General features: G+C 43.8%; 1 protein-coding gene and 1 long non-coding RNA gene across 2 annotated transcripts; one reads left to right on the forward strand and one right to left on the reverse strand.

Annotated features, from left to right (window-relative positions):
* The first annotated feature begins 45,477 nt into the window (after positions 1–45,477).
* On the forward strand, positions 45,478–115,239 carry EP300 (E1A binding protein p300). Its single transcript, XM_028532020.2, has 31 exons — positions 45,478–45,983; positions 60,830–61,446; positions 70,701–70,877; positions 71,925–72,186; positions 72,826–72,939; positions 74,115–74,360; positions 76,613–76,706; positions 77,270–77,407; positions 78,821–78,938; positions 79,619–79,793; positions 85,927–86,007; positions 86,444–86,553; positions 88,024–88,161; positions 88,871–89,308; positions 90,617–90,796; positions 91,022–91,166; positions 93,385–93,503; positions 94,920–95,159; positions 96,037–96,125; positions 98,145–98,225; positions 100,182–100,238; positions 100,837–100,914; positions 102,641–102,708; positions 103,592–103,742; positions 103,861–104,007; positions 104,666–104,779; positions 105,497–105,662; positions 106,940–107,104; positions 107,948–108,109; positions 111,478–111,759; positions 111,962–115,239. Exons 1-31 carry the CDS (start codon positions 45,890–45,892, stop codon positions 114,146–114,148), a joined length of 7,233 nt encoding a protein of 2,410 aa, XP_028387821.1. The 5' UTR covers positions 45,478–45,889; the 3' UTR covers positions 114,149–115,239.
* On the reverse strand, positions 92,324–93,378 carry LOC118499196. The gene is made up of 2 exons (XR_004901720.1): positions 92,690–93,378; positions 92,324–92,458 (listed from the first exon to the last, which is right to left on the reverse strand). It is a non-coding gene; the product is annotated as an uncharacterized LOC118499196 (long non-coding RNA).
* Positions 115,240–124,220: the final 8,981 nt, after the last annotated feature.

Below are 124,220 nucleotides of genomic sequence, written 5' to 3' on the forward strand. Positions count from 1 at the left end.
TGTTGAAGCGGCATCAGAGACTAAGCACCACAGGACTTAGGGAATTTGGGGAGAAAGGGGTTCCCTTCTGAAGTCTTTTTTTAAAGATTTTATTTATTTATTTTTAGAGAGGGAAGGGAGGGAGATAGAGAGAGAGAGAGAAACATCAATGTGCGGTTGCTGGGGGTCATGGCCTGCAACCCAGGCATGTGCCCAGACTGGGAATCGAACCTGCGACGCTTTGGTTCGCAGCCCGTGCTCAATCCACTGAGCTACGCCAGCCAGGGCTCCCTTCTGAAGTCTTTAATGCAGAGACTACAAGAAAGAATCATTGAGAGCCTACCAAAGGGTCAGGTTTGTCTTCTCAGCATCTAACCTGAGTATCTCACCACTATCTGGAAGAAGCCCCCACAGTGTTCGGACCCCGTGGCCGTTTATAAACATGTCAGGGGGAAATTTTCCAAGTACAGGGCACTACCCTGAGCCCCGATACACAGAAGGGCTGTGGGCAGAACAGGGCCCCTGGCAGGCTAGCTTCCAGCGGCTTGCAGGGCCTACTTCCTGGTCCAAAGGAAAGAGTCAGGTCTTTTATTGGCTTCTCCAGGCCCAGCCTGCTGCCTTCACCGCGGCAGCCTCCGCCCAGCACAGGCCGGGTGCCAGACGCCTCAGAATATATTTCATGAGAGGAAGGAATGAAAACCCGTGTGACTGGGTTTGCTCCACACTGAGGTATGTTATGGCACGTTTGTGACGTGCATGTCCCTCAGGAGCCAGGAGGCCAGGGAGTGCTGCCGCTGCCAGGCACAAATGCTCTGTTTTAACCTGCCATTCCCATTATACAGACTGGGCAACTGAGGGGCTAAGAGGCCATTTCCTGAGAACAGCTCTTCCTGCCCCTAGGTGAGAGCACTGTACTGTCCACCCTGTCCTTGTGCCTTTGGCCCAGCACTCCAAGATGGAGGTGGGGGTCGGCTCATCAGTTCTGCGTTCGGAAGGAATAAAGGACTCAACCATGTAGCCCCGCGTTCCGTCACCTAGCCTCCTGCTTTGCGTGCTTCCTCGCTGCAGCCACCCCCACGTCAATCCCGGTCTCTACCTGACCCCCTGCCCTCCAATGCTGCGCCCAGCACCCAGCTCTGCAATGCCAGTGGGTGGGGAAACCACCGGCACACACTCGGTCCCCCTTGGCTTTGCAGTCCGGTCCCCACTGTCACACCTGTCTCCGGATCGTGACCTGGCCGGAGTCAGGACACCGGCGCCATTTATGGAGGCGGCGCGTAAAAGGACGCTACCGCAGCTCAGCTTGGGACGCGTTTGTTTTTTAAATAAACAAGTGTTTTCTCCGGACTCTAAGGGCGTCTGCTCTGCCAAAGGCCCGGGTAGGGCTTGAAAAGGGAACTCGATCGGAGGAAGGAAAAAAAAAAAAAAGGAAAGAAAGAAACCAAGTGAAGTGGTTTCATTTACGCAGACCCGGAGACACAAAGGCAGACGTGCTCGCTCTGGGGGCAGAGGCTCGCGTCTCCGCGCGGGGAGGCGGCGCCGACGATCCGCAGCGCGTCCTCCCGGCCCGGCAGCCGGCGCCCCGGGGACTTCCGCAGGCGGGGAGGACCCGGGACGGCCACACCCAGACACCTGGGCCGGGCGTGCCGGAGTCCTGGGGGCCGAGGAGGGGGGCCCCCCCCACCCCCGCAGCGGCACCGCCCTCCTGGCCCCGGGGCAAGCTGGCCCACCCGGCCCTCCGGCTCTTCCCTTTCTAACCTTTGTTGTGGCGTAAACTCGGGAGCCCCTCGGCCCCTCCACCCACACCCCCGTGTTCGGTCTGGACTTGGACACTGAACTTTCGCTGATCCTCTCCGCCGGCCCGCAGTCACAGAGCTAATCCGGCCTCGGAGCGGCGCGTCCCCTGCCTGCGGAGGGGGCAGGGGAGGAAGGAGCCCCGGTCCCCGCGGCTGCCGGTGCAGGGCCCCTGCCGGGGGCGGGGCTCTGGCTGGGGGAGCTGCGTCCTCTCCCTCTCGCACAAAGGTGTCCTGGGCGCCGGAGACGCTGCAGTGGGCCCAGCCGAGAAAACCCCTCGGCCCGGCGCTGGGCGAGCTCGGGAGTGATTAGCTCTCGTTGCCGCGCCAATAGTTGTTAATAACCGTAAGCCCTCACAGAACAGTCACTGTTGCAGATCTAGGTATGTCCTTGAGAACCTGATGACAGTTCTGTCCATAAAGTCAGTTACAGAGGAGTTGGTAATCTGGGGTATTCCGTTTAATTTTATTATGGAGGATTTTGAACAAAAACGGAAGTCACGACGGTAAAATGAGCCTCCGGGTGCGTATCACCCAGATACAATGATCAACTCTCCACCGCCTGGGTTTGCCTCTGCCTCGCTCCCCACCCACCGCCCCTCCCTATTGTTGTGAAACGGATCCCTGGCGTCAGGCCATCTTCCAGTTTGCCCCCTGAAACAATCACTGGGCTTTGATGAAAAGCCTATTGTTTAGAGGACTTCATTTTAAAGTGGAGTAAATTAACATGTTAAGGAGTGGAGCTAGCCCTGGCCAGGTGGTTCAGTGGGTTAGAGCGTTGTCCCATAAGCCCAGGTCGCAGCTGGAACCCCCGTCAGAGCACACGCAAGATTCAACCAATGAATGCATAAATAAGTGGAACATCAAACCCATGTTTCTTTCTCCCCCCTGCCAAAAAAAAAATCAATCAACAAAAATCTTTAAAAACTTTTTTTTAGAGGAATGGAAATAAAGACCTTGATAGGAGCAGAGAGGAAGACAAAGGAGACGAAGGCAGTGGAAGGCGTGGAAAGGCTGAAATGATGAGTAAAAGCGCTGGTGACGCCCTGGCGGGTGTGGCTTGGTTGGTTGTAATGCGGTGGTCACGTAAGACAAAGTTTGCGAATCGTTCCTGGTCAGGGCACATGCCCAGCTTGCAGGGTTGTTACCCATGTCCGGGGAGTGTATAGTCCCAGGTCTGAGTGCAGTGTGAGAAGCTTCTCTCTCCATCCATGTTCTCTCTCCCTTCCTATCTCTCTAAAAGCAATGAAGAAAAAAAACGTCTCGGGGTTAGGATAAAATAAATAGTAAATAAATGAAAACAATCTTTCAATATGGAAAAGGTAAAACTTACACAAGAGTAGCAAGCATAGCTCTGGCTGGTGTAGCTCAGTGGATTGAGCACAGGCCTGCAAACTAAAGGGTCCCTGGTTTGATTCCCAGTTTGGGCACATGCCGGGTTTGGGGCCTCCTATCTCCTATAGGGATAGGAGGTGTGTGAAAGGCAACCACACATTGATGTTTCTCTCCCTCCCTTTCCCTCTCTAAAACTAAATAAAATCTTAAAGTAAAAAAAAGAGTAGCAAGAATAACATAATGGACCCATACCCATTGCCCAGCCTCAATGATTTTTTAAAAATATACAGCCAATTTTGTTTCATCTCTACCTACCTGGGTATTTGAAAGCCATCTTAGAATTCATTCTATTTCGGACTTCCGGCAAGATGGAGGAATAGGTGGACGCACCGTATCTCCTCGTACAACCAAGATTAGAAAACCAATAATATACAACAATAATTTACTATCAGAATAACACCCAGATCCGGCAGAGGATTTATCTGAATGGGAGTCAGGCAGCCAAGAAGTTGAAGTAGACGCGTTCATCCGGACTGGTAGGAGAAGACGAGCCGGCGGGCGCGGGGCGCAGGGCTGGCTCGGGTCGGCGGCGCTCGGAGGTCGGGGGAAGGTTTGGCACGAAATCGGCGCAAAAGCCATCGGGCGCGCAAGAAGGCAGCGGTGATCCCTGAGTACGCAAGCTGCGGCTGGCAGACCCAGAGGGGTAGCGATTGTGGACCAGGGCAGAACTCGCGGCCCAAAAGCCCAGACAGGGGTCTGAGTCCAGGGGAACAGAACTACCGCCATTGTTTTCTCCCGCCCCGCTCCCGCCCAGCCCCCACATATAACGTCACAATCTAGCGACTGGGGTGCCCAGCCCAGGTGAGCACCTAAGGCTCCGCCCCCCACCGTAACAGGAGCAACCAGACCGGAAAAAAAAAAAAAGGAGAGACGGGGGAAAAAAAAAAACCATGTTTTCAACAGAGCAGATCAGTCCCCCAGGACTCATCCTTTTGAGCGACCAAGAATTAGCCAATCTATCAGACGCGCAGTTCAAAACACTGGTGATCAGAAAGCTCACGGAACTGGTTGATTTTGGACGAAGTTTAGATGAAAGAATGCAGATTACCATAAAACAGATGCAGGAAGACACGCGGAGGAGAGCCAATAGTGAAAGGAAGGAATATGAGTCTCAAAACAATACAGTGGACCAGAAGGAAGATAGAATCAACCAAGCAGGAAAGCAGGATGAAATAAGAATTCAAAAAATTGAGGAAAAGATTAAGAGCATCCAAGACACCTTTAAACGTTCCAATATCCGAATTATAGGGGTACCAGAACCGGAAGGGGAAAAGCAACAGATTGAGCACGTATTTGAACAAATAATAAAGGAGAACTTCCCCAATCTGGCAAAGGGAACAGTCTTCCGAGAAATCCAAGAAGCTCAGAGAGCCCCAAAGAAGTTGGACCCAAGAAGAAACACACCAAGGCACATCATAATTACATTAGCCAAGGTAAAAACGAAGGAGAGAATCCTAGAAGCAGCAAGAGGTAAGGGGACAGTAACCTACAAAGGAGTTCCCATCAGACTGTCAGCTGATTTCTCCAAAGAGACCTTACAGGCAAGAAGGGGCTGGAAAGAAATATTCCAAGTCATGAAAGACAAGGACCTACATCCCAGATTGCTCTATCCAGCAAAGCTTTCATTTAGAATGGAAGGGCAGATAAAGTGCTTCTCAGATAAGGTCAAGTTAAAGGAGTTCATCATCACCAAGCCCTTATTTTATGAAATGCTAAAGGGACTTATCTAAGAAAAGAAGATAAAGAAAAGACATGTATAGTAAAAGGACAGCAAACTCACAAATATTAACAACCACACCTAAAGCAAAACCAAAAGAAACTAAGTAAACAATTAGAACAGGAACAGAACCACAGAAATGGAGGGCACATGGAGGGTTAGCAGCAGGGGGGTGGGAGGAGGAGAGAGAGGGAAAAGGTATAGAGAATAAGTAGCATAGAATGTAGGTTGAAAATAGATAGGGGGAGGGCAAGAATAGTACAGGAAATGTAGAAACTAAAGAACTCATAAGTATGACACATGGACATGAACTAAAGGGGGAAATGTGGGTGGGAGGGGGGTACAGGGTAGAGGGGAGAGAAGGGGGGGAAATGGGACAACTGTAATAGCATAATCAATAAAATATATTTAAAAAAAAAGAATTCATTCTATTTCAATCATAAACAGACCAGTATGTACCTCTAACATATAGGGATTTGATCTTTAATAATCAAGGACTTTGTGTCTTAACATAACCACAATATGATTATCACACCTAAAGATATTATCAATAATCCCTTAATATCATCTACTCATGTGTCCGCATTTTTCTGTCTTATAAATAATTTCTTTTTTAATTGGTTTGTTACAATCAAGAGCCAAGTATATCACATTTGGTTGACCTGTCTCTTTAGGCTCTTTTAATCTATAACGTTCTCTTTAAATATTTTTAAGAAACCAGATGATTTGTCTTTTAGGATTTCCCACACTCTGGATTTGGCTGATGGCATCCTTATGATGCTGTGTGAACTTTCCATTACATCATATGAAATCGGATGGTCTGTCTTCGTGACTGATAGGGGTGCTCTCGGCCAGATCCTCCCGAAGTAAAGTTCCCCGTCAGCAACTCACCTGTCACCCCACCAGCACCGCACCCCCATTCAAGAGCGTTCGTGAAAAAACACTGATGAAGAGAAATTGTCCCAAGGGGCTGAAACTGGGTAGACCATGTGGACAATAATGCGGCCTAGCGATGCCTGACACTGGACTTCCGTTCAGTGGTTAGCAGATACTTAAAGGAACAGGAACAGGACTGGAAGACGGGTAATGGGAAATCTAGGGAGGAGGCACATGGGTGGTCTCTGGAATGGGCACTGTGTGGACAAATCGGTGGCCCGTGTGAATGCTCTTCTAAGGACACCTACGACAGAGGGGGCTCTCGATAAAGTTGAAGAAATGACACATTCTGTGGATGTCAGTCAGCCTCTTTCCCAGCCACCTTGGCATTTATTCGATGGGTCCCCATGGCAGAGGTGGGGGACAGACAGCAAGGACATCCCCTCACCGAGACAGACTGGGGTGTTCGACCTTCCAGCAGCAGAGACCTACACTGACTCCCCACCAATGTGCCGTCAGACCCCAGGAGGACCAGCCAGCCGCCTGTGGGTGGCTCGGCTACGCTGGACCCCTTTCACCACGCAGCGGGCAGCCGTTTGCCCTCGCTAGAATAAAGGTGAATTCTGGATAGGCCTTCCCTGACTGCACTGTTTCTGTCAGGACCCCTGCCCGCGGACGTCCGGAATGCCTTATGCACGCTCATGAGTCTACACAACGGTGCTTCTGATCGAGGGCATGATTTCCTAGGGACGGCATTGCAACTGTGCGCATGTGCACGTGGAATTCACTAACAGTACTGTGTTCCCCATCACCCAGAAGCGGCCGGCCTGGAGGTACCCTGGAATGAATGGCCTACAGAAGATTCTGCTCTGGCACCAGTTGAGAAAAACACCCTGAAAAGATGGTGTCCAGCCCGGGCTGGCGTAGCTCAGTGGATTGAGCGCGGGCTGGGAACCAAAGTGTCCCAGGTTCAATTCCCAACCAGGGTACATTCCTGGGTTGCAGGCCAGAACCCCAGCAACCGCACATTGATGTCTCTCTCTCCCTCTCTCTCTCTCTCTCTCTCTCTCTCTCTCTCTCTCTCTCCCTTCCTTCCCTTTCTAAAAATAAATAAACAAAATCTTAAAAAAAAAAAAAGATGGTGTCCATCTTACACAGTGCTGGGAACCAGCGATCGATACATTGCGTTCTTTGACTCTTACATCCACTTTTAGTTCTTGCTCCCACAAATTTCAGCTTGATAGGGGGCTTTAGTCCCCAAAGGAGAAAGATGCCCTAATGGTAGGGACACAGGTGTGGTTCTATTGAATTCGAACCTGGACATTTTGCATTTCTCAGGTGTTGAAGAAGGAGGTTCTTCTTCTGGCTGGGATGCTTCGCCCCAACTGCCAGATCAAAGTGCTGCTTACAGTGGGGGCGGCACAGCTGTGTCTGGAACCCAGGAGATTCTGTGTGGCTCCTCTTCTGACTCCCACGCCCAGTACTAAAAGTTAACGGGAAATTAAAGCAGCCCCAACAAGCAGGACCACTGAGAACGGCGACCCTTCAGAAATGAAGTTTTGAGGCACCCCACCAGCTAAAGAACCTGCGGAAGTCCTGACTGAGGGCCAAAGAAACACAGAGTGGGCAGTGGAAGGAGGAATTGATAAATATTAGCCTCAGCCTCGGGAGCAGGTGCAGACCCGAACAGGCGATTGCAGCAGCTAGAACCCACCGCAGCTGTGCTTTCAGAGACCGTTCTGACACCCTACCAGGCCAGCCGCTTCGTGACCACGTGGTGTCTGGCAGCATCGGTGTCAGGCTGACCCAGAGTCCGTCAGACTGTACTGTGATAAAAAGCAGTGGATCCCTTAGCCCTGGGGTGAGCCTGTGAAGGTGGCCTGTTGTTGGTCGCAGGTGATGCGGCGCTTCGTGCCTCCTTCCAGGAAGCAGAGCGCATTTGCCAGATCGGCAGCTGCCGACCCAGAGCCGTGGGCTGTGTGGCTCTGTTACAGTACAAATACTACTCCTACACTGGCTGGCGTAGCTCAGTGGATTGAGCGTGGGCTGCGAACCAAAGTGTCGCTGGTTCAATCCCCAGTCAGGGCACATGCCTAGATTGCAGGCCACGGCCCCCAGCAACCACACATTGATGTTTCTCTCTCTCTCTCTCCCCTCCCTTCTCTCTCTAAAAATAAATAAATAAAATATTTAAAAAATACTACCCCTGGCACAGCAGCTGTGATTACGGCAACCACCTGGTTAAGTTATGGTGGTCCACCATCACCTACCATGCTCCTTCTGGCTTTTTGCAAGGGCTATTCCAGGGAATGAAACAGGATACTAATCGCTACCATTTCATCCGGCGTCCAATCTTTTGGCGTCTCTGGGTCACACTGGAAGAAGAAGAGTTGTCTTGGGCCACACATGAAATACACAAACACTGACAAAAACTGATGGACAAATAAATGGTTTTAAGTAAATTGATGATTTCGTATTGGGCTGCAGTCATAGCCATCCTGGGCTATGGGACCGCACTTTGGACACCCCAAGAGTGTTTCTGATTTACTGTGCTGGCCCCAGGGGAGGACTCAGGAGACGTCCCTGGGCTGGGGGCTTCGTGGCCTTTCCAAACATAAGGGTTCTTACTCTCTAAGTCAAGGAATAAAATACGTGGATTCTGCTGGTTGGTGAGCATCCATCCTTTCCGATTACTCTCAAAGGGTTCAGGAAATGACCAGAGGACCGTGACTCCATTTATCACCAGCTTCCCCTGCCAAGCAGATCATGGTGGCATTTGGGTCTCCTTGTCCCCAGGGATGAGCGCCTGTCCTCTGTCTCAAAAGAACTCTGATCTTCTTGTCTGAACTTCAGAACTGGCTTGAACCTTTGTGCATATGGATTTTAGGAATCTTGGTACACCCTCTGTGCTCTTGACATTGACTTTGCCTGTGGCCCCAGGCATGCCATACAGCTCCACACCTTGGGGTCTTGGCCTATGATGTTCCTTTGCCCCGGAACCTGGTTTCTCCTATTCCTTCACCCTGTCCTAACCAACTCCTCCTCCTCTCTCCAGACCTAGCTGTTCATCCCCGCTTTTTCCTCTGACTTCCCCAAACAGGGTTGTGGCTTCCTCTTTAGAACTTACATATGCATACACACACCTACTACGGCCTGCATCACAGCTCTTTTTGTTTGTTTGTTTGTTTGTTTGTTTTTCTTCTGCCCAGAGTACAACTTCCTTTGGGGCCTCACTCATCCCTGTATTTTCTTCTTCTTCTTTTTTAAAAAGATTTTATTTATTTATTTTTAGAGAGAGGGGAGGGAGGAAGAGAGGGACTGAAACATCAATGTGGGAGAGATACATCAATCAGTTGCCTCTCACATGTGCCACCAACCAGGAACCTGGACCACAACCCAGGCAAGTGCCCTGATGGGGAATCTAACCCACAACCCTCTGGTTTGTAGGACGACGCTCAATCCACTGAGCCACACCAGTCAGGGCCATCCCTGTATCTTCATTCATGCAACAAATCTTTTTGAGTCACTTCCTATCTCAGGCGTGGGAGCAGCTCCATCAGTGTCTATGGAAGGGATGAATGAATTGGTGAGCTGTTGCTACCCTGATGGATGCTGTGTTGCTAGGCGACAAACTCTAGTGATGATTAGACAGGGAGGGGGTGACTGCTGTTGTGTGAGATGAGAGTAAGCATCTACACGCATCCTCCTCCAGGATCGGGGAAATGTTGTGGGTGGGAGTTCCACACTATAGCACTGCCAGTGTGGCAGGGGTGAGCTTCTGACAGTGATTTTTATTGTGTGTGGGTAGAGGGAAGATGGTAGGAGGGAGCTGGATTAGAATCTTTCCAGTATATAAGAGCAGTTGGAAAAATCCCTAAGAGGCTATCTTGCCTTCATGCTTCAAGTGGAGAATCCCTGAATTAAAAGCTTTCTAAATAAGAGTAAGGAAGACAGTGAAGGCGCAGGTTCAACACAAGCGCCTGCGCAGACTCCTGCAAGGGCCGGGCAAGCAGTGCGGGAGAGGGAAGCTGATGCTGAGCGCAGGAGCGTGCAGCCCGGTCTGGAGGCAGCCACGGCCACTCAGCACAGAGATGAGCACCCGGGGGCACAGTGGGCCCAATGTCGCAAGGCCTTCCAAGTTTTCAGGAGAGGCCACGAGCCCAGGTTTCAATGCAAAATCTCCCAATTTTTCAACGTTAAAAGAAAATCAAGATTTTTACGACGTTGGGAGTTTTTACAACCTTGGTCTCCCCCTGGCCCAACCCCACTCTTCAGTACCAGCCCTGGCCTGGAGAACACCTTCCCAGGGAACCCTTCCTTGGCATCCCTGGTTGCTGATTTGTTTAACCTTGCTTAAACACCTGCTCCGTGCCGGGCACTGTGTCCGGGGCAGGGGGTGCGTCAGTGAAAGAGTCTCTGCTCTTGCCCCCCACGGCCGCAGGGCCTCCCCCAGCTCTGTGCCCCCTCGCTGCTCTGTTGGTTTTCTGTGTCCGCTGCTGACTCCCCATCTAGCCTGTGAGCATCCTGACGGCAGTCAGAGGGGTGTGTGAGTCTCTGCATTTGGCACATAATAAATGTTCATCAATGAAACTTTTGGGGAAACACAGGTTGTTCGGGTAAGTGAAAGACAGTTCTGTGGATGTGGCAAATGTGTTAGGGAGGGTCCAGACGTCAGAGCTAGGAAATCACAGTCAGAGTCTGATTTATTAGAAGGAAGCAGTTCTGCCCTGACTGGTGTGGCTCAGTGGGTTGGGCATTGTCCCGCAAACTGAAAGGTCACCGGTTCAATTCCTGGTCAGGGCACATGCCTGGGTTAAGGGTCATGTCTCTGGTTGGGGGCCTGCAAGGGGCAACAGATCAGTGTTTTCCTCCCTCTCTTTCTCCCTCTCTTCCTCTCTCTCTAAAAGTAAATAAATAAATAACATCTTTTTTTTTTAGAAAAAGAATAAGAAGGAAGTGCTTATAACCATGAGATGGGTGGCCCGGAGGGAGAGGAGAGCTCAGCACGCCTGGTCTTGGAGCAGAGGTGAACTGGCCAGCACCTCTGTAGACCCTGGAAAGAGCGCAGCTGTTGTTGGGTGAGAGGTTGTGTTGGAAGGTTACCTGTTCCCTCCAGTTCCCATGGTTTGTGCTTCTGTAGAGCAAGACTGAATGAACCACTGAATTGGGCTATGGAGGTGGTCGAGGGGCCAGGAGCATGAGCTGCGGCCCCAGGCAGACCTGGGTTTCAAGCCAGGTTCAACCCCTTAGCTGTGCAACCAGGGGTAGGGTGCCTCGCCCTCTCTGAGCACAAGTAGCTTACAGTTTCAGTGCCCAGGCTGCTTCTCCCCTCTCCTCCCCTCTGGGGCACTCTGACCCACAGGTTGGGCACGAAAGTCTAACCTGGACATGCAGGGTGGGCACTAAAGCTAGCAGTTCAGGTGAAAGTTGCTTATGGTTAAAACTGCTCTTCAAAATACCTGGGAAGCTGCCCTGTGGGCGACTCTCCTGTCCCACACATAGTCCAACAACCACGCCCCCTCCTGTTTCAGAAAGCAAACTCATTGGTCTTCTCTTTCCCCGCTCTGGGCCAGACACCCAGCTCCTTGAGACAAATATGGCTGGAGTCCCCTGTGCTATTTAAATCATTAGTTTTCCCCTTCGTCTTGCCTTTCTGTATTTGCCCAGCCCATGTTCCCGAATCTCCATGGGTTACTTGAGCCCCGATGAAAGTGCTCTGTGGACCTGGGCCGTCTCTAATGGCAATCCAGGGCTTTTGGTTCGCTGTACCAAGAACTTGGCTTAGGCCTGGGCCTGCGCCAGGCCCTCCCACTCTCGGCCTCAGACAGAAAGGCAGCTGGGCCCACAGTGCGCACGGACTCGTGTCCACCAGGTGGAAAAGCTGCAGGAGAGCGAGACCAGTCCCCTGTCCCACACAGCTCGTCACAGGAAGGTCGTGAGCACACGCCCGACTTTAAAAGGGACCCCACCCACTAGTTAATAAATGACTGTCAACTCTAACCATTATGTTAGCTCCTCTTCCCTTAAGGAGGAGGAGGGAAGGGGGAGAAAGGAGGGCTGGAAGGGTTCTTTGCAGGCATTTGGATGGAAGCACCTTCCTTCTCGGTGGAGGCCGCCATGGGAGGAGGGGCTTATCAGCAGCGTTCCTGCCCCACCCTCACTGGCTGTCCGACCCTCCCTGCAGCCTCCTTAGCACAGGGCCCGGCGCACGGTCAGCTAGCAAATACTAGTAGTCAACAGCGGCAATAATAACAAATATATATATCACATAGTAAATCGAATCTATATAATAAGTTCAGATAAGAAAAATGAAGTTTAGGGGAAGTTAGCCACGTTTGTACTGCTAGGGGATTTAGAAACCCGTGTAGTCTGGCTTCGGAACCATGCGCTTCAGAATTATACTCTACTAATGGAGCCTGGGGCATTTTACTTATCTAAAAAAATAGTTGTGATTCTAGAACCCTGCCAGAAGAAAGATACTTGGCCTTCATCTTGAATGGTAATCAGGAACTAGTAGAGACACTGGGTGGTGATTTGTTTTGTTGCTGTTTTTGAACTTTTACAAGGATTTATTTGAACCCCGTAGACAATGTGCTGCTCTGGAAGTGGGACCTCGATGCTCCCTGGGTGGGAATTTGCTGGTCTCGGTGACCGTGAAGCCCAGGAGCGGGATTGGTGGTAGGCACAGCTGATGGAACAGGGTAGGCAAGGCTCTCCGTTTCTTGACTCCCTGTTTCCCTTCGCACGCTTGTCTCACTTCCTTTAGCCACAGCCAGACTCTCTCTGCCCTCAAATTCACAACCTACAAGAGCCCCTGTCCCTCTACTGTTCCTACAACAAATAGCTTGGGAAGAATTGCCTGGCTACATATCCCTTTGACCAGTCACTCTCAACAGGTAAGGGGGCACATGGTCCTCTAAACCTTGACTGTGGGGCCAAGTTCCATGGTTAGGTGGCTGTCAAAGCCCTGCGAGTGACCATCCCGCCATGCCACGGGGTGGGGCCAATCCGCCAGTGGAAAGACAGGTGCTAAGAAAACAAAAACAGGCATCTATTACAGAGAGGCGGACAATGTGGTCGGTACTGGGTTCCGTGAGCTTGGACTCCGGGATCTGTCCTTTCCGGCTGGGGCTGAGGGAGACCTGGCTGGCATTGCCTGGCTCCAGGGACTGGGGCGATGCGGCTAAGTTGCTCCCCCACTCCCTGGCGGCCCACCTCCCTCCCTGTGACTCCCCACCTGCCCCAGCGTGAAGCAGTGCACAGGGCAGTGAGTGGAGGCATCAGAGCACTGGAATGCTAGTCCCGCTCTGCCACCGGAACGGCGTGACTTTGCACTGGTGGCATCGGCAAGGGAGGAGTCTGCAGAGCAAGAGTGAAATATCACCGCTTGCCTCACTGCTGAGCCTCTCCTTGGACACTCCACGTCCTCCACCTTCTTCCTGCTCGGCCCTTCCCTCTGCTGGTCTCTCTGCACCTACCTGGCAGGCAGGGAGGAAGACAAGCCCCAGAGCTGGATCTAGAAAGGGAAAGCGTGAACCTTGACAGCCACCGAGTACGCATTTCTATGTGCTTTTTAAAAGGGAAGGGGATCCAATGGTGCCGTTTACAAAACACAAAATGCAACCCTAAATTCCTGCCACTTAAGCCGTCCTATGTAGATGGTGCCAGGAGACGAAACTGCTGCCTGGTTGCCTAGGCAACCATATTTGTTAGCGATCAAACCTCTAGCCTCAACACAGAGAAAGCTGCAACCTACAACCCATTCGCAGGTTTATCCAGTCAAACCAAGTCTCAGGGCAGGAGCTGGGTGATCTCTGCCACGAGGGCCGGGCGGTGCTGAGCACCCATCACTGGTGCTGCAAGCAAAGAGCCCCACCAGACTGATGGCCCCCCCCCCCATCACAGGGCCAATCACCTCCATCTTGGGTTGGGTTTTGGGGGGCCTACAGGGTGGTGACTATTCTTGGGTAAACCCATCCAGGTGTGTAGGCAAGAGCTGGGGCCTTTCCGCACCAAAATCAAGTCCCGTGGCCTTGCGGACTTGCTGCATCGCAGGGCCCAGAGTAGTCCCCACTCTCGCGGTGTTCGCTTTTCCCGTGTTCTCCCTCGGAGTCCTGCCGCCCTCCCTTCCGCACTCGGGGACTCTTCATCTCTCTGTTGCTCTTCTCACCTGCTCGCTTTTTGAATAAAAATGTTCTATAGCATGGGAGCGGGGAACCAGCCAGTGACCACAGCCGCTTATGCGATGGCTCTTCTGTGGTGCTGGGTTACATTGTCCCTGTAATTTTGATCTCTGTCCGGGGAGCCGATGAACCTCAACCTCCAATACGGGAAGCCTCTTTTAGATCTGTCCCTGCCTACGACCGACGTGACTTGACTCTGTTTTATCACAAGGGCAAAAAAAGATCCTGCCTGGGCTGAATTCTGGCACAGGCTTTGCCTGGGCGAAGGCCCTGCTAGATAGTTTGGGGTGAGCCACAATACATGTGGACCCCAGAAATTCTCCCCTAAGTGTTCAGATCATTATGCAGTGGATATTATGATTTTTTTCTGCACAGAATATTATTTTTATTTCTCGGTTTTTATTGTCAAACTACTACATTACAGAAAATTTGGTAACACCAACTGGGAACTTTTTTGTGTATTTCCTTGTAGGCTTTTTTTCTCCTTTGTTAGGTATATATTTTTAAATATTTTTTTTATTTATTTTTTTGAGAGAGAAGATAGGGAGAAAGAGAGAGAAATATCAAGTGTAGTTGCCTCTCACACATCCCCTACTGGGGACCTGGCTCGCAACCCAGGCATGTGCCCTGACTGGGAATCAAACAAGCGACCCTTTGGTTGGCAAGCCAGCACTCAATCCACTGAGCCACACCAGCCAGGGTTTATTTTTTAAATATGACCATAATCATATTGTATGTGTAATTTGAGATTTTTAGTTTTTCACTTAACATTATGTAAAGGCATTTTTACTTAAAAAATAAAAAAAATAAGCCTTTTAGTTAAACAAGCTTTTACATACATAACCATATGTAATGGTGGCCACTTCAATTTCATCACCATACTTTTAAAGGTAGCCTGGGGCAGAAATAATTCTCTTTATTATAATTTCATGGGATAGAAAGGGAAATTGCACTTGCTTTTTATCCTGATACGGAGGAGAAACTCACACTACAAAGTGCATAACTTGCCCTGGCTCAGTGGATTGAGCACAGGCCTGCAAACCAACAGACCACCAGTTCAATTCCCAGTCAGGGCACTTGCCTAGGTTGCAGGTCAGGTCCCCAGTAGGGGGGGGCACATGAGAGGCAACCACACATTGATGTTTCTCTCTCTTTCTCCCTCCCTTCCCCCTTTCTAAAAAATAATAAAATAAATAAAATCTTAAGGAAACAAGTTATGTTTTTTTAAAAAAGTGTGTCACTTTAGTTTTTAGAGTGCTTACAAATAAAGCTGATATTAAATGAAACCTTTCTGCAGCAAGCTGAGTAATATAGTTCCCCAACCACAGTTTGAAATCCTAAACTGTGGTAAGACATATGTGTACCATACAGGTGCGTGTGCTCCCCCCCTTGCTTTTCAAGTGAGTGGTAGAAGAAATTGGCTCAGGAAACAAGTTACAGCCAAAGAAAGGCCCTTGGAGCTTGGGGGTGGGGGGTGAGGGTGGGGAGAGGGGGAGAGAGAGAGGGAGAGGGCATGCTCCATAGAGAGAGTGGCCGGTATGTGTGCCCTTTACATCCACTTCTTAATTGGTGTACCATTTTTTCCTCTCTATTTCATAAGGCAAACATTTCAGTTACAATGATTGAATATTCATAAATATTTTCAGGATGTTTATTTGCCATTAAAGTAAGATGCAAGTTACATCAGTGTAGGAATTTAGTTTTTAACATAGATTGGAAGGGCTGACTAACCAGAAATTACAAGGCCATAGATAGAAGCAATTCCAAGTTGACAATTGCAGAGCAGCTAAGTGCACGATGGCACATACGTTATCTTGACAGCACGCTAAGCAGCCATTACAGATGAGAATCGTAAGGGTAATGTCGCAACACAAAAAACCACTCCTGCCATGCATGTGAAAAAGCAGAACTAGAAATTTCATGTACCTCGCCAATCGTTCAGCACAAAGCCTTGTGCCCAGGAAGTGCTCAACAAGTGGAAAAAGGTATTATTGTGACCGGTTGTAACAATGTAAAAATACGCATGCCTGTGGAAAAGAGCGTCAAAGGGCCACACCGAAAATAACTGTGATTTTTGTGTGGAAGGGGTACAGTTTTTTTTTTCACTCTACAAAGTATATTCTCTAAGTAAAAACTTGATTTTTTAAAATATTTTATTATTTATTTTTAGAGAGGGAAGGGAGGGAGAAAGAGAGAGAGAAACATCAATGTGCAGTTGCTGGGGCCCGTGGCCTGCAACCCAGGCATGTGCCCTGACTGGGAATCGAACCTGCGATGCTTTGGTTTGCAGCCCGCGCTCAATCCACTGAGCTATGCCAGCCAGGGCTAAAAACTTGATTTTTATAAAAACTGACACCCTAATGATAAATGGAAGAGAAAAGTGGGCAGAGGACACGCATAGAGGGTTCTCATAGTGGAAAACTAAGAGAGTCGAACAAACGGAGATAACGCTCAGGCTTCAGCATGTGTGGCTCGGTGTGTGTTATTCCGTGACAGGAGCCGGGCGCGGAATGGTGTGCCCGCTGTGCCCGCTTCTGCGTCAGGAGAGAGGAGCACGTTTGTCACGCGCAGACCATCTCTGGAGGGACCCGCAGAAGTCCCTGCGGTGGCACTTGGGGCAGGGGCGGGACAAAGCCCCGAAGAAACAATGAGAGGGATGCTTTGCATTCTGTACTTTTTTGTTGTTTGGGTTTTTTTTTTTGTCTCTTTTGAATTTTTAGCTTTGGCACCTATAACTAATTCAAAACTAAATAAAATAACACCTTGTTAATTTAAAAAAGATGCAAAAAGGTAAGCACTATTCTTTTAAAAATCAATAAAACCACGGTCCCTTGAAAAGATGTCTTGACTCAGCCTGGCCGAGGTTACATCATCGCTCAGGGGAAAGGGAAGGGGGAGGTTTGGAGGTCCCAGTTCTGGCGTTGCCTCTGACACAGGGGCCGCAGGGGCCGCAGGGGCCACGAGCACCAGGTTTGGGGGCTTCCTGTCTCACCAGTACAGCAGTGGAATGGGATTAGGTAATCCCTAAAGTCCCTTTCACCCTGTGAGCACCTCTGAAAATGTTTTATTGTTTACAAAGAAGATATCATTCACAAACATTTGTTAAAGCAAACATTTCATTGAAGTAGAGCACAGAGCAAAGCAAATAAATACTAGCGAACAGCCTGGTGAATTAAGTCAACACACACCCGCCACAAACTGTGCCCCCATGGAAGGTGGGCCATTGCCACTGCCACCCCAACCCCCACCCCACAACCCCTCCGGTCACCGCACGCCCAGGGCGATCGTCACTCTGACCCCACGGATTAGTTTAGCCAAGGACAATTATAAGCAAACCTGCCTGTCACCTGAAAACAATGGTTTTCATGTCTACCATTTACTTTCCAGCCTTTCAAGACGTAAACTCAGCCAATAGTTGTGAGAATAGAGTTGACACCCAGGTTTGTTCCACCCCCCTGCCGATGCTTTGCCATTACTAATCTAAGGGCGAGTCATCATTAATACTGCTTTTCTTTCCACTGCCTGTTACAACGTTACAGGGAAAAGGCCATTACCGACCTTTCTGGACAAACCACACGAGAGCAAAGTAAACGGGCAGATGAACTGCCTGGAATTCACGCTCATCAGATAAGGGCAAAATCCAGGCTGGCTTCTGACATCCTGCACTAGCTAACATGCCTCAGACGCGTGTCCTAGTCCTCTGGGCCGGCGTCCCCTCGCCTTTGCCTCGTGGCTGGGCGGTGCCTCGGAGCCTGTGTTCCGCGGGGTAGTGCGATCCGGGGGATTAGCTGGCCCCCAGCTTTCCAAGCCAGGGCAGAGGCCGGAGCGATGCGGAGCCCCAGGCTGGGGCTGGCGGGCTTGCTGCTCCTGCTGGCCCCACAGTGTGTAAGAGTGACTTTTCTGTCAGACGTTCTGGTTTCCAGCTCGGCTTGTCCGTGTAGCCTCCCCTGGTAAATCCACGTTTCTTCTGTTGTGGCGTCGGGAGAGCAATGGTTAGTTAAGAAAAGTTTGCCCAGCAAGGATGCAAAGGCGCCACCCTCGGCTTGAATGGAGGGGGTGGGGACTGGGGGGGGAGGGGGAATTTTCTGGACCCCTGCCTGCCTGCTCCTCCACACCCCATCCCCCACCTCCTGGAGCAGCCGGCGACCATGCTCGGCTGGTGTCATCAGTGATTTATGGCCTGCGGGGCCCAGCTGTTGGCGTGGACCCGGCAGCTGCTCAAGGTTAACAGGCCTTACGTGAGGGATGCCAGCCATGGGACGTCCCCAGTGCAGTTGTTCCCTCTCGGGGGTCAAGGGGGCGATCACGTTGCCAGTCTGGGAGCCAACACAAGCTAAGGAGAGGCTGCAGGCTCCCCAGGCCCCCGACGTGCACACACTCACCTCACTCTGCTCTCTGTCTGGATCCTCGGCCAGGCTTGCACAAACACTGGGGTGCCAGAGCTGCCCCCACTGCTTCTGCCGCCACCTGATGTCACCCAGCAAGGGTATGCATCGGGGCCAGGGCCGAGAGCAGAAGGGGACATCCTGCTCTTTCTCCGTGGAACCCTGCTGCTCCCAGGCCTGGTGCCAAGTGCTTCACTTGCATTTTCTCATCTAACTCGTGCAATGAGCCACTGGGGTTGATTTTACTTATATTCCCCCGAACCTTCTGAAAACTGGGGTTCAGAGAGGTTAAGAAAATTGACCAAGGTTGCACAGCTAGCTCCCTGTGTGTTGTTGAGCCAGAGTTTCTAACAACCGAAGTGCCCACGGAGAGTCGGGCGGTTTGCACACGCTCGGGCGTCCCACCTGCTCATCCACCCTCACCGACCAGCCCTGCTTGCCGCTCCCGCTGGCCCCACTGGGAGCTGAGAAGGCAGGCTCAGCGACCTTCCTAAGGTCACCGCGGCAATGAATGAGTGAGCTGAGTGTGCTGGACACTGTCCCCCGTGTGCTGGACACCAAACTCTGATTTTTCTTTTATTACTTCCACCTAACTATATCCCTTGCTGCTCCAGGGAGGCCTGGGGTGGGGGAGGGGGGCATAAATCACCATTGACTTTTGCCGAAGATTGGAGACAGTCTGGGTTGGGCCCTGCTCCCTGCCTGCACCTCCCTGCCCCCTCTGCTGCCTGTGACACACAGGACCCATCCCCCTGCCTAAAACACTCTTCCTTGGCCTCAGCTTGTCCACATGACCCAGGGTTCCCTGCCCTGTTGGCTGCTCCTGTTCAGCCTCCTTTCCCAAATTCCCCTGCTGCCCTCCTTCCACCCAGGACAGGTCTCAGGACTTGGTCCTGAAGCATCTCACCCCTCCGTGAGTCTTTCCCGTGAGAGCTCATCCTTGCGGAGTCCGGGAACTGGTAAATTATTCCTACTGCACCAGCCTCTCCGGTGAGGGGACACCCAACTGTCCCCTTGACGTTTTTTTAACAAGTTTATTGGGAGGTATTTCACACACCATACAATTCATCCACTTAGAGTGTACAATGAAGTGGTTTTAGTATGCAGAAACCCCCCTTCAGCTGTGGGGGACACGTTCCAAGACCCCCAGTGGACGCCTGTAACCACAGAGAGTCCTGAACCCACCGTGTGCTGTTTTTTCCCTATACTTACATACCTATGATCAAGTTCAGTTTTTAACTTAGGCACAGCAAAAATAAATTAGCACAGTAAATGATACTAAAATAGAACAATTATAGCGACATATTATAATACAAGTTATGTGAATGTGGTCCCTTTCTCTCTCTCAAAAACACCTTCCTGTACTATGCTTGCCCTTCTTCTTGTGATGACGCGAGATGACTCGGTGGCTGTGTGATGAGACGAAAGGGGGCGAGTGACGTAGGCATCGTCACCTGGCATTGGGCTGCTCCAGGAGTCACTTGAAAACAAGCACTTTCAGTGCAGGCACACACAGTTGATCTGATCAGTGTGGTGGCTGCTAAGTGACAGACGGGTGGGTGGCATAAGAGCATGGATACGCTGGACAAAGGGGGAGTTCACGTCCTGGGTGGCAAAGAGCGAGATGACATGAGACTTCATCAGGCTACTCAGAAGGGCGTGCCATTTAAAACGTATGAATTGTTTATTTCTGGAATTTTCTATGTGATATCTTCAGACCATGGTTGACACAGGTGACTAAAACTGCAGAAAGTGAATCTATGGGTCAGGGAGAGGCTACTGTACCCACACAACACTGTGACCATCACCAGGGTCAATTTTACAACGTATGTATTACCCCCCTCAGAAAACAACCCCTGTTCCCAATGGCAGCCCCTTCCCGCTCCCCCCACCTTCCATAGCCCCTGACCACCTCTAATCTGACTTCTGTGTTTATGAATGTACCTATCCTGGGCATTTCATATAAATAGGATCATTTATATGTGACCTTTGGTGACAAGATTCCTCCACTTAACGTTATGTTTTTGAGGTTTGTCCATATCGTAGTATGGATCAGCACTTCATTCCTTTTAATAACCAAATAATATTCTATTGTCTGGGTATCCCACATGAGTTTATCGCTTCCTCCATTGATTGACATTCACATTGTTTCTACATTTAAGCTATGATAAACGATGTTGTTATGAATATTTAAACACAAGTTTTTGTGTGGACTGACGTTTTCATTTCTTTTGGATACACACCTGGGGATGGAATTGCTGGGTCGTATGGAAACTCTATGTTAAATTTTTTTTAGGAACTACCAATCTTTTCCACGGCACTGTGCCATTTTACACCCCTGCTCTCAGTGCGTAAAGGTTCAAATTATGCTGCATTCCTACCAACACTTGTTATTGGCCATATTTGATTATAGCCATTCTAGTAGCATGAAGTGGTCTCATTGTGATTTTGATTTGCATTTCCCTGGTGGCTAATGATGTTGAGAACGTTTTATCATGCTTATTGTTGATTCGCAGATCTTTTTTAGGGAAGTAGCTACTCAAATCCTTTGCTCATTTAAAAAAGAATTATTTGTCCTTTTATTATTGAGCTGTAAATGTTCTTTATATATTTGGATACATGATTTGCAAATATACCTGTATAATATCTTTTCACTTACTTTTTAAAATTATTTTCTTGATCGTGTCCTTTGAAACACAAAAGATTTACATTTTTGATGAGACTCAGTTTATCTACCTTTCTTTGGTTGTTTCTGCTTTAGATGTTATATCTAAGAGACTATTTCCTAGCCCAGCTTATGAAGATTTATTTCTAAGTTTTCTTCTGAGATTTTTTTATAGTTTTAGTTCTTACATTTAGGTTTATGATCCACTTTGAGTTACTGTTTTGTGTCTGGTAAGAGGCAGGGGTACAAATCCATTATTTTGCATGTGCATATCCAATTGTCCTGCCCCATTTCTTTTTTTGATCCTCACCTGAGGACATTTTTTTTCTTTTCTCTTTAGAGAGAGAGGAAGAGAGAGAGAGAACATCAGTGTGAGACGTCAGTTGGCTGCCTCCTGTATGTCACCTGACTGGGGACAGAACCTGCAACCCAGGCATGTGCCCCAACCAGGAATCGAACCACCGACCTTTTGGTTTGCGTGACGACATCCAATCAACTGAGCCACAGCGACTGGGGCTTAAATTCATTTTGGGGATGTTGGTTGCTGGCACACAATTGATTTCCACATATTGATCTTGTATCCCACAACCTGTTGGACATGTTTATTAGTTCTAAGTTCTTTAGTGGGTTCCTTAGGGTTTTCTATACTCAAGGTTATATAATCTGTAAATAGAGTTTTACTTGTTCCAGGCTATTTATTTATTATTATTATAGAATTTATTGGAGTGACATTGGTTAATAAAATTATATAGGTTTCGGCCCTGGCTGAAGTGGCTCAGTGGATTGAGTGCCGACCTGCAAACCAAAGAGTCCCTGGTTTGATTCCCAGTCAAGGCACATGCCTGGGTTGCAGACCAGGTCCCCCATAGGGGGCACGCCAGAGGCAACCACACGTTGATGTTTCTCTCCCTCTCTTTCTTCCTCCTTTCCCCTCTCTCTAAAAATAAATAAATAAAATCTTTAAAAAATTATATAGGTCTTAGGTATACAATTCTACATCGTCTGTATGTTGTAGTTCATGTTTACCATCCCAATATTCCAGTCTAACCTGAGGGCCTTTTGTTTCTTTTTCTTACCTGGTTACCTTGGCTAGAACCTCCGAAACAAAGTTAAACAGAAATGGTGACCGTGGACATGCTTGTCTTGTTCTTGATCTTAGGGGAACATCCTCAGTCTTTCAGCCTTAAGTTTGATTTTAGCTATGGATTCTTCCTATGTTCCCTTGACCAGGCTGTGGCGTTTCCCTCTGTTCTTAGCGTGTGGGGTATTTTTATCATGAAAAGATGGTGAAGTTTGTCAAGTGCTTTTTTTTTTCCTGCACCTATTGAGATGATCCTATGGGTTTTGTCCTTTCTTCTATTAACGTGGTATATGACATGAATTGATTTTTGGATGTGCGTTGGGGATCCCCAAGACTACCTGCAGGGACGATGATTCACCGGGAGGAGTCAGAGGACTCAGCACGGAGTCACCCTCACAGCGAAGTTTTCTCACCGTGAAAGGATACAAAGCCAAACAGGCAAAGTGAAACGGCACAGGGGCCAAAGTCCAGGGGAGGCCAAGCCCGGGCTGCCCGAGCGCTCTCCCTGCGGCGTCAGCGTGGGACGTGCCTCATTCCTTCAACAGCGGTCGTGACAGCACGTGTGAAATGCTGTCTTGCTGTCTGCCGGGGAAGCTCCTCTGAGACTCAGGATCCAAGGTTTTAACAGATGCTGGTCATGGAAGCATCCTCTGCCTGCCTACCACGTACCAAAATTCCAGACTCCCGGTAGGAAGGCAGGTATTTGGCATAAACCATGTTGTCTGTACAAACAACGTTGGCACAGTGAGTCACTCTTACCAGTTCTGAAATCTGCCTTCGCAGATGCCAGCCCAGGGGCCGAACGGCAAGCAGAGATTTCTAAAGACGGCATTTTCAGGCTTGACGTGCTAACGCTGTTCTGCGCTTGATGTTAAACTAACCTTGTATTCCCGGGACAAATCCCACTCTATCCCGATATACAATTTTTTTATATATATTGTTGGATTCAGTTTCCTAGTATTTTGTTCAGGATTTTTGTGTCTAAATTCATAAGGGAAATTGGTCTGTAGTTTTCCTTTCTTCTGATGTCTTTGTCTGATTTTTGTTTTCAGAGTAATATTGAGCCTCATACAAAAATTGAGACGTGTCTTCTTCTGTTTTTGGAAGGGTTTGTGGAAGACTGGTGTATTCACTTCCTATTGCTGCTGTCACAAATCGCCACAAACTTTGCTGCCTAAAATAACACAGACTTACTCTTTTATAATTCTGGAGATTGAAAATCCAAAATGAGTCTAAAGGGCTAAAATTAATGCCCAGCAAGGCCGGTTCCTTCCGGAAGCTCCAGGAGAGACTTTGTTCCTTGCCCCTTCCAACTGCTGGAAGTTGCTCATGGTCCTTTCCTCCACCCTCACAGCCGGCTAAGCAGTAGCTGCTCTCTGAGACTGTGCTTCACGCTGCTTCTTGCTTCACGCGGCATTCCAACTCTGACCTGGTCATCATCCCTCTTAGAAGGGCCTTCGTCGCTACAGCAAGCCCACTCAGACAAGCCAGCCTCCTCTCCCCATCTCAAGGTTCTTTTTTTAAAAGATTTTATTTCATTTGTTTTTAGAGAGAGAGGAAGGGAGGGAGGAAGAGAGGGAGAGAGAAACATTGATGTGAGAGAGAGACATTGATCAGTTGCCTCTTGCATGCCTCCAACCAGGGACCTGGCCAGCAACCCATGTTTTTCTAGAATTTCTCCATTTTATCTAATTTTTTGGAGTACAATTGTTCACCTTATCTTTCTCCCCATCCCCCCCAGCCTTTTGAGGAATAAATGACAAATAAAATTGTACACATGCAAAGTGATGATTTGACATAGATATACATTCAGGTCATGAAATTGCCACAATCAGGGTAATGAACACACTTGTCAACTCATATAGTCACCTTTTGTGTGCGTGTGTGTGTGTGTGTGTGTGGTGAGGACACTTAAGATCTACTCTCTTGGTAAATTTCAAGTACACGATCGAGCATTATTGTCATCACGGTGTTGTGCATTATGTCCTAGAACTTGTCTCTCTTATAACTGAAGGCTTGTACCCTTTGACCAGCATCTCCCCACATGTTAGGGACCCTCTTATAACCTTTTCTACTTCTGCAAGTTTGGTAGTTATTAGCCCCTCTCTTATTTCTGATTTTCGTAATCTGAATCTTCTCTCCTTTTTTTCTAACTAAAGTTTATCCCTTTTGTTGGTCTTTTCAAAAAGCCAACTTTTGGTTTTGTCGATTTCCTCTATTGTTTTTCTATTCTTTGGTTCATTTACTTTATTATTTCCTTCCTTCTTCTTGCTTTGTTTTTAATTTGCAGTTTCTTAGAGTGGAAGTTTAGGTTACTGAGATCTTTCTTCTTTTCTAAAATAGGCATCTACTATTATAAATCTCACTCTGAGCTCTGCTTTAGCTACATTCTATACAATCTGACCCTTGATATTTAAGAGGCAATGTTTTGTAAAGGTTAAGGTCACATGCTCTGGAACTCAGATTTCCGAGGTTGATATTCAGTTCTGCTCCTTACTAGCTGCTTGTTCTTTGGAAAATGACAATTACTGTCCCTCATCTGTAAAATCACATGATATAATAATGAACACCTCATAGACTTGTTGTAAGGGTTTCATATAGATTAATATACATAAAGGATGTAGAACAATGCCCAGAAACTAGAAAAGACTGAACAAGTGTACCTAATTTTATGTATCCAATGAACATTTATAGAGTCCCCATCCACTATGCGGCAGGGTTGGTTTTCATCAGCGGGGATAAAACGATAAATAGGAACAAGGCGCTACTCTCCTGGCATTTACATTCTGGTAGGGAGAAACAGACAGACAGACAATCAATGAATAAATCAATCAATACATGGAAGTGCTATAATAAGAGAAAACAGGGTGATGTGCTAGCGATTGGCGGAGGGCTCCTTTAGGTCAGGAGAAGAGGCTAGGGAAGGCCACGTGCACGAGCAGCGTGTCAGGGAGAGCACGTGCCCACCTGAGGGCGGGCTCGCTCAGAGGTCCCTGAGAGGAACGGCAGGAGAATGCTTTGTTTTTTTGTTGTTGTTGTTTTTTTTTTAAGATTTTATTTATTTTTATTTATTTTTAGAGAGGGAAGGGAGGGAGGGAGAGAGAGAGATAGAGAGAGAGAGAAACATCAATGTGCAGTTGCTGGGGGTTATGGCCTGCAACCCAGGAATGTACCCTGGCTGGGAATCGAACCTGGGACACTTTGGTTCCCAGCCCGCGCTCAATCCACTGAGCTATGTCAGCCAGGGCGAGAATGCTTTGTTTTGTTTTGATTTTTTTATATTGGAGCCAAACGACAACATGCTGGGAAGCAAGATCTCAAATGCTCCAGAGAAGAACAATTTTGCAGTTTCTTGCATATGTTTGGAATTAAGGAGGGAACTAAGGAAGATTACATGGAGGTGGGAGAAAGCAAGGCGGGACAATCTCTACGACTGAGTTATAGCTGAGAGGAGCTCTGAGACTTAGAGAGAAGTATTTGGTCACCACCCATGTTGCCTGGAATCTAAGATTTTTTATAGATTTTATTTATTTTTAGAGAGAGGGGAAGGGAGGAAGGGAGGGAGAGAGAGAGAGAGAAACATCAAAGTGTGGTTGCCTCTCTCCCTCTCCCTACTGGGGACCTGACTCTCAACCCAAGCATGCGCCCTGACTGGGAATTGAACCAGCCACCCTTTGGTTTGTGGGCCAGCACCCAATCCACTGAGCCATAACTGCCAGGGCTGGAATTTAAGATTTTTAAAAAGATTTTATTTATTTATTTTTAGAGAGGGAAGGGAGGGAGAAAGAGAGAGAGAGAGAAACATCAATGTACAGTTGCTGGGGGTCATGGCCTGCAACCCAGGCATGTACCCTGACTAGGAATCAAACCTGCGACACTTTGGTTCACAGCCCGCGCTCAATCCACTGAGCTATGCCAGCCAGGGCTGTAATTTAAGATTTTTTAAAAATCTACACAAAAACACACTCTGTTAGTTGCCTAATAATTAATATCCTCTCTCCGTTTTTTGCATTGTAATATAACTTTTAAAGTACTTTTTAAAAAGATTTTATTCACTTATTTATTTTAGAGAGAAGGGGAAGGGAGGGAGAAACAAAGGGAAAAAGATCAATCACCTCTCACATGCCCCTAATAGGGGACCTGGCCTGCAACCAAGGCAAATGACCAGGAACTGAACCAGTGACCTTTCTGTTTGCAGGCTGATGCCCACCCCCCTGAGCTACATCAGTCAGGGCCTGCATTGTACTATAATTTTTAGGTGAGAACCCAGTTACCCAGAATAAAAATAACATCACTCAACCTCCTTGAGCCAGATGTGGCCATGTGTCCAACCTCTTGCTGGTAGAATATAAGTAGAAGTGTCATATCGCAGCTTCCAGGAATGGAAAGTAAGAGATTGGTGGTATAGCCTTTGCCTGTTTCTTCATCTTCGACCAAACTTCTGCCTGGACTGCAGCTACTGTCTTGGTGCCTGAGGCAATGGAGGGCGGACCAGGAACCAGAAGCAGCCTGAGCAGGGACTTCAGTAGAACAGAGCTTCTGTCCCTGCCTGCACTGCCTGCATCGGATATTTTCTATTCTATCCTACGTCATTAAAAAAAAAAAAGTTGGCTACGGCCCGCTTGATTTCACAGCACCCTGATGGGTCACCAGTGCCAGCGGTCCTTGGAAAGCAAATTCCAAACAAGGCAGGAATACCAGAGAACTGGCAAAGAAAATTCAGTCTTTGCGTGTGTTGGGTACTCGTGGGTGCTCTCAAGAGTCTGAAGAGGACAGGGCGCAGACTGAGGGCCCCAGTCCTCAGCGGAGGTGGAAAGACGGCACCAGCACCGTACTCTCCCCGGTGGTCCACAGTCCAAATTGCCCAGCGGTTCCATAACAATGAGACTTTCAGGGCTGAAAGAAGCCATCTGCCTCAGCATTTCAAACTTAACCAATTGTGAGAAGTGGCTTGGGAACAGTAACAGGAGATTAGACTAATTTTCCCCAGAGGCCATGAGCCCCAAGGCAGAAACGGGATTAAGGATTTTGCTTTCTGCCCCTCCTTGCGGAGGGACTGAAGGTGACGGCCATGAGGCTCAGCAGAGGCTCAGTTGGAGAAGAGCAAAGCATCCAGGCTGCAAAGTGAAATCTAAGTGAGGTCTCTGGCTGCGGTCATTTACACGTGAAGCAAGGAGTCTGGAAGACTGCTAAGCATTGGAAAGAATTATATTACCAAAGAAACCACCAGGCTGGCCTGCAAAAATGTGCGCTGACTCAGTCCCTGCCGCCATTCCCAGGCTCCAAAACCTTTGCCAGCCGGAAGGAGGTTCTGGAAACCGTGCAGCCCCAAAACACCATCTCCCCATGCCCGTTTCTCCTGTGTCCGTGGGGGATCATGGGAAAAGTAGACATGGCCAGAGGGCGGAGCTAGGCTCTGCTGCCAGAGAATCCACCACGTTCCGGCTCTGAGGACGGTGCGGATGGCGGTGGACCAGCATCCGCTGTGTGTTTCATAGTCTCTCGTTTTTGTCTGTTAGTCTACAGATTGCACCTACATCTGGGCCTCATAGATAGTTACAGACTTTTAGGTTATAGACGTTGAGCTGTCCGCAGTGGGATTTGGAGGTTTCTCTATTGGGGAGCAGGTGAGTGTGTTTTATACATGGGAAGAAAGATCTATATACGGTGACCATTTAATCTCACTTTAGACATAAACTAAGACAAATTTTGAAAAATCTTTATTTTCATTACTATTTATTAACATAAAAAGCCCTGGCTGGCGTACCTCAGTGGATTGAGCACGGGCTGTGAACCAAAGCATCGCAGGTTTGATTCTCAGTCAGGGCACATGCCTAGGTTGCAGGCCACGGCCCCCAGCAACCACACATGGATGTTTCTCTCTCTCTCTCTCTCTCCCCTTCCCTCTCTAAAAATAAATAAATAAAATCTTTTAAAAAGCCATATAAGGTAAGCATGCAGGCATGTTTATTTTAACAGCATCATTTAGGTATAACTGACATACAAAAAGTGTACACACTCAAAGTCTACACATTGAAAAGTTTTGACCTATGTATACACCCATGAAACTCTCACCACCACAATGGAGACAATGAATATACCCGTCATCACTTCCACAACGTCCTTGTATTCCCTGGCAATCCTTCCCTCCTCTCCCTCCCTGTACCAGCCCTCACCAGGCCACCACCAGTCTACCTCTGTCACTACACATTAGTCTGCATTTTCTAGAACGTTATATAAATTCTATGTGCATTTATGTACCAATACAATGTATAGCCTTTTGTCTGGCTTCTTTCACACACGTAATTATTTTGAGATTTGTCTATGTTGTATGTATTAGAAGTTTATTCCTTTTTATGGTTGAGTAGTATTCCATTGCCCAGCTGTTCCAGTTTGTTTATCCACTTACCGGTTAATGTGCTTTTGGGTTGTTTCCCGTTTTTGGCTCTTACAAATAAAGCTGTTCTAACAGTCAGTATCGTAGGGACATATATGCTTTCTTTTCTCTTGGGTAAGTACCTCCAACATTCTTTTTCTCAGTAAAATATATATAACATAAAATTTGCCACTTGAACAATTTGTAAGTATTCAGTGGCATTGGTGTATTCACACTGTTGTGTTACCATCACCCTACCCATTCCTAGACTTTTTCACCGTCTCCACCTTTCTCACTCTATATCTGTTAAACAATAATTGTCCCTTCTCCCCTTTCCCCAGCCCCTCAGGCCCACTTCCTGTCTCTGTGACTTTGTTTGTTCCAGGTACCTCCTATGAGTAGAATCACACAGTGTTTGCACTTCTGTATCTGGCTCTTTTCACGAAATATAGTGTTTTCAAGTTTCATCCATGCTGTGATAGGAATCAGTATTTTATTCCTTTTCATGGCTGAGTAATATTCCGTTGTCTAGATAGGCCGCATTGTGTTTCTCTTTCCATCTGCCAACAGGCACTGGGTCGTTTTCCCGTTTCAGTTACTATGAACAATGCTGCTGTGAAGATGGGTGTACAAGTATTTGAGTTCCCGCTTTTTTTTCAAAGTATATTTTATTGACTATGCCATTATAGTTTTCCAGTTTTTTTCTCCCCCTTAGCCTCCCTCCACCCTGCACCTCCCCACCCCCCGGCATTCCTCCCCCTCCCCTTAGTTCATGTTAGTGGGTTGTACATATAAGTTCTTCAGCTGCTCGGTTTCCTATACTATTCTTAACCTCTCTCTGTCTATTTTGTAACTACCAATTATGCTTTTTATTCCCTGTACCCCCTCCCATCCTTCCGCTCCTTCTCCCCACTGAAAACTGTCCATGAGGTCTCCATTTCTCTGATTCTGTTCCTGCTCTAGTTGTTTGCTTAGTTTAGTTTAGTTTTGTTTTTAGGTTGGTTTGGTTGTTGATAATTGTGAGTTTGTTGTCATTTTACTGTTCATGTTTTTTATCTTCCTTTTCTTAGATAAGTCCCTTTAACATTTCATATAATAAGGGCTTGGTGATGATGAACTCCTTTAACTTGACCTTATCTGGGAAGCACTTGACCTGCCCTTCCATTCTAAGTGATATCTTTGCTAGATAGAGTCATCCTTGCCTTTCATGATTTGGAATACTTCTTTCCAGTCCCTTCTTGCCTGTGAGATTTCTTTTGAGAAATCAGCTGATAATCATATGGGAACTTTTTTGTAGGTAACTCTCTTCTTTTCTCTTGCTGCTTTTAAGATCCTCTCCTTATCTTTCATCTTGGGTAATGTAATTATGATGTGCCTTGGTGTGTTTCTCCTTGAGTCCAATTTCTTTGGGTGAGCCCTTGCCTTTAATTCTTTTGGGTATGTACCTAGAAGTAGAACTGCTATGTTCCTGTGGTAACTTGCTGGTTCTATATTTAACTTTTTGAAGAATCACCGAACCCTTTTCCTTTTTTGCCCGCTTTGGAGTAAAAAGGAATGCCGTTAATAATTATGCGGGACAACAGGGTGAGCCGCGCCTATCCCATGCAGTTGGGATGTCATCTTTCATACACATAGGTGTATGGGCGGAATGTGACAAGGACAATTATTTGTTCGCTACCATATGTTCTTTCTTTGGTCTGTGCACGTGGCCATTCAAAATGAAACCCAGGTTTCGAGGCTGCCTCGGAGCAGGGGGTAGCCCTGTGCGTAAGTTCTGGCCAACGGGGTACAGAGTGGCAGGGGCAGGTTCCGGGGAGCCCTGGCGAGGAGGGGCATGCATCCTTCTCCATTTGTTCCTTCTCCTGTCTGGGATGGAGAGGCGGTGGCTGCTAGATCTCGGAGCAGAGCTAACTCAGGAAAGGGAGCTGCACCAGGCAGAGGGAGGGGCTAGAAAGAGGCTGGGTCCCTGAAACCAGCTGAAATCCCTAACACCAGCCCTGGACCACCTACCTCTGGAATTTTACAGGAGAAAGAAAGAAATTCTTACCTTATCTGTTTTGAGGTTTTCTCTTCCTAATTGTTGCAGGGACTCTCAGTAGCTAGTACTCAATTATTTTCATGCTCTATGTGGGGTAATTGTACGTACCGATACAGGTACTCTCAGTAGCTAGTACTCAATTATTTTCATGCTCTACGTGGGGTAATTGTACGTACTGATACTGGGGTAAGCTTGTGGCCGTCCAGCCCAGTCTCTGACTCTCTCTGCTTTGTTCAGCCCTAGACTGTTTTGAGTGCCTTCACCCTTCACACCTCTTCCTAGCCTTTTCCCTTTGGCCTGTTGCCCCCCTGCCCCTTCCATGGCAACAGAGCCCCTGAGCATCCACACTCTGAGCCCACTTCCCCCAGCGGCTTGTTTTCCCGGGCACCCGGCCAGCCTGGCTGTGTCCCAGCAAGCACGGGAGCAGAGGCTTCCTGGACCCCTCGCCTCCCCGGCCTCCTCCGGCTCTAACTCAGCAGTCTCTCCCTGCTGTTCTTCACTACCGTTCCTCCGTCTCCCCTGGCCATTTCCTGGCACTCCGTCACACTCAGGGAGAGAACCTGGCATCTGGCCTCCAGTTGGGGCTGGCCGGCCACGGAAAGCAAAGGGGCCTGGAAGCCGAAGGGGCTCATGGTTGACTTCGGGGTCCATGGGAACTGTCACTACCGTCCCGAGGACCTCAGCAGCTCAGAAGCCTTAGTCTCCGCCGTCCCCTCCAGCTGTCCTGCTCCACCTCCCCCCACCTTTCTGAAGCACTCAGCCTGCCCCTTCCCACCCCACCCGTTCCAGCCTTTCTCCTTTCTCTTCACCTCACCTTAACCATGCCACTTTTCCTAGCGGCCTTGGGCCGTTGTCACTCTCCTGAGCCGTTTATCATCACTCCAGCCCCACCAGCATCTTTGATTTCTTCCGTGCTCCCAGTGGCCGCCCTGCCTCCCCGGGGCCAGGAGTCAGCTAACCGTCTGCAGAAGGCGAGCTGGCACACAACCCATGGCTGGCTCTCTCCTCCGTGGAGCTCCGCCTGCTCCTCGCGGAGGTGTTGCTTCAATAAGACTCACCTCCAGCCACATTGGAGGAGACCCCTCTGTTAAGGAGCCCCCTGCCCTGCCCCGGGTGGGGTTAGATGTGCTCTCCCTCCTCTGCTCTCCCATAGCGCCCTGTGCCCACCTGCTCCCCTCAAAGCACAAGGCTCACCAGTCTCGCTCCTCGTCCCTGAAGTTCCACAGGGTCAAGGACAGGGTCTGGTGTTTCTCTGTGTTTCCTGGGCTTGGTGGTCCCTGGCACAGAGTGTTTGGTGATGCTTGGAAGATGCTAAATGAAAGCACGAATACGAGTGCTGGATTTCTTACTTTTCTTACTGCCCATTTCTCCGCATGAGCCAGTCTTCCCCGTTGCTGCCAGAGTTATCTTCTTCCCATAAACAAGATTGGATCATGTGACTTCCCTGCTTGCTTTCTTTTTTAAAAAAAACTATCCTGGCTCCTCTTGGCTTTTACTTAGTTGGTCACAGTCTAGTTTCATCCACTCCTTCGACGACAGGAACTTTATGCTGAGGATGCCCAGGTTTCCAGCCCAGAACTTGCTCTGGTTTTATACACAAAACTGTCTATTATACTTACCTAGGTGGAAGTCTTGTGGGGACCTGAAACTTGAAGAACAGACGACCACTGTCCTCCTCAAACCTTCTTTCTCTCTTGTGTTTTCTCTTAACGAAAAGCATCATTGGGCACTCAGTTCCCCAACCCTGGCATCTGGGAGCCACCCTGAAGAGAAGGGTTAAGAGCATGAACTTGGCAACCAGATACATGGCTTCAAATGCTGGCACTGCCACATGTTACCTCTGTGACCTCGAGCAAGTCCCCAAACCTTCTTGTACTAAATCTGCAGCCTGTCCTCGCGGCAGTCCCTACCGCCCCAGATCGGGGAGAGAGGACTGGAGGATCGAATCAAGCCAAGTTCTGGGCACGTGTTGTCCCTCAGTAAGTCCTCACCAAATATCAGCCTTTATCATTTTAACGATCCTCTCTCTCCTTTGTCCCGTCATCCAACCACTACGTCTGCAGATCCGACACTCTCACTATCTCTTAAATCTGCCCCACACTTTCTGTCTCCGCTTTGGCCTTCCTCATCCAGCCTCTGGTCCTCTCTTCTCTGGTAGCTGCAGAAGCTTCTCAGCCAGTCTTCTTGACTCCTCTCTTGCCCCCTCTCAATCCTTTTTCCATTAATCTACTGTGGCTTTTTCTGGAAACCAACTCAGCCCATGTCAGCTTCCGGATGAGCCGAACTTCTTTCAGTTCCTCAAATGGACGGAGTCGGCTCTCCCTCCACACAAAGGCTGTTTCCTCTGCCGGGGCCTCTGGTCTCCGTAAGCCTCCGCCACGGGCTGGCTCCCCGCATGGAAGTCAGGCCGCCCGCCCTGCTCCGAGACCCGGTCAGGTGTCCTGCTTTGCAGCACACCCCTCCAAAGACCCTCGATGTCCTCTATTGTAGCACTTGTCCCGAGTCACCACAATGACAGTTCCTGTGACTGTCTTCCATCACTAGACTGGGAGCTCCACCGGGCAAAGTCTCTGTATTGTTCCCCTCTCCAGGGTTTAGCAAAGGCCTGGCTCATAATAGCAGCTCAATACATTTAAAAATTATTTCTTTTTTTTTAAATTTTGTTTGTTTGTTTGTTTTTTAGAGAGGGAAGGGAGGGAGAGAGAGAGAGAGAGAGAAACATCAATGTGTGGTTGCTGGGGTCTGTGGCCTGCAACCCAGGCATGTGCCCTGACTGGGAATCGAACCTGTGATGCTTTGGTTCACAGCCCACGCTCAATCCACTGAGCTATGCCAGCCAGGGCAAAAATTATTTTTTTTAATTTTATTTTAATCATTGTTCAAATACAGTTTTCTCCTTTTTACTCCCAATCCAGCCCCCCTCCCACCCCTCCCCACTTCCCTCCCATTACCACCCTCCCCTTAGTTTTTGACCATGTGTCCTTTAAGTTTGTTCCCAAATTATTTCTTTTTAATGGGTAATACATACACCTAGTAGAAAATCCTGAAGGCACAAAGGAACTTGGAGTGAAAAATAAGTCTCTCTCCACCCTAATTCCCCAACCACATTCCAAGAATCCTTCCAAGATTTCCCATGCAAATACAAGCAGATAGGCACACACACTGTGGGTGTGGAAGCCAGCTCCTGACAGACAGTATTCAGCACCTGGCCGTTTTCTCTCTTAACAATGTGTCTTGGGAGATATTCCTTTTCAGTCTATATAAAATGTTTTTTATTGATCTGCATTAATGTTCTTTTGTAGATATGTATCACAAATTATCTAAGTAGCTCTCAGCCATGCGGTATTTAAGTTTCCAACATTTTACTATTATAAACAACGTTACCCTGAATATCCCTGAACATGTTGCTTCACACCTAGGTGAATGTATCCATAGGACAAATTCCTAGAAACAAAAAGCCTGAGTCAAACCATACCTGCGTTTCATAGTGTGTTAGATACGCCAAACTGATCTCCATAGAAGTTCACCAGTTTACACACCCAATATGCAATGTACTACTATACATTCTTCACATGCTTGCCAGCACAGTATTATCAAGTTTCATGATCTTTCACCAATCTGATAGTGACAAAAAGAATAAAGAGTTACCATCACAGTTTTGCCATCTCTTTTATAATTGAAGGTGAGTATCTTAGCATACCTAAGATCTACTTGTACAGTTGGACAAATGACAAAGTGGGAAATTACAAATTATATTAATCAGATAAAGAAAAACAAACCGCCCTGGCTGGTGTGGCTCAGTGGATTGAGTGCCGGCCTGCAAACCAAAGGGTCACCGGTTCGATTCCCAGTCACAGCATATGCCTGAGTGGGCTGGGTCCACAGTGGGGGCACATGAAAGGCAACCACACATTGATGTTTCTCTCCCTCTTTTTCTCTCTCCCTTCTCCTATGTCTATAAATAAAAAAAAAACTTTAAACAAACAAACAAATAGAAAAATAAACAAGACCTTGAACTGGCTCTTCATAAAAGAAGACATCCAAATGAACATCAAGAGAAACATAAATTAAAATCACACTAAGACAGCACTGCATACCCCCCAGAGTGGTTAAAACTAAGGAGCCTGACAATACCAAATGTCGGTGAGGAGGTGGAGCAGTAGGAATTCCTATACACTGCTGGCAGAGTGTAAGTTGGTGGTACACTGCTCAGAAAAACTGAAGATGAGAATGTCCCGTACCCCAGAAATCCCACCCCCCGGTATCCAGGCGGCTTGAGAAAGCCTTGTCCATGTGCAGCAGGAGCAGTGCAAGTGAATGTTCCGAGCAGAACTGTTCCTAAAAGAATGAAAATGGAAACCCTCACATGTCCATTTATTGTAGAGTGGGGGAAAAGTTGTGGTTTATTAGTGGAAACCGAGCAGCAAGAGAATGAGCAGATCACAACTCCATGCATCGCCATGGCTGGTGTGCATAAAAATGGTGAGCGAAATAACTCACAGAAGAACAGTACGATTCCCGTTATGTAAAGGTCAGAAATGGGTGGAACTAAACTATAGCACAGGGTGTGAGGATGCATGCATCGGAGGAAAAACTCTCACAAAGGCAAGCGGGGGATTATGGCTGAGGTCAGCGTGGTGATCGCAGCCTCAGAGAAGCAAGTGTGGTACAAGAGACCGCACAGCCTGGGCGGGACTGCTAAGATACCGGCTCTGTTGTATTTCATGACCTGGATGATGGGTACATAGGTGTTGGCTTGGTCTTTAAACTGGACATATGTGTTCCATCCACTCCTCTGTGTCTATGATGTATTCTCAAAACTTAAAACAATAAAAAGGTGCCAAACAGCATATTTTCAATATAATATTTTTTCTTTTTCTTAAAATATACTGTATATATATATATATTAAAGATTTTATGTATTTATTTATTTTAGAGAGAGGAAGGGAGGGAGAAAGAGAGGGAAACATCAATGTGTGGTTGCCTCTGGAATGCCCCCCACCAGCCCCGCCCTCCAGCCCCCAACCCAGGCATGTGCCCAGACTGGGAATTGAACCAGCAACCCTTTGGTCCGCAGGCCAGTACTCAGTCCACTGAGGCACATCAGCCAGGGCTCAATATAGTATATCTTTTAAGTTAGGGGAAATATAAATTTGTTTGGTCACATATGCACTGCATAGCTCTTGCAGCAGCACATGCAAAAAATCAGTAACAAAGATTACCGCTGGGCTGGGGCACTAGGTGACTGCGGGGCAGGGTAGGACGAAGAATACACCTTTTAAAGTGTTGGACCATGTTAATATGTTACCAACTTAAAAATATATTTGCATTTTTTTAAAAACAAGTCCTGTCTCTATTTCCTTTCTTGATCTTTTGTATTCGTTTTCTATGGCTACATAATAACCTACCACACATTCAGTGGCTTCAAGTGATCTTTACATTTGTTATCATGCAGTTTATGTGGGACAGAAGTCCTCCCAGATTAGCTGGGTCCTCAGCTCAGGGTCTCCCAGGGTTGCGGTCAGAGTGTTGATAGGGCTGCATTTTCATCTGCAGGCTCAGCTGCGGAAAAATCTGCTGCCCGGTTCATTCAGAGTGTTGGCAGAACTCGTCTCCGTGTAGCTGTATGGCTGAGGGCCCCAGCTTTTGGTTGCTTTTGTCTGTTGACCTCTTGCAGTTCAGAGAGACCGCTCATGCTGAGGCTTCCCTGCCGCGTCTAACTGTATCAAGCCAGCCAAGAGAATCTCTTGACGCAACTTGCTGAGCCTTGATGCCATCTTACCTAACACAGCATGATCTGGGCGTAACATACCATCACCTTTGCCGTATTCCATTGGTTAGAACCAAGTCAGAGACTCTGCCCACACTTAAGGGGGTGGGGGGTAACACAGAGGCATGGACACCGGGAGGTGGGTACTATTGGGAGTCACCGGAGGGTGTCTCAGCCACAAGTGATTATTGTTTGGGGAGGTTTTCTTGCGCAGTTTTCCCCCCTATTTTTTCTCCTTATCCATTTGCAAGAGCTCTGTGGATTAAATAAATTAACCCCTTGCTTGCCACATGAGGTGCCCATTCAATACATTTTTTGATAAATTAATAAAAGACGTCATGAATGTCCTACACACTTTTAACTGAAGCAACAGTGACTTCAGCAGGACTTTGTAAAGTCTGTCTCTCTCACCTGAGCTGAGCTGAGCTGAGCTGAAGCACAAAATCTAAGTGAGGTTCAAGGATGGGTTAGGATGTTGATTTGGACTTGACCTGGCATTGCCCTGCCTTTGATTTATGCCGAGATGAGCCAAAGAAGTAGCACAAGGAGTAAACCTGCAGTGAGGCTGCAGGTAGGAGGCAAAGGCAGGTACTCCCCCCGTGTCTCAGGAAGACGCACCTGAAGTTCTGGGGAATGAGATGTTTCAAGGTGGCAGAGTGCGGAGCCGTGAACTTACTCCTTCGTATGCTTCTAACGACCTCCACACCCCAAAACATCTTGTGTCGCCGGGCGATGCCATGCGTTCAGCTCCTCGTTAGACCCTATCACCGGTGCCCAGGGTCCAGGTTCTGAGCTTTGTGGTGTTTCCTGTGCCAGCTCGGGGCACCCTCCCTTTCCCGGTGCCAGGACTGCAGAGCCGAGAAATTATTTAATTATCTCATGTGGGCCCGTCCTCTTTTTTTTTTTTTTTTTGGTTCCACCAGGGTTACCACCCTAGGTCATTCAAGACTCAGGCCCTGGGCCGCCTCCTAGGCGAACACGAAGGCTGCCGGGCCAGGCAGCGGCGTCACCATGTTTCGTGAGCCGCTTGTGAGCATTCACCACGGAGCGCAGTGGCTGGCTATTATAGTCACATTTCTGTCCCTTTCCCTCGATAGCAAGACCCTCCAGAGCAAGTCCCGGGTCTGATCTTTCCCTGTACCCCGCACGCCTAGCTGCCCCTCGGAGATCTCCGTCAGTGTGTTCTGCAAGCACATCACCGTGTCCAAAGCTGAACTCCTCTGAGGCATCCCCCTCTGCGTGTCCGTGCAGCACCCGAGCCTCGGTCACTGCATCCTGGTAGATTAGTTCCCCGCTTGCAAAACTCTCTCTCCTACTAGACCGTGAGCAACTGGGAGCAGAAAGCATGCACGTTTTATTTTCACATCCCTGTAGCCCAGCGTAGTGCCTCCCATACAGGAGGCACATCCAATAAATGTTCATTGAACGGGACTGGATGTCTGTACCTTCAGGGGCAGGTAACGTGGGGGTACCTAGGAAACGCTCAGGCCATGTTTGTTCCATTAGATTCCAGGAAAGACGCTGCTCCCCAAACCCTCTCCACCCACCCTCCCCTGGCCGGCTTGGCTAACACTGAGAGCCAATAGTTCGTCACATAGCAACAATAGTAAAGAATGAGCTACTGCCGAATGGAGCAGACGCTTGCCTGCCGCAGAGAGCAGAGCAGAGCTATTTTGAGATCCTTTTAGGTAGAGTCACAGTCTGATAGGCCCACACGTTGTGGCGATAGTTACCATCAGCTTAGGGCTACCAGGCATTGAGTCTCTGTATTTGCATATCTGTCTCTTCTGACATCCTTTGGAGTACACGATTAGAAGACAAAGGATCACATTGGAGGTCATTTGTTTTTATTTTGAAGTCAATCCGATTTTTATTTACAATGCTACTAACATGTGTTAATATTCCACTGAATTACTTACTGTACAGATGTACGGACCCAATGACCACAAATTTCAAGCGAAAAGCAGGACCTAGGTCTCAGCCCAGACTTCCTAGAATGGCTCACACTGTCCTTTGTGGCCTGACTAGGTTCCCTTTTTCCACATCCTCTCCTACCTGGGCACTCTCGTCAGCATATGCTCCAGGCTTGGTGAGCCATATCCAGGCGCCAATGTGACGCACGGTCTCCCTCGCAAACTAGCCGTCCTTCTTTGCCTTGAGAAAGCCTCCATCACTCCATCTGGTAACTATTTATCTCTGTGAGTTCCTCTCCGACTAGATGGTGTGCCCAGAGGATAGGATTAGTGTGTTGTCCCTCTCAGAATCCGCAGTACCCAGCAAGGTGCTGGGCACAGAGAAGATGCTCAGTAATGGCAGGTTTGTTGCTTATTTTGCTTGTGCTTTGGTATTCGTTGCGTGTTTTGTTTTTTAACTGTGGATATGAAGAGGGTAAGTTCCTCGGTTACCTCAGGCTCTGCTAGCCCACCTCGGTCCTGACGGCAGAACATTATGCCTAATGACACGGAAAGTTACACGTTCTCTGGCTGCTTTGGTGTCTTTGGCACACATTTTATAGAAATAATTTTATAGAAAAAAATTTATAGAAAAAATATTTTATGTGTGTGTTTGTGAATGTCTGTTTATGTAGAGATCTCCCTCCCTCCCTCCCTCCCTTCCTCCTTCCCTCCCTTCCTTCCTTCTTTCCTTCCTTCCTTCCTTCTTTCCTTCAACAAACACTCCTTGGCTATGAACTCTGTGGCAGTACCCAAGCTGGGCCCAGAGACGTGAGGAAGCAAAAGACCCGCTTCCTGCCCTCAGAGTTCAGTGGTAAGAGGCCCATAGTGGTGTTGGAAGACCCGATTCAAGCCTTCCCCTGGCCTCAGTTTGGAGTCTCACGAAGGTCATATTACGTGCTTTAGAGTCCCCGTTTCCCAGATCATTAATGAACAGAAACGCTTATTCTCTTTCTGTTTTACTTATAAAGACTCTGAGTCAGATACTCAGAATTCCAGGGGAGAGGAAGATGGGCTGGCACCTTGATGGACAGGTGCCCCACCAAGTCCTTTTCAGGACTGGAAAGGCCTTGCTGCTGCAGGGGAACAGACCCGCCCCCTCAGACCAGACTCACAAGTCAATGCTGCCCATTCCTTTGTTCAAGCATCTGAGCTGAGCTCCTACTACACATCACTTCCTGAGTTAGAACCCCCAGTTCCTGGGGGTAGAGACATGGACACCACGGTCACCCTTCCCTCTGTGACAGGGAACAGCCAACAAGGACTGTAACACAGTGTGGATGCAGGGCAATTCGGAAGCACCGGAGGCTAGCCGTGGGAGGGCTCAGGAGGAGTGTGGGAGCAGGATTCGGGGGTCAGGGAGGGCTTTACACAGAAAGGGATGCGCCAGCTGGGACCCGGAGGGTGCCGGGATCAGGTGGGTGTGGTGAGTGTTTCAGACCGGGGGAGTGTTATGTGTGACTCTCCCCAGGACAGAAGGAGCATGGCCCAGGCACTACATTGCGAGGAGGGAAGATGAGAGAAAGGAGATAGGAAAGCCATCTCCTGCACATGAGATTTTATCCCAACAGTGGAGGGTGGTTTTTTGTTTGTTTATTTTTTACTTTTTAATGCTTTTTGGTTCTGATTTCACACACCAGAAAAAAATGCATGATGTAGAAGGAGAGCTCCCGGTAACACCTCTAGCAGCCGGGAGCACATGCAGCTTCCAACTCACTACTATTGTGTGTTCCATTTACAAACGGGGAGCCATTCTACACCTGCTGTTCTACACGCTTCTTGTGTAGTTCTTAGCGATAGAGGGATATCTCTCTATGGTAGCCCAGTTTTTAAATGACTGCACTATATCCCGTCATCATAAGGCTATGCGGTATTCATTGATTCATTGCTTGTTTTGTGTTTTAACTGTGGTAAAATATGCATCACAAAAAGTTACCATTTTAATCATTAAAATGTTTAAGTTGTGGTAAAGGACACAGAAAATTTATCATCCTGTTTTAAGTGCAGGGCAGTGGCATTGAGAACATTCACAGCGCTGTACGACCGTCACCCGAAGCGTTTCACTGCACCAAAGTGAAACTCCGTCCCCAGACACAGTAACTTCCCATTCCTCTCAGCCCCTGGCAACCGCCAGTCTACTGCCTGTCTCTGTAAGCTTGAATACTCTGAGCACCTCATATAAATGGAATCATACCCATAGTGTCTTTTTTATCCATTTATCTAGCGATGGGCTGTTGGTTTGTTTCTCCTTTTTTGGGGGGTGGGGGGAGGGCCTCCTGAACGCTGCAGAGGGGACATTTTCATATATAATAGTTCCCCCTCACCTGCAGGGCAGAGTTCCAAGACCCCCAGTGGACTTCTGAAACTGCAGATAGCACCAAGCCCTACGCAGACTATGTACATATCATGGCTTCTCTTTGGCATATATGAACTGCCAGCTTCACCACTCTGTGCCTTGGGGCCATTATTAAGTAAAACAAGGGTTATTTGAACACAGCACTGTGGTATCTTCAGAGTCAATCTAATAGCTGAGGGTGGCTAAGCATATACACAGTGTGGAGATGCTGAACAAACAAATGATTCCCATCCCAGGCAGGACAGAGGAGAACGTCATGAGATTTCATCACACTGCTTAGAACGGCACACGACTTAAAACTTACGAATTGTTTATTTCCGGAGTTTCCCATTTAGTATTTTCAGACCGAGGTTGATCGTGGGTAATTAAAGCTGTGGAAAGCGAAACCGTGGGTAGCAAACCTGTGGATGAGGGGAAACTATTGCACATCCCTGCACACTTGTAGAATACATCCTACACATGCTGGGGTGTCAAAGTCTACAATCACTGGTGTGAACCTAGAAGTTTGTATCACGCCTTTTTACCACTAACAGTATAGGAAAACACCAATTCTTTATGTTCTTATCAGCACTGGCTATTAAGACCTTGTTCAAAAACAGCTTGTATTAAAGGTGTGCTATCAATAAAAATGTATTCTTGCAAATGATGGCAATATTTTAGAACAGTATCTAAGTGGATAATCCCTTGTAATAAGTGTGCAGCCACTTTCACAGCCCTGAGCACATTCACCTTTGCAGCAGCGACCCAACCTCCCGAACCATCTTCCACTGATGACAAGTACTTTGGGAAAATTTTGTCGAGGTCACACTTATGAGAACCCTTTTAGGTTTTTGTTAATAGGTAACACTTGCTCATGGTGAATATCTATTTGGTTTGGAAGGTAATTCAAGAAGTAGAATCTGTAGGACTTCATGACAGGGTATGTGGGAGAAGGAAGAGGGAAGACTGCGTGGATTCATGGTTGGCGTCCAGGTTTCCAGCTGGACAGTAGGATCATGCATAGAAATAAGGCACACACACCTGGCTGGCATAGCTCAGTGGATTGAGCGTGGGCTGCGAACCAAAGTGTCGCAGGTTTGATTCCCAGTCAGGGTACATGCCTGGGTTGCAGGCCATGACCCCAGCAACCACACATTGATGTTTCTCTCTCTCTCTTTCCCCCTCCCTTCCATCTCTAAAAAATAAATAAATAAAATCTTTAAAAAAAAAAAGAAAGAAAGAAGGCGCACACACAAGAAGTATATAGATCCTGGGGAAAGGGATAAGTATTAACTAAGGCTAAGGTGACTGTGGATCAAATGGGTAGCATCTTGACCAGATGCAACTGATGAATTTATCCTAAGCTAATACCTTTTTCCTCTTGTCCTTGTGCCCACTATGTAGGGGTCTCCTTTTTGGCAATCAGGGCACCTAGAAAGCTGGATTAGTCATCAGATGGTTTAAGAGAATGTCTTAAAGGGGGCTGGGTGATCCTAGGAGGCACTTCCTTCCAACTGAGGAGCCAACGCCGTAGCCCATGAGCATTTGCCAGTCTCCGGCCACTGTCAAACACCTTACATGCAGTCGTCACATTTCCATTCTCTTAGCAGCTCTTTGAGTTAGTTAAGATCCTGTCTCTTTTAGAACAAATGACTACAAACAGCTAAGCCATACTGTTTACTATGTGCCAGGCATTGTGATAAGCATATTCATAAACTACCAAGTTTAATCTTCGCAGTGTTAAAGTTAGGTCTACTTAGGAAGTTCCTTTTACAGATGAGGAGACTGCCCAAGCCACACAGCTGCTAAGTGACAGAACCAGAGTTTAAACCCAGTCCTGGTTGACTTCAGTGCTCCTGCTCTTATCTGCCAGTCACTTGTCTCCGGTGTGTTCCTCTCCCACCCTCCCCCACCCCCCAGCTACTGGCAGACAATTCCTTCTTCATGAATGCACTTTTTAATCTACACATAGCACTCCACAACTGATTACATTTTCATTTGATTAGGTTATATAATCCAGGCTGATGATTCGATTCTGCATTTTTGAATCCCTCTGAAGTCTCATCTTGATTAGTGTGATTCTATTTTCTCCAACGTGACTGCCTCCAACATGACCGACTTCGGGGTGCCAGCTAAGGACCCAGAAAAGTGCATCCCAGGAAGAAGCAGAATTCCTCGTTTAAGGCCTGAGCTTTCCCTTCCGGGCAGGTCCTTATTCCCCTTTGCGTAATTTCCTCATGAGACCATCCTTTGATCTTTTTTTTTATTGGGGAGAGCGAGAGGAATGGGAAAAAAGAGAAACATCGATTTATTGTTCTACTTATTTATGTATTACTTGGTTGAGCCTTGCATGTGCCTGCAACCTTGGTGTATTGGGACGATGCTCTAACCAACTGAGATACTGGGCCAGGGCCGGTTGATCTTCAATAGGCTTCCTGTACTCTGTCCCACAATATTTTTGGCTAGGCTGGCCGAGTATGTTCAAATGCTGCTCAGACTGAAGCTGGATCCTCTGCAAAACTATGTGAAAGTTTTTCCAAAGGTCAGAGAGTCTTCAAAAAATCAGGTGAGTAACCTCTCACAAGGGAACCACTGGCTATGCTTTCAGGTGTTGTCCACATTTCTTTCTTGTTTCCTGTGAATGTGAGTATGAACTATTAAAAGTAACTGAGGGCCAATTTTGACCTTAGCCTCACACATTGGATCCACCTTTCTAAAGGTGATTCTATATCACCTTTCATAAGCAGATACTGTCCTTTCCAGCTTGCCTGCTTTTTTACTGCAATTTGGGTGAAGCGGGCCTGAACAACACGACAGAATTCATCCTCGCTGGCGACCTGAGTTGCTTAAGACCTTGAGATTTTCACTTCTAGATTATTTATTCTCATCATGCATTTAAAAAGCAAATAATAATAAAAACCAAAGTAAACTCAACAATAAGCAAACACCAACTGAGGAGCATGATATTTTAAACATGTTAAAAAGCTTTTAACTCTCTCCACAGATGCTGGTTTGGGGGTTTCCTTGGGGACCACTAACAAATGTGCCACTTCCTCAAGTACCAATTTTCGCAAGGCCAAACACAGCAGAATCCTGAAGTGTGCAGGAATGGGAAATGCACTTCGTGCAGGTGGCCGACGAGGTCCTCCGCTGCAAAACTGTAGTCTCACAGCGCCCATTTAAGCATTTTCCTCCATCGTTTCATTTTTGCTTTTTTCCATGCTTACGTATACTTTTAGCACCTTGTGTCTTTGCTTTTTTCCCATGATTACATTATCTTTAAAGCACTGCATAAACATGGTCTTTTATTGAGGTGGTCTATTAGGGGTAGGTGAAAAGAAACGTCTTCCAGTGTCCTCAGGTAGATGAATTCAAGAAAAATAATTCAGGGCCCTTGGGTGACAGAGATACCTGGTAGGAGCGTGTGGGCACGTGGTCGGCAAGAAACGAATTTAGGTCTGATCCTAAAACCTCTTCCCACTGCTGTGATTTTTGATTGTCAAAATAATCAAAATGAATAATTTCTGATTATCAAAATAATATACACTCGTAGTCAAAAAAAATATACAACTCAGAGAAAAAGTAAACAACTTGTAATTAGTGTGATTCTTTTATGTAACCCGTTCCCTTTGGGAAAGCGATGGAGGGGCGAGGACGCCTTAGGTCTCTGGCCCGGAACACGGGGCAGTGGGGTACCTACCCCCTGACTGGTGGACTCAACCCAGGTCAGAAAGACCTACGGCTCAAGGGCCTGGGGCGCAGGGCCACCCCCACAGCTCCTTTCCGGCTACCTGCACGGTGACTGGGCGCCTTCCCCGGCGCGGTTCCCACCGGTCCACTACGCAGAGACCCAACCCAGGCACCTTCCCCCGTAAGTGTCCACCGACTGAAAATAGACTCCAAGTCCGTCCCCGACCCCCCTCTTCAAATCCTCCCCTTTAAAGGGTGACTCCGGGGGAGTTTGCGGAAGCGCCAACAGCGTTGGGGCCTTGGGCGGATCCCGTGATTGGTACTGGCCCCGCCCACGGGTCCTCTTCCCCCATTGTGTGAGCGGCTGGGGCCCAGGCTCCGCCCCCTCACCGCCTCCCTCCGGAGGCAGAACCCCTCCCCCTTCCCCCCCCTTGGCTCATTTCCGGCCGCCGCTGCTACCGCTAGCCCGTAAGGAGGATTCGGCAGAGGGAAGAAACAACAGCCGCCATCTTGTTTGTGTGCTAGGCTGGGGGGGAGAGAGGGCGAGTGGGAGCGGGCGAGAGTGGGCAAGCGGGACGCTGGGCTGAGTACGAACTGCGAGAGCGAGAGTGCGGAAGGGAGCCGGGCCGGAGAGAGGCGACAGGGACCGAGACAGTAGCAGGGGGCCCGGGGCGCACGGGCCGAAGCGACCCCCAGCCCCCTCCCGCCCGAACACACCCCCAGCGCGGCCCGGCAGCCGGGCCGGCGTCGACGCCTGGGGGGGACCATTACATAACCCCGCGCCCCCAGCGCCTTCGCCCGCCGCCGAGGGCGGCCCCGAGCGGAGCCCCGGGGGGGCGGGCGCTCTCGGCACCTGGCCGCCGGGAGTGGGAGCCGGAGGCGGCCGTATTTTTTCTCCGCGAGAGGAGAGGGCGAAGGCGAGCGCGGCGCCCGCCGTCGCTGGGCCTCCTCGGTGGGCTCGGCGTCCGCACGGGCGGGCGGCGCGGTTCGGCTCGGCCCTGTGAGCTAGCGAGTTCCGCGCCCGGCGTCCTGGCCGCGCCTCCGCCGCGCGATGTGAGTCGGCGGCGCCAGCCCGGCTCTCTGCTCGCGCGAGCTCTCTGCGGCCATTAGGGGCCGGTGCGGCGGCAGGAGGAGGGCTCGGAGGGTGGGGGCGCAGGTCCGGGAGGGGGCACCGGGAGGAGGTGAGTGTGTCTCTTCGCCTCCTCCTCTCCCCCCTTTTCGCCCCCGCCTCCTTGTGGCGATGAGAAGGAGGAGGACAGCGCCGAGGAGGAAGAGGCTGATGGCGGCGGCGGAGCTCCGAGAGACCTCGGCTCGGCAGGGACCGGCCGTGGCGGGCCGGGGACTGCGCCTCTAGAGCAGCGAGTTCTCGGGAATTCGCCGCAGCGGACTCGCTCGGCAGATTTGGGTTTCTGTGCCCTCCTCCGGGCCTGGGCCAGGCCCGGCCCCTCGCACTTGCCCCTACCTCTCTATCGAGTCCGCATCCCTCTACAGTCACCGCGACCCGGCGGAGAGAAAAAGGAACTTCCCCCACCCCCCTCGGGGGCCGGCGGAGCCCCCCAAGCCCACCCCAGGGAGCGGGGCGGGGACCCCATCTGAAGAAGAGATTTCCCGGGGATTCTCGATTTCCTCGCTTGTATCTCCGAAAGAATTAAAAATGGCCGAGAATGTGGTGGAACCCGGGCCGCCTTCAGCCAAGCGGCCTAAACTCTCATCTCCGGCCCTCTCGGCGTCGGCCAGCGACGGCACAGGTTAGTCTCGGGAGCCCTCGCCTTCCACATCCCCTTTAATCTTCTCTGCTCCGTGCACCTTTATTCTTCCATATTTTCTTCTTTTTTTTCTCTCTCTCTTTAGTTCTCCCTTAATTAATTTTAAAGGTGTTTGAATGAGCTAGTCGAAGACGTCCAGTAGCCCAACCATTTTCTTCGCTTCCTAATACATTCGTTGCAACATTATGTCATATCGATGTGTGTTCTGGAATTAGAGCTCTTTAGTGGTGCTATAGAAATGTTTTTTATTGTTGCTCCCGTGCAATTTAATTTTGGAAATGGCAGTGCATTAGTGTGTAAGGCTTTTTTATGCAATTTTAATTTTTTTTGTTGTTGTTTCTGGTAAAGGAGGAATCGCGAATCCTTTCTCTTTGGTTTCTCTTACTCTGTTTCCTCTACTTTCCACTCTTGCTTTTCAAGATTTTCTTTGCCCAAGATTTTCTCTGTTAAGGATGAGGGTGTAAAAATCTTTGTTTTATTTATTTGTGTGTAGGTGACCCAGGATTTCAGGTTTGACGTGAGGTTTAAGTGAAGCCTGAAATTTGGTTTGAATTATTTCACCTACCGTTCCTAGCTTCAATTTTCCCCCCCTTATTTGCTTTAAGAATCAATATGGAGCGCAGTTCATTTTACATCTTCCATTTCTTTGGTTTGAGACCAAAATGTCTGAAACCCTGGTTTTTCAGGTTGGGGAGAGCAGGGGCATTTTCTTTGCAGTTTGTAGTCACTTTCTCTTTGGGGTGGGGGAAGAAAAGAGATACCTGATTTTGTTCTTGGAAATCAAGATAAGAAATGGAAAAGAGCCCCAATCACAAATTGCAAACATGAACTAATCGAACACATTTGAAATATGCATTGGGTTTTGTATTTGTGTTTTTGCTTTTTTATGCTTTAAAATATTTGGAGATTTCCGTTTAAAAAGCTCTACAAATTCTTCACTATCAGGAGATAGGAGACTTCCTTCCATCATCCCTTCCTTACAGTTAGTTGGGTGCTATCCTGAGGGACCACGGACCTTCCCTTTTGCTGTCATAGTTGTTTGAGGACCCAGGATAATGAAGAGGAAGAATGGCTGGCCATCTGACAGTCCACAAGATGTTCCCCCTTACTAGGGAGCATCTCTTTAACTCCCCAAGAGCAGGCTCAACGTCATCCTTCCATCTGCCAGTGAGAGTGCTTAATGGAGTTAAATGTACCCTTTGAGTTTGTAGAGAACTTCTAAGCACGTTTCTTAGAGGTAGGCTTCATTTTGAAGGGTGAAAATGTAAGGCTACAGTAAATGTTTTGGTTTCTTTACTTTTATAAGAAAGAGTACCTGAAAAATTGGAGGACTTTTGCAGAGTCTCCTCTACTTCAGGCTTGTGACATTGGCATTGCATGAACTTTGATCTATCCTTATTCCTTGAAGTTTCTGTAGTCTTCAGGGATTTTTTTTTAACCTTTTTTCTTCAGAATTCATGCACATAATGAGCAGTGTATTCCTTTGCACTTGTTAAAGTGTCATTCAGAATTTTTACAGATCACCATTAGACATGTTTTCCCCTGTAAATTTTCGGGTTGTTTCATTAGTTTTTGGGTAATGTGGTAATGGATTTTACATTTGCGTTAGCCTGTGGCTTGGGCTATTTTAGAGAAAACATCTCTTCTGTGCATTATTTTGATGACCCCCCCATTGGAGCAGCTTAGTCTTGGAGTAATGCAAGGCCTGGAAGGAAGGCTCGCTCTGCCTTCTCTTCAGACGCTTCTCTGTTCAGGTGCACTGCTGCGTTCTCTACACTTGATCTGTGTGCTTGGTAACTTCAGCTAACTCATTTTGGTGCAGCATTTCCCCTGTCTATTACATAAAAATTGTTTTGCTCCTTACGATGTTTGTGAATAGTTGTAAGAGTCCTAAATGTATCAAATGGGTTTTTATAGAAAACAAACCCTCAATATTGAGATAAACTGAGCTGATCTTCCTTAGCTTTGTCTAAATTTTGTACTGATGGTTTGTTCCCTCCCCCAATGAAGATTTTATTCCTAGAATTTTTTGTCCAATTTTTAATCCTAATGGGTCTGGGGTTTTCTGTTGTGGAGGTGGAGAAGGTGTAAAGAAAATTCTGTCTCCCTGTGAACTTGCTTCAAGTTGGGGCACCATTACCTTTAGATTTTATTTGTTTGTTTGTTTTTACTTTTTGCATCTAGTAGTGTGGTGTAAGTTTGCAGGCAACTTTTAACAAGGACTCTTCACTTTTAAAACTTTAAATTTCAAACTTGTAGCTTCTACATTAATGACTTTTGAGTTGTCACCTGGACATTTTATAAATGTGAAAGTAAGTTGTTCCTTGGTACCTGTTATGAATTTTATCTAGAAATGAGTCAGAAGACCAAAATTCTAGACCCTAGAAACTTTTTTAAAAATAGAGGCTTACAAGTTTATTAGTGTACGTGTACCTACCAAGGGAGTTTGCATGTGCCAGTTTTATAGGAAAGAAAACTAGAACCCAGTTGGGTTGGCCTGCAAAAGCCTCACAAAACAAATTAGCGTTTAAATCCTAATGTCTGAATTTCTAAGGTTTGCCATTGGTGCAGAATAAAAATGACATACTCAAAGACTTTAGAAATTTTACAGGTTGATTCAAGTAACTCGAATTAAGTTTAAGTTCCATGTATTAGAATGGAAAGGGAAAGACTTGTTTTTTAGTTTTTGTATTTTTATTTTCCTGTTTCAGTATTTGCACTTGAGTTATTGGAAGTTTTAGCTTACTATACTTAGGTCAAAACTGATAAATCAAATGGCTTACCTTCTCTCAAAAAGAAAAAAGATTATAAACCCATTTGGAATAAATAAATAAATAAAGTTATTGGCAGGAAAGTAAACAGGTAAGTAAGTTCTGGAGGAATTTCTTGAACCTATTTCTGACAATAACCTGAGTGGTGGGAATGAGGAGGATGTGTTGTCTTCCTTGCAGCCTGGACATGTTCTGTCATTGCTTTGTAAACACCTAATGCTGTCTGCACTGAGAGAGCGGACTCTGGAAAGATGGGTGACTGAGCAGTGCCAGGATCTGTCCTGTCAGTAGGTAATGGTCCTCCTGGTGTTGGTTCAGTGTTGTAGCCCTACTGTGTACTTAATATGTCAGACTTGGCTCAGGTATTATGCCTATTTTGCATTTTTAAGGCACAGGCAGCTAGTGTATAAAATATACCTGCATTTTAAACACCAGATTAATGTCCACAGTAGAGAAGTGGCAAGGAATTTTTAAACATCAGTTTTACTCTCTGAAAACACTATTGTGTTAGTGGTTTAAATTAACATCCTGATCAGAATGGTTTTGGGGGAGGCCATTTCTTTTTTTCTGCTCTTACGCTTGTGATACTATGTTTTCCTTTTAACTTTTACACATGAGTGTTTAGAGTTCTGCTTCTAGTTTTTTCGTTTATGGCTCTTTGACCCAGTGAGGTATTACTGTTAAAATTAAAGTGAAACACATTTTACCAAGTGCCTTGAACTCTGGCAATTGCTTATTCTCAAGGCTTTGTAAGTTCGTTTGTAGGGCTTCAGGAAGGCTAGCTGTGCTTGATAGAGAGGTAAAATGGCTTTTGTTAAGTTGTAAATCTTCTGTATGTTACAATGTGGATACCCTCTTCCAGCAGTAGTTCATGTTCTATTGCAGAGGTAAGAACTGTATTGGCATATCCAGTGGAAGCTGAAAATTGGTGCATAGTGGTGTTTTCTGTGGGGGTATTAAGTAAATAGGAAGGGGAAAAATAGCAAAAATGTTACAGATATAGTGGGAATGTAAAATACTTCTTGGTATATTTACAAAAAAAACATTTCAGGAGTTATTCTGCCAAACATACAGTAATTAATGGAAAAATAAGACATGCTTTGTGTGTGTGTTATCTTAGAGTTTACTCCATTTAGAATTTTTGAAGTTGATTTTGTTTTTAAGTCTGGCATCCACTGGAGAAATTAATGAGCAAGTTTAAAACTTAAATTATACCGCCCTGGCTGGCGTAGCTCAGTGGATTGATCATGGGCTGCGAACCAAAGTGTCCCAGGTTCGATTCCCAGCCAGGGTACATGCCTGGGTTGCAGGCCATAACCCCCAGCAACCGCACATCGATGTTTCTTTCTCTCTCTCTATCTCCCTCCCTTCCCTCTCTAAAAATAAATAAATAAAATCTTTTTAAAAAAGATTAAAAAAAACTTAAATTATACCAAGTGTAAAATTTTTACAACACTGGATTTTGCAGATGATTTTTTGTGTGTGTGTTGGATGGTAGATTTCTGAAATTTTAATGGAAATTTTTCATTGCCCAACTCTCAAAAAGGTTTAGGAGAATAAATATTGAAGTGTTAAGCCTCTTCTAAACAGTTTGGATCTCATTTGTTTTTAGGTATAGATTTTTTTTTTTAATAAATGCCCAACAAGGCAATTAAGAGTAATTTAGTTGAGAGAAAAAAATTAAAACTACTGGAAAAAAGTGAGTGGTTAAGAGATTGGGTTTTGGAGTCAGCTTGGGCCAGTTACTTAACCTCTCTGTTTTGGCTTGCCCACCTATAGTACCCACCTTGTAGGATTGTGGTAAGGAATAAACAAGAATTCTCTTTCTCAAATGCTTAAGGTAGAGTTTGCTGCAGCATACTCTGCATTCATTAACGGCTAACTGTTTTTAACCTTACTACTAAATGTACAGGGAGAAGCATTGGTAGATTTTTGTAATGGATCTATGGAGACTGGAAAAAGAAAGTCAAGTGCATGAAGTTCAGAGAGCAGTCTTAGAAGTAAGGCTTATGGTGCTGTTAGCCTGTACATCATCTACTGAGATTTTTTTTGAAAGTATAAGAATATGACAGCAGAGATTAAAATAGGATTAAAAGTACTACATATATTGTCACATAGGGTGTCTTATATGTGTAACTGAGGTGAAAATCAAACTTTTAAGGCATAATGAGAAATCAAAGCAGATTGTCCTTATTGGAAGTGCTCAAGTTAAGAATGGCTTTTTGCTAAAGAATTGTGCAGTTGAACACTATTTTTTTTTTCTCTATTCTTTTTTTTTTTTTTTTTTTTCCTTATCTGGGTCTTATAAGAGTCCTTTCTTGTAAAGGAGGAGGAAGGAAAGTAGAAGGAGCAGTGCGATGCTTTTCAGATTTTTTTACCACACCCAAGAACTACATTTTGTGTGGAAAAGCAGAGACCTTGTCTCAGTGAGTGAACAAGTAAAATAATACTGAGCCTTACTATTTGTAATACACTCTACGTTTTCTGTTGCGTTTCCTTTTTCAAAGCAAAACAAAAACCCGGTTGTGACCCACTAAATTGAGTTTATGGTCCTTTATTGGCTGTGATGCACAATTTGAAAAATACTGGCTTAGAAGACTTGACAAGGTAGCAGTTGTACTGTGTTAGACCAACATATTCAGTACGCTAGGCATTTATCTTCAGTACAGGGAATACTCTGGTCATCCAGACAGACATAGACCCTTCCTTCCTGGAACGCGCAGATAAGAGCAAAGGAGCGACGTTTAAGTCTGACACGACCAGTGTTGTATTTGGGGAGCATGGGGGGAAACGGGGCCTAGCCTGTATTACTGGTACTCTGGTGGCTATCTTTGAGGAATTGGTGTCTGATCTTGGAATCTGAAGAATAGATACAGGGTTAGTTAGTGAGAATGACCCAGGCTGTGAACAAGAGTGGTGTGGCCTGTTCAGGGAAGTTCTATCTGACTGGGAGGATAGCAAGAAATATTACTGTAGAGGTGAACAACAGGCCAATCATGCCGGGTTTATAATGCTTATTGGAGTTTAGACCTTTCAGGTACCATAGATGATTAAGTGAGGAATCACTCGGAAAGGATCAGGGAAAAATAGGAAGCTGGGAGACCAATGAGATGGCTCCTATAGGATTCTAGCTGGGGTGAGGGTGACCTGGATTAGAAAATGGAAAGAAGTGAGAAGATTGGAGGGAAGGTGATGGCCAACAGAATTGAGTGATTAATTCGATGTTAAGATATTGCAGTGGAGGAGTCGAGGATAATTCCCAATTTTCAAGTTAAGGCAGTTGGATTGATGAAGATGTCATTTACTAAGATAGCAAACCTAGGAAAAGAAGCAGTATTTGTGTATGGATGTTGGGGGAGGGGTTGTGATGGGTTTAATTTTGTACATTTTGAAGTTGTGTGATTCTCCCAAATTGAGTAGTCACTTTGCATTTGGTGTACATTTCTCTCATTAGGCACTTAGAATTAAAGGTGAACCAAGGTGCAGTTCCTGCTCTCCGCTCCTTTAGGATCTGGGAGGGTTGGTATACGTGTACACACGATTTTCCCATAATTATATTCTGGTAAGCTTTTTTTAAATGTGTTGAAGAAAGGCAGAGAATAGAAATTATTTCTAATTGTGTAGGTTTGCAGTGTTGGGGAAAACTTCATAAAGAGTATGTATATTTGAATGGGGATAGGAGGGCTTGAAGGTAACTTACCTTTTCATAGAAGTTGGAAAAGTTGGATATTTCAGATGGTAACAAACACAGGTGGTTTCGGTGTGACTGAGCACTGATTGAATTGTGGAGAGTTTTCATGGGAGACAGATGAAAAAGGCTGTTGGGGTCCTGTTATGAAAAGACAGAAATATGCTAAGGAGTTTGGCATTTGTCTTATCAGGATAAAAATTTATAAGCAGGGGAGTGACATGGTCAGGGAAAGGAGAAAGACTGATTCTGTTGACAGGGTATAAGATCAGTAGCAGGGGGAGAACCTAATGGCAGGGAGACCAAGGATATGTCATTTATATTTTGAAATAGGCTTATCATTTGCCTTGGAAGTTTATAGTAAATTATAATTACCAAAGTAAATTGTTTTTTTTTTTTTTTTTTTAAAGATTTTTCTTTAATATCCAAACTTTACCAGTTTTCATAAGCGTAGAAGATATAGTAGATAAAACTATATTTTTAAAAATATAAAACAAACCATTCATTCTCTGTTTTTTCTCTACAAATATGTAAGTTTTAGGAGGCTTTTTTTTTTTTTTTTTGGAGATGGTATGGCTCTGGCAGGTGCTGCTCAGTGGACTGACTGCTGGCCTGTGAACCAAAAAAGTCGTGGGTTGATTCCCGATCCAAGCAAAAAGTCGTGGGTTGATTCCCGATCCAGGCACATGCTGGGGTTGCGGGCAGGGTCCCAAATTGGGGGCATGCAAGAGGCAACCACACATTGATGTTTCTCTCCCTGTCTTTTCTCCTTCCCTTCCCTTTTGTCTAAAAATAGATAAAATCTTTTTAAAAAGAGAGTATGGTAGCTTCATTATCAGGATTCACTATAGCCATTCCTGGTCAAGCAAACAAATACTAGACTCACAACTTAGCTTCTCACACTGTGTTGGTGCTACTCCGACTCAAGAAATGGTCGGTGATAGTTAGGTTAGCATGCAGTTTAGTTTTAATACCAACATGTCATTGAGTTGATTTTTATGATGAGATTTTGATATTGTGCATAGTAATGTCCTTAGCTTTTGGTTAATGTTACACTAAGAGGTGTCGATATATTAATAAATCGATAAATAAAACTTCTAAAAGTAGGCTCCCAGGCACCTTCTTGGTCAGTAATAGCACTTCATCTCTAAATTTTGAGAACTAACTTCAATGTGTTAAGGTTAAGAGTCAGTCTTGAGTCAGTCACTTCCCAAAGTATAAATACAAGTTAAAATTTTTTTTTTTATTTTAAGACAGAGGGAACCTGGCTGGCGTAGCTCAGTGGATTGAGCGCGGGCTGGGAACCAAAGTGTCCCAGGTTCGATTCCCAGCCAGGGTACATGCCTGGGTTGCAGGCCATAACCCCCAGCAACCGCACATTGATGTTTCTCTCTCTCTCTATCTCCCTCCCTTCCCTCTCTAAAAAAAAAAAGTAAATAAATAAAATATTAAAAAAAAAAAAGTTCTCTCTAAAAAAAAAAAAAAAAGACAGAGGGAAGGGAAGGAAAAAGAGAAGGGAGAGAAACATCAGTGCGTGGTTGCCTCTCACACGCTTCCCACTGGGAAATCGGCCCACAAACCAGGCATGTGCCCTTGACTGGGAATCAAACCAGCAACCCCTCGGCTCACAGGCCAGCACTCAATCCACTAAGCCACACCAACCAGGGCTAAATACAACTTTTGATGTCATGGTTGCAGGACAGGTTGAGAATTCATATTTGAAATTTGCTGCACTTTTGCCCTTTGACTATTGGATATCAAAATTTGACGGCTGCCAACATGCATGCCTATGTGATCTGTAAAACTTCATATTGATTATAATCTGATGCAGTTTGTATAAATCACAGGTCGTTTCCATTTGTTTCAGAAATTTTACAAGTCTTACCAGCATGGATATTGCATTTAATTGTCTTTGTGTTACTTTATATTAAGTAGTTTTATGTGCTTAGGTAGGCTGTTTATGAGTAGTTTAATTCTGCTTCATCTACAGAATATTAAAATACTATTTTTAAATAAAGTACTTAGAGTTTTACCTGATAAATTGAAGTTTGCAAAATTGTCTCATATTCAAGGCTGTGATGTTTTAAAATGTCATGCTTTTTAAGCACCCAAAACAGCTGAGATAATGTTAAGAGTGCCCCAAACCAGTAAGAACAAGAGATCATTGTGAAATTGATAGTTTCGGTGTCTGGCCAAACTGTTACAAAGTTATGTACATTTGACTTTCATCCTTATTTTTTAAATTATTTTTTAAGGTTTTATTTATTTTTTTTTAGAGAGGCAGAAAGATGGGAGAAAGACATCAATGTGTGGTTGGTTGTCTCTCATGAGCCCCCAACTGGGGCCCTGGGCCACAGCCCAGGCATGTGCCCTGACTCAGAATCAAACTGGAGACCCTTTGGTTAACAGGCCGGCACTCAATCCACTGAGCAACACTAGCCAGGGACATCTTTTCTTTTCTTTCTTTTTTTTTTTTTAAATCCCAAACCCCTCCCTGGAACTACTAGGGTTCTGAGTGCTTCGATCTCTGCCAGCCTCATCACTCACTTTCCTCCCCCTACTTGGAATTTTTCCAGTTGCTAAATGGGCTGTGCTACAGGTTCACAGTTTGTTCTCTTTCTCTCCGCCCTTCACCTGTCCAGTCCTACTCCGTCCTCTGGCCTCACCACTGGGTTAGAGAAAAGGAAGAGTTTTAAGAGCAGGAATGTTCATTTTAAAAAAAGCTTTTTAATACCAGTGAAAACTAATCAAAAGGAGGATAATCCATGGATGTGTTCTGTCTTCTAAGTGGATACGTGAGAATAGACTAGTTTTGGAATAATTCGTATGGATATTTTGCTTAGTGTACAGTTTAAGAGCAGAACTGAGTTTTCTTTTGACTTCAATTTACCTGAAATACAAAAATAAGCCTGTTTATTCAACAAATAATGTATAACTGGAAGAGATATTATGCAGTAGAATTAGATTTTGAGGGAAAACTATCTCAATTTTAAGTTGTTTTTGCATCCTAGTTAGTAACTAAAAAAAATGTATTTGTGCTCACAGACAGTGCAGTGTTTGGGATTGTTTATCTTAATTTTGAAGGGTATGCTTTACTTACATATTTCATGGTGGCAATATTTGTCTAGTTGTTCATGTACCATGGAATTGCCTTGATCTTTTGATTTATGGAAAGGCTAAGTGAGATGAGTATTTATTTTACAAGAGATTTTTTTTTTTAAATCCTTGCCTGAGGACATGCTCACTGGTCTTACAGAGAGTAGAGGGGAGGGAGGGAAAGAGTGAGGGATCGAAACATCGATGTGAGAAACAGCCCGGCAGTCGCGTGCCCCTCACAGGCACCCTGAGTGGGAACTGAATCCACAGCCCAGCATGTGCTGTGACAAGGAATTGAACCTAGGACCCCTTGGTTTATGGGAACAGTGCTCCAACCTACTGGCCAGGGCTTATTTTACAAGAGATTATATGGCTAAATCTGCTTTGAGAATCCCAGCAACATAGAAGATACAAAGGGTGACCTACAGGATGAGTGTGTAATAATGAAAGGATGTTTTGACTCAGTGCTAGTTTCCCACATGCTTGATCCAAATTTGTTTTGTTTAAATTGTCACATTTCTAATACATGGTCCATTGAATAAACCTTATGTATTATGTTCAATTTTTCAAAGATTTAAATCTACCTGGTCAGTCACATTTTGTTTGTATCACTGTTGGGACTGGATGTACATTCAGGTGACAGAACATTTTACTCAGAGTCACTTTGTATTTGAGCATCATTAAATGTGTATGAGAACTTAAAACAAACTATTTGGTAGGAGTGGCCTGCCAAATATTGGTTGATATTTAGAAAGTAAGCAGGAAATGTCATACTGGAGATGGTGTGAGTTCATTGCTTTTGCCAGTTATATGTCATAGCTCTGTGATACTTGCCACAGGGTAATTTAAAGGTAATAAAATAAATTTCAGATTTATAAATCAAAGAGAACGGGGGAGAAGAATAAGCAGATTACATATCTGAAAGCTGACCTTAATATTTAGAAAACACACTTGGTGTCTTTCACTTTACCTCCTACATCTCAATCCACTGCAGTCTGGCTTTTGCTCTTCACAACTCCCCCGAACTGTTCTTACCTAAATTACTAGATGTATTCTATTATCTACATTCAGTCAGTTCTCCCTCTCTGGAGCATGGAACACCACTGGCATTTCCTTCTGGGAACCTGGTTTCCAAGACAGTATTCCTGATGGATAGGCTGGGAAATGTTAGGTTTTAGCATCCTTTGTTTGTTAAGCTCAGTGTCCCTTTATGTAATATCAAGGAGTTGTACCTTGGGTTGTAGTTGGGTTGTTAATTCTGTTTATTTAGGTAGTCTTTACTTTTCCCCAATTTACATGTATTTTATAGTAACATATTGTCAAATTTTTTCCTAAATTGTCCCTGTGCTACCCTAAATTGTATTAAAATTTTTTTCTAAACATTTATTGCTGATGTCTAGAAATGCAGTTTGATTTGTTTATATTTATAGTATATTTAGTGGCTGTGCTAACCTTTCACTATTTTCATTTCTTTGCTTTGGATTTTCTATATTGACAGTTACATCATCTCCATAGAGTGAGTTGTGTTTCTTTCTTTTCAGTCTTTTTACTTACTAATTTTTCTTATATTGTTGCTTTAGCTGGACACTAGTACGACATTGAACAGAAGTGGTTGTCAAGAGTACCTTGGTTTTGTTCTGATGCTAAAGAGACTACTTTTAATGTTGGTTCGTTATGCATGTTTGCTCTCAGTTTTTAAGTTTCGGAAGAAGGCTTTATCGGTTTAAAGAAATTCCTATTAAATGTGATTTGGTATTGAATTTTATCCAATGCTTTTCTTGTAGTCATTGAGATGAATCTTATAATTTCTTCTTTGTTAATATGGTGAATGTCTTTTATAGATGGTCTAAGGTTCTGGTGCAAACTGGGCCAGTCCCCCCTCCCCCAGATTCCTTAGGTTTCCCCAACCTAATCATGACAATACATTTTTAAGGTGCCAAAAATTTGATTTGCTCTTTTTTATTTCTTAATATAAAAAATTTTTTTGAGAGGGGAAGGAAGGGAGAAAGAGACATTAATGTGCGGGTGCCTCTCTTGCGCCCCCTAATGGGGGCCTGACCCTGCCTACAACCCAGGCATGTACCTTGCCTGGGAATAGAACCTGTGACCAATGGCACTCGATCCACTGAGCCACACCAGCCAGGGTTCTTTTTTATCTTTTTATAGGATTCTTGCTTCTACGTTAAGGATTTGTACTGGCCGTGTGTGATTTTTACAGTATTCTTTCTTCATAGAGTAGAATAAAGAACTCCCACTCTAACTGGTGTGGCTCACCGGGTTCAGTGTCGTCTCCCAAACCAAAAGGTACCTGGTAGATTCACCATCAGGGCACAAGTCTGGGTTGTGGGCCAGGTCCCCAGGTGGGGGTGTGCGAGAGGCAACTGATTGATGTATCTCTCACACATTGGTGTTTCTCTCACTCTCTTTCTCCTTCCTTCCCCTCTCTCTAAAAATAAATTAAAAAATTAAAAAAAAAACTCCTATGTGCTTATTCCTTCAAGTTACAGTTTTTGTGTCTCTCCCCCTTTTTTCGATTGGTTTGAATCTGAATCTAAACAAGGTATATCTAGTTGTTGAATCTTTTATTTGATAATTTCCCATTTTCTATTTTTGCCATTGATTTGTTGGAGAGAGTAGGACATTTATCCTTTATATTTTCTTTTTGATTAAAGTTGGTGAGTATTTTATCAGGAATTTATCTTTTTTTTTTTCCTTTTTCTTTTTTTAATCCTCATCTGGGGACATGCTTAAAGGAAAAGGAGAGAAAAAGAGAGGGAAAGATTGATCACTTGCCTTGCACAAGTGCCTCTATAGGACTAAACCTGCATGTGCCCTGATGGGGAATCAAACCCGTGAACTTTTGGTTTACAGGACAATGCTCCAACCTACTGAATTACACCAGCCAGGGCAAGAATGTATCCATCTTTTTTTCCTCTCCCTACCCCCCCCCCCCCCATGAAATTGGTTGCTAGTATGGCTTTCTCATTTTACTTTCTTTTTACCTTAACCTTCCCAGAAATTTATTACTCTATTCAAAGTACCAACTTTTGGTTTGTTCATACCCTCTCTGTTGTATCTGATTTTTCTCTTTTGTTGATAACTACTTGCTTCCTAATATAATTCTAGCATAATAACTTGGATACTTATAATTTTTAGCTTTGAGTTTTGAAATGTATTTTATTATTACTCAGGTTTTTTTGTAATTTCCTGTTTGATTTGTCATTTTTTAAAATGTATGTTTTTTAAATTTCTAAATTTTTATTTTTCCCTAAAATAAGTAAAAATATGCAACAGTAAAAAAAATATTTTTTTTCCATATATCAGGGGAGAAGTAAAATGTGAAGTCTCTCTTAAAGTATGTATGATCCCAGTTTTGTGAGTTACATAAATAGAAATGATTAAGGAAATAGCACTGGCTGGTGTGGCTCAGTGGATTGAGCGCTGGACTGTAAAGCAAAGGGTCGCTAGTTCAATTCCCAGTCAGGGCACATGCCTTGGTTGCAGGCCAGGTCCCTGGTGGGGAGTGTGGGAGAGGCAACCACACATTGATGTTTCTCTCCTTCCCTTCTACTTTGTCTAAAAATAAATAAAATCTTTAAAAAAATAGAAATTACCAAGGAAATACATCAGTATATTAAATAATTTTCTTTGAATAATGATGTTAGGTTTTATTTGAGACTATATTCCAAATGCATAAGACACGTTTTTTGTTTGTTTGTTTTCTTTTTTTTTATTTTAATCATTGTTCAAGTACAGTTTTCTCCCTTTTACTCCCATTCCAGCCCATGTTTGTTTGTTTTTTTAATGATGGATAGGTACATACGATTTTTCAAAAGGAAGGAAAATAATTCTGTAAGTCTGGACTCTAAATCCTGTCCTGAGATCCTGAGATACAATTTGGTTCAATTAAGATATGACCAGAATACTTAACTGTGTTGGGCATTAGGCAAGGAATTGGTTTATACAGGATAAGATGTGCATTTTCCGAAGAGCTTCAGTTTGGGTGAATTGGGGTGTGATGGGAGGGGTGGGAGAGGTGGCAGCCAGGAGGGAAGAGAAAGAGACACTCATAATTTGAGTGCTGTGACAGAATTCTATAAGAAGAGTAAGGGCACATAAAGGACGAGTTGTACTTAAAAACCAAGATTAATTGGACCAGATAGATCATTTAAAGTGGTATCTTGTCTTCAAGGGATGAACTGTATTTAACAGGAAAATTAGTTGTAGATTCAAGTATATTTAATTATTAAATACCTAGTAATGTCTTTTTAATGTGAAAACTACTTGGAGAATTAAGAGGGAAGAAAACTCAAGTATCTAATGTATATAATGAGTTAAGACTGTCAACAGGTCAACCAGTAACAACTTTGCCCTTCCAAAGGACATTTGGTGGTACTGAAGGCATTCTTGGTTGTCACAAATGAGTTATGGGTAATAATGGCATTGAGAGAAGACATCAGGGATCTGCGGAGTATCTTAAGGATACACAGTACAATCCTCCCTTCCCCCACAAAAAAGAATTGTCCAGCCCAAAATGTTTAATAGTAGCAAGATTGAGAAACCCTGGGTTAATCTATAACTTCTTTCTCTTTTTGGCGGGGATGGGACAGGGTAGGGTGGGGGTGGTTTAGCTAGAGGCAGGGTTTTGTATCCTATTTCAGCTAGACTTTGGTTAAGGAAAGTGAATTTGTAGGCTGAGGGTTAGGTGAAAAAGCAAGCTCACTCAACAGATCGAGGACCTACTTTGTGGCAGGCACTGTAATAAGAACTTGGCAAAATAATAGTAGCCCCTTGCTTGATGGAGCTCACACTTGGTGTTCTACAGATGATTTTATATCAGTTGTCTCCGTTGTTAATGATAGTTTAAAATCTTTTGTTCTGAATTGGTTTGTATATTGATAAATTATTTTAACCTCGTCTAAGGAATTCTGGAGTATTATACAACTTAATTGTACATCTTTTTCTCATGACTATCAGGACAAACTTTTGGTGACTCATGGGTGTTATACTAAGATTTAATTCTTTTCCTTGGCATTATTTTAGGTACAGTTCATTAATTGTTTAAAGTTGTTGGCATAACCAAACATTCTTTGATTTTTTTAATGTATAGATATCAAAAAATTTTTAGTGTAACATGAAAAACTGCAATACAAATAGATAGTGTTCCATAGAGTGAGGTATAGAAATGTAATGTTTATCAAGAACAAAATAGAAAGCAGTTTTTAATTTTGGTTTTGTCGAACTTTAACCATTATCTTTCCTCTTGCTTTTAGATTTTGGCTCTCTATTTGACTTGGAGCATGACTTACCAGATGAATTAATCAACTCTTCGGATTTGGGACTAACCAATGGTGGTGATATTAGTCAGCTTCAGACAAGTCTTGGCATAGTACAAGATGCAGCTTCTAAACATAAACAACTGTCCGAATTGCTACGGTCTGGTAGTTCCCCTAACCTAAATATGGGGGTTGGTGGCCCAGGCCAAGGCATGGCCAGCCAGGCCCAACAGAACAGTCCTGGATTAGGTTTGATAAACAGCATGGTCAAAAGCCCAATCCCCAACATGGGAATGGGCACTAGCGGACCAAATCAGGGTCCCACACCATCTGCAACAGGTATGATGAACAGTCCAGTGAATCAACCTGCCATGGGGATGAACACAGGGATGAATGCTGGCATGAATCCTGGAATGTTGACTGCAGGCAATGGACAGGGGATGATGCCTAATCAAGTCATGAACGGTTCAATTGGAGCAGGCCGAGGGCGACCTAATATGCAGTATCCAAACCCAGGCATGGGAAATGCTGGCAACTTAATGTCTGAGCCGCTGCAACAGGGCTCTCCCCAAATGGGAGGACAGGCGGGATTGAGAGGCCCCCAGCCTCTTAAGGTAAGTGTGATTTTGATATGTGTACTGTTGGTATATGTTGGAGTGTTCCATTGTTACAGGGAGGGCTGATGTCAGCTGTTCGTATTGAATATCCTTATACTGTGTAGCGTTATCCACATATTTTATGCCAAGGATTGGCTGTATTGTCACAGATTTTTTTGAAGCTCTTACATTAAATTCAAGTAAAACATTTTACACAACTCAGTAGTGTTGTGTGTATACCTTCACAGTTTGTTCCAGATGATTGTCAGCTAATTCCTGTTCTCTCTGGCACAATATTAGAAAATTTCCATATTACTTATAAGGCCACTTTAGCCTTCCAATAAAGTACTGTTTCGAACCCTGGCTGGTGTGGCTCAGTGGATTGAGTGCCAGCCTGTGAACGAAAAGGTTTCTGGTTTGATTCCCTGTCAGAGCACGTGCCTGGGTTGCAGGCCAGGTCCCAGGGAGGGGTACACATGAGAGTCAACCACACATGGATGTTTCTCTCCCTGTCTTTTCTCCCTCCCTTCCCCTCTCTCCAATAAATAAATAAATACATACATACATACTTTTTTAAAAATACAGCTTTGAGATAGCTGGCATTATACTCTCTTCAGATAGACTGTATTTGTCAGCACTGCTTTGAATGGCCCTGGTTTTTAACAGGTGCCTATTTATTACAAGGTTTTTAAAATGTTTTTTCTTATTAGTTGATGGAAATAAAGGTGCATTGCTGTATTTTGCTGTGTATAACTCACACCTCACCTGCATTTTTGGCCTAAACTTTTGTGGGGGGGTCCTTTGTTTTACTAATTTAACTTTTCGTTTATATTTAGAAACTTGTGTTGTTTTGGTATTATAGAGGAATTTTAGCATTTATTTTTGAACATACAGGTATCGTTAACTTCTATCTAGAGTTATACTTTTAACACATTAGCATAAGTAAAAGAATTTAAAACATTTATATAGATATGGAATTAGTACTATCAATATATAATGTGCATCCTTATTTTTCCCTCAAAAATTTGGGGGGGAAGTGCACATTATATACGGCAAAATACAGTAGCTTACTGTGAAACCTAAGTTAACATTCCAGGTGTTCCAAGGCCTGCTTTCTTAAGTTTCATTAATTAGAAGATGCTAAGTATATTTTTAAACACATTTTTGATGCTCATTCTGTCATATTTTTCCTATATATTCCTGTTTTTTAAAATGATATCACACTATAGATGCCACTGCTTGTCATGTACTTAGTAAATATTTATCAAATGAAAGAAATGGCTTTGCTTGAAAGGTGTTATTTGAGATGGGTAAGATTTTTACATGTTGTCAGAAGCAGGTTTTCTCCTTAAGAGGAATAATCGGAGCAGGTATTAAAACTTCTTTGTTCCTGAGAACCATAATGGTAAGAGATCAAGGATGAAATTAATAGATAGGCACGAATCAGGAGTGTGGGGACTAGGATCACATGTGGATGTATGGAAGCCCTTAAACGTTTCTGTACTACACAGTAAAGGAGTGTTGGCGTTGAACTTGGGAAAGGTCCTATTTGGCATCTTACCTATGCTGTACGTTCTCCCTTTCTGGCACTTTTATATTGCTGTGTTAATGTGGTTTGCTTAAACTATTTGGAGTGAAAACCAAAAAATGAGGTAAAATACTTACTAGGCACCTCTTTTAGTTCTTAGGAACTTAGTTGTAAAAAGTCCCTGCCCTCCTGATGTTTACATTCACTGGGGGAAAGAGGGATGACAGACAGTAGATCTTCACTGACTGATCAGATATTTATCGAGTCTTAACTTGGGCGCTGAAGATAGGGCAGTGAATAAACATAATTCCTGGATTTACTCTCTCGTGTTCACATAAGATGTAAATTTATAGTATTCCAGGTAGGTGCTATGGAAAAATAATAATAAAGTAAGGCTGAGGCTCACTGGGAAAATGCCTGATCTGAGTCACAGATTTCTTGCACCAACAGTGTTTGGAACTGGATGTATACAGTGAACAAAACAGACAGAATTCCTTGTCCCAAAGAGCTTTATTTTCACAGAAAGGGGGTATTTAAGTATAAAACTTTTTTTTAAAGATTTTGTTCATTTATTTTTAGAGAGAAGGGAAGGGAGAAAGAGGAGAGAAACATCAGTTGCCTCTCATGTGCCCCCTATTGGGTGCCTTGCCTGCAACCCAGGCGTGTGTCCTGACTGGGAATCAAATCAGTGATCCTTGGGTTCTCAGGCCCAAGTTAAATCCATTGAGCTACACCACACCAACCAGGGCAGTATAAAACTTTATTATTAAAATATTTGCTTGTTTTAAATGAGTGCACAGATTTCAAACCATCCTACCTGGGTTAGATTCTGGGCTCTACCACAATCCTCCTCCTCTGTAGCTGCATTTCGCAAAGCTTGTTGGTTAAATCATTTCACAAGAAATTGTATCTGGCTCCTAAGAAATGCTGGTGACAAAAGAAATAAATTTTGAAAAAAAGATTTTGAATAGCTGTCCTTTATGTATGAAAGAAGAAATTAAATTAATTAATAAAAGTATCATAACGAATGGAGCACCACTGCCTGGGTTGACAGTGGACTCAGCCACTGATACGGTAGCTGTATTACATTGGGCAAGTTGCTTGCTGTGTCTCTGTTTTCCCATCTGTGGAATGCAGATAGTAAAGAGTAGGTGTAACCTACCTCATAGAATTGTTGGGAGAACTAAGTGAGTTAAGCTAATTTCTTTATGAGTGGCATATGGTGAGCACTTACTAGTGTAGTGGTAGTAGTAGCAGCAAGTGCTTAGTGTTATTGTGGTTCCCATTTTGTGATGATGTTAAAACATTTTTATGGTGCAGGAGAGAAATAAAAACTGTATCATCTGGCTATGCTACAGTCTTTAGAGTCCTGGTGGCTGCGGATAAACCAGTGCACTCCGTGAACAGCAGCTGACTGACGGATGTGGGGATGCTACTAGTAGAGGGTTCACTGTGTTCACATTGTAAATTTGAAGGAAGATTTACTTTCTTTGGAACTAAGGACTTTTTATTCAAGAAATGTTCATTAATATTCTGGAGATTTTTAGTTTTTTTGTAGAAATCAATACAAAATAAATCTGAAATAGCTTATGGTTAAGATGACAAGATTCAAACTATTACTAAATGACAGTATCAGGCAGTATAATTGTACCTAAATTAATGTTTGTCTCCAAATACTTAAGGATCTCCTGAGTGGGTATTTAATATATGTTAGGACCATCAATGCCGATAATCAACCCGATGAGTGGAAAGTTTTATTCCCATTATACATGCGAGGAAACAAAGTCAGTGGGGAGGTGTTGAGAACTGTTGTTTTCCAAATTAAAAGTCCAAGTCCTTCATCGCTGTGGCACATAAATCATGTATTGATAAAACCTACACAGCTGAAGACAAACACAAGGTGTTTAGGGGTGCTGCGATCACCTGACTGACTTAGGACCTTATGCGTGATCATTGCTAGGCTGGGGCCCATAAAAGCAGGATCTGTGCGTTTTCTAAAATTTTGCCCTAAGTGTTTCCTGGACCTTTCACAGACATAGTCTTGGAGCATCTTTATTTATTGTTCTGTAGTCCTAGATCTAGGGGGAAAAGAAAACTCCTACCCCCCTTTCCTCTGACTCTAGTTACCTCACAGGCTATGAAGAGGTGTGTGTTACTTGGCACCTGGATGGATTCATACCCAAATTCTATATGCTTTGTGACTGATGAAATTGATGTTAAAAAAAAAAGAAACTGAACTACTTTCAAATGAGTATTGGCCTTAGGAATAATCCCCCTTTTCCTTCCTCTTCTCTTTTTTAAAAAACTTTTATTTTTGCCCTGGCTGGCGTAGCTCAGTGGATTGAGCGAGAGCTGCAAACCAAAGTGTCGCAGGTTCGATTCCCAGTCAGGGCACATGCCTGGGTTGCAGGCCATGACCCCCAGCAACTGCACATTGATGTTTCTCTCTCTCTCTCTGTCTCCCTCCCCTCCCTCTCTAAAAGTAAATAAAAATAAAATCTTTAAAAAAATTTTTTTTTAATTTTTTTTTTAGAAGGGGAAGAGAGGGAGAGAAACATCAGTCGCTTGCCTCTTTCATGTGCCCCAGCTGGGAACTGAACCTGCAACCCTGACATGTGTCTTGACCATGAATCAAACTGGTGGCCTTTTGTTGGCAGGCTGGCACTCAATCCATGAGCCACACCAGCCAGGGAGGCTGCTGCTGCTACTTGTTGTTGTTCTTCTTCTTGTTCTTTTTCTTTTTCTTCTCTCTCTCTCTCTCTCTCTCTCTCTATTGTTGCTCAAGTACAGTTATTCATTTCCTCTTTTAAAAAATGTTGAGGGGGTAGGAGCTAATATTAGTTTTTGAGCTCTTTTAAAATTAACATAAGTTTTTGATGGTCTTTGGCAGTGATGTTAAAGAGCACTTAACCTGTAAAGTTTTAAAGCAAGAGCAATGGTTGGTGTATTGCATTTGTTTTAGAACTTGGGTGTCCTTGGATAGGCAAGGAGTGAAGCAGATAGGAGGGCCAGTTAGAGAGGGGTATGAAGTGTAAGACAGGGAGGAAGGATCCATATTGAAAGAGAGAAAGAGGGGGCATACTCTTCTGGGTTTTAAATAGGAGGGTCTTTGGGCCAAATTTACAATCAATGGATGTGGGTTTAGGTGTGCAGTATCAATTTATGAGGAACTGTCCCTCCTGAGGTGATGAGGCTGCCTAAACTAAAGCAGTGGTATAGGAATAATGGGAATGGGTCTGAAAAATGATGTTTAGGGTTTGGCATAGGTTCTGAGAGATTAGTGTTCCTTGTTTATCAGCATACCCCTAGTGCTTAACATAGTACCTAGTATTTAAATTAGATACGTAATGTAGGCATTTATTGAATCTGGTAGGTAGTAGGAAATGTCTGAATGTAATTTAATTTTGTTTTTATTGTTTGGTAAATCTTGGAGTTGCACGTATTGTGTTACTGTTTGTATTACTGTAGTGCCTACAAGTCTTACTAAAGGATTTTTGTCTCACCCTGGCTGGTGTGGCTCAGTGGATTGCCTGCCTGCCTGCCTGCCTGCCTGCCTGCGTGCAAACCAAAAGTTTCCCAATCAGGGCACATGCCTGGTTTGCGGGCCAGGGTCCCCAGTAGGGGGCGTGCAAGAGGCAACCATACATTGATGTTTCTCTCCCTCTTTCTCCCTCCCTTCACCTCTCTAAAAATAAATAAAATCTTTAAAAAGAACAAGGATTTTTTTCTCTATTAAATGTTTCTAAACTGTTAAATTCTTTATATTTTGGGCACTCCTTTTTGTCAGTGGTTGTTACTATCATGTATTTTTATGTTCCTTTGTTCCCCCAGTTTTTGCTTTTACTATATTGGAAACTTAGAAATAACCTGTAGAGCCAGATTTATTTTTAAAAGAAAGAAAAAATAATTCACTGTAGGTCTTCTTTGTTTCAGCTGCCTAGAACTGTAGGTGGCACCCTGGTCCTTTGCCTTATCAGTTTAGGTGGTTATCTGTTTTGTTGTGGTCCAGGTAGGTGGTGGGTAGTTGGACAACTGGATCATGTTATCTACAGAGAAGAGAACAAGATCAAATGATTACAGTACGGCAGAAATAAAATACAGCATATTCCCTTATTGTATTTGTGAGGGAGTGGTAGGGATTGGGGAGTTTAATTTCTAACACTGGCAGCTGAACTTTGAGGGACACAGTAAAACCAAACCCTGAGTCAGTTGGTCCGAGTGATGAGAAATGTCAAGAATGAATACTGCCAACGGATAAGCAGTTATTGCAGTCCATTTGAGGCCAGTCTGCTAGAGAGTGAACTTGGTAATGTGTTGTGATCGAGGGAGCAATGTCAGGAACTGATTGAAACTCAGTTGGCATAGATAGGCAGTGCATTGACTTTGGGAACAAATGTTGAAGGACCAGATTCTCTTGGGATATACTATTTGAATAAAGACATAATGCTCATTAACAAGAGACATTAAGACAGGTTATAAATCTCAGCAATTTATTTATGTTCATAATGGACTCTTGAAATCATAACTTACTGTCTGTTGATCTTTTATGGCCTGTCATGCAGGTTCTCTGATAGAATGGCTTTCATTTTCTGTCTATCACGAATTTCCATGCTAATAAGAAACAGCGAAATATAACTCCCCCAGGTGTAAGAGTGCATATTGTTAGAAGTATGTTAATATAAATATTTGTATTTTAAAGGCACACATAGCAGCAGCACTTGCAGCCAGCCACATTCAAAACTACTAAAAGAAATGTGAACTTGCCCTGGCAGGTGTAGCTCAGTGGATTGAGTGCCAACCTTCAAACCAAAAGGTTGCTTGTTCAGTTCGCAGTCAGGGCACATGCCTGGGTTGTGGGCTGGGTCCCCAGTGGGGGACATATTAGAGGCGACCAAACACTGATGATTCTCTCCCTCTCTCCTTCCCTTCTCCACTCTCTAAAAACAAATAAAATCTTTTTTGAAGTGAACTTGCATAGGAGGCCGTTTCTACATTTGATTGTCCCTACAATCTTACTAGCCAGATATACTTAGGAAATTCTGATTATTGGAGGCTGAATGAGTAAGTTTTTTACTCTCTATGCTTTTCATTTAGACTGCCCAATTCTTTTACGCTTTCACCCAAACCATGCCACTTCCCTCAGTCTCATTTCCTTTCATGGTTAGAGCACTTGGCAAGTTACTTTAACTCCTAGTCTCCAGCGCCATCTGGAAAATGTGAATGTACTTTAATTTTTTTTCTTTATTAATTTGCCTTTTTCTGTATAGGCAAACCTTTGAACTGATAAAGACGTCATATTCATATAAATTTGCAAGATAAAGATTACATATGATTTAAAGAATTGAATTTTATTTATAGAGGTTCATGCAGTTTATTTTATGACTTATAATTTCTGTTTTCCTGAGTTAACAAGCTCTTGTCAATCAGGTTTAGGGTGATGGGTGCTACAAAGATAAATTAGGTAAGGTTCTTTCCCTTTTTGTGTGTGGTCTGGGAATAAAAGCAAGTGTCTTAACAGATTATTTCATTACCTAAATTGTATTATAAATAAAGGCATGAACATTTGTATCAGGGTAGAAAGAGAGCTCTTGAGCTGTTTAGGACAATAAACAGATGCTTCACACAGGTGGTAACTTCTGAAATGTATTTTAAAGGATGAGTAGACTCTGTAGCTGCTTCTGAGTTGTACTTGTACCAACTGAATAAGAAACAAAAAAAAGTGAAAATTGGACTTCCTCTTTGTGAACTTGACTATTTTATTTCCTCTTTAAAATATTTTTTTTAAGATTTTATTTATTTTTTTAATTTTTTTAGAGAGGGAAGGGGGGGAGACAGACAGACAGACAGACAGACATCAATGTGCGGTTGCTGGGGGTTATGGCCTGCAACCCAGGAATGTACCCTGGCTGGGAATCGAACCTGGGACACTTTGGTTCCCAGCCCGCACTGAATCCACTGAGCTACACCAGCCAGGGCTTAAAATTTTTTATTGTGTTGTTTTTGGGTTTTTTTGTTCGTTTGTTTTTGAGAGAAAGAAGGACAAAGAAACATCAGTTTGATATTCCACTGATTTACATATGCATAGGTTGATTCTTGCATGTGCCTTCACTGAGGATTGAACCCCCAAACTTGTTACAATGCTCTCACCAACTGAGCTACCCGGCCAGGACTTATTTTCTTTATAGGTTAGCATTCAGGAGTCAGAAAAGGAAGATAAACCACTGTCTAGTTTTAGCAAAAAGGAAAAGCTTAAGGCAAATATTGGGGATTAAGAAGTATGATGCTCTCAGATTTACAAGTTTTATTGGGTATGGGAAATTGGGTACCATGGAGAAGTAAGTAGTCAGGCCTCATGCACACCATGAAACTCTGGTACACTGTGTTTTTTTCCCTTGAATTGAGTAAATGAGGACAGAAGACAAGAAAACATGTTGGACAGTCTACATAGGCTGCAGTGAGGGGCTTGGAATTAAGACAGTGACAGTGGCCATGGATACATGGGAAGGATTTGGAGTTAGGTGTGTAGAGGTAGAATTTGAAGGACCCTTTGATAAAATTAGATCTAATTGTGAAGGATTAAAATCTTGTATGACTCCTTTTAATTGGGTAATTGCTGTAGTGTCTTTAGTTTCTATTCAGTGCTTGCTGTGTGTTTCTGGTAGACAATGATGGACTTACAGTGGGATCTTATATGGAAGAACAGAACTGTAAGTTGTTTGCATCATTGTTATCACCAAAACATTTGGCTCTTAAATAACTAATACTGTTTCAATTAATCATTGTACAGTATGATGGCTCCAGGTGGACTTACATGCACACTGCGGGGAGGGGGCTTCTTTTTCAAGTACATAGGGGTTGCAAAGAAAGTCAAATTTAAGAGCCAACCAGGTAATTTCATAATACAGAAGCTAGGTTTAAGAGAGGAAGAAATGGTGAGGATTCTGAAGTCTACATGCTCTGTAAGGGATTCAGATTCAGAAAAATTTTAAATCATGGTGCCACCGTATAACTAAATAAAAAAGGATATATCCGCCCTGACTGGTATGGCTCAGTGGATTGAGTGCTGGCCTGTGAACTACAAGGTTGCCGGTTCAATTCCCTGTCAGGGCAGGTCCAACAACATGCCTGGGTTGTGGACCAGGTCCCCAGTTGGGGGCATGCAAGAGGAAATCAACTGATGTTTCTCTCACACATTGATGTTTCACTCACTCTCTTTCTCCTTCCCTTCCCCTATCTCTGAAAATAAACAAAATCTTTAAAAAGATGATACCCTCAATCTACCAGTTTCTACCTTTTATATAAATGAAATGCTTGGAATAAGCATTCAGATGCTTTGACGCATCAAACTCTTCATATATTTAAGGATTAAATTAGTTAACTTAGTTGAATTCATTAAGCCACATAGTTTGTACATTAAATGAAAGAGCATTTAATGCACTAAAAGTGGAGGTGGATGGCAAACCTTGCTTATTTAGCAGGTACAGCTAAATGAAGATGCTTATAAGTTTTTCCAGAGCCCATTTATATCAAATATTTACAGAAAATAGCTCTGTAAATTTGCTGTACTGGAGGTCCATAAATCTTAATCTTAAACATGTATTTTCATGAGCACACTCTACAGTCTTCATATATACAGAGGATTTCATTTAAAATTTTCCTTATAATTTAAGAAGTGGAAAAGGAATAATAATGTTCTGTTAATATGACGAATAAGGTGTAAGTATTTTCTGTTTCTTATTCTTAGATGGGAATGATGAACAACCCTAATCCTTATGGTTCACCATACACTCAGAATTCTGGACAACAGATTGGAGCCAGTGGCCTTGGTCTCCAGATTCCGACAAAGTCTGTTCTACCAAATAGCTTATCTCCATTTGCAATGGACAAAAAGGCAGTTCCTGGTGGAGGAATGCCCAGCATGGTGGGTAGTAATCTGTCTGCAGTTTTGTCTTCAAATTGGCATTTTAACAAACTTCCATTCTTTCTACTTTATACACTACAATGTAATGGATGACCCCTGTGATTAAGGAGGCTGATACCTTCCTTCCAGTTCATGAGATATTTTGTCACCTGTGATATTGATCAGTAAGAGTGTTGGTCCAAATAGAAGCAAATGGGGTTGCTACAAGGAGAGTTTTGGGGGTCTGCTATAGTATGCAGCTTCTGCCTCTGAGCATATCTGTAGGATAGGAAAGTGGAACCTTTTTCCAGTTCCCGATGAACGTAACTACTGATTTGAATCTGATGCTGCTGCACGGAAGGAACTTCTCTCTCAAAGTTACACATTGTTTTAAACAGCAATTTTTGTTGTGGAAAAAATCTCCAGCATTTCTAAACTTTGCTATTTTTCTAACTATTTCTAGTTGTAAAAAATTGTCCTATAGGAATATTAGTTCTCTTTGAGATGTCTTAGTTTTTTGCTTTGTGTCATGTATTTATTGAATACTTATATTAGCTACTCTAGGAAGTGAGACAATGGATATAAAAAGATGAATAAAACATGGCATCTCTGTCCCCAGAAATGTTTACTATTTTATTGGAAAAACGGAACTTCTTCCAGAGTTTCTAAAAGCTAATTTTCACCCGTCTAAAAGATCCTGTTTCCCAAGAAGCTCCTTTGTTCTTCAGAACCTTTCTTCGACATGTTCTTTACTACAGATTCTTTGCTTTTCCCTGCCCCCACTGGAATTTTACCATGTCCTTCTCTTTTCTTTTGTTCTTTCTGTATTATACATTTTTCTATTGTATCTTTGATAATGTAAGTACTTTTTTTCTTATTACATTGTATTTCTCAATGGTAGGAGTATCATTTATTTATTTGGGAGTCTCCTGTGTCAAAAATGGAGTCTGGCTTGTAAGAGACTGTCTTTAAAGGTTTTAATGGAAACTGTCTAGGTTCATATTGATTAAAGAGTTAGAAGATTGTGACACCTAACATTATGTGTATCTTGATTGTTTTCCCCCTCAGGGCCAACAGCAGGCCCCTCAGGTCCAGCAGTCAGGCCTTGTGACTCCAGTGGCCCAAGGGATGGGTTCTGGAGCCCACACCGCTGATCCAGAGAAGCGCAAACTCATCCAGCAGCAGCTTGTCCTCCTCCTGCACGCGCACAAGTGCCAGCGCCGGGAGCAGGCTAACGGTGAAGTGCGGCAGTGCAACCTTCCCCACTGTCGCACAATGAAGAACGTCCTAAATCATATGACACACTGCCAGTCAGGCAAGTCCTGCCAAGGTGAGTGAGCTCAAAGGGTTTGTGTGCTCAGCAATTAATATTTATATCAGAGAGGAGAGAAAATATGATCAACTCTGTTTAACACTCCTTTACTAATAATGTCTTCCTCTGTAGTGTAGGATGTTCTTTTGAGTATCATTTTGTGTGTGACTGGTTGGGGATATGGTAAGAAAAGAAAGTTTTAAAGCACTTCCTTTTTGTGATGATCCTCACCAAGTTTGATTTGCCCCAGCATAGCATACTTTAAATATTACTGAATGTTTGCTAATTATCATGTAGTCCAATACTGAGACAGTATTACCTGACTTAATACTGTTCATGTATTTGTGGAGTTGTTAAAAATCTGTTTTTATGGAATAAAGTAAACTGCACAGCTTGGTGGTGAAAATGTGGGCTCTGGAGCCAGACTGCTTGAGTTTGAATCCCACCTTGGGTACTATACAACTTTGTGCAAATTACTACCTTTTTACCTGTTTTCTCAACTATAAAACACGAGTACCAATAGCTACCCTGTAGTGCTGTTACAAAGATGAAATGTTAACATCTCTAGCACTTGTTATGTGATCAGTAAGTTAGCTGAGATTAATTTAAAAATGTAACTTGATTTGGAGGCGAAAAAGTAATTTTTTTTCTTTTTAGTGGCACACTGTGCATCTTCTCGACAAATCATTTCACACTGGAAGAACTGTACAAGGCATGATTGTCCTGTGTGTCTCCCCCTTAAAAATGCTGGGGATAAGAGAAATCAACAGTGTAAGTGATTAAGTCTTTTTTAAATGATTTTTAAATTTGATTTTCAGGAGAGACAGACAGTTGCATCTATTTGTTGTTTCACTCATTTATGCACTCATTGGTTGATTGTGGTATGTGCCCTGACAGGGGACTGAACTACAACCTTAGCGTATGGAGACAATGGTCTAACCAACTGAGTTGCTTGGCCAGGGCAGTGATTAAATCTTTTGAAGCTTTTATAGCTAAAGGAGTCTTAGATTCTACCCAGTGCAAGTTGGTGGGATTTAAAGAACTTGATTTTGTGAAGTTCCTGTAACTGCCCAGTTATCACTTCTCATTAATTTCATATTAATGAGGTTAGAATTAAACTGCTTATTACCTAAAATAACATGCAGAAACTTAATCATTCTTTACAAAATGATAGATGAATTGAAGCTCCATTTTTCAATTCGTGAAAACTTAAAGATCATTGCTTTAACATTGAACAAGCTGTTACTCTATACCTGTGAACTAAATATTTAGATAACTCAAAATTATTTGAAGAGAGAAAAATGGCCATTATTTTTAGAAGTCTGAAATGACGAGAAGCTTTTCTTAGAGAAAAGCCAAGTAAAAAGTAGGAAGATTTAAGTGCAGCTAGCCCATCTCTGCTCTAGAAACTATACATTAAGCACTTGGGATTGAAAGTTAAATTTGGAAATACGTATACAGCATGTGGAAAAGCATTTTAACTTGATAAATAATGAAGTCATACATAGCCCAGTAGAAAATTGAGACTAGGAACAGACAATTCATTAGAGGGAAGAAATGCCCAAAAGTTCACTGTTAAAGTAAGAAGTGAAGTACCATCTCTCCCTGCATACTGGCAGAAATAATGCTACCTAGTGTTGGCACCGGTATGGCTCTGAGGCACTAATACACTGTTGCTAAGGAAATTGATTTAGCTCGTAGAAAGGCTTTTGGGTATTTTAGATCAAAAGACTTTCCATGGCAGTGATTCCCTTTCACCATTCAGTTTTGTATCTAGAAATTTATTTCAGGGAAATAATGGGGGAAAAGATGTGTGTATGGAGATGTCTCACAAAACGGTAATTTTTGTGGTTTTTAAAATTCATTTAAATGTGTTGGTCTTTTTTTTTTTTTTTTTTTTTTAACCATCTTTTATGTTGTAATACCGTTTCTTTTGTCTTCTGTAGCAATTCTGACTGGAACACCAGTTGGACTTGGAAACACTAGCTCTCTAGGAGTTGGTCAGCAGTCTACACCCAGCTTAAGCACTGTTAGTCAGATTGACCCCAGCTCTATAGAAAGAGCCTACGCAGCCCTCGGACTGCCCTATCAAGTAAATCAGATGCCAACACAGCCCCAGGTACAAGCAAAGAACCAGCAGAATCAGCAGTCCGGGCAGTCTCCCCAAGGCATGCGGTCTATGAGCAACATTAGTAAGTTTGTGTTTTCCTAGTGACCGATGTGATATTGGTTGTGTTTGTAAATGCCATATAAAACACAGGATTGTCTGCTTAGATTATTTTAGTCTCTGTGCATGTATACCTATCTTTGTCTCCCCCCTTTAATTTTTTTTGTTACATGATTAATTTCTGGAGTAATTTTTAAAAGATTGTAGTCCCCTTGGAATCCATATACCAGAAGCAACTGCTACTGGCTTATATCCTTTTAAATCCTTTTATACATATGTGACTTTAATTTCTAGAAGTGGGGTCCCATGTTTTCTTATTTCCCCCCCTCCCATGTGTTATTCTGTAACAGACTATTTCTCTTTTTTTAGTTTATTTATTGCTTTTTGGGGGGGGGAGACATCGATTTGTTGTTCTGTTTATTTATGCAGTCATTGAGGGATTCTTGTGTGTGCCCTGACTGGGGGTGCAACCCACAACCTTGGCGTATCAGGACAACACCCTGACCAACTGAGCTGCCTGGCCAGGGCTATAACAGACTGTTTCTTTAGCATAATAGGGCCATATGTCACTTTCCATACTCAATATAACCTTTTTAGTTCTAATAGTACTTCATTATATTAAAAAAATGTATAACAGATGTACATTTAGGTTTCCAGTTCTGTTGGTTTGGTTTTGTGTTTTTGTTTTTGTTTGTTTTTACTTTACTATTTTAAGGTTTTATTATTTACTTTTAGAGAAAGGGGAAGAGAGGGAGAGAAACATAGATCGGTTGCCTCTCGTACACCCCTAACTGGGGACCTGGCCCACAACCCAGGCATGTGCCCTCACTGGGAATCAGACTGGCAACCTTGCATTTCTCAGGCTGGCGCTCAGTCCACTGAACCACACCATCCAGGGCTTTTTTGCTATTTTAAACTGTACAAAGAAATTATGTTTTGGCTTGAAGTATTCTTTAGGTTTGAAGTGTATATTAAGGAGTGTGGATGTTGTTAGTATAGATTTCCACATGCAGCATATCTGGCAGCAGAAATAGTGTGTACCTTTTGAAACAGTTTATTGGGTGCACTTGTTTGCCTAACCTTCCTGTGATGTGACTGAGAGGGAAGAGACCGGTGAAACAATGTTGCAATAGCCTAATTGGGGGTGTATTTATTTTTTCTCTAAGTCTGTGGTAAAGTAAAGGAGCCTTGTTCTATGATACCACTCTTCTGTTAGGCAATTGAACATTCAGTCCCTTTTGTTTAAATAGTTAGATAACACTTACTGATGGTAAGTCCATGGCTTTTTATATTTTTAATGCTGTGACTTTTATTCTAAAATTGATCATGGTGATGAAGTTCTTTAACTAGAAAATAGTCTGATTCTGAATAATCCACCATACTTTTTTCCTGTGAAATCTGATTTTCATCCTTCTATTAATGTTTGCAGTAGGCTTTAGTTACTGTCCATTATTGTTTGATTGTAAGTTAGGAAACAAAATTGGTCACACTATTCCAGAAATGTAATGTTCTTGTTTTAACTTAAGTGTACACTATTCATGACACGTGGTACTAAGTTGTTAAATAACTATTGTATTAGGAGTTTTTTAAAAATGGCCCTGGCTGGTGTGGCTCAGTGGAGTGAGTGCCAGCCTCAGAATCAAAAGGTTGCTGGACTTCATCCCTCTCTCCCCAACCCCCCCCCCTTTTTTTTAAGATTTTATTTATTTATTTTAGATAGAAAGGGAGGGAGAAAGAGGGAGAGAAACATCATTGTGTGGTTGCCTCTGGTGCGACCCCCACTGGGGCCTGACCTCGTCTAAAACCCTGGCATGTGTCCTGACTGAATATCGAATTGAACTGGCAACCCTTTGGTTTGCAGACTGGCGCTCAAATCCAGAGTCATCCTAGCCAGGGTTCCCCCTTCTTTTATATCTTGGGGTTTTGTTTTCCTTTTAACAAGATGGCTTTTTTTCCCCTTTCCCTTCCCGTGTTATGAGAGTACATCTTTCTTGAATTTTAGGTTATACTTCTAATAATTATATATGCTGCTAGTATCTTTTCCCCTGATTTGTCATTTGTCTCTTGACTTTGTTTATGTTGATTATTTATTTCTCAAATTTCTAAATATCCTTATGGCTTCTGAGCTTGGGATCTTGAAAGGGTAAAAATTTCTTGTGATATTTTCTTCTAGTACTTCTATAGCTTTTCGTTCATTCTTTTTTCCCTTTTTATGTTTTTTTGTTTTTTGTGTGTGTGTTGGTTTTATAATATTCTATCTTTTTTGTTTTGACCTAGATGCTAGTCCTATGGGAGTAAATGGAGGTGTAGGGGTTCAAACGTCGAACCTTCTTCCTGACTCAATGTTGCATTCAGCCATAAATTCTCAAAAGTAAGTTTTATTTTGGTTTGTGCTCTGTGTTGTCTTTTCAAACACTTGTTAAAATTTCTTCAGTGTTTTTTTTTTTTTAATTTTGAGATACCTTTGATGTATAAATATAAATACAATGTTTGCATCCATACTTTGAGGCTTTCTATAACCTATTCGATTCGAAATCATATCAGTTATTTGGGGTAACCTACACCTTCCCATATGCAGTAGGAAGTTGTAAGTATGTAGCTACTTAAACAGTGAGTTTGTTCTCTGCTGGTGTTAAGAATTAGTCTATTGCCCAGTGGCTTTCCTGGGATAAGCTGTGTCAAAGTGACAGCATCGTCGCATAACAGACTTAGCCTGCTAAAAACTCACATCGTCTTCCTCCACACAATGAAGTGTTGTGGATTGACACGTTCCCTCACAGAAGCAAATACATGTTTTCTCCCATAGTCTTTATTTAGCAAATAGACTTGTCACAGTGTATTGGACCCATTGTGGTCATTACTTTCAACTCAACTTAAATGAAATCTTATCTCTATTCAACTTCAGTAAAACTGTTTCACCACTCCTTTTTATAGCCCGATGATGAGTGAAAATGCCAGTGTGGCCTCCTTGGGTCCTATGCCAACAGCAGCTCAACCATCCAATACTGGAATTCGGAAACAGTGGCATGAAGATATTACTCAGGATCTTCGAAATCATCTTGTTCACAAACTGTAAGATTGTAGGCATGTCTTATCCATAAGGAGTTACTGCATCACCACATTTCTGATCTGCCAGGCACTTAACCACAGGGAATATTACTGATTTTGCTGTTGCCCAGCTGTCGCTGCTAATACACTTCTGCTCCTGTTGCTGCCTTGTTTCCCAGCTCTGCTTCTCAAGTTCTTCACCATCATTTGTTAGGTGTATGATCTGTCCTGCCTAGTGATAGTAGTAAATATATGAGTTAAAAATTACTCATTTTTCTGTCACTGCCTTTAAAAAATTGATGAAGAACTGGGTCTCATCTCATTAGATTATGGCAGTGCAGATTTTTTTCTTTTGTTATTCCTGGTAAGCTTTTATTATGTTGACAAGTTGAATCTGGTGGGATGATCTTCTGATCCTCCAAAAGTGTACATATCAACATTTCATGAAGTAGTTTGCAGTATTTGTTGAGAAGTTGATACATACCAGGCACTCTGCCTCACAAACACTGTCTTGTTAAAGAGCGCTGCTCAGGATAATGAGGGGAAAAGCAAATAGTGGGAAAACCTGATGTGCCCAATATCAGAAAGAAGATAGAGCTTGGACTTCACTGACTACAGAGCTTGCACTTCAAACAGCACACATTTTTAATTCTTGAAGAAAATAATCTTCTTTTTTCCTTCAGTTATTTCATTCATACCATCCATATTTTTAAGTCAGTGAACAGAGATAATTATTTGGGGTTGATCATCCGATGACTTGATGGTAAATATGCTTGTGGATTTTTTTCCCCATCAAGTATTCTCCTAAACTTCCATTTATTCCTTCAAGCACTATACAACTGAAAATGAGATATCCAGCTGATAAAATTAGCAGGTAGAAATCACATTTGTCAGTATTTAGGAACACCTAGTGCCAGGCATTTTGTAGGAAATGGGTAGAGCTTAAAAGACATGTAGCAGAGTGGTCATACATTTTTGCCCCCTCCACTTCAAATTTTTGATCTTGTGAGATCTCGTAATGATGGTTAAATTTTATTTTACTAAGCTGTGAATAAATTTAGAACAGTAGAAGGATCTGAAGGCTGTTACAGGCTTATACTGTAACAGAGGTCAGGTTTCTTCACTTCCTTTATGCAAACTGCACAGTGTAATTTTTTGCTCCAAGTTAGAGTCATAGGGAAAGGCCAGGGAGTATATTTATGGAGTCATTTCTTACATTCTGATCAGGAAAACCTTTTGTTTACTACAAAGAGACAATTTCATTTAGGTCAGCAATATTTGAGCACATTCTACCCCTCATTTTTAAGTTTTATTTAATCTGTACATTGTATAAAATGAGAAAATATTAATTACAAAAAAGTTTAAAGTACTGTACATTTCTGTGATGAGATCAGAAAGCTGATGTGATATAATAGTGATAGTATTCTCTATTCTCAGTGTTCAAGCCATATTTCCTACTCCGGATCCTGCTGCTTTAAAAGACAGACGAATGGAAAACCTAGTTGCATATGCCCGGAAAGTGGAAGGTGACATGTATGAATCTGCAAATAATCGAGTGAGCACCTGTTTTTTTTCCTGCATAAAGTCAGAAATGGACCTGTTCTGGTTGCTTAGTTTATTCCTAAATAAACTAAGTATCTTCTGAAGTACGTGAAGTAGCATGTACTTGAGAAGATACCCTTTAGCTGTCCTGTCTTATTCTCATTGTGCATAGTCAAGATAACAAAGTAACTTTCTTTCTTAAAGTGTATGTTACCAAGAATTTACATTTTTCCTCTTCATAATACACTGCACTCATGGGGCACTTTATCTGGGTTGTCCTTCCGTCAAGTTAGAAAGTGGTTGAGCTGTTTCCAGCTCTGTGCTATTTTCACTAGAACATGGTGAATCAGCTGCAAAGTATTTTCATCTCAAGTAGTACTGCAGTTTCTCCACATCGTTTGAACTTTATTCTCTGAATTGGTACTTTTTGTAGCATAGTCTTTGCGTGTGCTCTAAATTCCTAGCACATATTTTATAAACCTGCTTTGAGAGGTCATGCTTTACTATGTAGATTCATAATAAAGCTGCTTTTCACATGATCATTCTGAAATGAGCCCATATTTGGAATTGTCTTCTGCCTACCTCTTTTAAAAATGAAGCTTAAATCTGTTCTTGGTTCTTTTTTTTTTTTCCTGTTACCTAATGATAATTGCATTTTTTCTCATCTCTAATTTGTTTTCAAAATTCAAAAAGGCGGAATACTACCACCTGCTAGCTGAGAAGATCTATAAAATCCAGAAAGAACTAGAAGAAAAACGAAGGACTAGACTACAGAAACAAAACAACCTGTCAAATGCTGCAGGCATGGTGCCAGTTGCCATGAACCCAGGGCCCACCATGGGGCAGCCACAACCAGGAATGACTTCTAGTAAGTGCTTTGTGTTACATTTGATTTGGGGAAAATTTGGTAATAAATGTTTCTCACCAATTAAGTTATAAATTTGTATTATGCAACTATTCTTGAATTTCTGAACTTTTTTTTTTTTTTGTCTTTGCAAAGAAAATAATTCATTCTCTGGTAAAAACAGTAGCCAAACAGTATATTTAAGATTTTTTAATGCGATGCTTAATACGACTTAATAATCTGGCATCATTTTTAGAGTCCAAGATACTCTTCTCTCACAGTGACACGTGGAAAAGGATAGCCCACAGGGTTTTACCGACTTACATATGGTAGGCAGCCAGCCAGTAGATGTAGACTGAGCAGGTTCAGAGGCCACACCAGCTTTCATACACCCTAAAAAAAAACAATACCATGTTACTTATATTGATAAAATATGTTCATAAGCTAAGAACTATTTTTTACAAACATTTAAAATTCATCTTGGTGGTTTCAGTGCTCTGGTTATAGCAGCCCTCTGAACCTAATGAATTAACCAGGTAGCTGGGATTGCTTTTCATTGCCTTATTCATTGACTCACTAATAGGTTCTCAGCAGTGAAATGTGGAGTTAGGTACACGATAGTGAGAAAGAATACAGGCTATTTAAATGATATGAAGAGTTCTGACCTGTGTGGCTCAGTGGGTTGGGCATCTTCCCACATGGTGAAAGGTCACCAGTTCGATGCCCAGTCAGGGCACACGCCTGGATTGCAGGCCGGGTCCTCAGTCGGGGGCATACAAGAGTCAACCTCCTGATGTATCTCTCAGAGATTGATGTTTATCTCCCTCTCTCTAAAAGTAAATCAATAAACTCTTTAAAAGAAGGGGGAGATATGAGAACAAAAGATATCATAAGTGTAAGTAATAGGCAAGCCAAGGAAGATATTTTCAATATTAAAGGTACTAATTTTCTTAATATATAACCTGAAGGGGAAAGAAATAGATGAAACATTATGAGGAAAAGTAGGAAAAGGAAATGAAAGAATAAGTAAAATCAGTACAGACTTCTGTGTGTCTCTAAAGGTTAAAATGGACTTTAGTGACATGACTTAAAAAATATATGCTATATGTTAAGAGTTTAAATGGTTGTTCATTCCCCTAACTCCAGTCATTCCATTCTTAGGAATTTAATTCCAAGCAGTAATGATATAATTGGCACAGAAATAGTCACAGCATAATACTGTAGAAACATCCTAAACGTGCTCCAGTACTGTACTGCTAAAGTAATCATACAGCTCTACACTAGAATATTGTAGTAGAGACATCCCGGAGCATTCCCTTTCATGTCAAGCACCGGGAGACAGGCGGATGCAACGAGTCATGTACTTCAAGGTGATGGTCAAGCTATGACTGAGAGAAGGACAGCTCCCTAGTGATTCCACATACCCTCTTTGAGCAGCGAGCGCGGCCCAAGCTTGCTGCTCCCTCCACGGAGATACAGCTAGGAAAGATCCAACCTGGGATCCTTGAGTAAAACTGCAAGGGAATGACTGCAAGCCACAATCAGCAGAATAGAAAAAGAATTTGAGGGATTATTTTGAAAAACAAATTTTCAGAAGAAAAATTGAAAAATTGCTACACAGAAGAAATTAAAACATAAAAATACAGCAGAGGACAAAAAAGGTGCACTGGATTGTTGACCAAGTTAAAAGCCATATTATCAATAACAAAACAGAAGGTAGGACTTAAACAGCTTTATTTTAAATGGTTCAAAATAAAATGGGAAATTTTTTTTAAAAATCAGATCATTAGAGAAATGATAGATAATGGGTTGGCCAAAAAGTTCATCTGGTTTTTGGTTTGTTTGTTTGTTTGTTTGTTTTTTATGTAAGATGGCTCTAAAAGCGCCTAGTCATGTTTAACTCCATTAAAAATAGTTTTGTTAGATTGTATTTTGACAGCTGTCATGTCAGTGTGCATATTTAAAAAAAAAAAAAAAAATTAAAGCCCTGGCTAGTGTGGCTCAGTGGATTGAGTGCCAGCCTGTGAACCAGAGGTTGCTGGTTGGATTCCCACTCAGGGCACATGCCTGGTTGATGGCCAGGTCCCCACTTGCGGGGGGTGCTCAAGAGGCGGCCACATACATTGATGTTTCTCTCCCTTCCTCCCTCCCTCCCTCTCTAAAAACAAATAAATCTAATCTAAAAAAAAATTAAAACTGATAAATTTCTGTGTAACTGTTTAATACTGAGGATTGAAGAAAATATGCAACACTTTCGGCATATTATACTTTATTATTCCAAGAAGGTAAAAATGCAACTGAAATGCAAAAAGGGGGTTTCTGCAACGTATGGGGAGAAAGTGCTGTAACTAACATGTTAGTGGATTTATGGATAAAGTAAGTTTGTGTATATATACACATAATGAAATATTGTTTGGCTATAAGAAAGAATATCTTGCCCTGGCTGGCATAGCTGAGTAGATTGAGCTTGGGCTGCGAACCAAAGCATCGCAGGTTCAATTCCTAATCAGGGCACATGCCTGGGTTGCAGGCCACGGCCCCCAGCAGCCGCACGTTGATGTTTCTCTATCTATCTCTATCTCTATGTCTATCTCTATATCTCTCTCCGCCTCCCTTCTTCCCTCCCATCTCTCTCTAAAAAAATAAATAAATAAATAAATAAAATCTTTTAAAAAAAAAGAATATCTTATGCCCTGGCTGGTGTAGCTCAGTGGATTGAGTGCAGGCTACAAACCAAAGAGTTGCTGGTTCAGTTCCCAGTCAGGTTACACGCCTGGGTTGCAGGCCAGGTCCCAGTGGGGGCCACATAAGAGGCAACCACACATTGATGTTTCTCTCCCTCCATTCCCCTCTCTCTAAAAATAAATAAATAAAAATTTAAAAAAAAATATCTTGCTGCTTGCAGCAACATGGATGGACCTTGGAGGAGGGTATTGCGCCAAAAGAAGTAAGTCAGGCAGAGAAAGATACCATGTGATCTCACTTACATGTGGGATCTTGTAAAACAAAAACAAGCTCATAGATGCAGAGAACTATTGGCTGTTGATAGAGACAGAGAGTGAGAGATGGGCAAAATGGGTGAAGGGCATTCAAAAGGTACAATTTCCAACTCTGGCCGATGGGCCTGGTTTGTTGTAGTGTTGTTCCATGAACCAAAAGGTTGTGGTTTCCACAGTGCATCTCTCTCAGCCCCTCTCTCCCTCCATCTTTTTCTCTCATTTTAAAAAACAAAACAAAACAAAACACCTTCCAGTTATAAAGTAAATGTCCTGGGTATGTAATGAACAGCATTGTGACCATAGTTAATACTGTGTTGCTCATTTGCAATACAAAGTTGCCGAGAGAGAAGATCTTTAAATTCTAGTCACAAGGAAAAAGCGTTAAGTCTGTATGATGAGGGATGTTATCTAGACTCACTGGGGTGATCATTTCAGTGTCTACAAATACCAAACCATTATGTTGTCCGCCTGAAACTATTGATGACAGTTTTCACATTTAGTGTGATGCATTAAATTGAATGAATTTATTTCTATCTAATTTTTATATTTGCATAAATAAATAATTGTTAAGAGGCAGGATTATGGAAGATTTGAACTTTGGGGTTTTTTATTTTTTGTTCTTTTTTTGCAAAGTATAATACATTCATTGTGTAATGGTGTGTGTATGTGTGTGTGTATAAAAAATTATGGCTATGGTATATGGGTCTATGTATTGGTCTAGAAAGATGTTTGTAATAAGTTACTGTGAGCAACGTATATGTGCAGTCCGAAAAAAAAAAACTAGATTATTAACAAGGTTGAACGGGAGCCAGCTCGGTTTTTAAAGTTTTTGTTTTTGTTGTGTGTGTGTGTGTCGTCTTTTATTTTTTTAAAGATTTTATTTATTTTTGAGAGAGAGAAAGGGAGAGAAACATCTTTGTGAGAAAGATGGGAATTAAACTGGTGACCTTTCAATTCACAGGCTGGCACTCAGTCCACTGAGCAACACTAGCCAGAGCCTCAGTCAATTTTTTGAAAATTTAAAAACTTAAAGAGAAAGTTGATGACAGACAAGTACATATATTATAATCTGATTTTTTTTTTATTTTTTTTAATTGTAGCACATTCCCAAAGAGTAGTTCTAGAAGAAATAAATACTAATCTTCTAGCATTGGTTTCTTGTGGGGGTGGTAGGGTACCTGTATAACTTATGTTGTATTTTATGAGGTTTTTGGTTGTCTGATCTGTGTGTGTATTTTGCATTAAGAGTATTTATTTAAATATGAATGGTTGACATTTTAATTAATGGTTTTATGTGTATACATATATTTATCTGTAAATACTTAAAAGCTCTCATCAAACTGTTCCTTCAGATGTTTCATCAGATGTTTCTTGTGATTAAAAAAAAATGAGTTACCTATAAGCTGACAGTAGATTCAGGACAATTGATGCCATTCACTCAATAAAAAAAAATTATAGCTGTATATCATAGTTGTAGGCAAAAGTGCTTAGGCCAGATGTGGGCGATAGGATTATGTTTCTAATTTTTCCATTTGCTTAGTATCGCCAATTTAAAATCTGGGCTTCTGGCTGTCTGTAAAAATGGGAGGATCCAGCAGATTCGGCTCGCTCTCCCACCGGGACACCGCTGTCCGTAACTAGAGCCAGGGTCTCTACTTCACCACAGTCCTCCCTGTTCCCTGGTGTTTCGGGCGCTTAGTCTCCTCTACTCGTTGATACCAACTGCCTGGCCCCTGCTGGCATTTGGCTTGCAGTACCAATCCATATTATTGACAGGAGAAAAAGTTCCTCATATATTAGGTGAAAACTGTTTTCTATAAAGCGTATGTGGAAGATTAAAGCTGTCGATAGAGGTTTGTCTCTTCTTACTGTGTTCTCTAAATTTTTATATAGTTTACACTTAGCTTAGACAGGTAATTTTGTAAGTCTTACACAGTTAGAATTAAAAGATTATATGACTAAGTGTTCACATTCTTCCGGTTTTAATTTGACTGCATTATTTTATTAGGAGCAATATTAGTAGTAAGTCTTTATGAAGTTAGCAACTTGAGTTGCAGTAAGTCACTTAGTTGTGAGATCATTTTTATTAAACAAAAGTGATAGCAAAATTCGAGAGTTGCTGGAGCGGTGGGCTTGGCCGTGTGGCACACTGAAGTGGAAGGCTTGGGTGCGTGGAGCTTCGCGTGTGGGGTAGACGAGACAGAGCTGGTTCGCTGCGAGCACAGTGTCCTTTCCAGGGGTGCTGTGTGTAGAAAGAACTATCTACTCCGCTCACCTCCGCTCACCTCCGCTCACCGTGATGTGGAAGAGATTGGGAAGTGCTACGCTAGAGGATGTGGACATGATCCAAGAAAAATTCGAATTTTATGTATTCATATTTTAGTCTCTTACACTTTTTGTATCTGTTTTAAAAGGTGCATGAGATGTAGTATGGTATAATGTGTATATTATTTAAAGTCAGTGTTCGCAGTGGGCTTGTGTACATAAGAACACGTATCATTGAGGTACACACAGTCAGAGTTGGTTACCGGACCAAGTCCGTGGCCCTTGTCTATGGAGGTGCTCTGCTGCGTACAAACCAATCATCTAATTCAGTCAGGTAGTGGCATATTAAATGTTGTTACAGCTCTTTTTGTAATTACAAACTTTTTAAAAAGATTTTACCCATTCTTAGAGGGGAAGAAGGGAAGAAAAGGAGAAAGCGAGGGAGAGAAATATCAATATGTGGTTGCCTCTCGAGCCCCTGACTTGGGGACCTGGCCTGCAACTCAGGCATGCGCCCCAACCGGGAATCAAACTGGTGACCCTTCAGTTTGCAGCCTGGGCTCAGCCCACAAAACTACACCAGCCAAGTCAACTTTTATTTTTATTCCTCTAAATTTATTTATTTAAGATTTTATGTTATTTTCCTATTAACACTGAAAGCACAGTAGTTCATAAAGGAATGTACTAAAACCATTTGGAGGTTTTGTGGGTTTTTTCCCTATATTTCAGAACTAACATTTTTTCTGGATCCTGTCTAATTCATAGTTTTTATTGTTTTGTGATTCAGGCTGAATTCTTCAAGATACTGCTAAAATACTTTGTGGAGTTTTATTTCAGGGAAAGAAGCTGGCTGAAAAAGATACTTTTCTGACCATTCCTCTATTTCCTTCTAGATGGCCCCCTGCTTGATCCGTCTTTGGTGCGTGGCAGTGTGCCAACAAACCAGATGATGCCTCGGATAACTCCACAACCGGGTACGTCATGGAAGAAATCCGTGTCTTTAACCATGGCCTTTTTTAACAAAGTCCCTGGTGTACTACAAGATTCTGCTTCCCACCTTGATTCTTGCCTCAGGCAAGCAGCAGGTATCATAATTACCTGCTTAAGAAATCTGAAAACCTTTTGGAGTTGGAGCCTAGGAGAGGAAGAGAAGGATAAAGAGCAGGTTGGCTGGCAAGTCAAGGGGCAAAAGACACTAAATAATCAAGCATTCATTTAAAAACAGTTGGCCAAAATGGAATTTATATTAATAATGCCCTGTGGCTGCTGTGAATTAAATAGATTCATTAACAGTTGAGAACAGGTTCCTCTATTTGTTCTGATAAAATGATGTAGAATCAGAAGTAAAAACTCTTTCTTGTATTGATTTCATGAAGGTATTCAGATCTAATATTTTATACTTATTCATAGGTTTAAGTCAATTTCCCCAGATGAATATGCCCCAGCCCCCTATTGGACCCCGGCAAACCTCTCCTCTTCAGCACCATGGACAGTTAGCTCAGCCTGGAGCTCTTAACCCAGTAAGTTTGACTTCTTTGGGTAATCTCTTTTGGTCTCTACCTGACATTTTTAGTGTCCTTTTTCTTTGTTTCTACTTCAAAAATGTCTACATTTGCTGAAACAGCTAACTGTAAGTGATTAATCTTTCATTTTGACTCTTTCCATAATTCTGTTGTATGTGGCCCTAATACAGACATGATTAAATGACTCCATGTGTTTCAGAGATGAGATAAATACATGAACACTAAAATCCTTAATTTTCACCTTTTTTTATCTATAAATTGCTGTCAGAAATTTAGCCTACAGAAATAATCACTGAAGTATTAAAAGGATGTACTTGGAAGAGAATTCCATGTGAACAATGTTACATTGTAGACTCTGTTTTGAAAAAAGGTCATATCCTGAATGCACATTGGAGGATTTGTTAGGTCAAATTATGGTACATCTGTAAATTGGAATGCTCTGTAAGCAATAATTTGAGGACTTACAAGATGGCACAAAAGCTTTAAATTGAAAAACCAGTTTCTAAAGTGTGTGTGTGTGTTATGGGATCCGACATAGCTAAGATCTGTCCTGATTATCTACATAAAATAAACATTACAAGAAAGAGAACATTTCCGAATGCTCTTCATAGTCATAGTTCTGGAGAGCTCATAAGAGTAGCCGGTCACCTTTCCCTGGAGTCTCAGTGTTTAGTAGCTTGCATGCTTTGACACAATTGGCTGTCTTTCCCAAGGAGGAAACTGTCTTTTGCAGTGGAGGGGCAGTTACTTGGTCCTTGGGACTGGAGAAAAAGGATTCTAAGCATCTTGTTGCTCCTGATCCTATTCTCAGCTGTTGGTTGGCTCCAACCCTTAACCTGTCTTTCATATTTAGCTTGTGCCTCTAATTCTTGAGCCTTTTTTGGAGTCTGGCATAATGTCTTCCACATTTAATGAGGAGTCTTATGTAGTCTTTATTTCAATCTGTAATACACATACCTTTCTTAGATTATGGAAATTTTGGCCTTTGGTATGCCATAATTTTTTATTAAAGACCTGTATTTGTTTGGGATAATTTTGGAAATGAAATGTAACAATTCATTGTGAACCATGAATGTTACAACTTGTTCAACCACAACTTGTAAGATTTTACTTGTTTTTACCCATTATGGAGTCTTCCAGTTTGATCTGTTACTGTACCACCGACATGAGCAAAGGTTTAGTGAAATTTTGATTCACTCTCCTCACTTAACAGAGTTTGCAAAGAACTGAATACCTCTATTCTGTTAGAGTTATAAGTGCATTTATGTACCAGCAAATTTGTAATTTCTCTAGATTTAAATCTAAACTATGAGGCCTTCCTCCATTATCTTGACATGAGAGCCAGCTATTGCACCACTTTCTTCCTCCCTGCCCTACCCCACCCTCGCGTGGCAGGGCCAGAGCAGTTGGGGATCCCAGCCGCCCCAGTAGGACACCTGTAATGAAGCTGTGTCTCTTTGTGTGCAGCCTCTGGGCTACGGGCCTCGCGTGCAGCAGCCTTCCAGTCAGAGCCAGTTCCTCCCCCAGACTCCGTTCTCAACACAAGGGATGAGTGTAACAAATATGCCTTTGCCTCCGCCTGGGGGTCAAGCACCAGTGTCTCAAGTATGTCTCACAGATGGATTTCCTTATTTTATTTTTGATGTTTTTATTTATTTCTAGAGTTGGGGGAAGGGAGGGAGACAGGGACAGAAGCATCAGTGTGTGGTTGCCTCTCACACACTCCGTACTGGGGACCTGGTACTCAGTCCTCTGAGCCACACCAGCCAGGGCTGGCTTGGGTTTCTTACAGGGAAGGGGAGTGGCAAATAGTGGGTGAGAGTAAATTATTTTTTTTAAGGTTTTAATAAGAACAGTTATAAACGTAGTCTGGACAGTGAAGACATTAATCTGTGGCATAGAGCTATATTGTTAACGAACTAGAAGAAAATTGAATTGATAGTTTTGACCATTTTTTTTAGTAGTGAACTCATTAAAAGGCAACCCTAGTGACAACTGCCATGCAGAAGGAAGCACTCTAGCTAAAGAGCGTATGAAGGCCAGAAAACACTGTACTCACTCGTTCCATGCCCCTGCGGTGACTGTGGCCATTCTGCTGAGTTTTTTGAAGTCTATTTAATTGTACTATGTTATCCAGAGATACGCACCTCCCCCGCTCCCCCATAACAGGATTTTTATCATATTGTAAAATGGAGGCATTCATTGCCATTTTCTGTTTAATCAGTTTGTGTCCTTAAATGCATATAACCTGCCTATGTAAATACTTCCCTAATTCTCTTCATTGCCATCTTACTGTGTTTTTTCATTTTAACAGGCACAAATGTCCAGTTCTTCCTGCCCGGTGAACTCGCCTATAATGCCTCCAGGGTCTCAAGGGAGCCACATTCACTGTCCCCCTCTCCCTCAACCAGCTCTGCATCAGAATTCACCCTCCCCCGTACCTAGTCGTACCCCCACCCCTCACCACACACCCCCAAGCATAGGGGCTCCGCAGCCACCAGCAACAGCAATTCCAGCCCCTGTCCCTACACCTCCAGCTATGCCACCTGGACCACAGTCCCAGGCTCTGCATCCACCTCCAAGGCAGACACCTACGCCACCACCAACGCAACTTCCTCCCCAAGTGCAGCCTTCGCTTGCTGCCGCCGCCTCAGCTGACCAGCCGCAGCAGCAGCCTCTCTCTCAGCAGAGTACATCGGCGTCTGCTCCCACACCGACGGCGCCGCTGCCGCCGCCGCAGCCTGCCACTCCAGTAAGCGGGGGTGGGCTTTAGGCAGTGGCGTTCCCGCTGTTCTGTGGTGGTAAAGTACTTCTGTGCTTCGGTGTTTCTATGATCTGCTGCTGTGTCTCTTACTGTTGTCTTCCCAGTCGGGGATTTTCTTTCCTTTCCTTTTCCTTTTCCTTTCCTTTTTCTTTCTTTCTCTCACTTCTTTTCTTTCTTTTCCTTTTGTACTGTCTAGCACAAAAGTAGTTCAAAGATTTTGTTTAGGTCTGATGGTGACCCTGCTGTGGTTTGTGTTGTATTCTGACGCTTCAAAGCACGTAAGGGAGATCACAAGAGGAGAGCCAGTAGTACATTTAGTATACCCACATGAATTTTAAAGAATCTTTTTCAAATGGTCTGAGCTGTAATATTGAGAGCAAATGAACAACAACAAAATTGTGGATTTACGAGTGTCTGTGGTCCTGGCCAAGGTTAGACAGTTATGATCTAAGATGAGAAAGATATGGGCCTGGAACAACTTGCAGCTTCCTTGTGTTATATATATCATGGACATCTAAATTCACATCTAATAGTTGCATCCTTGCTGATACAATTCTGTGTGTGAAGGCTTAGAACCTTCTTGATCACTGATACTACTGTTTTCATTCTCTGTCATGTTGCTGAACTGAGAAAACCCATTAGTCACAGCTACTATAAACACTGTTTGTTAGTGACTGGTTTACCCTGGCGTCTGATGGGCAAGAAAGGGCAGTGTGCAGAAAGGAAACTTGATTTTATTGTATATAAGGTAGTTCCTGAAAATACCAACCTCTCCTTATGAGAATTTTTATTGGAAGACAGGAAAAATGTAGAGAATGGACAGTTAAGCCATTAGATTGTTATTGTTCCAAGCAGCTACTCAGTATGAGGGTTCAGTATAGTCTACCTTTCTGGACATTTGAAACTTTTCCTAATGAGACGTTACAAACAAAATTAGATAGTCAGTCATCCTTTCTTTTCTTTCCATTTCTCTGTAAGTGTGAGCTCCTCTCAGCAGCCATCTGAAACCTCCACCCCTCACACACTGCCACAAAGTGATGGTCACCACAGAGCCCACTGATGGTTCTTCTGTGTGCAGCCAGTCAGCCCATATTTTTAAGTCTTTAATCTCCTGTTCTAAAAGCATAATTGACTACAAGGGGGTGAAATAGACAAGTGTAAGTGAAAGCACAGTAAGTGGATATAATTATAACAGCCTAGAAATAGATGGTTAACCATGCCATCCTGTTGTGTAGCTTAAATTCTGGTTGTATAATTGGCAAACTTTTTGTGTTTTTCCCCCCTCTCTCTGCTTAGCTTTCTCAGCCAGCTGTAAGCATTGAGGGGCAGGTATCAAACCCTCCATCTACTAGTAGCACAGAAGTGAATTCTCAGGCCATTTCTGAGAAGCAGCCTTCACAGGAAGTGAAAGTGGAGACTAAAATGGAAGTGGATCAGCCAGAACCAGCAGATTCTCAGCCAGAGGATATTCCGGAGGTGAGAGTAGGGCAGTTACTGTTATTTGGTTAGGAACTCAGTCTAGGAATCGAATTAAACATGTTAACAGGGAAGTATTCTGATACTCATTTCATTGATTTCCATGCAAGAAAAGGGTCTTTAGATATGTCCACCGGGAGGCAAGGGGGTGGAAATAAGACAGGGATCTTCCTGCATCCTGTTGCATGTCTTTAGAATACCAAAACAACTTATCTTGCCTTTTAGACTAAAGTGGAAGATTGTAAAGTGGAACCCACAGAGACAGAAGAGAGAAGCACTGAATTAAAAACGGAAGCAAAAGAGGAGGAAGACCAGCCAAGTACTTCAGTTACCCAGTCCTCTCCAGCCCCAGGACAGTCAAAGAAGAAGAGTAAGTTTCTTAAGCTCTGTGTTCTTGGAGGCGGGGAAAAACCAAAGAGCTTGAGAAGAATGGGATCAGGCTTCGGGCTCCTTGGGCCTTGGAAATGGACTTGAATGTGATTTCATTAGTCTTGGAGCCCTTGGCCTGGTCTCTTCATTAACTAATATTGGAAAATAATATATTGATTTTGTTTGTTTAAGGTATATAACTTCCTGGAATCACTGGGTCAATCATTCCCATCATTTCTTCAGGGTTGGCTGGTTATAACACCCTATCAAAATTGTCTTTTTCAGAGGAAGGAAATTAACCAATTCGCGGAATGCAGAAAATAATAGCAATTTATTGTTAACCTACTGTGCACCAGGCACTGTCGTCACACACCTGAATTCTCGCATCTGACAAGTTCACAAAAACTCTGAGGCTGTTGATCCCATTATACAGCCCAGAAAGCTGAAGCTCAGTGAGATTAAGTAACTGGCCCCAACTTACTCAGCCAGTACGTGAGCCAGGTGGTTTAGTAGAGAAGTTGGTTTTGAACCATTTTGCTGCACATTGGTTAATCAAGTCGAGTAAGCAGCACTGCTTAACACAGTGTTAAATTCAAGCATTTCCCACAGAAATTAACTAGTTTAAGGCGAGAACTAACTGCAGCTCTGGTGACCCCTTCAGTGACACACTGAGGACTTACCTCAAGAGTGAGTCTCCTGGCTCCTAGAGATGATGTATCATTAATACAATGTGCTTTAAAATGTTGGGGTTACAAAAATTATTTTCATTTAAAAATAAGGTTGTACGACGTGTTACTTTAAAGTAGGCTGCAGCAAACCTGGTCTTACTAGTAGGATTCTCTCTTTAGAACAGCTCATCTCGTACTGGCTGGTACATAGTTGGTTAAAGCATCGTCCCAATACACCAAGGTTGTGGGTTCCATCCCCAGTCAGGGCACATACAAGAAGCAACCAAATGAGTTGTATAAATTAGTGGAACGACAGTCAGCAGAAATAGTCTCTATTTCTCCCTCTCCCTTCTTCACTTTCCCTAAAAAGTCAATAATTAAAAAAATTAAAAACCTAGCTAACTTCCCAGGTTTGCTGAAATTCTGTTTGAGTATGATTAAGTATGAGAGACAAAGAAGCCTCTCCCCCGTTTGTCTGATTTTTTTTTCCCATGGCAGCCCCCACAATGAGGTGAAAATACCTAAAGTGATAAAATACATACCCTCCTGAAGGTAAAATTAATTCATAAATAGTAGAAATAACAAGGTCTCTGCTCAAATGTGTTTTTAAAGCTCAAAACTAGCCCTGGCTGGTGTAGCTCAGTGGATTGAGCGTGGGCTGCGAACCAAAGCATTGCAGGTTCGATTCCCAGTCAGGGCACATGCCTGGGTTGCAGGCCACGGCCCCCAGCAACTGCACATTGATGTTTCTCTCTCTCTCTCTTGCTCTCACTTTCACTCTCGCTCGCTTTCTCTTCCTCCCCTCTCTAAAAATAAATAAAATCTCTCTTAAAAAAAAAAAGGCTCAATACTAGACCCTTAATGACTACCTCCTTGTACGACGGACTAAATTGATTCCACTTAGGACACACCTGCAAGTCTTTCCTGACTTTAGGGAAACATACTGAAAATGCATTTGGACACAATTTGGTCAGCTGAGTCTACTGTTCCAGCAATAACCATTTAGTTCTGCTTCCTTGGACTATAAACCTAACATTTGCAGTTAAAATTGTAACTACGTCTTCCTCCTAAGCTCTAAAACATAATGGGGGACTCTTCAGTGCTTCTGATACCTTCACTGGTAATACAGTGCCAGGTCTGATTTCTGGCTTGTTGAATACCGATATGACTGAATGAATTCGTTCCATTCTTGTTTGGTAGCATCCCCATCCTATCACCAGTATCTTTTGAAATATTTTGAAAGTCTCTTCATAAATTTTTGGAAGGTTTGAGATTCTTTGCTCGGTCAAGACCATCTTAACTAAGTTTTGGACTGCAAAATGAACTGAGCCATTAAAGGTGTTTAAAGGCAGTCGGGCATGGCATTTTGAAGGTCCCCCCGAAGCGGACCGGGAGTTAGAAACAGGAAGGTGCCCCTTAGTGATATTTCCATGAGGACAATGTAGGCAACTTTGTGTCTTATGATTCTTGAGAGATTTTCATAGTTTTGACTTGAACCTTTTTTCCTGTCTTTGCTTAATTGATAACTAATTTCAGATGTACTCTTTTCAGTTTTCAAGCCAGAAGAATTGCGTCAGGCACTGATGCCAACATTGGAGGCACTTTACCGACAGGATCCAGAATCCCTTCCCTTTCGTCAGCCTGTGGACCCTCAGCTTCTAGGAATCCCTGTAAGTATGTGGTGGTACTTTTGATTGTGGCGGTGGTGGTGTTTTATTATCATCATCACTCAGACATGATTCACACATTGCACAGGTCATTCTCTCAAATTGTACAATTTAGTGGGTTTTCTGTATTCACAGAATTGTGTAACCATCACCACAGTCAGTTTGGGATCATTTTTACTAGCCCACGAAAGGACCCCCATCTCCGTAAGCAGTCACTCCCCGTTTCCTTCACAACCTCCACTGCCACTACCTGCAGCCAACCATTAGTCTGCTTTCTGTCTCTGGACTTGTCTGTTCTGGTCACTGCATTAAATGGGGTCATGCCGTATGTGGCTCTTTGTAACTGGCTTCTTTCACTTAGCATAATGTTTTCAAGGTTCATCCATTTTGTAGCAAAAGACAATATTTCATTTCTTTTTATGGCCAAGCAATATTTCTTTGTGTGGCTATACCACATTGTCTTTACCCATTCTTTTGTTGATACAATTTGGATAATTTACACATGTTTTTGACTGGTGGCACTAGTCCTGCTATGAATATTTGTGTGCAAATTTTTGTGGTGTGTTTTTCTATCTCTTGGATAAATACCTAGGAATGTGATTCTTGGGTCATAGAGTTTATTTTTGTCACTTGAATAGCAGTGATTCATGATAGAATAGACCCAAATTAGCTTCATCTGCTTCTAAAGTTGCCTTTACATACCAGGCTAGCAGGTCTTGTCTGAGCATTTTAAGTGATGCTGAGTAAGGCAATAGAGTGCTTCATGGACCCGAAATCCATTAGGAACTCCCCCCACCCCAATATTTTCTGTGGCTCTGGATGGATCACTGATGTTCTCTGGACTGAATTTCCTTGTCTGTAGGTTCTTTGTAGTACTAAAATGTTAAGGGGCTTTGAACTGACCTCACAGATACTGTGCGGCACAGCACCTGGAACTGCTCCAGTAGACCGTCAGCCTGCCACATGGAAAGGCACTGTGGCAGCTCTTTTATTCCCTCTGCCCTCTGAGATGCTTCATATCTCTGTAGACTAATGATTTAAAGAAGTGTTGGAAGCCCTGGCTGGCGTAGCTCAGTGGATGGAGCGCGGGCTGGGAACCAAAGTGTCCCAGGTTCGATTCCCAGCCAGGGTACATTCCTGGGTTGCAGGCCATAACCTCCAGCAACCGCACATTGATATCTCTCTCTCTCTCTCTCTCTCTCTCTCTCTCTCTCTCTCTCTCTCCCCCTCCCTTCCCTCTCTAAAAATAAATAAATAAAATATTAAAAAAAAATAGAAGTGTTGGATATCAGTGAACCCTTCAGAAATATGGACAGGTCAGAAACTCAACGTTGCCTGGAAAATTAGTGTTGATGATAGGAAGGTACGCCATCTACCTTAAATAATTTGGGTAATGTTGTTTGGTGTCACGTGTCCTAGGATTACTTTGATATTGTAAAGAGCCCCATGGATCTTTCTACCATCAAGAGGAAGTTAGACACTGGACAGTATCAGGAGCCCTGGCAGTATGTGGACGACATTTGGCTTATGTTCAACAATGCCTGGTTATATAATCGGAAAACATCGCGGGTGTACAAATACTGCTCCAAGCTGTCTGAGGTCTTTGAACAAGAAATTGACCCAGTCATGCAAAGCCTTGGATATTGTTGTGGCAGAAAGGTAAGAAGTTTTTGCATTGATAAATATGGTCAAAAACATCATTGTGTGGTTGCTTCTTGAACGCCCCTCACTGGGAACCTGGCTGGTGTGGCTCAGTGGATTGAGTGCCTGTGACCCAAAGGGGTCGCTGGTTCGATTCCCAGTCAGGGCACAGACCTGAGTTGTGGGCCAGGGTCCCAGTGAGGGGTGCTCAAGAAGCAACCACACATTGATGTTTCTGACCCTTTCTTTCTCCCTCCCTTCCCCTCTGTTTATGAATGAATGAATGATTTTTAAAAATTGAGTTGAAAACTTAATTAGAATCCTGAATCAGGTTATAAGCTCATCTGGAGTGGGACCTTGGTCCTTAGTTCCCTGTGGGTGCAGACTTCCTGTCATGTATTTGTTTACCTGTGCATGCCAGTTCACATTAAACTCTTGAGTTCTGTGGCATGCAGTGGGAGGATATGACTGTTAAGTCTACTCACAGTGGTGAACCAATAATTTAGTAAACTAGAATGGTTTTAGTTCTGTGAACTGTCTTGGAAACAGGCCATTTTGAGTAACACAAATGAGCTAAGACTTCATTGACTTGTTTAATTTGCCAATGTAAATATTCTAGCTTGTCACCCTTGACTGGTGTGGCTCAGTGGATTGAGTGCTGGCCTGCGAACCAAGGGGTTGCCAGTTTGATTCCCAATCTAGGGCAAGTGCGTCAGTTACGGGCCAGGTCCCCAGTAGGGGGCGTGCAAGAGGCAACCACACGCTGATGATTCTCTTCCTCTCTTTATTCTTCCCTTCTTTCCCTCTAAAAAATAAATAAGTAAAATCTTTAAAAAATATATTCTAGCTTGTCCTTCAGGCCTGTGTACTATTTAATGGCTGTTTTCTTTTGCAGTTGGAATTTTCTCCACAGACACTCTGTTGCTATGGTAAGCAGCTGTGCACGATCCCTCGTGATGCCACATACTACAGTTACCAGAATAGGTAAGCTCGACCGTGTGGCCCGTAGTTCATGTGTCTGTGTGTCTCGGGAGTGCATGCAGATGGACCAACACACACGGTCATGGTTCATGTGTAACTTGCTTGGAAACAACTGTACAGCACAAGTTCTGGTCTTTGCAATTTGCCTTTGTAGAATTAACACAAGTTCTGACAGAAAGTGGCCTTGTATCAGATGCCTGGGCCCTGGTTTACAAAAATACTAAAGGCAAGAACTCAAAGCCTTAGGAGATCACACAACTTTCTAGCAATGAATTTTGCTAGTGAATTTTGTTTTATTTCACTTTTTATTTTTATTCCTGTAATAACACAACTGTGAGGTGGTGGCATCGATGTGACAACACCCCAGGCCTCACTGCTTTTTCCACTGCCCTTGCATAGCTGATCACAGCCTCGGATGACACTGAGATTTTCTAACTAATTAGTCTTTCTGCTTGTCCGTGAAATGGCTGCTGGCTATCTCCTTTCCCAAAAACTACCCAGAAAATTCTAAACCCAGTTTGTTAGATTTATATTTTTGGAAATATTTTCTTTTTATGCGTGATCTGTCCCTACGTAAGTAGTTGTTTTTGGTGTAAATGAAAACAGGATTCTAGAGTATTTGCTTTGCTTCCATTAAGCAAACAACAAGGACTACCTCCAAAAATAACTCTGTACCAGACTACTTCTCACAAAGACTCACATACGGCAGTGGATAGTACAGTTCTAATAAATGAGGCACTCCTGCCTTATTTACCCCTGCCCAAACAATGGCTGTAATTACAAAGATTGCAATCACTGAGCTATCTTCACTATAGTTTGTCTCCTATTTTCAGTAATGGAGTGTTTACCTTGGGCTCTGAGATGGTGCTAGTGAGACTGGACAGTTAATACTTTGTACTTTCTTCAGTAAAACCAAGCTCATGGTCATGGGTTTTTGCTGAACTTGTGTGCTACAGGTGCATTTCTAGCTTTAAAAGAGTCACTGAAACTTTTTGTTTTATTTACAAAAAGTCAGGTGCACTCTTAGTGCTTTGTAATCATTAGACCTCCATAGTTTTTTACTCAATAAAACCTGGAAAAAGTAGGTCTCATTGTTTTTAAGCACCTTACATTAAAAAAGTAATGACCAAGACGGAACTTTTCTCATGTTACAATCTTAACATTCATACCATTTTTTAGATTTTTGACAGCCTACGGGGCTTGTGATCTCTGTACGGTGGAGCATGTAATTGGGCTTGCGCCCACCGCCACCTTTTTCACTGTGTCAGCTGATGGTGACAATCAGTATTTAACTGTTCGTGCAGACTTTTCATTGAAAAACATTTTTTTCTTATGTTGCTTTCTTGGAATCAAAAGGATTTTTTTTTTCCCCAAACCACAATTGTTTTTGGAAGATTTGTTCCCTGGCACTTAATCCATAGTGGATTTTGTTTATTTCACTTTTTATTTTTATTCCAAGTAAGTGGGGAGAAGTGTGTAATTGCTAGGTAACAGGATGGCCGTTCTTCTCTCCTTAGTGGATTTATCCTCCTTTCTTCTTCTGATTATTTGCATAAATTAGCATTAATTACTAAAACGAAAGGGTGTGAGTCTGTGTAAGTGAAACTTTTTGTTTTATTTGCTGTAATCGTTTGCGACTTGTGATTCCATTTGAGATATTTAATGCTAATCTGTGCTTTGCCTTGGCTTTCTGCTTTGTGTTGTCTTGCTTTATGTTTTTTGTTGTCCTGCAATCCCTCATTTCTTCGTTTGTTTTGTGTTTTTTTTCTCCCTCATGCTTGTCGTTGTCTGCACTTGGCTTTGATTGCAAAAAAAAAACCAAAACAAAACAAAAAACAAAAACAAAACCCATACTGTGGGGCCCATAAATCTGCATCATTGAATGTCCTTGTCGCCGTTGATGACCTGCTCTCTGCTCCCGTCCCCCTCCTTGGCCTGCTGTGATTGGTGGCTTCGTTGCTTGGCTTGGGCTGTGTTGTGTGAACGGAACAGTTCACCCCAGTATGGCCTTCTTGCCGACAGGTATCATTTCTGTGAGAAGTGTTTCAATGAGATCCAAGGGGAGAGCGTTTCTTTGGGGGATGACCCTTCCCAGCCTCAAACGTAAGTAGCTGCATTATTTTGGAAAGCACCATCTTATTTCTCGGTTTGTTGTCAGGTGGTTGGGCTCAGGCTTCTAAGTGGTCTCAGATTATGCTGTCCAATATGGTAGCCATCACCCACAGATGGCTACTTAATACAAATTAATTAAAAATAAATAAAATTTAAAATCGCCTCTCACTTACACTAGCCACATGTCAAGTGCCCAGGAGACAGCTGTGACCAATGCTGCCATCGTGGTCAGCACTGAGAGAGAGCGTTGCCAACCCAGCGGAGAGTGCTGTTAGCACTGCTGGAGGGGACACAGCAGCACGGGGGGCATTGCAGAGCGGCTTTTCCTGCGTGGACACAGTCTGCTTCTCTCCTAGCAGTTGAAAGGTTATATAGTGCAAGAGAATTTCATTATTAGCTATTTGGAGTCTGAAGGGGAATTGAACAAAACCTTACAGCCTTCTCATATAGCTTAACACAGATGTCACGGTAATCATGAAAGGCATTGAACAACGTTAGGGCTTTAGATGTTTATTTGAATAACTTTGAGGCTTCCTTGAGCTTTTGCCATCTTACAAGCCCTTATTTTTTGGTGAATGCCCAGAAAAATTTTCAAGCATACTCTGAGCTGTCTCATTATACTTCTATAAATGTCTCATTATACTAACTAAATCTCTGAGATTTAGTTAGGCACTGTGTTTCAAATTTGGACTGTTACTAGGAAGAAAGAGCTGTTTGGTGTACTTTCAGTATTCTGCAGCTTCCTTTTTTCCAGTTTAACCTCTGATAAACAGAAGCAGTTCAGAGCATTCCAAAAAGTATGGAATTGTCATGCTACTAGTAAAATAGGGTTTCTGAGAAAAACTGGTTAATTTTTCTAAATTGGGTTTTAAAGTTGCACTTTAACTTCAGTCACCATTGAAGTACGTAGAGTCGAGTCAGGTATCAATCTGGAGAATAGGTACTGGGTCCCCCTGAGCCTTACGAGAGAAGTCAGCTGTAGCTGGGCTCCCCTGGTTCAGGAAAGGAAGGCAGACCTATTATTGGTACTGTTGAGCATCTTACCACGTGCTCTAAGCTTTAGGATGTTGCATCTCTGACTTTGAAGAGAATAGAAACCCCCTTCTGATTCTTGAGCGTGTAGTGGACCTGGGGGTCTGCATTACTAACAAGGTCCTCTTGTGCTGCTGGCCTTTAGAGCATACTTGATGCCGCAAGGCCTTAGGCCACGTAGAGTGGTATCTCTAGGCTGTAGGCGGTAGGAAACAGTTTACATGTGCAAGTGTCCTCATTTTGGGGAGGAAGAATCACAGTAGTCAGAATAGGGCTCCCTGAAGTTTATTCTACATAGAGAATGATACGACTGTTTAGCTTCTGTATTTGTGAGGCTTTTGAGTGTGGTGTGCCCGATTTCTGGATGGATGGGAGGCCATGTGAAAATTTAAAAATGAATATTGTCAATTAAAAAATGTTCACCCTTTAAAACTGAAATATGTGTTTAATATTGAAATTTTCTATATTAAAAATTGACTAGACTTTGCTGAAAAATGAGTATTATTTTTAAATAGTGGTTTAGCTGCCTGTATACACGCCATCATTCATAGTTCATTCTAGGGTCATTAAACTATTAAAAGACATAAACACATAATAAGACTGGCAGACAAGATTTAAAAAGAAAAAGAAGAATTAACTCATGTTTCTAGTTCTTCCTGGCTTCTCCATTTCTTATAAGGAGAAATAGATTTACTATACTATAGTCTTTTCCGAAAAACACAGGTATTCCTTTATGTAAATAGGCATTTTGTGGGAGTCAGGAATGTACCTGTTTAATGTGACCTAAGTATCTTCTCAGGAGATTTAAATAATCCACTTACAGTATGAGATTTGTTCCTGGGGTTAGAACAGTGGTCAGAGTACTCATCTTTCAATGTTGCTTTTTCTCATTTATTTTTCTTCTTCTCTCCCTAGTACGATAAATAAAGAACAGTTTTCCAAGAGAAAAAATGACACACTGGATCCTGAACTGTAAGTAGTTTTCCTTGACTAGTCAGTACAATGAGTACTTGGATTTTGGACTTGGATTTTTCTTCTTCCTTTCATTTTCTTGGTTTGCTTGGCCAGTGAGATGATTCTGTAGCCTTGGGCTGAACCTACATAATGTACAGCTAACAGAGATGGTGGCAGTGTGGAAGCGGGCATTGCAGTTGGTATTCACTCACACCTCACCACATCGACCTGATACGGTGTTGTGTAGGCCCGAGGGAACCGCCCACGCTGCCTCCGCTCCGGACCGTGTGTTCCATCCCCGTTCTCCACGCTGTCAGACAAGCTCGCAGGCCCCTACTGTGCTGGGGAGGCCTCTCGGAGCACTGAGTGGTACCAGTGTTTCCGGCATTCTGAGAACGGCCAGGACACTCTCCGGCTCATTGGGAAGTTTAAGCAGCGGTGATCTTCCACTTGTCACTGCCTTCCCACAATCACATTTAAAATTTTCACATGCAATAACTGAACTTAATTTCTCTTGTAATTTGCTCTACCTCCAACACTAGAGAGCTTTTTAAAAATTAAAAACTTTTTAAAACTATTATTATTTCAAGTCTTGACTTTCGGTTTTTATTTCCAGGTTTGTGGAATGTACAGAGTGTGGAAGAAAGATGCATCAGATCTGTGTTCTTCACCACGAGATGATCTGGCCATTGGGGTAAGACATTAGTACTTTCTCTAGACTCTTCATCGTGGGTTTTAGGGAGTTTTTGTCTTTGCAATCATTATTATCATATCTTCAAAGTTACTGTCTCTAAACATTGTTCTTTGAATTGGGAAAAAATTGCTAAAATCCAGATTTAAAACATTAAATAGCCTAGAATCCAAAAATGTAGGTCTTTGTCTTTCGTGCAATGCATTGTTTTCATCCATACGCAAATTTGACTTTTGTATTTTAAATTATTTTCTGATCTTTTTACATCTAAACTAAATGCTTTTGAAAGATCTCAGTAGAGGTGACAGGAAATCTCTTAACACCTGAAAAGTAGCGAGGAGGTCTTAGATACAATTAAGTTTGCCAGGTTTTAAAAGGTATAGCTATAGAGCATGTCAAGGGAACACCTCTATTTCTCCCTCTGAGGAAACATCACACTGTGAATAGTATTGGGATTTGTTTTAACCATCTTTTGGGGTTGGGGCCGTAAGTTTAACGTCTATAGTAGTAAGTTACGTGGCTGCAGTCCAGTGAAGGAGTTACATAAAGTGACTAGATACAGACTTCAGTGAACTAGCTATTCTTGGGCCCCGTGTTCTGTTTCTGAGTATTCTCCACATATTTGCCCAAGCTGCACATCATGGGTGACTTCAATATCAATGAGCAGATTTGTATCCACTGGGACATCTTAGCTGCTACTGCCGTGGGTCACCTCGCTCCCCGAGAATGGCGCTGATCCCAGCCCTGTCCAAGGGAAGGGGGTGTCTGCGTCACGTGACTCGCTGGGCTAGGCTCTCCAGCTGTGCTGTCTTCTGCTCTTGTCTTGGATTACTGATGCTGGTTTGAAAGTCACAGGAAGAGGAAGCTAACAAATTTCCAGATTTAACAGGAAAATCGTAGTAGTTGATGTTTATATGCCTTGTCTTTAAATACAAATTTTAGTGTTCCCCTTAATCTCACAGTGGGTGAGAATGAGTAAGAGACCAGCAGCGATTCTTGCAACTTCAGATCAGCTAAGGATGACGTCTCGTATTTTTGTAAGAAATTAAGCATATGGCCCTGATGGCGTGGCTCAGTGGATTGAGCGCTGGCCTGTGGACCGAAAGGTCTCCAGTTCGAGTACCTGTTGGGGCAAACGCCTGGGCTGTGGGCCAGGTCCCAAGGTGGGGTGTGTGAGGGGCAACAACCAGTTGGTGTTTCTCTTGCACATTGATGTTTCTCCCTCACTTTCCCCTCTCTAAAAAAAACCTTTTACAAATAAAGCATTTTTTAAATAAGAAATTAAGCATATGTACACATCCTTATGTAATTGCAGGAACAAAAAGAATGTACATTTTAAATATATTGGCACTTCTTCTGAGTATGCTTATTTGCATACTTATCAGTAGCATATAGACTTTTGCCAGTGTGATTAGCCAAAATCAAAATTCCTTTGTTAACCTAAGCCTCCATCATCTTTTCACATGTAAGCCAGTCTATATGCCCTTCACATGTCTTCATAGCGCTTGCCTGTTTTTCCATTAGGTTTTTTTCCCTTTTTTCATTAATGACATCTTCAAGCTCCTCATATATTGTTTGTATTAATTCTTTGTTATATATTTAGAAATATTTTTCCCAGGTCATCCTTCACATTTAACTTTTTATACATACATGAGGTAGACTGTATAGTGTGTGTTACTTTAAATCATTCTCTTAAGTTTTGTAAGCAACATGTTGGTTTACATTTCAGGTTTATTTGTGATGGCTGTTTAAAGAAAACTGCACGAACTAGGAAAGAAAACAAGTTTTCCGCTAAAAGTAAGTTTTATTCTTGCAGGTACATCTTAAAGGCAGAACTGAAGCATAGTTAAGAATAAGCTATGAAATGAATTGGTTTGTTTTGACCTTATTTAAAATAATTGGCCAAACTAAAAATAACTTTTCTGTAATGTACTTAGATTTGAACTGTAATGTACTTTTTGGTGTGAAATTCATTGGACATAAGAAAAACATTTTCAAGAATCAGGATTTGTAGAAGAATCTGTTTCTCCATTTCTCCATATTTGTGGCATTTCTTAATGGGGGCCAGGTGTGAAAATACTTGTCCAAAATTGGCCATCCTTTGAGGGACTCCTTTAGCTTTGTCTAGACTGTTTGTGGGGGCTGCTTTTTAGGCCTATGTGTGATCTTTTCAGCTGAGGGTTTGGGGAGGAGTGCTAGTCAGAAATTTCATCATAAAATTAATCTAATTCAAGAGTATTTGGTTTTGGTTTTGTTTCATAAGTGCCTTTGCAGTCTTTGCTCACCTGCAGGTTGCTTTTATTATTGCTGGAAGGTTTCTCATAATACTCACCTCTTAAAAACTATGTTTGAAATCCAGGCAAAGTACTTATAGATGTTTGTTCTATTTTTTAACTGCTGAAATGGGAGAGTTTTCATAATAAAAAGTTTGGGAAATAACATGTAAAATATTAATTAACATGTTTGCTTTAACCGCATACAAGGATGACACACACATTCATGAAGTCTTTCGTGATCAGGGTGCTGGGGGAATAATGCTTTTTAAGTGTTGACTATATTGTATACTTTTAGCAAAATCCGATATTGAAAAAGCATAAACAGATTTGATGCTGAACCTTAAGACTGACACTAATAAATTTTACCTTAGTTACTACTGAACTTTTAACCTCTATATTCCTAGGGTTGCCATCTACCAGGCTTGGCACTTTTCTAGAGAATCGTGTGAATGACTTTCTGAGGCGACAAAATCACCCTGAGTCAGGAGAAGTCACTGTTCGTGTAGTTCATGCTTCTGACAAAACTGTGGAGGTCAAACCAGGCATGAAAGCAAGGTACGTAGTAATGTTCCCTTTTTTCCTCTTGTGGATCCACAATTGCTCATACACGGTTACTGTTGATGGTTCTAATCTGAATGAGATGTGGTTTTTCCTTCCAATCTGAATTGTGCAGGTTTGTGGATAGTGGAGAGATGGCAGAATCCTTTCCCTATCGAACCAAAGCCCTCTTTGCCTTTGAGGAGATTGATGGTGTGGACTTGTGCTTCTTTGGCATGCATGTTCAGGAGTACGGCTCAGACTGCCCTCCACCCAACCAGAGGTAGGGCTCGCTAGGGCTGCCTTCCGATGTGTGCGGGGTTTGTAGCTGGGTGAAGGTTCACTAGGGCTGCCTTCCTGTCGGTGTGGGCAGGGTTTGCAGCTGGGTGAATAAGCAACGTGAGCGAGCAAGTGATGTGCTTGGTTGGAAATGCAAATTCTTCAAGTATCGAAGTATAGCCAGAACCACAAAGCACTGCTCAGTACTACTTTTTTGTAGTGTAGTAATAAGGAAGGGGTTATGAATAGCAGCCTGGAACAGGAAACAGACTCACTATTTTTTTCAGAAAATGGGCTTACCTCTATACGATGTTAAGTACCTTGCTGAGATTATGTTAATGAAAGTCATGCAAATGAAATAGAGTATGGTTTAGAATTCGTTTCCCAAATAGTTAAAAGCCAGTATAAGAATGCCACCAGGATACTTTTGGATCCATAGGTATGGACTGATAATGCTGTGTTTTAGGCACTGTGGGTTCTAATACTATACTAGAGCCATAGGTTCACTCAGCTCCCCTAAAGGGCTCACGGTCTAGTCCGTTAGCTAACTGTAACACCATGTTGACAAGGCGAGCGAAAGCACGGAAGTGAGCGGGTGTGTGTTCAGCCACGTCGATAACGCGTGTGACCTGACTTGCTGCCTTTCTCCCCACTTGGTCCAGGAGAGTGTACATATCATACCTCGACAGTGTTCATTTCTTCCGTCCAAAATGCTTGAGGACTGCAGTCTACTATGAAATCCTTATTGGATATTTAGAATATGTCAAGAAATTAGGGTAAGCATGTTAATAAGAAATGCTATTTTTTTTAATTATTGATTTAAAGTAACTACCACTGTCATATTGTGGTAAGACATAGATTAAAACATGCAAATACATGGCTTCTGGTTTTGTTTTGTTTTTCCTCAGCTTTGTTTTCCATCTGGTAGAACTATAACCTTAATTTTGTTGGAGATCCTTTGATGTTATACCCATCCCAGATTAATTTCGTTTCCTTCAGTTAAGAAGTTAGGTAGAGTTTGATTTGAAGGTTGATTGTTACCCATTTAGGGCCAGAACCTTGAACTTTGCATTTGACCCTTTTCACCTGGGTATCAAAACAAAAAACAAAGGTCTGGAGATAATAAAAATTTGTGAGACTGGTTCCTTACCTTCTTGAAGGTACATACGTGCTTGAGAATAACAACCACCTCACCTCACAGGTTATTCTTAACAGTGTGCATTGTTTAGCTTTCATGCTGAAATGGATCCATTTTCCTTTTCATTGTCATGTGCAAATTTGGGGGTTTTGGGTGCTCGGAGAATAACTGGCTTCCAGGAAACCTCTAAGAAGAAGTAGGCAGTGTGAGATCATTGTTGGTGCTATGGGTTACGCCTGGTGAATTGTATACTTTGTGTTGTCTTTGCGGGGTGCACCTTGTAGTTTAAAGTGTGGCGTTCTTCTTAGATGGGATGATCATTTCTCTCGAATGTTCCTTCTCTGTGCGTTGTCAGTTACACCACAGGGCACATCTGGGCGTGTCCGCCCAGCGAGGGAGACGACTACATCTTCCACTGCCACCCGCCTGACCAGAAGATACCCAAGCCCAAGCGCCTGCAGGAGTGGTACAAGAAGATGCTCGACAAGTCCGTGTCCGAGAGGATCGTCCATGACTACAAGGTCAGCACGAGCCGGGGAGTGGCGGGCGTGGGCGTTTCCTAAGCCTCCTGCCGTGCCTCCGTCACTTGACTGTCTTTGATCTTCTCTTCTCCCTCCTTCCGTGCAGTTTGTAAAACTGTGCCGATTTGGTAAAAAGGTTTTTATTTTGCCTGAATTAGTAAGATGAAGTGCACCTGACAAAATGTTTATTGCAAAATCTAGTCAGCTGAGTATCATCAGTGTACAACATTTTTTCTCTAGTCAGACTTTTTTTTTTTTAAAAAAAGCTAGCCTTTCAAAGAGCCCTAGACTGACGAATTTCTGTTTTAAAGGTATGACTAATAAAAATATATTCTTGCCCTGGCTGGCGTAGCTCAGTGGATTGAGCACGGGCTGGGAACCAAAGTGTCCCAGGTTCGATTCCCAGCCAGGGTACATTCCTGGGTTGCAGGCCATAACCCCCAGCAACCGCACATTGATGTTTCTCTCTCTCTCTCCCTCCCTCTCTCTCTCTCTCTCTCTCTCTCTCTCTCTCTCTCTCTCTCTCTCTCCTTCCCTTCCCTCTCTAAAAAAAATAAATAAATAAAATCTTTATATATATATATACTATATATATATTCTTAGTAGCCATTTTGATTGTAAGTTCTCTCAGAAGAACAACTTGAATTGCTGGAAATTTTTTTAGGGGGTTTTGTTGTTGTTGTTGTTGTTGTTGTTCAAGTACAGTTTTCTGCCCTTTACCCCCATGCCATCCCACCCCCCTGAACTGCTGAATTTCTTACTCTTGGAGAGGAAATCATCAGCTGGGTGTTCTCCCGGCAGCGCAACAGATCACTCTGTAGCCATACAGGGCCTGTATTTGTAGTTTGACTGGTGGTGAACAGGTTTCTCGGTGAAAGCTGCTGGAACTCCAAGGATGGGTGCAGGGCAGGCGAGCCTCGCACTGCGCTGCCTTCATCGTCGGGAGTGGTAAAGGCCGTGTGCGAATTACGATGCCTCTCTGCCATTGGTCCTGGCGAGATCACTTAGTTATATGAAGGCAGAAAATCTCCCTGCCTTTGTGGGTGGAGGAAAGGCAAAACCCAAAAGTACTGGCTGCAGACGGCGTGTTTTACTGTTTATGGCACCGCACCTCTTCCCAGGCGTGGTGCTTAGGTACAGCGCCTCTGCCGCCGTTTCAGAAGACATGTTAACCCTCGGTGTCGCGTGTGTGCATTAGCTGTGACTGCTTCTATATGGTGTAAATGCTTTTTTTTTTTTTAATAGAAATTTCAATTTGTACATGGATATTTTCACAGGATATTTTTAAACAAGCTACTGAAGATCGATTAACAAGTGCAAAGGAATTGCCCTACTTTGAAGGTGATTTCTGGCCCAATGTTCTGGAAGAGAGCATTAAGGAACTGGAACAGGAGGAGGAAGAGAGGAAGCGAGAGGAAAACACCAGCAATGAAAGCACAGATGTAAGGGCTTTTCATTCTCCTTTCCAACTTCTGCCTTGATTCTCGTCTATAATCCAGAAGTGAGCTTAAACTTCAGCTTGGTCTTAAAGCTCTTAGGTGTGAAAGAGCTCTTTAAATTGGGCAAGACATGTTGGCTAAGTTGCTAAGGTTCTATTTCTGTGGTTTTAAACCTTTTTTAGCATCAAACCGCCTTTGTAATAAATAGAATCCCGATTTCCAGTCTGGAAACAGAAAGGAGACTGAATATTAGTTTCTGTAAAGATCCAGATATGGATATTTTGAGCCTTGCAGACCATACATGTATCGTCTTTTTTATTTTTAACACACCTAAGTGGAACAACAAAACTGATACTTCTCTCTGCATTTCTCTGTTTCTAAAATTAATAAATATATATTTTTTAAAAGAACTCTTTATAGCCTTGTCATTTTAAAGTCATTGAGAGTTTGGGAGTGGGCCCATAAAATTCTAGAATGTGAGTGGAAACAAATGAATCCAAGTCTCTGGCTCTCACTCCCATGCACCCTTCAGTGCCACCTTCCCCATCCTCAGTTCTGGGATAAGATTGTTTGACCTGAGGGTTCTCCAAACTACAGCGCTTTTCTGGTCACAGAGCTGAGGCTGCTGTGGTCTTAATGAAGGGTCTTTGTGTGGGGGTTCTTCACTAGGAGATAACTAATGTTTTAAATAGTTTTAAAAATAAAGAGGGTGAGCAGAGAGCAGTTGGTGAAGGGTATAATATGAACTCTGCTTTCAAAGAAAGAGGTCTTTTTGCCATTTGTATTCCTCAGATCACTTCCTAACAAAACATTAACATTGTTTCTCTCCTTTGTGCTATCCTGCAGGTGACAAAGGGAGACAGCAAAAATGCTAAGAAGAAGAACAATAAGAAAACCAGCAAAAACAAGAGCAGCCTGAGTAGGGGCAACAAGAAGAAGCCAGGCATGCCCAACGTGTCCAATGACCTCTCACAGAAACTGTATGCCACCATGGAGAAACACAAAGAGGTAAGGCGGAGCCTCCAAGTGTGGGCAGAAAGCAGGTTGGCGCTTAATTGGAAATTCAGAAGGAAGGCATCACGTGAAGAAGAAGAAGAAGGTGGATAGAGTGGGTGCTAGGAACAGGAAATGATACAGTCTCTTGGATTTGCACCCGTTATAAATATAGATGGTGTTGGATTGTTGTTTACATCATCATGGTCTGCAGTGTACAGTGGTGGCCCATAAGATTATAATGAAGCCGAACAATTCCTATCACCTATCAGTGTCACAGCCATTACAATGTCACACATGGCACATTGCTTCCAGTTGTGGTAGTGCTGGTATAAACAGATCTAAGGTGCTGACAGTCATATAAAAGTATAGCACATGACGACTGCAATAGTAGGTTATACGAGGTCTATCCAGAAGGTATCCAGCCATGTAATAAGAAAAATAGAGACGTTTATTGAAGAACATACAAGATATAAGAAACATTGTACACAGGACAGTGACACCTCAGTCCTCTTCAAAGTAGGCACCTTGGAGAACCTCACAGTTCTCCCAATCACCAGCAGCTTCCCTGTTGTATTTTCCTGAATCTTCATCGAAGGTCTGAAACCTCTTCCCTTTCAAAGGTGATTTTAGTTTTGAGAAAAGCCAGAAGTCACAGGGTGCCTAAGCTGGGCTGTAAGGTGGCTGAGTCACCTGGGTGATTTGATGTCATCATCGTCGCGCCCCTCCCCCCCAAAACAACAACAACTCTGTACCGTACTTGATGCGTGACAAGATGTATTGTTGTGATGAGACTGCCAGTCACCAGTTGCCTGTAGCCAGGGCCCTCAGAATCATCCAGATAGTTTCCACAGAAGAATATTCAAGCTTAACACAAAATTTGATTCATATTCATTGCTGTACTCATTCAGTCATTTTGAAAGCAACAGCCACACAGTACACATGCTCAGTCAATGGCATCTACTGTCCCCACTGACTAGCACAGTGAAGTTGTCATTGTTCACACGTACACATTCCAGTCCACTCTCCTTGGCTGCCAGATTACATTAATGCTGCACAAACCGTTCTTGTTAAATTAACAGTGGCTGGGCTTTCTCTGAACAGACCTCGTATACCGCCTATCTTTGCATGATGACTTTTGCACAACTAAGTCACCCAATGACACATTTTGTAGAACCTTTCCCAGTTGCAAAGCAGCACATAACTGTATTTTGAAACCGTGAGCATAGTGTATCGGTGGGAGTGTCTGTCCATTGTACAGGAGGTGGGCTGTTGGGTATTTTTGCAGTTCTGTTTTAAACCAAACTCCTTAGAACACCAGTGGTCATTCCAGTTTTTTATTAACAGAACTTTCGCAAAACCAGTTAATAGAAATGTTGACCATTGGCCTTCCTGAAAGTGAATTGAAAAAAAGTTAAATTTTTATAACTACACTTGTAACCTTCTCAAAAAAGTTAAAACTCTGAATTATTTCATTATTGATCTGTTTGTTGCTGTGGGGTGTGTTGGGACTCTTTTCCGTTCAACATCACCACTGGTGAGGTGAGAAGTCTTAAAGGGTGATGCACGCCCGATTTTGAACATCTCGGTTCGACTCTGTTCAGACATCACAATCAAGTTCTTCTTAAGAAGTGTGGAGAGGGAGCTGAAGGCTTAAGTGTGGCGTTAGAACCAAATTAATGAAGCAGTCTCCGGGAGAGCAGTGGTCATGGCAGCAGGCCCTTTTTCAGAGAGTTCTTTTTTGTAATGGTGCTTAACCTGTTGAAGCTTCTCTGAGGGCTGTTTTCCACGCGCCAGTGCTCTGCCCCTGCCTTTACTGCGGAAGCCTGACAAACGGAGGCCAGCGGGCTCGCTTACAGCGGTAGCGGCCCAGCTCTGCCACTCAGCCATGCTAGCGGGATGAAGGCTTCCTGCGTTGTTGTGGGCGCCTCGCTTAGAGAAGCACCACTGGCTGTTTAGAGCGATACGTAGGTTATGTAACAGCGCAACCGGGAAAGGCCCTGTTGGGATGGGTTTTATTTAAGTAGCGGATACGTTTGTGGCTTTATTTAGTGTGAAGATGTAGGTAGTAGTCACCTGTTAGGAAAAAGACGATACCAAGTTGATTTAGGTTAATTTCGGGTATCACACCTGGGGAGTGACATAGAGTGGGATCAGTCATGGTGGCTGCCTTCACAGGGGTGGCTGTGGTGACGATTTCCTAGGGACTCACCAGATGGTTTTTGTTTGCCTGGTTTGAATGAGTTAGGCATTCCCCATTCGTTACGGCAGTGGCTCAGTGTCGCGTTTTCAGGTGCTCGCTCTTGCTGTATCGGCGCTTCCTGTGAGCCACAGTCTGAGACCCAATGTTCCTCACAAGGTCGAACACCCATCCCAGCTCTTCCTTGATGCTTTTAACTTCTGGCGTCTGTGTTATGTGTGTCTGTACTCAGTGTGTGCTCCCCTGTCCTCTGTTCTTTTTCTAGAAATGTGTGTCTTGTCTTCAAAGACTCTTGTGTTGTGCAAACATTGCTTCCCAAGTGTATTTTAAGTTTTACTGCAGTTTGCACACGTTTTCAGTCTCTGAAAAACTGCTAGAATATAGAGGGCGATGCAGCACGTGCTCACACCATCCTGATCTCATGAAGATACCATTTTATATTTATTAGGTTATGAGGAGTTTATATGTGCGTTAATTTCAAATATGTACTCCTATATGCCAGCTTCCTGTTGCAGCCTTTCTACTAGTGGATATGGGAATTAATGGTTACTGGGTGTTTTCAAACTTTGGTGAACAAAAGCTTTGCTGCTTCCACGGCAAGGAATAAGGAGGTTTTGGGGGGGGGCCAGGTGTTTACCTTTCCTGCCCCTGCCAACTATTTTTTTTTTCCAGACTATGGTTTTGCTTTCGGGAAACTCAGCCCAGCGTCACCATCTCCCATCTGGTCCTAATGGGCCCCAGTCAAGGAGTCTGTGCCGCGACGAGCCGCCGTGCCTCAGTTCCTGGCCTTTCTTTTAGAGCGCGGGCCAGCTGTTTTTGAGAATTTCCCTCATTTTGGCTTTGATTATTTTCCCTTGTAGTTAGATTAAACCACAGATTGCCTCTTAATGGTAGACCTCTCTGAGGCATAGTGTCCACTGTCCATGAGCTGCACCTGACCTCTTCCATTCTTATTTTGAAGGAGTTCTTGAAGAAGGTAGAAAAGGTCAGATGTAGATTTTAGGCCTGCTGCAGTCTCAGAGAAGAGGCTGGAGACACGTGAAGCAGGAGGGAGGGCTATATCAGTCACTCAGCATTCATCGGCCTCACAGGCGTCCAGCCACACTCACCTGTCCGCTGTTGCTGGTCCAGCACCGCGTAGGGCTCTGGTTCCAGAGTCAGAATGGGCACCTCTGTTTTGCAGGTCTTCTTTGTCATCCGTCTCATCGCCGGCCCTGCCGCCAACTCCCTGCCGCCCATAGTGGATCCTGACCCCCTCATCCCCTGCGACCTGATGGATGGGCGGGATGCCTTTCTCACCCTTGCAAGAGACAAGCACCTGGAGTTCTCGTCCCTCCGAAGGGCCCAGTGGTCCACCATGTGCATGCTGGTGGAGCTGCACACTCAGAGCCAGGACCGCTTCGTCTACACCTGCAATGAGTGCAAGCACCACGTGGAGACGCGCTGGCACTGCACTGTCTGCGAGGTAGGCCCCGGGTGGCAGGGTGGGGAGGGCGCTGAAGGGTGCGCGCGCCAGTGGGGGGTGCCGGAAGGCAGGTGAGCCGGCCTGGCCTCGTATTTGAGTGGTAGAACTAAAGGGGCTCTGGAGCTCAAGCAGAATATGTAAAATGTTTTTGAATGACTTCACTCTTGGGGAGTTGACCTGCACCTCTGTTTTGTTTTCCCAGGATTATGATTTGTGTATCACCTGCTATAACACTAAAAACCATGACCACAAGATGGAAAAGCTAGGGCTCGGCCTAGACGATGAGAGCAACAACCAGCAGGCTGCAGCCACCCAGAGCCCAGGAGACTCTCGCCGCCTGAGCATCCAGCGCTGCATCCAGTCTCTGGTCCACGCCTGCCAGTGCCGAAATGCCAATTGCTCCCTGCCCTCCTGCCAGAAGATGAAACGGGTTGTGCAGCACACCAAGGGTTGCAAACGGAAAACCAACGGAGGGTGCCCCATCTGCAAGCAGCTCATCGCCCTCTGCTGCTACCATGCCAAGCACTGCCAGGAGAACAAGTGCCCTGTGCCGTTCTGCCTAAACATCAAGCAAAAGCTCCGGCAGCAGCAGCTGCAGCACCGGCTCCAGCAGGCCCAGATGCTCCGCAGAAGGATGGCCAGCATGCAGCGGACTGGTGTGGTGGGGCAGCAGCAGGGCCTGCCCTCCCCAACTCCTGCCACTCCAACCACGCCGACCAGCCAACAGCCCACCACCCCACAGACGCCCCAACCCCAGCCCCCTTCTCAGCCTCAGCCCACCCCTCCCAACAGCATGCCGCCCTACTTGCCCAGGACTCAAGCTGCTGGCCCTGTGTCCCAGGGTAAAGCACCAGGCCAGGTGACCCCACCAACCCCCCCTCAGACTGCTCAGCCACCCCTTCCAGGGCCCCCACCTGCAGCAGTAGAAATGGCGATGCAGATTCAGAGGGCAGCTGAGACGCAGCGCCAGATGGCCCACGTGCAGATATTTCAAAGGCCAATCCAGCACCAGATGCCCCCGATGGCCCCCATGGGTATGAACCCACCTCCCATGGCCAGAGGCCCCAGTGGACATTTGGAGCCAGGGATGGGCCCCACCGGGATGCAGCAACAGCCGCCATGGGCCCAAGGAGCATTGTCTCAGCCCCAGCAGCTACAGCCCGGGATGCCAAGACCAGCCATGATGTCAGTGGCCCAACATGGTCAGCCCTTGAACATGGCTCCCCAGCCAGGATTGGGTCAGGTCGGTGTGAGCCCTCTCAAACCAGGCACTGTGTCTCAACAAGCCTTACAAAACCTTTTGCGGACTCTCAGGTCTCCCAGCTCTCCCCTCCAGCAGCAACAGGTGCTCAGTATCCTTCATGCCAATCCCCAGCTGTTGGCTGCATTCATCAAGCAGCGGGCTGCCAAGTACGCCAACTCAAATCCGCAACCCCTCCCTGGGCAGCCTGGCATGCCCCAGGGCCAGCCAGGGCTGCAGCCCCCTGCCATGCCAGGTCAGCAGGGGGTCCACTCCAATCCAGCCATGCAGAACATGAACCCCATGCAGGCGGGCGTCCAGAGGGCCGGCCTGCCCCAGCAGCAACCGCAGCAGCAGCTCCAGCCACCCATGGGAGGGATGAGCCCTCAGGCTCAGCAGATGAACATGAATCACAACACCATGCCTTCACAGTTCCGAGACATCTTGAGACGACAACAGATGATGCAGCAGCAGCAACAGGGGGCAGGGCCAGGAATCGGCCCTGGGATGGCCAACCACAACCAGTTCCAGCAACCCCAAGGAGTTGGCTACCCCCCACAGCAGCAGCAGCAACAGCAACGGATGCAGCATCACATGCAACAGATGCAGCAAGGGAACATGGGACAGATGGGCCAGCTCCCCCAGGCCTTGGGAGCCGAGGCAGGAGCCAGTCTGCAGGCCTACCAGCAGCGACTCCTCCAGCAACAGATGGGGTCCCCTGCTCAGCCCAACCCCATGAGCCCTCAACAGCATATGCTCCCAAATCAGGCTCAGTCCCCACACCTACAAGGCCAGCAGATCCCTTCTTCTCTCTCCAATCAAGTGCGCTCTCCCCAGCCTGTCCCTTCTCCACGGCCGCAGTCTCAGCCCCCCCACTCCAGCCCTTCCCCAAGGATGCAGCCTCAGCCTTCTCCACACCACGTCTCCCCACAGACCAGTTCTCCACACCCGGGACTGGTGGCAGCCCAGGCCAACCCCATGGAACAAGGGCATTTTGCCAGCCCGGACCAGAATCCGATGCTTTCTCAGCTCACTAGCAATCCAGGCATGGCAAACCTCCATGGTGCAAGCGCCACAGACCTGGGACTCAGCACCGATAACTCGGACTTGAATTCAAACCTCTCACAGAGTACACTAGACATACACTAGAGACACCTTGTAGTATTTTGGGAGCAAAAAAATTATTTTCTCTTAACAAGACTGTTTTGTACTGAAAACAATTTTTTTGAATCTTTCTTAGCCTAAAAGACAATTTTCCTTGGAACACATAAGAACTGTGCAGTAGCTGTTTGTGGTTTAAAGCAAACATGCAAGATGAACCTGAGGGATAATAGAATACAAAGAATATATTTTTGTTATGGCTGGTTACCTCCGGCCTTTTTTCCCTTGTGTGTGTGGTTCAAGTGTGCACTGGGAGGGGGCTGAGGTCTGTGAAGCCACCCACATGCTCCTGCCTTGCACCTCCGATAGGTTTTATTATTTTTTTTAAATTAATGAAAATATGTAATATTAATAGTTATTATTTACTGGTGCAGATGGTTGACATTTTTCCCTATTTTCCTCACTTTATGGAAGAGTAAAAGAACATTTCTAAAACCAGAGGACAAAGGGGGTTAATGTTACTTTAAAATTACATTCTATATATATATAAATATATATAAATATATATTAAAATACCAATTTTTTTTCTCTGGGTGCAAAGATGTTCATTCTTTTAAAAATGTAAAAAAAAAATTCTCTTTCCTCCCCTCAAGTCAACTTTTGTGCTCCAGAAAATTTTCTATTCCGTAAGTCTGAACGTAAAAACTTCAAGTATTAAAACAATTTGTACATGTAGAAAGAAAAATGACTTTTTCAAAATATACAGGGGCAGCTGCCAAATTGATGTATTATATACTGTGGTTCTGTTTTTCGGAAGAATTTTTTTCGTTATTTTTACATCTAACAAAGAAAAAAATTAAAAAGAGGGTAAGAAACGATTCCAGTGGGATGCTTTTAACATGCAAAATGTCCCTGGGGTTTCTTCTTTGCTTGCTTTCTTCCTCCTTCCCCTGCCCTCCCCACCCGACACACCCACACACTTTCTGTAAAACTTGAAAATAGAAAGCAAAAACCCTCAACTGTTGTAAATCATGCAATTAAAATTGATTACTTATAAATATGAACTTTGGATCACTGTATAGACTGTTAAATTTGATTTCTTATTACCTATTGTTAAATAAACTGTGTGAGACAGCTAACTTCTCGTCGTCACATCTTTGTCTCAGAAGCCATCGGTTTAAGTCCCGATGCATAGTGGTCAGCGGGAAAGGCAGCTCCAGCTCACAGCCTCCCTATAGATTTACGGGTTTATGAATGGGCTTTGGTAAATGTCTCCAAAGTTCAGAGAAAAAAGCTACTACAAGTACGAGCCAGGTGTCAGTTTTATCGATTTGAATTGATATTAATTAGCCTTTAACATCTTGCTATTATGGGACCTTCTTACATGGTCCCCTGTAGATGACCTCACGGTCCTCCAATCGACCTTACCTTACAGGGATGAAAATGAGCACCTCAGTTACCCAGTTTCTTGAAACAGCAATACTTAAACCTAGGGCTACGATACATCCATCCCTCTTCTATCACACTTGGTTTTTCCTAAGTGCCAACCAAGAAGTCAGTAGGGGCAGAGGGGGGATGAAGTAGTTGGAAAGGAAAGTGTGGAAATAAGACCTGTAAAACAGAGATTAATTAGTGAGTCCAGTACTTCTCCAGCTGTTAAAAGAACAGAGAGCCCTGGCTGGTGTAGCTCAGTGGATTGACCTCGGGCTGTGAATCAAAGAGTCGCCGGTTCAATACCCAGCCAGGGCATATGCCTGGGTTGCAGGCCAGGTCCCCAGTGGGGGCCATGTGAGAGGCAACCACACATTGATGTTTCTCTCTTCCTCCCTCTCTCTCTCTCTTTCTAAATAGTTTTACAAAAAGAACATTACTGGTCTTCCTACAATTTCATGTTAATTACATTGGCCATGAACAAGTTTGAAAAATGAGAATATTGTTTGCTGGCTGTTCAGGGATCATTTGGTGGGTCTTGTTTTGTTATAGAGCTTTATATGTGGTAGTCTGCTGAGGGCCAGAGAGAGAAAATCCAGTAGTTACTCGACTGTTTTTTTTTTTCTATTTTTATATTATCTCATCAAAAATGACCAGTATCTTAATGTGAAGTGAACTTGTACACTCTTAAGTATTTTTATTTTTAGAAAGTTTATTTTTACAGAAGGAAGGGAGGGAGAAAGGGAAACATTAATGTGTGGTTGCCTCTCACATGCCCCCCCCCCCCCACTGGGGACCTGGCCTGCAACCCAGGCATGTGCCCCGACTGGGAATTGAACCCTCGACCCTTTGGTTCACAGGCCAGCACTCAGTCCGCTGAGCCACACCAGCCAAAGCTTAAGTATTTTTAGAGCCCACCCCGGAAAAGTTACCAAGCGCACACCTGCCTCAGGTCAGTGGTCCAGCAGGTGTACATGAAGCGCCTACGTTCTGTGCCAGGCCAGACAGCGCACAAGGACTGGGTGTAGCTCCACCTTCAAGCAAGCTGTTTGGAGATCCAGAAAAGATAGGATGATGCTGAAATGGAAAACGTTAGGAGACATTAGCAGGAACAAGATTCAGCGAGTAGGGGGGAAACCTGGCCAGTGAAAACGGGGAGTTGCTGGAAAGGAGAGTATTTCAACTGGACCTTGGAGGGCAAATGGACAGGAAAAAATGGGGGAGCGAGGAGAAGTTCTGCTCCCCCACCCCTCAGAAGAGTGCAGGATCATGTCCTGTTCAGAAAAGAGCGCAGATCCACTTGGCTGAGACCAGATTGTAAAAGAGGGTGCCTGTTACAAAGAGACCCCCCCCTTTTCCTTTCTGTGACTAGGGCCCAAGGTTGATCTGACCCCTTCCCCAAAAGGGAACTTCTCCCCATTTTCAGGCAGTCAATTCCCAGTTGTCAACAGCTCTAGCCTCTGACTAGACCTCTAGGCTGGAGCGTTAGACCGCATTTCGCTGCAGTATTGTAAGGAAGGAAGGCCGGACACTTAACGTGGGGAGAAGGAAGAAAGCTGCCCTTGCCCAGACCAGAGGTAGTCCTAGGGAAGGACGACGTACAGATGATTCTAGAGTCTGGGATACAAGAAGCTGATCTCAACACTACCCCAGTGAAAAAGCTGGGAAGAGCTGAAAGCCGCAAGTCTCCAACTGGGCTGTTTGTAACGTCAGGCCTGGCTTCTGGCAGCGTTTCAGGGGCTCTCGCTGACTGACTTAGCTTCCTGGACCCGCCGCAGCAGCGGCGACTGGCGACTGGCGGGTGAGAGAACTCCAGCTGTGGCGCAACAGCTTGGTCCAGATGGCACGGCCAGTTCAAGTCAGAGTTCTTTCTGTTGGGCTCCAAACCCTTTCTTCTCCACAATCTTTTGTCTTCCGTACTGTCGAGAAGCCCCAGTGACCGCTGCCAACGAATACCTAGGACGTGCGTCCTGTCCCAAGCAAATTCAAAACACAGACTAAAAACCGAAAGCCGGGAGGGGGCTGTGGAGTCAAAGGTAAGCTCTCCAGGCTCCTCTTACAACCGAGGACACGGACTTCCGGACGGAAGGTTTCCTGGAATGTTAGGTCCATGATGACGTCCCTTGAAAGAGCACATAGGCCAACGTTGAAAAGAATAAACTATTTAGGAATGAACTTAGCAGAAGAATTGCAAGGCTTGTGCACTGAAAACTGCAGAACATCACTGAAAGAAATCCAAGGCCTAAATAAATGAAAACATTCATCAATGCAAAGACCTAACGTTAATAAAGTACCCCTCCCCATATTGATCTAGAAATTCAGTGAAATCCCTATCAATACATCTGCTGGCTGTTTTTTGTTTTTCTTTGGGAGAAATGGACACTTGCTGATTTTCAAACTCACATGGAAATGCAAAGAAGCAAAAGTAACCAAAACAATCTTGGAAGTATAAATTTGCTGAACTTACCCTTCCCAATTTCAAAACAAACTACAGTGCTAAAATAATCAAGACTATTGCCCTGTCTGGTGTAGTTTAGTGGATTGAGTGCCAGGCTGCGGACCAAAGGGTCACCAGTTCGATTTCCAGTCAGGACACATGCCTGGGTTGCAGGTCAGGTCCCCAGATGGGGGCGCACAAGAGGCAACCACACACTGATGCTTCTCTTCCGCTTCTCCCTCCCTCCCCCTCTCTCTAAAACTAAATAAAATCTTAAAAAAAAAAAAAGACTATAGCAGTGGCATAAAAACAGACATTTAAATCAGTGGAACAGAGTCCAGATATGGAATAGAGTCCATATATTTATGGCCAACTGATTTTCAATAAGGATGCCAAGACAACCCAATGGAAAAACAAAGTCTTTTCAACAAATAGTGCTGGGACATCTAGATACCGGCATTCAAAAGAATGAAGTTGGACTTTTAACTCAAACCAAATATAAAAATTAACCTAAATGTAAGAGCTAAAACTATAAAAATACCTAAGAAAATGGGTATAAATCTGCATGACCTTGGATTAGGCAACGGTCACTTACCTATGCCACCTACAGCTCAAGCAACAAAGAAACCTGACTTCATCAAAATGAGAAGCTTTTGTGCATCAAAGGACACTGTCAGGAAAGTGAAAAGACAGCCCACAGGAGAGAGTCTGTGTGTCCAGACGATACAAAAATTCTGACACTTAATAGAAAAAAAAAAAAAAAGCCCAGTGAAAAAGTAGGCAAAGGATTTCAATAAATATTTCTCCAAAGATGACATACAAGTGGCCCAACACACAGGCGGAAAGATGCTCAACATCGTTAGTCGTTAGGGAAGTGCTAGTAACCGAAAGCACAACAAAATGCCACTCCACACCTGCTGGATGACTGTAACCAAAAAGACAGATGACAGGGGCTGCTCAGGAAGCGGTGAAACTGGGACCCTCAAATGCACCCGGCAGGAATGTAAAATGGTGCAGCCACATGTGGAAACGAGCAGCTCCATTAAAACGTTAACCATTTGTGTTTGTAAGGATGAATTGCACACTGAAGACAGTTTATTCCAATACATATTTGTCTGTGGCATAAAAAAAGAAATTATAAAGAGAGTTGCTGTATGACCTAGCAATTCCACTCCTTCATTTATATCCGAGAGAAATGAAACCATGTTCACACAAAAACTTGTGCACAAATGTTCATGCCGGCATCGTTCATAAGGTTGAAATAATAGCTCAAATGCGCATTACCTGCTCAGTGGAGAGCCACACGATGGACCGTTATTCAACCCCTAAAAGGAGTGAAGTACTTCTGCAACAACATGGATGAACTTTGAAAACATTCTGATCCGTGAAGGCAGACGCAAAAGGCCACATATTGTGTAGTTCCATTCACAGAAAATGTCCAGAAGAGGCCCTGGCTTGATAGCGCAGGTGGTTCGAGCGTCACCCTAATAACCCAGTGTTGCAGGTTCACTCCCTAGTCAGGGCACATACAACAAATCAACCAGTGAACGCATAAATAAGTGGAACAACAAATCGATATTTCTCTCTCTTCCTCTCTCTCTGAAATAAGTTTTAATAATTTCAAAATTGTTTAAAAGTCCAGAATAAACAAACCCAGAGACAAAAAGTAATTTAGTGGTTGCCAGGGGCTGGACAAAGGGGAAAGTGAGGAGTGACTACGAATGGGTACAGGGTTTCTTTCTGGGGTGTGAGAATGTTCTGGAATTACTGGTGATGATTACACAACTCTGAAGATACTAAGAAACATTGAACTGTAAGCCTTAAAAGGGCAAACTTTATGGTATGTGAATTACAGCACAATTAACCGGAAAGGACGCAACATCAGCCGGCTGGCTGCCCAGGACACGGCTGCATTGGGGGCCACTTCACGAGAGCCCCGCCTGAAGTTCCAGGGTGTTCAGCCTGTAGGCGGGAAGCCTGGAGAGCCCAAAAGGGTGGTTTGAAGGACCACTAAGAAGAGGAAGACCTGTTCTTAGTTGTAGGTTGGGCAAAATTTGCCCCAGGAGAGGCAGGTTTGCCTCGGATGTGATGAGTTTCCGCTGAGAGTGGAACAAACCAAGGGATCTCTAAGATCACCTGCAGTCTTTGATGAGGATCTATAGAGGAAAAAAATGGATAATACACTTAATAAATTAAATGCAATGATCTTACCTAAGCCTGATATGTACAAGGGGAAATTTTATCATCCTTCCCTCTTACTCACTACACAGAAATTAACCCCAAAGGTAGAATAAGCAGCAGACGAACACCTGACCATCACCCTGACCATGACATCAGCCTTTCCCATCTGTGAAGCATCTAAGGCCCACTGTGCACGCTAAGCTCTGGAGACAACAGAAGGGAGAATGAAGAAAGACAAAGAGATGAACTATACACACTGTCAGAGGATGTTGGGAACCTCCCTGACTGGTATCAGAAGCTGTAACGCCCGCCTAGGCTAAGGCTAAGGGAACACCCTTGGAACCATAAGCCAGCAAGGAGACAAAAGCTTATCTCTCTGGCAGGAATGCTGCTTCTGCTGCTTTATTCATAACTGAACCCCAAAAAGCTTGGTCGGTTAGCCAAAGACGGGTAAGATTCCCCATGGGGAGAACGACCTAAGACAGGCACGATCACTTTGGGAGGCCCCCCAAAAGAAGGATTTGGGGGACTGCAGCAAAAGTGGGTGATGGACCCTCGCTCCTCGGCTTTGACATAGCCTGAGTTCTCATCCTCTGGGAGAAAAACTCCTTATCTCTTGGTTGCCTTAGTTCCCGTGCTCCACCTAAGCCTGAAACAATGACAGGGTGGTGCCGCCATGTGCTGAAAAGGGCGGATTCCCCAGGTGATCAGGCCTAAAAAAGAACATGTAAATTACTGTGAAACCTTCTTTGTTTAGAATGCTCTCAGTTGAATGAGAGGGGTCCAAGGAGGAAGTTTGTTCCTCAAAGTCTTACAGCTGTTTGACCCCGACTCAATAGACCAGCAGAGTTCCTTGTTTTCTATAGTTCCTTACTTCCCCCTGATAAGTACTGTACTTTACCTGAATTATTATGCAAAATGAGCCCAATACAAGCAGGTACAGATGGTAAATCGGCGCGCTCCCCACTAGGGGGGGTGGCCATTTCGTCCCTACCTCCCCACAGAAACTAGTTTGTCTCTGTGCATGTGTTTTTTCTCGCGTGTTATCGGCGAGCCATCCACAGCGTTCCGTGGTCACTGCTGGCCAATGACCCACGTGCAACAAGAGGAAACCATAAAGTCAAAAGCTTTGGGGAGCCCCCTAAGTGTCAGCCAACAGATGCATAAATTTAAAATTGTGATACACATTTTTGATTTATGCAACTGTTGTGGAAATTGTGGAAATCCTGCCATTTGCAGCAACATGGATGGGCCCTGAGGGCATTATGCTAGGAGAGATGAGTCAGACAGAAAAAAAAAAAAAACAAATACTAAATGATACAATGATATGCGGAATCGAAAAAAGCCAAAATCATAAAATGGACAATGGCGGTTACCAGGGGCTGGCAGTAGGCGAATTGGGGATACCTTCTTTAAGGGTACACACTTGGAAATAGTAAATAAATAAGTTCTAGATCTCTAATGCACGGTGTAATGATTATAGTCAATCGTACCATAAACTTCAAAGGTGCGAAGAGGCTACTCCTAGTTGTCTCATCTGTGAAATGGGGATGACACTGTCCTCGCTGAGTGGCTGTAAAGATAAGTGAGTCAATCGGTGAGGATTTCCAGGAATTAGGACCCTTGCATGTGGCTAGTGAGAATGGAAAATGACGCAGCCACTGTGGAAGCAGTATGGTGGGTCCTCGAACAGTGAACATGGGATTACCACACGACCCAGCAGTTCCCCTTCTGAGCACATACACTCGACAGTGAAAGCAGGGACTTGCACAGATATTTGTACGCCACTGTTCACGGCAACATTATTCACAGTAGTCAGAAGGTGGAAACATCCCAAATGTCATCAACCGGTGAATGGGTATGCAAAATGTGGTGCATACATATGACCATTATTCCTCAAAAAGGAAGGCATTTCTGACACGTGTTATGACACAGATGAACCTTGAAAACATCATGCTAAGTGAAAAAACCAGACACACAAGGACCAACAGTGTATGATATCACAACACATGTGAGATACCTAGAGCAGTCCAGTTCACACAGGCAGAAAGTAGAATGCTGGTTTTGGGGGGCTGGGGACAGAGGACTGGGGGTTGTTATTTAATGGGGACAGAGTTTGTTTGGCTTGGCCTGCAATGTGAATGTCCTTAATGCCACTGAATTATACACTTAAAAATTGTTAAGCCCTGGCTGGTGTAGCTCAGTGGATTGAGCGCGGGCTGGGAACCAAAGTGTCCCAGGTTCGATTCCCAGCCAGGGTACATGCCTGGGTTGCAGGCCATAACCCCCAGCAACCGCACATTGATGTTTCTCTCTCTCTCTCTCTCTATCTCTCTCTATCTCTCTCTATCTCTCTCTCCCTCCCTCCCCTCTCTAAAAATAAATAAATAAAATCTTAAAAAAATATATGTAGGATTTAAAAAAAAATTGTTAGAATGGTAAATGTTATGTTTTGTATGTTTTAGCACAATAAAACGATTACGTAAAATTGTGCTAATGAAAATATGTTCTGAACTGGAAAGCACGGATGTGTATATTATGCCATTTCTTTCCCTCTGGGTTGCTGTCAGTCAGTTAGTCAAAAGGAGCCAACTTACATATCAATTCCTATAAGGATGATGGAGAGATTTCTGGCCAGGAATTCTGGGCTTCCCTTCTAGTCCCCACACTAAAGGGGACCTGGTGGAATAGGGCAGAGACGGTCGTTTGTGTCCTGGCAGCAGGACGAGCACCGAAGATGGCCTAGCGACAGAGGCTCCGTGAGAGGAAGCAGCAGCTGGTGACTTAGGATGGTGGCCTCCTGGTTACACAGGACAGTAGCCTCCAGGCCACAGGGCTACCAGGTGGTCATTGGCAGAAAAACAAAAACAAAATGTAGGAAAGAAAGAAAGCACAGCTCATCTAAAGAGTGTGAGACTGGACATTCCTGTCCATGCAGCAAATACCACGCTGGAAGGTAAGGCACAGGCCTGTGCTGAACGCGGTCCAGAGAGTGGGGTTTGGGAGGAGACCCGCATCACTCCAGAGACACGAACGAGAGATGGAAAGTAGTGTCTGAAGTGGAGAATTCACCGAATGGGGTTAACGGAAGAGCAAACCCCGAAGGAAATGGTGGTTGGTGAATTCATTTTATTTAATGTCATGGAATGTTTATTTATTTATTTATTTATTTATTTTTAGAGAGGAGGGAAGGAGGGAGAAAGGGAAGGAGAGAAACATTGATCCCTTCCCTCTCACATGCCCCTCACCTGGGGACCTGGCCCGCAGCCCAGGCCTGTGCCCTGACCAGGAAGCAACCACTGACCTTTCAGTTCACAGGCCGGTGCTCAGTCCACTGAGCCACACCGGCAAAGGCAATGATGGGTGAATGTAAATATTAAGACGATGGAAACTATCTAAAATAAATCAGAAAAAAAGAAGACTGAAGGAAATTAACAGGGCCTCTGTGGGGCAATATCAAGCAATCTAACATGTGCATAATTAAAGTTCCAGCAAAAACGGGGAAGGGAAAAAAATTTTTTTTGGTGTATGGACTCATTTCCATTCCATTGATTCCTGCACATGCCGTGGCCAGGGATCAAACCCTCAACCTGGGTGTTTCCGGACAATGCTCTAACCCACTGAGTCATCCTGTGGGGCCGGAAAAAATTTTAATGACGCAAGTTTCCAAATTGGATGAAAACCATAAGTTCACTGATCGAAGAAGCTCAATGGGCCCAAAGGGGAATAAACACATAGAAAAGCAGACCACAGTCGAAGAACGTGTACAGAGGACCCACGGACCTGGACAGCAGCGAACAGGGCACTGACTGTGGGAGACCAGGGTGGGCTGGGTGGGGGGTCAAAAGGGGAAAACATTGGACAACTGTAATAGAATAAACAATAAAAAAATGGTTTACACAAAAAAGAGAGAGAGAAATCATACCAAGACCAATTATAATAAAATTATTGAAAAACAGTACTGAAGAGAAAGCCTTAAAAGCAGCCAGAAGATATAGATACATTATAGAACAAAGATAACTGTAAATTTATCATCCAAACTATGCAACTAAGCCCTGGCTGGCATAGCTC

Source organism: Phyllostomus discolor, chromosome 2, assembly GCF_004126475.2.
Source record: "Phyllostomus discolor isolate MPI-MPIP mPhyDis1 chromosome 2, mPhyDis1.pri.v3, whole genome shotgun sequence".
Taxonomy (NCBI): Eukaryota; Metazoa; Chordata; class Mammalia; order Chiroptera; family Phyllostomidae; genus Phyllostomus; species Phyllostomus discolor.

Excerpts from the sequence above, each read along its gene's own strand:
- EP300 (XM_028532020.2), top strand. The coding sequence starts at position 45,890 with ATGGCCGAGAATGTGGTGGAACCCGGGCCGCCTTCAGCCAAGCGGCCT. Across the intron at positions 79,794-85,926 it reads ACAACCAGGAATGACTTCTA|ATGGCCCCCTGCTTGATCCG; the intron begins GTAAGTGCTTTG and ends ATTTCCTTCTAG. Across the intron at positions 104,780-105,496 it reads GAATATGTCAAGAAATTAGG|TTACACCACAGGGCACATCT; the intron begins GTAAGCATGTTA and ends GTGCGTTGTCAG.